Consider the following 144,179-nt stretch of genomic DNA (forward strand, 5'->3'; position numbering starts at 1 on the left):
CTTCGTGGCAAGCATAATGTCAGAATATTATTATACTTAAAACAGCACTCTATACATTTCAGGAATGTGAGCTAGAGATCTTAGGTGTTAGCTTGTTATTTGGTCACTGAATAAAGATTTTGTAATGGAAATCAACATATGGTATATTTTAGAGTCAAATTATTATATAAGGAAAAATGAAAATGATCCCTATGAAGTTAAATACTGTGATTTTTCTATTTTAATTTCACTGACTATGTGACATTGAGGAAGGTCATTTAATTTCTCTGAGCCTCAATTTTGGGGTATGTACAACCACAATAAGGTATATCTTCCCTTGCCTACCTTCTAAGGTTGTAGGGATGATCAAATTTGACAATGCACATGAAAATACTTTGCAATTTGCCCCTTATTATGACATTGTTTCTTTTATGACATTATATTGTTGATTTTTCATATAATGAAATAACCGCTAAGAAATAAAATATTTGGACATCACTACAATTGATTAGGACAGTATGCCTATTGCTGAAAGTGCCGTATTCTGATTTATGGAGCAAAAAATTTAAAACTCAAGCAAGCTACTAAAAAGTGTAAATATAGGAATTAGCCCAGTAGTGTTTGTTTTTTTCTGTCCCACTAGAGGCTGTAGAGTATTATATGTGTGCATGCATGTGTGTGTGTGTGTATAACTATGACTGTCCTAAAAGATGCTACATAACCCTAACAAACTTTGGGTTCACTTACATTCCTCTTAGCAGAGTAGTCACAATATAATGAGCGAAGGTAGGTGACCCCAGAGTTCAAAGTCCTCATGCAATCAGAGAACAGAACTCACAAAAAACAAGCCCAAATAGACATACTGCATTGACTAACGGCCTCGCTTGAGGAGGCATCAGTTTAACCTGAGCTCCTGACAGCAGGGGAGAGAAGGGGATGTCTCCAAATGCAGGAAGCTGTTGCCATAGCATTTTCTTTCCCTATTCCTGCCTACGCCTCCTCCCCCAAAGCAGCAACAATTTGTGCTCCACCGTTTTCCTTCAGGAGCTGGAAGCATTTTCAGAAGCCAGGACTCCAGTGGTGTGATGTCTTCACCACCTAATCACTGTACTGGTAGGGATATTGAATAAGTCAGAGGGTGCTATTAAGTTTCTCAGGATAGAATCATCTTTGCGGATGCAGTTACAGCGCAGGAAACAGACTCAGGGAGAATTTCAGCCTTTCCAAATCTCATTGGAGCTCGGCACAAGCCCAGCCACAATCACTCCAGCAATACAACCGAATCCTTTCAGCACTCGCAGCCGTGGACAGCTCCCTCGCCACGCGGTCCTTTCCTCTGCAGTGAGCACACTAGCGTTCACCCTGCCCGGGTCGGCGCGGTACTCCATCCACACCAAGTCCGCCAGCGCATACGGAACGCGCGCTCCCTCCCTCCTCCCTCTCGGTGCCCCCGCCCCTCGCTCACTCAGGCTCACTCCAGCGGCGACTTTGAGGGATTCCCTCTCGGGCGGCCTCTGCAGCAGCACCACTGGCCTTATTCGCTGCTCCGCGAGGATGGATCTCCGAGGAAGAGCCGTTCTCGGCGTGAATAGACTTCGAGTGCTTCTGATGCTCTTCCGTGAGTAGCGTTTCGGCAACCGCCAGAGCAGGGTGCACTCTTTGCAGAGAATAGAACTGGCACAGTAAAGCCATTAGCTTAAGGTCAAAACGTGGCCCTAATGTTTGGCGGATTTGTTCTTTTTTTGGGGGGGGGGAGGGGAGGACCTTCCCCTCAGTGGCAGGGAATTCCCCAGAGAGCCACACACTTGTACGCCAATCCCAGACACGATGCTGCACAGGCCTGCTTCGTGGGCTCAGAGCACTGGCCAGAAAGCTTTGGTTTAAAAGCCTAAGATGAAGAAAAAGGCCAGTCGGATTACAAATTAGTAAGGCTTTAAATGTTTTTTAATTTTATTTTTATTATAAATTAACAGCAACGAAGTCGAATTTGTTGACGCTAGGTCGGCGAAACGGCTCGCAGAGCGCCCTGCAGCCGGCAAGGAACTTTGTCAGCCCAAAGCCCGCAGACCACCATGTCTCTCCACCCTTGTGCCCGAGACACGTGGGCTCGCTGAGCCCCTAACCGATAGGATTTTTTGTTTGTTTTCTGCAGATACAATGGCTCGAATCATGGCAGAACAAGAAGTGGAGAATCTCTCAGGCCTTTCCACTAACCCTGAAAAAGATATATTTGTGGTGCGGGAAAATGGGACGACGTGTCTCATGGCAGAGTTTGCAGCCAAATTTATTGTCCCTTATGATGTGTGGGCCAGCAATTATGTAGATGTAAGGCACTTTTTCCCTCGAAGCTTGCTCCTAGGGCTCCAGGGACGACGGGCACCTTCCCTCGAGACCCTGTGAAGACCTGGGTCGCCCGCCTTCCCCCCTGCACCCTGCAGGCTGCTCCCAAATGCTGCATGGATGGGGGTTCCGGCTTGTAATGCCTTCTGCTCGCCCCGCCTGCTTTGAAAGTAAATCCCTCTCTCTGCTTCCCTAACGGCCGGGTCTGCACGCAGAGCATCTAACCGCATGTTCCTGGACCTGGGAGCGCGCGCGCAAGGGAGTGCCCAGGCGTGCGACCCGGAGTTTGGACGCGCTGCCCTTTAGAGCCCCCACTGGGGCTTGCGCGCTGAGGGGGTACGGGGCGTCTGTGTTCCCAGCTAATCACGGAACAGGCTGATATCTCACTGACCCGGGGAGCTGAGGTGAAGGGCCGCTGTGGCCACAACGAGTCGGAGCTGCAGGTGTTCTGGGTGGATCGCGCGTACGCGCTCAAAATGCTGTTTGTAAAGGTAACTGCTAGTGGGGCACTCAGAGGGGTTGCAGGCTCCGGGTGGGTGTGGGTAGGGGCCGCCCCTCCTTTTCCCCACCCAGATCTGCTCGGGCGGTTAACGCGCGCCTCCCCCGCTCGGCAGGAAAGTCACAACACGTCCGAGGGACCAGAGGCGACGTGGAGGCTGAGCAAGGTCCAATTTGTCTATGACTCCTCGGAGAAGACCCATTTTAAAGACGCGATCAGTGGTGAGTAGAGACCAGCAGGGCTGGGGACGGAGCCCGGGGAAACGCAGACACTGCAGGGATCTCAGGCTTGGAGGCCGAATTCCTCAGGGTCAGGGCCTTGTGCTCCCAGGCCAAGTTAGCCCTGGGCTTTCTCTCCAAGGTGGAGGAAGCAAGCGGGAACGCGGGTGGGTCCTCTGGCCTTCAGGCCTTGTAGATGCACAAGAAACCCAGGCCCTGACGACCAGCCTGTCACCCATCACCTGATCCTGGATGAGATGTCTCTTGAGGGACTGTCTTCCTGTGGCTGCTTCAGGATGGCTTTCTTATGATTTGTCCTTTAAAGAAGCACGGAGAAGGACAAAGCTGTATTTTTAGTTTCTTCTGCACCCTGGTTTTTATTCTTATGCGCTAAAACGTCAAGGGGGACAGTATGACTTTCATTTTGGGTCAGAATCTGATGGCCTTCAGATCTTTTGGCGCATTGCTCAGGCCTCACTGCAATCTTCAGTCATCCACTGCAGCCACCCCAGAGTGGATTCTGAACCATGTCCTTATTTATTAGCTTTTCATGCCCATCACTCCAACAACTACCCAGATCCTCCAAAAATATTGTGGCAAGGGATATCCAGGCTCCAAATAACAATGCTGGGATCTGCAGGCACCATCAAAGACCACATTTAAATTTATGTATTTATTTTGTAAATTGTCTGATCTACTCATAATGAAGCCTTCCATCACCTGGGCACCTGAGTTGGGAAAAGATTTTTGTTGAACATGTACAAGAATACATATGTCATCTTTTCCATTTCACCCCTTATCATCCCAGTAAAAAGGGCAATTTTGTCTCTTCATCAAAATTCATATTCAAACATTTCCCACAGTTAAATTAGACCAAAAAAAGGAAAAGAAAAAAAGAACCTTAATCCAGAAAAGGAGGAAAAGGGGTGAGGCAGGCTTCCAAAGAATATGTATGCGTACAAGGGCATCTGCTCAGAGCACTAGCAGCAGCCATGCTTTGCTGAGGAAGATATTTTACTTTTTGCAGGCCAGTGGGAGGTGTAGGATGCCAAGTCACTGTTCTTTGTGGATCTTTGGAATCTCTGTTGTTAGGTCTTATATAGTAAAAAGGGTTGGGGTTTTAGGTATCACTTTATTCTTCCAAAAGGAAATTCCAAATTAATATTTAAGAAATCCATGCTCATGAAAGAATGGGTGCATTCACATTCGCATAGCCCCAGCCGAGCAAGGCAACAGGGCATGTCAGCAGAGGATCAGAGGTGGGGGTCTGGGCTAAGAGGCAAAGGTCAACTACCTGTATCACCATAAGGAGGATTCTGCCAGCCCTAGGGGCCTAACCATTACTTTGGGCCTTCCCTGCAGCCGGGAAGCACACAGCCAACTCGCATCATCTCTCTGCCTTGGTCACGCCAGCTGGAAAGTCCTATGAATGTCAAGCTCAGCAGACCATTTCACTAGCCTCCAGTGATCCACAGAAGACAGTCACCATGATCCTGTCTGCAGTCCACATCCAGCCCTTTGACATCATCTCTGATTTTGTCTTCAGTGAAGGTAGGTCGGTGGGGAGGCAGGAGGAGAGGGAGAGGAAGGAAGCAAAGGCTGACCTCAAGATGGATGTGGAAGGCAACCTGCCAGGGTACCAGGCTGTTACCACTTGGACTTTCTCTAGGACATCATGGCGCTGCCTCCCTCTATAATTCTTCAAAGACTAAAGGCAACAAGCTGAATTGTATCAACTTCAATGGCTTTCTCTTTCATCTTCCCTCTCTCTCTTCCTCCTTCACTTCCTTCTTTTCCTCTCTCTTTCTCTCCCTCCCTTCTTTTTCTGTTTTCTCCCTTCCTCCCTCCCTTCTTTTTTTCCCTTATTTTTTCATCTTTCCCTTCCTCCCCTCCTTTGCCAAAAAAGGAAAGTGGATAGGGAGAAAGATAAGAAAGTCAGCTAAAAAAAGTATATAATTTTGATGCAGGTTTCCCAAGGAAAGGCAGCTAAAAGTCCCAAGCAGCTATTGAGAGAGCCATGGGTTGGAGAAGGTCCTTTGCTTGTGTGGGTGTCAGTTTCACCATGGTCTCTAGACACTTCCAGCCCTAGGTCCTACCACTGTGAGTCTAAGTTTTTGTGTGACCAGAATGCAATAGAGGTGTGTGTGTATATGTGTGTGTGTGTGTGTGTGTGTGTACAGGTTACAGAGACAGACTCACGAAGACCTGCCTCTGTCCAGCTCTCACCTTTGTGTGGAGGGACACCCATGAGGCTCCAAGGAGGCAAGGTCCCTGATCTGCTCCCTCTGGGGCATGCAAGAAGGCTTCTTCTCAGTCTGTGCGAGCCCTGGAAGGGGATCAGGCAGGATCCAGCTGGGGCAGGTTCAGGGCAACCATATCCTCCTGGTTCTCTGCATCCCAGAAGAAGGGCAGGAGAGGAGCTCACGTTCTGCAATTTGTCCAAATCTAACATCAATTTACTCTGGGCAAGTGGAGTAAGTGAATTCCTCCATTCATTTTTTTTTCTCTCTCTCCCTGTTGTCTGGAGGAGGTTGTTAAAGGCAGTTTGATATTCTCATTTATTCCTTGTAGTTAAGAAATGAGGAGAGATCCTGACTGCTTTATGGATGCCTACCTTTGGGCTGGCGGTCCCCAGGTGAATACAACCATTCGAATGCGTAGGATATTAGGGAATCCCCACCTGGGTCACACACAAATCCTTAAATCAGTCCCAAGGAGTCCAGCTTTCATTAAATGCCCCTCCTATTCAAAGTATACGGAATAGAATCCCTCCCCCCATGATTTATTCAGAAGGCATTTAGGAATTCCTAAGTTAAACTGTCCTAAAGAGAAAAGCCTCCTTCTTATTCATCTTTGTAATTTTAGCAGCAAATACAGTGCTTGGCACATTGCAGATGTCCTGTTAACTTTGGCTGAATTGATATTCTGAAGCTGTGGGCTCAATTAATAGAGACTTGCAAATGCTTCAAAGACAGGCAAATCAGAATTTAATAGATTTAGTACAGCAGCGCCATGCCTACCTGTTATGGCTCTTACCTGTATGGGCTATTCCACCTTATAATGTGTTTTCTACAAAATTGAAACTAAACTAAACGCCAAGATCTTAACACTAAAGAATGCTGTTGATTATGAAAGTATTTATAAAATGCAATAGTGTCTTTCTTAAACTGAAAATATTAAATGCAATTAAAAGTAATTGGACTGGGCTTCCCTGGTGGCGCAGTGGTTGAGAGTCCACCTGCCGATGCAGGGGACACGGGTTTGTGCCCCGGTCCTGGAAGATCCCACATGCCGCGGAGCGGCTGGGCCCGTGAGCCATGGCCGCTGAGCCTGCGCGTCCGGAGCCTGTGCTCCACAGCGGGAGAGGCCACAACAGTGAGAGGCCCGTGTACCGCAAAAAAAAAAAAAAAAAAATGTAATTGGACTTATGATTATGGATGGCCCAGAATTCATTTTGAAAAGATTGGATCACATAGACCCCAGGGTCCCTACCATAGATACTTCCGAGTTTGCATAGGTACTTTCAGTAGGTCTCTAGTTACGTTTTGTGTTTCTCTGGTCAATGGTTTCCAGACACTTCTTCATCTCTTGGTACTACTGGCGCTAAAATTGCTGCTTTTCCTAGTTCCTCATCACAGTCTCACCCTAACCCTCTCTGGGTTATGTCTAAGTTCCTGTTTATAGTCATTTATGAATGGAGAAATCAGATCTCATGGATGTTAGAATTGTGTACAAAATAAGAGTAAATGAGTACTGAATAAGGACCAGAGCTATTTTCCTAAAAATCAGTGATATTCTTGGCATAGATTTAATGATGTTTTTGCATAAAAAGCAGTTTTTATCCACTTCCAGGGCTTAAATGGATAGATTTAGACAGTTTGTAAGCATGTATAACTTCCCAAACGCAGATATATTAAGCACAAGCAAATTGCTCTTGTCTCACCTAGGCTTTTCTGGGGAATAATTAGGGTGTTGCCTCCTGTCTGGTGCCCTGGGGCTCAAGCCTTGACACTCCTGGGAGGAGGCAAGCCTCATTCAGGATCACTCACTGAATCCATGTGCCTTTGTGTGGCAGGGCTCCTTTTGTTCCTGGTTCCTCCTGTCTGTGGCTCTCAGCACCTGCCCCCAGTGTGTTTTGGAAGAGATCATTTTATTTGATTTTGTGGAATCTGAAAGATTCCTTTTGGAGTGCCTTTTCGGGACCTGGCACTTGGACCCCACTCCCCAGAATAGAAAGAGGCTCTGATGTGTTGCTAATGCCTGTATGGGTGAGTGAAGCCTGCCTGCGTGGCGGTGGGGAGGGCATCTGGTCCTATGTCTGACGCCCACTGCAGGGCTATGTACACGCGTTCTGTCATGTGCAAGCAGGACCTGCAGCATAAGGGCTTCCAGTGAAGAACCTATTCCCTGTGTGAGGGGGTCATGCCTGGCAGTCTGCAGTCTCCCACCTGCCTCCTTCATAGATTCTGAGAAAAGCAAGGAAGGGTCAGTGAAATGGGTTAGTGGACACTCATAGAGGCTGAAAGCAGCCCAGATAGGGATGGCATCTTTATCACACAAATCCCTTTAGACCGTTGAGCTTGGCTACTATGCTGATCTCCAATGAAAGTAGCCCAGAGGCTCCAGATCACTGTGCACAGCTCTGGTGATCTTGTTAACATGCCAAGTCAAGTCTGGTTCCATAGGTCTGGGGGCAGGGCCCAAGAGGCTCCATTTCTAGCAAACTCCTTGCTGATACTGCTGGTCCATGGCAAACTATTGGTAGAGGGATTTGAGGGATTTTGAGCTGATCAAGGGATATGATATGACCATGAGAGGCAGCAACACACAACCTTCATTGGGTGGCACTTGGGCAGGTTGTGTAAAGAAAGTCCCTCACAGCATGGGACTGTCCAGCAGAAGGCTTACAGCACCCTGGGGACCACTATCCCAAAGGAAAGGAGGATAAGGGATGTCCGGGCAGGGAGAGGGGTGTCAGGAGGGGGCTTATGGGTCTAGGTGATGTCACAGCAGCACGGGGAGGGGTCTTCGGGTCAGAGAGCTCGGGGGACAGCAGAAGCTTAGGGCCTTATCTATCCTATCAGTGGGTAACAGCTGTTGGGTGAGATTTGTAGGCAAAGCAGACAGGCCCTAAATGGCTAAACATGTCTGTTTGGGCTGTTTTTTTTTTTTTTTTTTTTTTAATAATTGGTTGTGGGTCTCAGCCTGCAGTGAAAATATAAACCACCGAGGGGCCAATCCATGGAGGCCAGCTTATTTCTATAACAGGTACACTTGGTGTGGCAACTCTCAGCCTGCAGTTCAAGGCAGCCCATGTGTCTCAGCTGGTGTTGGGTAACTTGTCCTTCCACAATTCATTCCTGGTAGTGAGTCCCTTTGAGGCCCCAGGAGAATTCTGACTGTGCTAGCATGGAGGATGCATCACTGGGAGGGAACAGATCAGCCTGAGTATCTTAATGGCTTGAATTAAAGGTGACTCTCATGCATAGAGACAGAAGAAATGTAATGGAACACGAAGGTGCCTCTGTGCCCCTTTGTTAAACACTCAGGTTTAATGGGCATTTAAGTCACCACGTATAGACTGGGCCCGTCTTAATTCTCAAGGGGGGAAACAAACAAATAAAGAGACCTGTGAAGAAGGTACTGAGATCCCTGTTTACAGTGGAGAAGCTGAGGCTTAGGGGTAAAGATACTGGCCAAGACTGCGCTCCTTGTGGCTGCCAGGGCTGGGACAGGAACCTGTCTTTGGGTATCAGATCCTGTGCTCTTAGCCTCTCCAAGCCTCAGCTGCTGCAGCTGAGCAACTATACCAAACATGTGAACGCAGGAGGCCATCTTCAGAAAGGTTGTTGGGTGCTCTGAATTCATGAGCTTATCATTGTTTCTAACAGTGTGTTTGGGAGATACCACCTGATCTGTGTTTTACCCAGATCTATAGGCCAAGTGGTCTGTGTTTTAGTGGAAATGAATGTACATCACCCCCAGTTGAGCACCCCAAGACTGGCTGCTGTGCTGCAAACCAGGGCATGGTGTGCCGATGCTGATCCAGAGTGCTGTGTACACCTGTGGTTTGCATGGCACCTCCTAGCCAAGAAACATGCCACCTGAGTTGCTCCATCTCAGAGCCTCCTGGGGAAGCATCCACAGGGAGACTATCCTGTTATTAACACCACAGAGAACTATGTCGAGGGCTGGAATACAGAGGCCTAGCACAGGGCCACATAGCCATCCAGTCATAGAATTCTGTGTTCTTGCTACTGCTCTGGAGCCTAGTGTTTTAGGTTGGGTTTCCCAAGAAGCACATCCTCTATAAGTATGTAAGGGCAAGTAGTTTATTTAGGTGGTTCTAGAAGGCACTGCTAGGGGAGTGGGGAAGTGAGGTGGGAAGGCAAGGAAGCTAGTACAGGTGCATAAGTGAGCAGGTTACCACTGTGGGCACTGGGGCTCACACTGCTGGAACTTCTGGGAAAGAGTGTGGTACCCACCTGAGTTACCCTCCAACTCCCATCCGCCACTGATGGCTGCTGGGGTGGGGAAGGGGGGTGTCAACTCTCCAGGATGTCTAACCTACCTTGTAGTCAAAGCCCATTGGAATGGGTGGGAATGGTGAATACCAAGGTCATAGGACCCTGTTGGTGTCTGTACACCAGTACACCCAGTACTGGGATATAGGAACATTCCCTGCCCTGGTGGAGCTTACAGGCTAGTGGGAAAGAGTTTATACAGCTCTTCCTTGTGCACAGGGATGTTCCTGGCACACAGTGGCATCAATCAGTAATTGTTTTCTTATTTACCGTTGTGCTTACATCTTGGTGAGGGTATCTGCTTGTCTCCAGCCAAAGATCTCCAAAGCCCACTCATCTTAACAGCTTCTCAGTCCACAAAATACATTTTGCTGAGGTTGCAGGAGTCCCGAGCCAGTCCAGAGAAGATATGGAAAGAGGGACAAGCCCCTCCCTCCAGTTGCCCTATCAGACAGCAGAGGGACATTAAGAGCTTTTACAGTGTGTTTGCCTCAGGGAGTAAATACAACTTTAAAATGTTGTGGTCATCAAACAAAACAAAATAAAACACACGTCTAGAAAACAGAACCTAAGATGATTCAGGATTGAATTGGGCACACCAGGTTTATGGTTGAGGGGACTTGAGCTGGCAGCTGGCAGTTACACAGTTTTGTCTGATCTGTCTTCGTCTGGTTCTTTGCAATGACTGGGCTGGTTATTGCTTTTTCGAATCATGGGCCATCCACCCTGGGCCTCGGTTTTGTGTTCTCTAGAACTGTAAGTCCAGCCAGGGCAGAGGTGTGAGAGACACCAAGACCTGTGGAGATGAACAGGGAGTCAGGGGTCTCCGAGCACCCAAAGCCAGATGCTGAGCTGGGCTAAGCCAAGGGATGCTCTTCTCCCAGGCAGAGATGGAGGCCAGCTGTCCTTGCTCTATAATCTGTGGGTTGTATAATCAGTTCATTGGACAGGATCTTAACCCTGGAGTGCATAGGGTTTGTGTATAGAATTCAGGGGGTCTGCAATTTCAGTAGGAAACATTTACATCTTTATTTTCATTAATTTCTAATTAATGTTTAACATTTTCTTCAATTATAAATAAAGGTAACAACCCACAGTAGTATTAGTCATACCTATGACTTTGCCACCAATATAAATAATAGTCTTTTTCTTCCCACATGTTTGTGTAGATCTTGCAAAGTAACAATTATGCTTCTCCCTACTTTGCAGTCACAGCCAGTACACCTGTGTACTAATATATATATATATATATATATATATATATATATATATATATATATAAACTGTTCCTCATATTATTTTAAAATATTTTAATAGATGCACTTCAGTGTAGTTTGTTTTCTTTGTAATCTTATGTATTTTATTTTTATGCAATTATAAGTATTCTGAGAAGGGGTATACTTTCATTACACTAACACTAAAAAGATTATAACCTCTGCTTTAGTGGGTCATGACCAGCACTATTTTAAATGAAAGAGAATAGTATAGAGGCTAAATTATTAGAGGCACAAAGTAAGGAAAACCATTGTTTTATAACACTTTGGTTTTAGTTATGTATGTATACATACGTTCTGGGTTGTAATGTAAAATATTGTTTTTCCTGGGGGTCAAAGGCAGAGTTTGGAGACAGTGGCTTAAGCCTGAGTGGTGAATGTGTGTCTTTTTTTTTATGGGTTCACAATCTCTCACCTAAAACCCTTGGGGCTAGATGTTTTTCAGAATTCAGAATAATTTTGGACTTTAGGAAGATAACACAGTGCATTTTCCATATATTATATAAGACCCAGAAGACTTAAGGAAGCTCCTGTAATCAAACAGATTAATGAATCTGTTTCCTGCAGTGAAACACATGAATCTTCATGCTAAGGAGGAGAAATGAGAATCAGAGCAACCAGCTTTTGCTGCCAAATGAATGATACAAAGTACTTGTGGTTTCTAGAGCTTTGTGGATTTTGGAATGGTGGGTAAGGGAAAGAGGACTCAGGAATTCCCCTTTCTTTGACCACTTAATGAATGGGGATGGGTGGGGAAGGGGATTCAGTATTTTTCATGATAATTTTTGACATCCCCTTATTTTCCCATAATTACTTTTGACTTCTTGTCCATAGTTTAATACTCCCTTTATATTCTTCTTCCAGTGATGTGTTTAATTCAGGTTTTCTCCTAAGGCAACAAAACAATTTTTAAAGAAATAAACTATAATAATATTTTAACCATAATTTTTTGCCAAAATACACCATGCTTTTCTCCTCTATCTTCTTTAAAGGATGGTGTATTAGATGATTTTCCCCATAACTATACCAAATTTTTTATCCATTTAAAGCTAATACTTTTGGCACCACAATTCTGATACCAGTTCTGACGTGTGTGGTGTAAATCCATCAAACTCTACATTTTCTTTTTTAAATGGTGGTATAATTTACATATAACAAAATGCACAAATCTGAAGTGTTAACTCAATATGTGTTTACCTATACTTGTAGTCACCTAACCCTCACCTAAATCAACATTCAGAACATTTCTGTCACACCTAAAGTTCTCTTGTGTCCTGTTCTGCAAGACACACTGTTCCCTACTTCTCTGACTTCAATCACCATAGACTTAGTTTTGCCTGCTCTTGAACTTCATATAAATGGAGTCATACAACATGTACTCTTTTGTGTCTGACAGTTTTCACTCAACATAATATTTTTGAGATGCATCCATTTTGTTACGTGTAGCCATAGTTCATTCTTTTGTATTGTTGATTAATATTCCATTGTATGAATATACCACAGTTTATTTATCCATTCTACTCTGATGGACATTTTGGTTGTTTCTGGTTTTAAGCTATTATGAATAAAGCTTCTATGAACATTTATGTTCAAGTCTTTTTGTGTCCATATGTTTTCATTGTTCTTGGGTAAATTCCTAGGAGTGGAATGCTGGGTTATAAGGTAGGTGTATATTTATCCTTACCTTATTACAAAGTGGTTGTACCATTTCCCACCAACAGTAGACAAGAGCTCCAATTACTCTGTATCATTGACAACACCTGGTAATTTAAGACTTTCTAAAAGGTGTATTTTGTCTGTGATTCTATGTACATTATACACCAGTAAAAAGTTTAAAGAATTAAATAACACTAAAAATGATGGTGGTTGTGCCTTATGCCCAAACTCTGAAAATTTGCATAAATCATTTGGAAGTTTTATTGACATTGGCCAGGAATCCAATAACCTGAATGTTGCCCTATTTAACTGATGTATTTTTATTTTACACTATGCAGAAATTTTAAGGGATTGGGCCTTAAGTTTGGTTGGGAAATATTGTTTCTGAAAAAGAAAATATCTCTGAAGTTTCCTTGAGAAATCTTCTCACCTCTATCTGCCTTTTAGTTTTCTTGAGCAGACTTATGATTCAGAATATTTTGGCAGGAGCTCATTGCTTTTCTTCTTCTTTCCCATTTCAGAGCATAAATGCCCAGTGGATGAGCGGGAGCAGTTGGAGGAAACCTTGCCCCTGATTTTGGGGCTCATCTTGGGCCTCGTCATTGTGGTAACACTGGTGATTTACCATCTCCACCACAAAATGACTGCCAACCAAGTCCAGATCCCTAGGGACCGATCCCAATATAAGCACATGGGCTAGAAACTATTAGGCAGATAGACCCCAGCCCCCCTCCACTGTCTGGATTGGGTAGAAGAGCAAAAGCACTTTCCACCTGTACATGGGATATACCAACATAGCTGCAATCAAACAGACCTGGGTATTCAAGGCTCGCTTGACCTGCATCCATGCTTAAACCCCGGGATGGGGGATTCTTTTGGATTCATGGGGTGAAGGACAGTTGCTGGGGAGTGGAAGGAAGGGGTCAGCCAGCTTTCACACTCATCGTGGCTTGGCTTTGACTCTCCAAGGAGCAACTCATAAAACTCGGAGAGGTATCTGACTCTGAAGTTTAGGGATTGAAACCACACTTCATTCGGAAAGACACCCCTTAAGGTTCAAGAGGAATATTGGAGGCTTTGCTCCCTTGAACACAGATGGCTTACCCTATACTGTTGTCAACGTACACAAAATACAGCCTCATGCTCCCTGCAGCAAGACCCCTGAAAGTGACTCATGCTTCTGGCTGGCGTTCTGCATGTCTTGTGATTGTCTTGGGAATGTTTCACTGCTACCTGTACCCAGTGAATTCACAGCACAAGAACCTGTTTAATGTAACTATGCAGAGTTGTTTGCACTTCATATTGTGACAGGTCCAAGTAAGGGGACCTGAAAAATCAATCCATGTGAGTTTGTTTTACAAAATGAATTAAAACACACTACTGTCTAACATTTGAATGCTTTCTTGAAACAAGAAAACAAACTAAAATGGTTTCTGGGGCACCCAGAGGAGAGAGGGGAATGATGAAGACGGGATTTCATTTCTGCAAGGGGAAAAGCAAAGAGAGAGCAAGGAAACAATGGGGGGGGCGGGGGAGTTGGCTTTTCCAGGTGAAAAAAACGTGGATTTATTTTGGCAAATAGAAGTAGTTTTAATAATGGCACCTCTTGAACGATTGGTCTAATATAGCTTCTGGTGCTTCTTGGTCTTGAGTCTGGCATTTCACTTTGGATTAAAAAGCTGGACTGAACATAGTAGCTTAGGTTGAGTTTTATTTGTGATAAAATGTAATTTACTGAAATTCCCTAGAGAAATGTACATAGTTTGGATTTCACTCACTTTCTACATAATCATTTTTCAGAACATCTGAGCAGGGGTAGGGGAAATCCTTTTCTTTGGTGTTAGGGTGGGAATCCGTCTACCCTGTAAAATCATCACCATATGAGAGGAAGCTCATGAGTTATCTCCCCAAGTCTTCAATTGTTGACAGTAGCACATCCTTATAAGTTCATTATACCAGCAAATCTTGATAACTATCAGCCAGTTGCTCTCCTATTATCCATTTGCTGCTCTGGCAACCTCGGTCTTTCCCTGCATGACTTCTTCTCAGTGTCTTCCTGGTCAGTGAGGAACAAGCCCTGATTCCTCATGAAAGTTGCCTGTTGTACAAGAAAAAAGAGACGCTTTGGTGCCAGTGGAGGCAGACAACCCCCACCCCACCCACGTGTCCTCCACCCTTCCATCATCTGTGATCATCTCACCCCCACACCCCAAACATGACAAGCCCTTTCCCTTTTAGCATCTCATGTATTTTTAGGAAACTTCATATTTCTCTGGAACCATCAAGGATCTGGGGAGAAACAGACACTTAGATGTATCCCCTTTAGAAAACATTTTTAGGCTTTCTGAGTTGTACTTCTGAAAACTCCATCTTTACTTAATTTAATCTACTTTTACAAAAGTAAATTCATATTTTTTAAAAATTTTGCTTTCACAAGACAGGACTCATTACTATTTTTGGAATTGTCATTCATTCATTCAACAAACAGTTTTTGAGCACCTACTGAGTGCAGGCTCAGTGCTGGGTGTACAGTAGTAAATGACAACTGGGAGTCTATAGGGGGAGAACAGACAGGAAAACACACACGCATACATGCGTGCACACACACACACACACACAGGTCATTCTAAACAGAACAAAGTGCCCCGGCGCTCTAACAAAGTTTTGCCATATGGCTACGTCCCTGTGTCTAAGCTAATTAAATCTTTCTAGAATCCAAATTTCTTAATTCTCAAAATTAAGAGTGATTTTTTTTCCACCTGTGATATGCAGTATGTATAAAATGCCTTATTACTACATCTGTTATTGTTATTATTAATCACGGCATCTTTATTTAGCAGTCCTAAAATTAGGTCTCAAGTTCAGCCTAATTTCTATGAACCTCGCCTTATTTTTCTTAGCCCTTTTTTATCTTCATCATCAACTAAGCAGAATAAAAGGGAGCCTCCTGATGAGGGCAGAGCCAGTGGTCTATGGGTGGACAAGGCAAAGTGTCCAGAGGGATGACTCATGTTCATTGCCATTGTCCTGCATTTCACAGAGGCTCCTGCAGCAGGAACAAGCTGTGGGGTGGCTCGTCTATTTGCATTGTTTCCTGAGCTCAGAGATGGGAAAGGAAACAAACAGATAATCCACAGATGCTCAATTACCCCTTTAACTGTCATTTTTCCTTTTTACTGGAGTTTTAAACACAAACGCCTCTGGGCACAAAAGGATGTTGTGTCTGGTTGCTGCTCTGCTGGCCTGGAAAAGCCAGGCTGGATGAACCATATGCATGTTTCTTTGGGGGAAGGAGGAGCTTGATTTCAATTCTGAGCGTGGTTCTTTGTAGGGTTCCCCTATTTTTGGCAAATAGCTCCCAGTGAAGCTGCCTCAGAGAACAGGGAAGGCTTTTCCCCACCCCCAGAAAGCCCTCTAAACTATAACCACTCTTTTCTCACCAATTCTAATGTTTCCATTAACAAAGACTTGTCAAAGCCACATGGATGGGGGAGACAACAGAGATATGAGAATGGAGAAGTGGGAGGAAGATGGAAGGAATGACCTGCAGTGTCTGGTGGAGGTAGCAGGCAGTGTGTGCACTGGGGTTGTTTACAGGGGAGGGTAGTCCAAACCAGCACTGGGCACAAACACCTCCCTGGAACAAACACCCAAGCAACCTGAACCAGATAGACACAGCTCTCAATGTGTGTCTCAAAGTGCAGTTTGCAAGCAGCCTGTACCAGAATCATCTCAGGGGGTCGTTGAAAAATGTCAGTTCTAGGGCATCAACCCAATGATTGAGAATCTCTATGGTGAGACCCTAGAATTGGTATTCTGACTATTTGTTCTCTCCGGATAATTCTGATTTAGCAGTATGACAACTTCTGGTTAAGAAAGCCGTTGCTGGGCCTCCCTGGTGGCGCAGTGGTTGGGAGTCCGCCTGCCGATGCAGGGGATACGGGTTCGTGCCCCGGTCTGGGAGGATCCCATATGCCGCGGAGCGGCTGGGCCCGTGAGCCATGGCCGCTGGGCCTGCGCGTCCGGAGCCTGTGCTCCGCAACGGGAGAGGCCACAGCAGTGAGAGGCCCGCATACCGCAAAAAGGAAAAAAAAAAAAAAAAAAGAAAGCCGTTGCTATCAGCCTACCTGCAATATTAGCCAAATTACTGGGCTTCTCTGTGCTCATTTTCTCATCTGAAAATGGAGTTCACTGCCCTCTCCTTGCAAAGTTATTTGAGGATGTAAGATAGTACATTTAAGTCCCTAGCACAGTGCCTGGCACACTGGAAATGCTCTATAAGAGGTATTACTAATGATATTTTTCTAGCATCCTTATTAAAATGTGTGTTCAAATTTTACCTGCCATACATGTACATGAAAGACCCAAAAAGACTAATGCAGGGTTTGTTTGTTTGTTTGTTTAATCTGGCATCCAGTTTTCTGTGTCAGTTTATTTTGAATTCAGAGTATGTTTCTATGCAAGGATTCTCTCCATCCCCAGCCCAGTGAACTGCTCAGGAGGTTGTCAGTTTGGGGGTGTTGGGGAGATGGTTGGAGTCCATGAATTTGGATGAGAAAAAACTACACCTTCAGTTTTACTCACCTCAAATGAAAGGTAGCATCTCCTTCAATTATGAACATAGGCACCAAACCACTGTAGTATAAGCAGGACCTAGGTATAGGTCATCAGCAGAAATTACCACATTATATTTGTTGCAAATACCTCCAAAAATCATTTATATTCCTTACTGGAAATTATGGCAGTTATTAGACCCATCACAGATCTTGTTATTTAATGCATTATAACCATAACATTAAAATATATATTTTGATAACTATGCTTTAATTGGTTTCCTTTATAAGCCTATGTATTTTACTTTATGCATTTTAAAACAGTTTTCTGAGGACTTCATAGGCGTCAGACAGCCAAGAGACTCCAGGGTGCAAAATTAATCTAAGAACTCCAGGGCTGATGGCTACTTCAGTTGTCATTTAAACTGGCGGAACCTGTCAGTTTGTCTTCTGGGGAAGGTCACAAAGGCTTATGTGACAAATGAGATATTTGGTAGCACCGATCTTGTGTTTTATAGACCCTGGTCTCGTGCTGGGGACACATCAGTGAATGAAATAGGTAAGAATCCCTGCCCACATGGAACAGAACTCTGTGTGTGTCTGTGTGTGTGTGTGTGTGTGTGCGCGGTGTATTCAGGTATCATGATTCATGTGTTGTCATTGAGCAAGTTGTTGGGGACTTGGTTAGGCTCAGTTAAGGTGGACCATATGTGACCTTGAAGTCCTTTCTAGCTTTAATGATTTTTCAAAATGCTGCCAATGATGATGAGACATAATTATCAAAGCAGTTGCTATATGGGCAAACCTTTCAGGATAAGGAATCCCTTTGCTTTTAAAACAGTATATTTTGATTCAGAAATCAGGAACCCTCAGACTTTGTCAAGTCCCCTTTTTATCCTTCATCAGATCTATTTATGTAGGAGACGTTGCTGGGGCCCCACCCATGTTCCCTCGGTCCTTCCTGGAGCTCGTTTGCTGGCAGTTTCTGTACATGCCCACAGCTCCCCGTGTCTCCCTCCCTCTTAGTTGGAGGGAAAAAACCTTGCCCACCTACAGGGCAAGATGGACGTTCTGGGGGATGATGCCCTAGATGGAGCAACTCTCAACAAACCAGGGATAGGAGGTGGTGGATAAATACCCCAGCCATTTCACTGCTAGAAGGATGATTCTGGAGCATCTCTCCCAGAAGGTCTGCAGTGGGACTGAGCCCCAGGCACCCATAGTGGTGACCCATTCATTAATACACACCTTTTTTTCAAATTTCTGTCACCCTTGCTCTCATGTCTCTATTCTGCCATGTTGAATGAGCTTCCTGGGATCATCTTCCAGGAAGGACTTGTGTGTCTGTCTTAGGTTCTCCATTCGGCAGAACCCACACTAAGGTCGTCTATTCACTTAACTCAAAATGCACACATTTCAAGGCTTAAGTTGATGGGTTTGCTCTACAATTTGGATTTGTACTATATTGTGTCACTTTCACAGAACTGCTCTTGCTTGTACATTTTGTAGCTGCTTCAGACCAAATCAATCGTTTCTCTGCCTCAAATCTCATTACCGTTTCTTTGATGACACAGGGACAATCACTGGATCAGTTTGTCCAACGAGTCTGAACTCATTGAGTTGATAACTTCATGGAATGATTTTATTTTTCTAGTAATTGCTACTGAGTGTGTTCGTCCCAGTGGGTAATGGGGACACAACCATAACTCAGACTGATTCCATCTGCCTAATCCATTAAAAAAAATCAATCTCATTCAAAATCAAAATAACTCCCCTCCCCTTTGCTTGAGCTAAACTTGTATCAGAGAGAAAGTAGAGTGGATAGGCAGTGGCAGGGGACAAGGAGTGCTTTCTTATCCTCCTTTTCTTTCTTCTGAGTCCCTCCCTCAAATCATGGAGTCTCAGACTAACTCGTGGCTCAAACCTATGGGGAGCTGTGGGGAAGGGAGATTCCAGTAACCCAGCTGGCTGCAGTCAGCTGCCTTGGAAATGCTGTTGAGGAAGAGGAGATGCCTGAGTTTCATTTGTGTCCACCTGAAGACTACAGCCTCTGCTTTTAGAGTGGTTGTGTTGTAGATGATATATGTGGTTTATAGAGTAAGGTTCAGCTCCTCCCCGACCCTGCCCACTGTAGAAAAGCAGCCATATTTCCCTTTGTTTTCCCCCATGGTGCATACCTCCAATGCACTCTTCAAGTTGGGCTTCACCCCATTACTTAGTTAAGTGGTTGCCGTGCTTCCTGCTCTCTCTCTATGCACCATCGTAAACAGAAGAAATTGGTGTATTCTTCTGTGCCTTCCAGTGGCTTCAGGGACCTGCCTGGGGAAGGTTGCCTTCATCTTTCTCTTCCCTGGCACACAATTACTACTATTAGGAGGTCTCATCCTGCTATCTCAGGCTATTTCCTGAGGGTTTTCACTTTCTGAAATTTCCAGATGAGAAATGAACTCTTTATTTACCAGTATCACTCTCAACTTCATGGGATAAATGTTAATGTCTCCCTTGTCACCCAAACAGGAGGAGGGGGCCCAACACTTTTTTCCAGTCTACCGGAGAGCTTCTCTAATCCAGAACAATCTCCTTTTTATATCTTTCGTGGGTAAAAGCATTCAGATCAGTTCAGCATCTTTGGAACAGCAGAGTAGGAATCTTCAGCCATGAATCTGGCTTTCCTTGAATTTGGCCTTCCAGAATTTAATTTTTTTTCTCAATAGTGGTATCTACATCATAGTCTTACACGGCTTGTAACCTGTGGGGATGGGAATATTTATCTTTGCTTCATGTCAACATGGTATTACATTTAATTTTATAGCAACTTATTTGCATTCCCCCAGATCATAAAGACACCATTCTTGTTATTCAAGAAGCAAATTCAGGAAATTACCAGTTTCCAATAACACGATGGGAAAAAGGTAAACATTTATTTTTATTTGCAAGTGCAGTTTCTGCCAATAGTTAGTGCTCACACAACCTTTTAAGCTACAGTAACTTTTGGTAAATTCAATGAAGACTTTAAAAAAGAGGCAGTGATAAGAAAATTACAGAAAAATTTCTATTACACTGTCGAAAATGTTTGGAATCCAAAATCCATTTTCTGCAATGTTTTTTTAATATTTTCTCTGGTTAAGAAGAAATTTTTTTTTCTTTCCTTTCTATTTCTACATAGTCCTGGCTAAATGAATACAATCTGTTCCATGAACTTTTAGGACTGCGATTTTCTGGATTTAGATTATTTTAATTTGTACATACTTATATTAATATTTTACATAAAACATTGATTTGTTTTGTTTTATGAAACAAAATTATAGATCCTATTTATAATGAGGCATTTCCAGTTTAGGGAAAAACTGAAAATCTAATCAGTAGAAGGTCATTTTATGCCTTTTTTTTTTCCTTTTTAGCTTTAATAAATAATTAGCAACCTATTAATTACAAACATTCTTAATTAGGCTTAGAGCAACCAGAGCATTTTCACAATTTTAAATTCATATTTATTACAGTATGTGAAATTAAGAAAAGCCTCTGGTTTTCCAGTTGGTAAAAAATGGCTTTCGTTGGATGCAGAAGTAATAGAAACTAATGATGACTATGTAGCTTTTCCAGAGTCTTAAAGGCAAATCTATATTGGTCTACAGTTAACATGCAAATTCATCCAACAAGCAACACAAAATGTATTGTAGTAGTCATTCGTGTTTATCAACATTCAAGAAGATCTAGTCAGCAGCACAACTCTCCTATGTCGGAAACACAGAACATGGTCACAACTGAATTCGGGTCACACCCGGGAAAATCCCCACTTCCTAATTCATTCTCTAGAATCCAGACTTCCAGTATGATACAGAAACAATAGCGACAAAGGTAAATTACAGACAAGAGTTTGGTGTGCTAGCACACAGAGTTTTAAAAACAGTAACGAACAAAACCAAACATCTTGCCCTCTTCTCTCTTTTTTTCCCTTTGTGAGACTGGAATTCTCACAGCCTTCTTGAAACATTCAGTTTGGGGAATGGAGTCCAAATGATCCTAACACTAGGTTGTCGGATCAAGATGGCGGAGGAGTAGGATGTGGAGCTCACAGCCTCTTACAAGTACATCAAATTATCCTAGCACTAAAATTTTTCCTTGGAGGGGAAATTTGGCCCCAAGGGGACATCGTACCCCTTTAAGAGAGTACTAGGGGAAACATCCTGCTGTGCAAAAGATGGTTTGCTACTAACAGGCTTGAAGGAAAATGTGATTTTTCAGAATATTTAGCTTTCTCCCAAGGAGTACTTTTGGTGGTATACTGTGGCTCATATTTTATTGTACTGTATTATTTTGGGCTGGATAAATGGAATGTGCACCCCCATCACCATCACTCTTAAGTCTTCTTCCATCACATAAGACACTTGTTAAGATAAGAAAGATATTCTACTAAAGCTGACGGTGATTGAGAGTCATTCAGTATTCAAAGTTCCTAAAGAATTGTTGGTTCTCTGAAAGGGATAAAAAAGTAGGAAAGACTTTGTTCAAACTCTTGCTAGTAAACAGGTATTACTTCAACTGATACAATGGCTACATGACATCAAAGTACTATAAATTATCAAAACTATTGTACAGAAAAATTACAAATTCATTGCAAAATACATTACACTGCTACCATTAAGAAAAAAGTGCTTTTTGTTATCCTTTCTATTTTTTGCCAGAAAAGTATTCTTTCAATATAGAAAATCCTGTGCATTATTACCCTGCATGTGGCTAGGATATATCATAACGGAGTTTGTACTGAGTCATTCTGATTTGCTGGATGAAAGGCTGAAAAATATAATAATGACTTATTAAAGCCGTGTTCCAAATGACCACACCAGCTGTTAGTGGAGAGATGCCTGTTTAAGACACAAGAAGATGCTCTGGTCTGCCAAACCCTGCCGGTCAACACACCGTCCCATCAATCAGCTGGTCTGGAATATACAGGTCTGTTACACGTTCTCTGGTTTCCTTGTGTTCTCCTGAATTATTCTCATGTCCTCATCTAGCTTTGTCACCTCTATGAATCCTCTGCTCAGTGATGCCTGTATTGTCTCATGAGGGGAACAATGCAAGATGGTGGACCTGCCAATTTCAGGAATGGATGTCCGAGGAGTTCCTGGGCTGTAGCTCTTTGAGAGGGTTCCCTCACCAACATCAGGTCTAGGAATCCCCGGAGCACTGAAGAAACCTGTGAAAACGCAAGATACCATCTTGAGGACTAACACAGACACCCAACCCAGTTCCCCTAAAATGGGTTCCCAGTGAATTCCCAGGAAAGTCACTCTATCAACAACTTCAAATTCCAGAATGTCAGCTTGAGGAGAAAGAGGTTATGGAAGCAAAAGCAGGAATTGCCTTTCTTAACATATGCTGTTTTCCTTACCTTCTTCAAGTCTGAAATAATAGGAGTAAATGATGGTATGCAAAGAATATTTACTAAATAAAATAATAATGGTAAAATAGTGACAGTAGCAGCTATTATGAAGTGCCTACTGTGTATAGGTGCTGGCCACACATGTTTGATGAACAGTGGTGTAAACATGGAATGAGTTTTCTTTGTGTAACCACTGAAACCATCTAGGCTTTGTGGAATCCCTTTCTTGAAGAGAAACAAACTTCTGTAAGGATATCTGACACAGACAGCATTTTTCCTTTAATTTTGTGTAATTTACTTTTTGAGGCATAGCTTACGTACATTTGAGCATATAAAAAGTTTATGTTCTACAGTAGTTTTTTTAAACATATATTTACACCTATATATTCCCCACCCCTATCAAAATATAGAACATCTCTCCCTCCAGCCCTCTTCCAATCAATACCTGTCTCCCTGTAAAGGGTCACCATTATCCTGATCTCTGATAAGATACATTTTTACCTGATTTTGTCCTTTATAGAAGTGGAGTCATTGGCTGTCAACCCTTCTCTCTCTGGCTGCTTTCACTTGACATCGTGTCTGTGAGATGTATCCCTGATGTGTGTGACAAAAGCTGTCTCCTCTGCATTGCTGTGTAGTATTCACTGCTGAATCACCCCACATATCACTTATCCCCTTGGGAAACAACCTTGGAAGGTTTCCAGTTTTTGACCATTAGGATGAAAGCTGCTCTTGTCTGTGACTTTGAAGAACATCACACTCCTTTGTATTGGGTGTGGGACTATTTGATACCATACTATTTTAGCCACTTTTTATTATTTAAACCCAGTCCAATGCAGTACAAATTTCAATCTCCTGTTCAATTCAAGCAGTCTCCCATCTTTTTGGAAGATCCACACAACCTCTATGAGTGATTCTATTGGGGCTCTTCCCTAAGGTTTAGGGGTGAGGGAAGAGGAGAAGCAACCATTACAAACTATCCCCTCACCTAAGGCAACCTCACTCCCTCTCTTATTGTCAGGAGGCGGATGGGAGGGGTCAGCATTTTTAGAGCTGATCTATGGAGACAGCACCTCTCAGCAAGCTCTGCCCCCACTGGTGGCCCCCACAGTGGCAGTTCTTTGACTTAGTATCATATGTTCTGAGCTTGGCCCTACTTGACAAACTTTGGAAAACAGGAAAGACCCTACTTGGTCCCTTAACCATGTTGCTCTTTGCCCTGCACAATCTAGCCCCTACCTACCCTCTGACATGCCTCACCCTTTCCCCGTGCCCACTTTGCTCTGGCTGAGGGTCTTCACACTGCTCCTCCCTCTGCCTGGGACATTTTTCTCCCAGATCTTTTTGCATAACTTACTCCTTCTTTCCAATCAAGCTCCAGTTCCTTGAAAGGGCCTCTTTCACCCCTCAACAAGAACTAGCTTTCAGCCCCCTCTCCGGCCCCTTCCATCACATCACAGTGTTCTATTCGCTTCATAGCAGGTACCACTCTCTGAAATTATTTTATTCATCCATCTGTGTGTGGTTTATTAACTGCTTCCCCAACTAGAATGCAACTTCTATGAGAGTCAGGAAATGTGGAGTTTTGAGCTGCTATATCCCGGCCATTAGAACAGTCCCCAGCATGCAATAGATTCTCAAGGAGGGAGTGCGGAGTAGAGCCAACCCCATGAAAGAGGAGCAGGTGTACCCCATTTTACAGATGAGCTTCAGAGATGGAGGGGCTGACTCACTCGCCCAAGTGAGTGAACAAGAATAGCAGAGCTCTGAATGCAAGCAACTCGAATTCCAAAGTCCATGCCCATAAACCAGGATCTACTCCCGGATGCGATATGCCAGTCTTTAACACTACAGAGAGACAGAAAAATCGAAGAATGATGTTGAACTTCAGCAATGGTCGCTGCTTCTCACCTTGTGCAGGTCCTTCACTCTTGGAGGTAAACTGTCCCGGATCCGCCGCATGGCCTGGAGGGGAGGCTCATTGAAGTAGGGGGGCTCGCCGTCTATCATCTCTATCACCATGATCCCGAGAGACCAGATGTCCACCTGTTAGGCACACCACACTGATTGTCTCAGGCAAAGAGAACCTTCTGAAAGGTTGGATGTGTCAGGGACCCCAATAGATTTATATGCATTCATAAATTAATATGGGATTTGTAACCTCTCAAAATATACAATTCATATTTATAGGCTGAATTGTTAAGTGACCAAGTGTTTGCTAATGGTCTTTGTCTGCTTTTAAAATACAACTTCAACGAAGATTCTGACAATTTGATACACGTGAATGTCTTAACACTCTGAAGTTTAGAACTTTCTTCTAATCCTGTTAACTTGGGTGGTTCATGGTTTACAGAGCAGATGTGAAAACCATCCAAGGTTTTATGTTATGAACAGAGAGGAAAGTTGCATTTAAACCATAAGAAAATAAGAAAAGTTTTGGCATATTCATAACAAACTCCAAAGAGCTACATTGCACAGCACAATATATCCTGATTCTTCTATTAATTTAATTTTTAAAAATAGTGCTTTGCCTCTGTATATTTTTTCTTTGTGTTTTTGTTTGTTTGTTTTGTTTTTTATTTTTTATTTATTTTATTTATTTTTTTTTTTTTGCGGTATGCGGGCCTCTCACTGTTGTGGCCTCTCCTGTTGTGGAGCACAGGCTCCGGACGCGCAGGCTCAGCGGCCATGGCTCATGGGCCCAGCCACTCCTCAGCATGTGGGATCTTCCCAGACTGGGGCATGAACCCGTGTCCCCTGCATCAGCAGGCAGACTCTCAACCACTGCATCATCAGGGAAGACCATTCCTTTGTGTTTTATCACTTTGAAGCAGTGTGCACAAAACCATGATCTATAAAACCATGTTCAGGGAATGGAGGGAAAGAAAGGGAGAGACAACAAGCAATCCTTTCAGGGTAAAGAATGGGAAGTCAGGACAAGGAGGAGCCAGAGCCATGCTATAAATTCCCAGGCACTGTCGCCTCTCCCTCCCAGCCTCATTATACCTCTTATCAGTTATTCTCACTCCTGCTCTCACCCGCACAGTGACCTTCACTGAGAATTGATGCTCTTGGGACCACAGTGAGATAAACAAGTGGAGTATTCATCCAAGGGCAAGTAAACTGGGGAAAGAGAGCAGAGTCCACCTGAACTTCTGCCACTCTCCTTTGCTCACTGGTCTGTGCCACCACCTGCAGGCTTCTCCTCTCTTAGGATCGCCTTCTGCACCATAATGTGTGGAAACACTGTGTGCCCAGGTGAAACGAGCTCCTTGCCTCTGTGTGTATGTGTGTGTAGTGTGTGTGTGTCTCAGAGCTTCTACTCACACTATTATCCCCCTAGAAGGCTCTCCTCCACTTCTGGCCCCTCGTTTTATGTATCCAAACCTTGTCCCTTAATAGATTATGAGCAGGTATGGAAGCAATCTAAGTGTCCGTCAACAGACAAATGGATAAAGAAGATGTGGTATATATACAATGGAATACTACTCAGCCATAAAAAAGAATGAAATTTGCAGCAACATGGATGGACTTGGAGGGCATTGTGCTAAGGGAAACAAGTCAGACAGAGAAAGACAAATACTGTATGATATCACTTATCTGTGGAATCTAAAAACTACAATAAACTAGTGAATAAAGCAAAAAAGAAGCAGACTCACGGACACAGAGAACAAACTAATGGTTACCAGTGGGGAGAGGGAAAGGAGGAAGGGCAATACAGGGATAGAGAATTTTTTTAAAAAGGGGAAGGTTATTATGGAATTATATGAAATCATGTGTGTGAAACTTTAAAAAATTGTAAAGCACTGTAGAATTTAAAGAATCTTTCATTCAATAAAAAAAGATCAAAAACATTTTTTGATTAAAAAACAAAAAACAATTAAAAGATAGATTATGAGTGATTATTTCCTTTTCAGAGGAAACAAACATTTTGCCATATTTTAAAATATGTTGCAATATTCGTATATGATTTTTCCTATAGCAAAACATTATTTATCATCCAAATATTAACCCCAATCCTGGGGAGCTTTATCTGACATTCTATCCTTTGAATTATCACACCTACTCATCTGTGTGTCTCCGGCCACTTTTCAGGTTGCATTTTCTCACTTTGTGTACGCCTGGCCCTGAGGGTAAGATAATAGTTTGAGTGACTCTCTCCCACTGTCAACTTGGGACCTAAGTACACTCCTGGATCAATGTTGTGGCAATATCCCAGGGGTAGCCAGTCTCCCTTCTTCCACAACCTACTCTGTGACAAGCCTAGTGAATGGGGATCAAATGTGGAGTTAAAAGTCATCACCCTGATCTCCTGCAGTCATTAATGATCTCAGAACCCCTGCATCCCAGAGTCTAACCAGACCCTGCCACTCCCCAACAATGACCATCACTCCCTTACCTCTGTCCCATAAGGCAGCCTAGAAATCACCTCAGGTGCCATCCAGTAGGGCGTGCCAACCAGTGATTTCCTCTTTGGCACCTCTTTGGAAACTTGAGCACAGAAACCAAAGTCAGACAACTTTATCTGAAAAGGAAAGGAATGCAACAAACTAACAATTTAAAAATACTGGCTCTGACGTTTGAAGCAACGTGGACGGACCTAGAGATTATCATACTAAGTGAAGAAAGTCACAAAGAGAAGGACAGATACCGATACCGTACAATATCACTTATGTGTGGAATCTAAACTATGATACAAATGAACTTATCTTCGAAAGAGAAACAGACTCACAGACAGGGAACAGAATGGTGGTTGCCAAGGGGGAGTGGGGGTGGGAGAGGGATGGACTGGGAGTTTGGGATTAGCAGATGTGAACTCTTATATATATATATATATATATATATATATATAACTGAATCACTTTGCTGTACACCAGAAACTAACACAACATTGTAAATCAACTATGCTTCAATAAATTAAAAAAAAAATACTGGCTTCAAGACGTAGAAATATGGAAAGAGTTTCAAATTCAAAACAAAACCACCATCTCTTGTTAACAGGCCTTGAAAATCCCAGAGGAGGGGCTATCAGACCCTTTTATTGGAAAGGTACAATCCATTTTAGTGAAAAAACCTCTTATGGCTCCAGCAGGATTGATTTGCAAATGTTTAACTCCTGTTGCTGATATCTTTTATAAAATTATGAAACCCCAAAATTTACAATACACCCAAAACAAATTCATTAAAATTCAAACCTACTACTTTCATTTAATGTAAGAGATGATGCTTTAGTGTAAGTAAACTGCTATTCTCAACACGAGTTTTGTACAAACTGCTGCAATTTAGGGGATTTTTTGCACCGAAGACATTTAGATTTCTAAGTACCATGAGATGATTCAAATAACCAACCTCATTTCTATGTTTGACTTATTGCATGACCCCATTTATAAAGGATGCTGAGATATCACTTTAAGTACTGGCTCCCCTTTTCTTTTGGTTTTCCTCCTTTTCTCAGGACAATTGAAGTTGCCAATGTGAATATCAATGCAAGTGGAAATGTGGGCATAGAAACTGGGTGTGAGCAATTAATTATCAGGGGTACAAGGTGGTCATCTTAATTACCCAATATACATATATGTTATTTACATTAGAGGTCGTCAAAAAGAAAAACACCCTGAAATTTCTTGCCCAGAGCCTTTAAGAATACTCTTAAGAACATACTGCACCCTCAGGCACCCTGCCAGTTTATATATTCTAGGTGACCAGGATTCAGTTTATTTCTGGGAGGCTTGATTCTCTTCATGGTGACCTGGTCTGAACTTCAGATAGCCTTATTGAAAATGATTGCCACTTAGGATTATTGGTGATGACAGAATACATTAAATGAAAACAAAACAAAAAATATCAATGATTCAGGCATTGGGTGGCAATGGTTCAGAATGGCCATTTGAAGTTAAAATTTCCATAGATCAAAAGTATAGTCTCTAAGGCACAAATTCTCCCTTGATTCTCTTGATACCTCTCTGAACTTTTTTCAACCTTTTTTTCTGGCTCTATCTCTGCTGCCCACAACTTAAATACTGGGGCTTCCAGGAGTTTGGGTCCCAACTCTCACCTCTTCTCTTTTTAGGTGCTCTTGCTAGATACTCTTTTTAACTCCACATGGAGTTAATTTTTGTGCAGGGTATACGGTCTGTGTCTAGATTCAGTTTTTTGGCATGTGGATGTCCAGTTATTCCAATACCACTTGTTGAAAAGACCATCTTTGCTCCATTTTACTGCCTTTACTCCCTTGTCAAAGATCAGTTGACTCTATTTATGTGGGTCTACTTCTGGGCTCTCTATTCTGTGTCATTGGTCTATTTGCCAATTCTTTGCTAATACCACACTGTCTCAAAAATTCCTAAAGTTAGGTAGTGTCAGTCTTGCACTTTGTTCTTCTTCATCAATATGCGTTGATGATTATGTTGGTCTTTTGCCTCTCCATGTAAACTTTAGAATCAATTCTATATCGATATCAATCGATATCTACAAAATAACTCACTGAGATCTTGACTGAGATTGCATTAAATCTATAGATCAAGTTGGGAAGAAGTAACATCTTGACAATACTGAGTTCTTCCTATCCAAGGTAATACCTCTCTATTTATTTAGTTTTTTTTTTAATTTTATTCATCTGAGTTTTGTAGTTTTCCTCATATAAATGTAGTACATATTTTGCTTGATTTATACCTAAGTATTTAGTTTTGGAGGGTGATAATGTAAATGGCATTGTGTTTTTAATTTCAAATTCCACTTGTAATGCTGGTACATAGAAAAGTGATTGACTTCTGTATATTAACTAGATATCCTACAACTGTGTTATAATCACTTATTAGCTCTAGATTTTCTTGTTGATTCTTTCAGATTTTCTGAATAGATGATCATGTCACCTGTGACCAAAGATAGTTTTATTTCTTATTTCCCAGTATGTATACCTTTTATTCCTTCTCGTGTTTTATTGCATTAACTAGTACTTCTAGTATGATGTTGCAAAGGAGTGGTGAGAGGGGATATCTTTGCCTTTTTCCTAATCTTAGTTGGAAAGCATATTCAATTCTTAAGGATATTTTAAGGCCCTGATCACTTCTCACTTCCTCCAGAATTTTTCTCAGGAGCCCATATTGATCTCTCCCCTCATCAAATTTGAGAGAATTTAGCATTCATTTAATCTTAAACTGTTTTCTGATGCTGAGTTTTTCCCTCAGCTGGAAATGACATTGCTCAGGGGCAATAGCTCTGCCTTTTAATTATGAAGCCTTGTTGTGTTCCTTAAGAGCTGAGAAAACAGTAGATACTCAAAAAACTCATGCTACTAGATTGATATTATCTGATATTGACATATAGATACATACATACATACATGGGACAACAGATCACATGATAGAAAACACATTGGTGCTCCTTCTGAAACCATCATTGACTTACTGAAGACAACTGTTTCTAGAATTAAAGTTGTAAGACAGATGAAATGGAGGTAATGTTTTGGAAATTATTATTTTTTTCTTTTTCCATTTCCTTGTTCATAATCTGCTCTCCAATCAAGCCAAGACTAGTGGGGTATGGTTTGGGATGGGACTCCTTCAGTTTGGATTGCACCAGATGGAATGCTAGAGAAATATGGTTTAGCAGAGAGATGATTTTTCTCAATTGCTTTGGCACATCAAGAATCAAGCCCACATGTGTCAGATCACAGAATTTCCATGTGGTATAAAGAAGAGTGCCCTGGGAATTCCTTGGCAGTCCAGTGGTTAGGATTTGGCTCCTTCATTGCTAGGGCCTGGGTTCAATCCCTGGTTGGGGAACTAAGATCCCACAAGCTGCAAGATGCAGCCAAAAAAAGAAAAGAATAATACATTAAAAAAAAAAGAAGAGTGCCCTATGGCCATGGTACCTGGTCCATAATTCTTGCTGCCCTATTGTAAAAAGCGTCTACAATTCTGAGAAGTGAAAGCCCTACAGTCCATCACTTTTAGCCAAGGATTATTTGCAGAAGAGGACAAAGAGCAGTAACTTATGTCAGGCCCCAACTCTTTATTATACACCATTTCCTACCACCCCGAGAAGATGGTGGTGTGCTTCAGAAATATCTGAGTAGCATACATCCCCACACAAACAAGGGAGAGAAGCCACATGCATCTGTGTTCAGAGGTAATATTAAAAATATTTAATAAGCAGATTCATCTAGACCAATCGGAATCTAGACATAAAGTTGAGCTTTGTTCTGGAGTTATCCTGTGGGCATTACCATCCTTAATGAGGCAAGGGGCGCCCTGGTAAGGGGCTGGGGTCACGGAGAATAATACTCCAATGACTGGAAACAGTGGCTATTAACCAACAAGCATGAGAATATTGCAACATTTTAACAATGGGTATAGATACACTGGTGAATACCAGCTGCACATCAGCTTCGGCTATGCCCAACATGGCCTCCATGGAGAGATGGCACAACAGAGTGGGTGGAAATGAACTTGAGACAATGCTACTGGCTTCCATGGCCTTTGTGTGGTTTGCAGGGCTCCCGAAGCTCCTCCAAATCTCAGTGAAGGAACAGGGAAGTGCCAGGCACAAGCCTATGGTTGACATGAGAGGCAGTCTCAAGGATAGCTTTCAAGACTTGAGGAAAGAGGCTGGAGTAAAATACTGCAGAGAAACCTCTTCCTGAAAAGACCAGCAGCTGATGGGACCAGCTAATGCTCACTGGCCACGAGTCCAGGTAGCAGAAGAGGCTGTCACGCCAAGGCAGGGACCAGCGAGAAACAAGAAGATGGATCAATCTCCTTCACCCAGAGGTCCCATAACCCACATTTGTCTCCATCCTGAGGAAGATGGGGGTGGGAGGTGGAAAGAAGGAGCAGGTGGTGGCCAAACCTCAAAGACTGAGGGTTTAAAGGTATCAGTTTAACCTTACAATAATGTGACTGAACTCTGATAAACAATGTTTAAATTATTTAAGCAGACTAAATTTAATAGACTGAATTAAAATAGAGTTAAAAAAAATTCTAGTCAGTGGGGCTTTGTGAAGAAGTTGAGGTTAGTTGTGTGTGCGTGTGTGTGTGTGTGGTTATTTCCAAAGCTCAAGCCTGAGTAAGTTTGCAACCCTATGACACATAGTAAAGGAGGAACAATTTTGCCAATATATTTTGTTTACCCGTAAAATTAAGAAACCTGAATGATTCAGGAGGTGAATGTATCAGCATTTTGGTATTGGCAGTTTTAATTTCAATATCTCTAGTGTGGCTTTCTTTTTCCAGACATTAAAAAAAAAAGATACCAAACCTGACAGACTAATAATTATCTCCCTGACAAAATATAAGATGAGAAATTGAAACTCAACACTTGGAAGCCAGGTCTGTTCTTATGTTGTAGGAGTATAATTGTTTTTGCATGATTGTTTTACTCATCCAAGTACATAAAAGAGACAATTTTCTAAAAGAACATAACTGCACACACTCGTCCAAATAAATCTGCAAGTAGATAATAAGAACTCAGGTAATGAGTATAATAAAGCATTGTAGGCAGTTATTAAAAGCAAATCACACACACACACACACACACACACACACAAGCAAATCACATAGACTTTAAGCTGAGCCTTATTTTAGATAGGATTGTACAATGTGGGTACTTAGGAAACCACCTTTGTCTCACGAATGCAGTTAGGCTAAGAGAACTGAAGCAAGCATGTTGCCCGCCCCCTAAGAGGAGATGTAGCTGGTTCCACAGGGGCCAGACAAGGAACTAGAGCTCAGAGGTCAGACAAAGCTGCTACTTAAACCTGAGATGTTACCCATCTCAATGCATCCTGGCTAGGAGTAAGGGGCCCCACAAAAATTTGCAAGAGGAGGAGCAAAAGAGAATCCACTCACAAGATAGCTACAGGTTTAAAATAAAATGTAAAACCCTCGTTTTGTAAATTGCATATGCTCTAAAGAATTCTTGCGTCTGCTCCAGGTTTTTGCTAAGGCAGAAAGATGGCTGCTTTTGTGCCTGGTTCCTGGGTTCTTCCTATAAGGCAATGGTACTCAAGTGTGTATCATCAGCTGGAAATTGCTCAGAGATACAGCCAGCCTGACTGAATCATAATCTCTGAGAGAAGGGCCCAGGAATCTGTTTTTTGCCAAGGTCTCCAGGGGTTGTGATGCTCACTAAAATCTGAGAACTTGTTTTAAGAAGAGCAATGACCCAGGGACAAAGGAACCGAGGTAATAGAAGGGGCCAGACTGATGATGGTGCTTCCAGCTGAAGACCCACTTCTTCAGCAGCCAAACCCGAGAGGAGAGGGAAGGCCTCATAGCGGCTGAGCTGGAATGGCCTAGAAGCCTCAGTCAGCCCCTCTGCCACTTGGCACAGCACAGAGAGCGGTAGGAACTTGCCCAAGACTATGTGACAGTTTCAGCAGTGAACTCAACCCTGGGGTCTCCTGACTTTTCATGCTGTGTTCCCTGCATTAGAAAATAACTTCTGTGGAGGAAGTGTTTGGGTGTATCTCAGAGACTACTGGAAAGGAATGAATTCAAGCAAGCTATTTAATATGCCCAAGTCTCTACTTAAGAAGAGCTTCTGGGAGATAATCTTCAGGTTTCTCCTAATTGTAAAATTCTAGCAATTTGAGAGACAACAAAATTCAAATGGCTAAAGGAGCCAGGAAAATATTGGGTTGGCCAAAATTCTGCTCAGGTTTTCCCGTAACATCTAATGGAAAAACCCAAATGAACTTTTTCGCCAACCCAATAATACCAATGCATTAAATGAGCCAGTGGAGACAATGGAAAACTAGGGACACACGCCCCTGGTAAAGAGACACTAACTTCCAGCTGATTGTCAGGAGACCAGTAGAGGAGGTGTGGAACATTCATAGGCTCCGTCTATGGCCCCTTATTTGTCCTTTAACCCTCCCTTCAAATTCTGTGGGAGAAAGGGCACAAACATATTTATTATTTATGGGTGCTATGTTACTTTGGGACCCCCTCTCCCAGAAGAAAATGCTGAGACAAGGATTCAGTGTAAGTCATTTATTGGGGAGATACAGGAAACACTAGCAGTGAAATGGGGAAGTAAAACAGGGAAGGGAAGGCAGTCAGTCAAGGGTTAATCAGCAAGGAAGTCACCACCATGGGAACTAGAGCTTAATCCTGCTGAAGACATCTGGGAGACTGTATAGAACATGTGTCTCAGAGCTATTCCATCCAAGGGCGAGAGAGCTGGGGTATTTATATACCAATTCCCATCACTTTTTCAGGGCTGCTCCCGGGAAGCATGAATGTTAATTTCCTGGAATTTCTAGGCTTCTTTGTGCTGGAAGAGCAGACTACAGTAGCCAGAGAAGTCCGAGGCAAAGAGATGCAGGTGGTGGCATTTGGAGGTGGAGTTAGCGAGCACTGAAATGGGAAGATAAGGGTGGGGCACCAGCAACGTTTCCACTGTAGTGCTATTCACCCTCATCACTCCACCTCCATTACTGCCATGAGTGAAGTCAGGAACAGTGTTGCTAGACACTTTGATTTTTTTCAAGGGAGACAGGAATCTGAAATTTTACGTGAAATCTCCTAATTCTTAAAGTGTGGCAACCAATTTATAATAAAAAGAAAAACCATAAAGACTACTTGTAAACGCCTCTTTTTAATAGGTGCATTGGGCTTAAGAGGTCATGGGTTTGAATTCCATTTCAGCCAATGAATTTGATAAAAGTTGGTCACTCACTGCCTAGTGGCCCCTAAGTATCATCTCTTAAATGCGAGCCCCAGGCCAAGGAAAAACCGTGGAGGAATTTACTCAACCCTTAATTGAAAGATCATGGGGACTGCCTTCACTCTGAGCATCTACCATGTACCTGGTTTACCTCTTATGGTTTTACACTAATTACTTCATGTAATTCTTGAAACCACTCTATGACATGTTATTTATTTTCCCTTTCAAACCCTAAACACCACTCCTTAAACACCTCTGCTTAATACAAATTAGTGATTCACTAGATATTTCTATCATGGACAAAGAGTGAACGATTTCTTTTCAGTTGATAGCAAAAAATTTCCCTTATAGTCTTTGAAGAGGCCAGAAGGGACTTATCCTTTTAAACGTGAGCAATTCACTGTTTTTAAAAAGATATATTTTATTTTGAAATACTATATAGGCTCATAGGAGGTTACAAAGAAATGTGCACCCACTCCTCCCGATACGTTAGCATCTTATGCACTATAGCTCAATATCAACGCCAAGAAATTGATGTTGGTACAGTCCATAGAGCTCACTCAGATTTTATCAGTTATACATGAACTCATTTGTGTATGTAGTGTGTATGGGTGTATATGTGTGTGTACTCTACAATTTTATCACATTGTAGTCTTGCACAACCACTGTCACAAATAAAGATACGCGACTGTACCATAACCATAAGGTGATGGTGCTACCCCTTTATAGCCACACAATTACAATCCCTAACCCCTGGCAACCACTAATATGCTGTACATCTCTATAATTACATGATTTCACAAATGTTACATAAATGGAATTATGCAGTGTGTATCCTTTTGAGGTTGAATTTTCTTTTCACTCAGCATAACTTCCTTGAGGTTCATCCAAGTTCTTGCATGTGTCACTCATTCATTTATTTTTTTTGTCTGGGTAATATTCCCTGGTATATATACACCATAGTTTATTTAATCATTTACCCTCTGGAGGACATTTAGGTATTTTCTAGTTTCAGGCTATGATGACTAAAACTGCCATAAACATTTGTATGCAAATTTATGTGTGGAAATAAGTTTCCATATCTCTGGAATATATGCCTAAGAGTGAGACTGCTTGTCACATGGTAAGTCCATTTTCAGTTTTGAAAGGAACTGCCTAACCATTTTTCAAGTGTGGCTCTACATTTTACATTCGCACCAGCATTGTATGAATTAGTGGTGTTATCACTATTTTTCATTTTAGCCATTCTTAGAGGTGTGTAACGATATCTCATAGTTTTAATTTGCATTTCTCTAAGGGCTGATGATATTGAACATCTCCTAACAGCACACCTTGTGTGACAGACAATATTTCCAAAAATGCCAACAACAATACTGTCCAGCCCATGAGATCTTCTTGACATGTGATTCAATTCTCCTCCCACTCAGGAGAATTTCATGTTCCTTCCCGCTGAATCTGGGAGGGCTGTGATCATGGTAAAAGGGACACTATGTGACTTTGAGGTCATAAAAATGCCATACTTCTACCCTGTTTTCTTGGGACACTCACTCATGGAATCCAGCCTCCATGCTGTAAGGAAGGCCACACGGAAAGGCCACATGGTAGGTGTTCTGGTGGAAAGTTCCAGCTCAGCATCCAGCCAACAGTCAGCACTACATTCCTGACATATGGCTGAGGAAGATTTCTAGATTCACCATCTAACAAGTCAGAGTAGCACTGGCTGGCTGAGCCCAGCCAACTCTCAGAGTCATGTGAGAATGTGAAAATAACTTTTGACTTAAGACCTAAGATGATTGATTTGTTTTTATGCTAATAAATGAATATGTCTTCTGCACTATAGAATGCTATAAAAGCTCCAATAGATTAGTATAAATTGTACTCTCAGCCTTTTCTTGGAGTAGTCACACTCCATCTCTGTTCTCTTTTTTAAGGAAGAAAGTTTCCTTTCTCTATAGAAACTGGAGTCAATATGGCACCTTGTTCTTAAATCTGGATGAGCTCACACTGGCCAATGTGGCCGAGAGTCAGGCTCCACTCCACATGCTGTGTTTCTTCTTCCTGGAACACTCTCATCCCTGAAGGCCACAGGCCCCGCCCCTCATGTGTCTCTGCTGTCACCACCCCACTGTGGAGGGGCCTTCTCTGACCGGCACCTACAGACCCTCTACTCTCCACCCTCCACCTTCTTTACTCTACTTAAGTTAACTAATCATAGAAAACTTAGAATGTATCACCCTGCAATCTGGTGGTGATTTTATTTGTATGTTTACCTATTTGTTTATTATCACAGCCCCCATTCTCCAAATAAACTGAATGAAATTAGTGATTTTGCTTTATTCATCCTTAGGACCTAGCACTGCCCTGGCACAGAATGATGTTTAACTCGTGTTTATTGAATGAGTGAGTGAACAAACCGTTCAGACTGAAAGCACTGAGGATGTGCCAGTCCCTGTGAGCTCTGCTGGGTGCGTGGAAACTAAAGAAATGTTTGAAATGGAGATTCTGCCCTCAAGGGTGACAATGAATGATCTAGCCTTTCATATATTGTGGGGAGGGGAGATCTTTAAGTAAGCTAATTAAATAATGAACTGTCTTTGTCTCACGTCTGATTTTGACATCCGACAGGTACTCACAACAAGGGTGAGCCTACACCCTCAATCTCTAAAAATAAGGAAAGAAACCCTGGCAGAAACTGTCCTGATTTTTTTTTCCTGTAAGCTCCAGTCCCCAGAGCCAATTTGTGGACCATTTCAATGCTCTGCAGATTGTGTTCTGAGGCCATGGGACCTTGCCCTGGTGCTTTTCTGAGTCAGGCCAGGAGAAAGTTCTAGTCCTTTTCCTATAGCTCCCCTGCTCTATGGGAGATGCTGCAAAATGGCCTTATGGTCTTCCCCTCTCTGTATCCACATGCCTTTGGATGCAACTTTGCATCTTCTCCCATCAAGAGGCAGTGGTGTTTTATGGTGTTATTTCCCCACTCCTTGCATCTAGGCCCAGTTACCTCCACTACCACTGCTGAGATCCAGCTAACCACTAGGCTAATTAGTGAGGCTGTCAACCCCAAACTGACCACAAATACAAGAGTGAGATCAGCTGATATCACGTGGAGCAGAGGTAAGCTGTCCCTACGTCAGTGCAAAAGCCGACTCATAGAATTGTGAGCAAATAAATGGTTCTGGGTTTAAGCCACTAAGTATTGAGTGGTTTGTTGTGTAGCAAAAACTGACTGATACATACTCCTGTACACTCTTAAAAGATATTCAGCCAGAGTAATGCAGAAAGCAGGACTTAAAACTGCCCATTAAACATAATACTAAGTTGGTAAATTGTGTGTGTGTGTATGTGTGTGTATGTTCATATATATATATATATATATATATATATATATATAGGAATGGGATTATGGGTGATTTTTATTTTATTCTTTATACTTTTCTGAATTTGCTGAATTTTCCACAATAAAATTGACAATTTTTTAAAAATAAAAGAAGAAAAGCCAAAGTTCTTGGGTAGTTTCTTCTGGTTGCCCTCTGATCATTCCTGGGCAAATTCTGATGTGACGTGAACATTTTCCATGTGACTGAGGATGTTGGGTGGTAAAAGACTGGTGCATCAAAGGGACAGCTGGCTCCATTCATCACAAGGCTATTACATCTACTGGGAGTCTCAGGAAGATTAAAAGGGTCTAAATAGGGGAAAAAAATCTATGCTTCAAAACTCTTCCATCTAACTAAGCCTTCCTGGGAATGTCAACTCATGCCTTCCTTGGCTGTTTTATTCTATCTGGTGTGGCTGATGAGTTTCAAGTGAATCCCCTGAGCAGGCTGCAATGATGGAAAATGCAGATATCTGGGCCTGGAGATACACTAGTGTGATGGATATCTTCTGTTTGTCCTTTCAGATCTGGGAGCCCTGAGCCCTGGGGAGCCAACCTTTGTTGACCATTGATGGCTTCTGATTGGACTCAGTCAATGGGGAGCACCAGTAGGAGACTGGAAGGAAGAAGCAGAGTGAGGTTCGGGTACTTATTGTTCCAGCTCCCATACAGCAGGTTCACTATGGTCTGGTTTCCACTGAAGATCAGATCTCCTGCCAGGCAGCCCTCTTCACACAACAATCTCTATTTCAAGATTCCAGTAACTAGCTCTGCACCTCACCTCTTCAGTCATGGGGTAAGAAGAGTGGTGTTCCATTCTAGAGACCTATGCTGGTCCTCATGACAGTTCCTTTTGGCTTTTCTACATCTCATCTGCCCACACCTTTTTTAAACTCTCCTCAAAGCACTGGAATTTGTCATCTGTTTCCTGCAGGGACTCTGAGAGATACCGCAGACATGCGTAGTCACACAAACAGGGTGGACACAGTCCTAGAAAAGTAATTTTCTCTCCAACAATGAAAATAAGAATGTGGCAGAAAAATAAAAGATATTTCTATAGTTTCTATTACTTCCTGCACTTACTGTTAAGGCAGAAAATTATCCATCAAATTCAGCTCACAGATAGTTCTGAATAACAGGATGACACAGAGGATGGTAATTTCTTTTTCAAAAGCCTCCTGGGAAGGGGAGTAGGTGACTTGCGACTAAGGAAAATTAGAATTATGAGAAAGTGTTCTTAGGAATATAATACCTGTGACAGGTGAAATGACAAGGTAAACTGGGGAGGGACCCAACATGAAAATCTTACCCGACCATCACTTGTCAGCAGGATGGAGTCACTCTTTATGTCCCTGTGAATCACTCCTTGGTTGTGCAGGTAGGAGAGAGCCCTCAGAACCGACAGACAGACGGTAGCTATTTGTTCTTCATTCATTCTAGAAAGGAAATTACATTGAAGAAGCAAGGTCGGGCTAAAGACCATCTTTGAAATGATCAAAAGAGGTGGCTGCCTTGTGTCCTAGTGAACCAGTCCATGCTCCCCAGCCCATGTCTCGAAAATCTATGGGGAAGGAAAAGGAAGTCTTTGGGACCTGATTCCCAGAACCTAAGGCCTGGCATTGAGGATGATAGGTGCTCAGTATAAGCTAAAGTAAAGAGACCCCCATTGGCTGGCTTTTGGGTCATCAGTGCAAATGCACTTCCTTGGACTCTTATAGGTAATTCCCCAGGTACTGACAAACCTCCAGGTTCCTACAGAGAGGGCACACTGAATGGCGCCAAAGTTCCAGGAGTGGCTGCTAGATGACCTTGAGGAAATCCTTTAACTTCCTCCGGTCTCATTTTCCTCATCTTGGAAACGGGCAAGGCCATGGCTCTCTTCAAGATTGGACTCAGGCAAAGTGGTCTTTAGATCTCTAAGATCCCCCTCTGGGACTTGCCCTGCCTCTCACCAGCCCTTCCTCTCCCTCCTCCAGGAGCTGGAAGCTTCTGTTACTCCAGGTCCCTCTGTCAAGAAGGAAATTGGGCCTAGTTAGTTACTAATAACCAAGCGTGAATGTGTGATACCCTAATAAATAGACCATGGGAATGAGAAAGGCAAGCACAACACTGGATATGCTCTCCTATTACATGGCTTCACCCTCCGAAGAAGGTATTTCTGGTTTCAGAGGAGACTGAAGTCAGGTGACCTGCCCAAGGTTATATAGCTCAGAAAGTAACCAGATCATGATTCAAACCCCACCTTTTATGAGTTCAAAACCTATGCTTTTCCACTTTCCCCACTGTATCATGCAGCAATTGTAACTCAAAAGAAAGGATTTTCATCCACTGAAGAACCCAGGTGGGAAGAATGATGTGGAGAATGGAGTCCCTCAGTGCCCTCAAAATGACCCATTTAGACATCTGCCTAACTCATCTAGGTATAAAACTTCCTCCCTCTCACGGAGATATTGAGAGACCTAAATGAGGTAGCAAATGTGAAAGACCTCCTAAAACAAACTATCAGGCAAACAGAGGAGGCTATCAGGAGACACACTCCATGACAGACCGGAGCCCAAATTTAAGAATTGACTTGGGAAATAATCCCAGGTAACTTTTAGCTCAGCAGGACAAGTAAATAGGTGGCCTTGAATCTGCATTTCAGTTTTGTTGATGCCAACAAACCCCAACTGAGTAAAACTAGGGTTCAAAGTAAAATCCAAGGAGATAACCAATCAGGAGAATGTCAAAGGTACAAAGTGGATGAGTATGAAGAAGCATGTCCTTCTCTTTGAAGAGGATTCCTAGCACTGCAATGAATTGGCCTCATAGGAAGGCAGGTGTCTGAAACAGAGTGGAAACCTACAACTTCTGTGTTCTTGGCTTTGTGGTAAGTGGGCTGGTCATTATGCTGAATTGTTTTCAGATGACAATTTTCACATCTGCAAAAAGCACACTCCTGAGAGGTTTAGAGCATCAGCCACAGGGACAAGTCCAACTACATCTTAAAATTAATTCAGGACCAAGAATTATCATCTTTAATAAAATTAATAAAATAAAATCCATTTTTCTTGGATTCAATGAGATTTGAGTTATTTGGAGCAGGCATAAAGATTTTTCACAGGTCAATGGTAACAAAAATTAATTGGCTCTGAGCCCCCAATCACAAACTGAAAGATCCCCTGGAATTTATAACAAATGCTACTGACTTTTAATTCAATGACTTTGAAATGGACATGGCCCACTCTAGAAAGCCTGGTGCTTCAGCAGGGAGGAAGTCAGGTGGGGATAAAAACTCCTCAGTTTTGGAGTCAACTCCAAATTCAAATCCTGTCTCTGCCAATTATTAAATACGTGATCTTGAGAAAGATACTTTTCACCTCTATGAGTCATAGCTTCATCCTCTAACAGACAGGCACATCAACACCTACCTTATAGAGATGTGTGAAGGTTACATGAGTTAATGTAAGAACCTGACAGAACTTGGTACTTTCCTTTCCCTTCTAGAACTGTTTATTTGAAATAAGTAGGATATGATTCAACAAGATGCTAGATAGGGCTAAAACTTTAGTATGTATAAGAAACTCCTGAGGAGACTTCCCTGGTGATGCAGTGGTTAAGAATCCACCTACCAATGCAGGGGACACACATTCGCTCCCTGGTCCGGGAAGATCCCTCATGCCACAGAGCAACTAAGCCCATGTGCCACAACCATTGAACCTGTGCTCTAGAGCCCGCATTCCAAAACTACTGAGCCTACCCGCCACAACTACTGAAGCCCGTGTGTCTAGAGCTCATGCTCTGCAAAAGAGAAGCCACCACAATGAGAAGCACAGGCACCACAACAAAGAGTAGTCCCTGCTCACCGTAACTAGAGAAAGCCTGTGAGCAGCAACAAAGACTCAACACAGCAAAAAATAAATAAATAAAATACATAAATTCAAAAAAAAAAAAAAAGAAAAGAAAAAAAAAGAAACTCCTTAGCATCTGGCTAGATCATGGATTCTTTTAGTCCATCTGGGTAGAGCCTGAGATGCTGTATTTCTAACAAGCTCCTAGGGGATGTTGATGCTGCTGGTCCCCAGACCACACTTTGAGTGGCAAGCAGTTAAATGTTTTATCAACCAATCAATCAATCATTCAATGAAGTACTTATTTAATATCTACTATAGGAAACTCTCTGAACTACCAGCTTAAGGATTTCAAAGTCTAAATATCCATGGTATTCCTTGACACACAATTGCTTCTTGCTCTCTGGAGCTATTCTGTCTTCAAGGGGAAATCCATCGACAAAACTAGATGGAGAGAATTAGAAAACACAATGGATTCTAGAGAGGCTGGCTCTTCAGTGAATCCCACAGATACAAAATAAGAACTTGACAAAGGGAGAGCTGTAGTTTTCTGATGCTCTCTGAGGCAAGAAAAAAGCCCCTCCCTTGGACATATTTTTATTAATTGTTTTATATGTAAGTCACATTTGTCTTATTCGTAGTTCTCTTCAGTATACTTATTGCTACAATTTAAGATGATTAGATAGATAGATAGATAGATAGATAGATAGATAGATAGATAGATAGATAGATATGGTGGTTGTATGGCTATACCAATAGGAAGCTGCCAGCTGAAATGTTGGTGATAAACATGCGGTGTCTTCCCTCATGTCCTTTTGTTTTTAGATGGTCTACCGCAGACTCAGAGCTATAGGGAGGCATGATTGAAACACTGCTTCATTTTAGCAGAGAAAAAGCAGTGCCCTCGATCCCTTACGTGTTTCTGAACACTTTCTTGCTACCTTGCTTTCCACCTATTGTCGCTCAACTGGATTCACTTATGATTTGGATGCCATTTCAGTGACATCAGCTAATACCCAATGTAGCTCCTTCATGACAATCCTCTCAACTCTTTGGTATTTTATTTACCGGCAGAGCAAACTTAAAGTTTCCCAAATGTAACATGATTTTTTTACACGTCTGTTCCTTTGAATCTTGCTTTTCCTGTGTGGTCCATGAATTAACAGCATTAACATCGCCTGGGGGTTCCTTAGAATGCAGAGTATTATGCCCCCCCTCCATTGAATCAGGATCTGCATTTTAATAAGATCCACAGGTAATTTGTATGCATATTAAAATTTTAGAAGCACTGTCTTAGCACATACTCTTTCATTTGCCTTCAATGCCCTTTTCTTCCCACTTGCCTTCTTAGTAAACTCTGATGCATCTCTCAAAACCCATCCTGGACACTACCGTGTATTGGAAATCCTTCTTGACTCTCTTATAGAGATATTCAGGTATTCTTCTATGCTACTTATATACTTCTTTCTAATTCTGCACAGGTGTTATAATGTATTTATTTCTAAATACACCCTTCCTTGGAAGGGTGTATCTGAGCCTTATTCATTTGTATCTTTTGTAGCCCCAGCACTTAGGAAAGAGCCTGGCACATAAAAAGTGGTTAATAAACACTTGATGAAATGACCACAACTGACACATCAGAGAAGCAGGTAACTGAGGCAACAGTGGCAATCAACCATTGTTACTTGCAAGATGATTTAAAAACAGATTTGGAGAATCTCTCTCTCTTATGTAGTTTGTTATTATGACATAAAATTTTGATCTTTCACCTGCCTCTGCCTTCCCCTGGTACCCTTGGTGGTATCAACACATAGCAATGGTATAGCAACTTAGGAGAATGAAACTCAGTTTTAGAAATCTATGTAGGGATGGGAAATTCTATTATTTGTCACTGAAACTCCATTCTCAGCAGCTTGCTGATCTAAAATCAGTGGGTATCAATGAACTTCTGGAGGGCAGGGAGAATGTGAATTGAGTGAATGAACTATACATACATGATATCGTGATAGGCACCTGGGAATGCAGAGAAAAAGGGCAGTCGTTTCTCTACCTTCAAAGTGCTTAACCACTTATGAAGAGTTCATAAATATAGTCACTGAGGCCTTACCCTGGAAAAGAATAATAAGCACCTTGAACTACTTGCCTGGATAGTAAAAAACTTACCTGGTATGAGTAACGATGTCTGTCAAGGCACCACCTTCCAGAAATTCCATGACAACCCAGAGCTCATCATTGACAAGGTAGCTGTTGTACATGTCAACCACATTGTCATGGTGATAATCCCGCATTATAACAACCTGGGCAAAATGGAAAGACACTGTTCGACTTCAGACCGTGAAATTTGACTTTTTGTTTTCTCATGGCTACATTTGGGCTGTGAGTTCAACTGGTGGGGAGTACTGATTGTGTGTGGGGGGGTATTCAGAAGTCTATTACAGACAAAGGGACAGCACTGAGAGCAGCTGGCAGGAATAGAGGGGATCAAGTTAGCAAATTCAGAGAAAATGGCAGGTCAACAAGACACTGGGTTTGGGGAGAATACGGAGTAAAAACAGGCAGAACCATGGCAGAGTTTGCATTCATAAGAGAGAGTTTAGTTGACTGTTTGGGGGGATGTGATCAGATATCCCATAGGTTACTTTTTTTTTTTTTTTTTTTTTTTTTGCTGTACGCGGGCCTCTCACTGCTGTGGCCTCTCCCGTTGCGGAGCACAGGCTCCGGACGCACAGGCTCAGCGGCCATGGCTCACGGGCCCAGCCGCTCCGCGGCATATGGGATCCTCCCAGACCGGGGCACGAACCCGTATCCCCTGCATCGGCAGGCGGACTCTCAACCACTGCGCCACCAGGGAGGCCCCATAGGTTACTTTTAAAACACATTGTCCATACTCTGCTATTGGTTAACTGGGCAAAAGGGTCACCAACTCAAGGTAAGTGAGTCTCAGAAGTGACTGAAGTAAACAGTTATTAGGGCTGGGGCCACATGACACCAATCTAACTTCTTGGGAGGTCTAGGCTGAGTCTGAAAGAGTTTGGGCTGAATACAAAGGATAAGTCTTGAAGGTAAAAACATTATGACTTAGGCATTAAAAGGCCAACTTGTGTCTGCTTGCTGGAGAGAGCGTCCAGGAATTGCCATCCTGTGGCCGCTTCTGGTGATATTTTCAGAATGAGTGTTAAATAATAAATTATACAGTTGTTTAAGTTATATTTTCCCTGTCTGTTCTGGCATTGTGGTTTGGAAATAAGTTCCAGAAATCAGGAGCTGTGGACTGGGAAGAAGCTGAATCCCACTCACCCCATGCTCTCTGTGAGGTTTGGAGCATGGAAAAGAAATGAACACCTAAGGGAGTTGGAGCTGGGTGGAGCCTTCACATAAGCCATCACGGAAGAGGGTCCAAAGTCACAGCTGATTGCACTGTTACAGCTGTATGAACCTATTGTCTGACCCCGGGCTAGTAACAAAATCTGATGCTAGGTTTCCTTATTGCTAAATGGAGATAACATTTTTCTGTCTATGGCTGTTGTGAGAATCAAACCAGACCAATGTTTAGCACAGGGGCTGATCCACAGGAAGTACTTCATAAAGAGGCAGCCATACAGACATAGAAAAAGGGATTCTATTTTTGTATTTATATTTTCTGTGTTTTCTAATGTCCTAAAATGTATGTGTTATTTCCGAAATGGGAAAGAAATGTTACATAGGACAGAAAGGATGATCCGAACACACCATCTACCTCATTAAAAAGCAGCTCTCGTCTCTGTTGCTTTCGGAGGTCCATTTTCTTCACGGCGACTTGCTTCCCCGTGTGTTTCTCAGTGGCGATGCACACAATGCCGGTTGACCCTTCCCCGATTTTGATAAAGTTGTCCAAATATTCTCTGGGGTCTCCTGGGCTGACCACCAGCTGCAGGGCTGCCCGGAACTGTTCGTGGGACACCCTGGAGGGCTGCTGGTCTGAGGAGGAGCCCCAACTGGGTGGGGGATATGTGCTAGAAGAGATGCTGAGAGAGCTCAGGTAAGAAGCTGTGGAGATGTACTGCGAACTGGTCTGCAGAGAGGGGTGGTGGTACAGGGTGGCTGTGTGGTATCCAGATGGGTACTGGTGGCTGCTTGAGGAATAGCCTGCTTTGCTTTGACTTTGAGGTAGTTTGGCAGGGCCCCTGGGGTAGGTGTCAGATCCTGACAGTGGAGGGCTGAGGACCACCTGTGCTCGATCATAATCCACCTGGGAAGACAGACACAGATGGAGAAATTCACATGCTACATCCGAACATCATAGCCATCACACAGCTGGTCCAAATGATGAGCACCACTGCACAACCTACTCGTGGGTGAGGCTTACCTCGTGGGGTCCCAGGATGCAACGCTTCCACCCTTTATCTGCCCTCAGACCTCCCCATCCTGCCTATTTCTTCCTCCTTCCTTATTAAAATCCCCAGAAGTAGACTCTAAGACCTGGATTAGAATGCAAGTAGCAGGAGGTGATCCCAGGAGTTATGAAGGGGAAAATGCCAATACAGTAAGTCCCCTACATATGAATGAGTTCCGTTCCGAGATTGTGTTCATAAGTCTAATTTGTTTATAAGTCCAACAAAGTTAGCCTAGGTACCCAACCAACACAATCAGCTATATAGTACTGTATTGTAATAGGTTTATAATACTTTTTACACAAATAATACATAAAAAACAAACAAAAAATAAACATTTTTAATCTTACAGTACAGTACCTTGAAAAGTACAGTAATACAGTACAACAGCTGGTATAGAGGGGCTGATCAAGTGAACAGGCAAGAAGAGTTACTGACTGGAGGAGGGAGAGGAGGCGGGAGATGGTAGAGCTGAAGGATTGTCAGCAGTAGGAGATGGAGGGCAAGCTGCAATCCACTTATGCCTGATGTGGATGACACGGGTTCTGGTTCCTTGCTGGATTCAATTCTACCTACCATCTTGAAAAAAAAAACGATCCAGTGATGTCTGGGTAGTAGCTCTTTTTTATCATCTTAGATGATGTGGTAGCACTGGATTGCATTCTGAGCGGCTGCTGCAACTTTCGTGTACCGTTCTACATTCGGGTCCTGTGCCTCAAAAACTAACAGTGCCTCCTCGGATAAAGAAAATCCCCTTGCCATTTCCTGCATCGTGAATCTCTTTGGTTCTTCAGTTACTTCTTCCTCTTGTCTCTCTTTGTCCTTTCTCTGGGCCTCCAATTCCATAAGGTCTTCATTAGTAAGCCCCTCATATTGCACAGCAAGAAGTTCAATGAAGTCGTCCTCTTGCAGATCTAGCTCCAGCTTCTTGCTGAGGGTCACTACGTTGCTGAAGACCTCTTTGGACTCCTCATCCACCTTCTCAAATCCATGAAACTCGTGAACAAACTGTGGGCAAAGGTTCTTCCAAACCCCATTCATGGTGATGGCTGTAACCTCACGCCAAGCAAAGTTAATGTTTTTTATGGCCTTGTAGATGTTAAAGTCCTTCCAAAATTGTTGCCAGGTTGTTCCTGATTCATCACTCGCCTTAACTGCCTGACAAAAAGTGTGACGTACATATTTCTTGAAAATCACAATAACTCCCTGGTCCATGGGTTGAATAAGCGACATAGTATTTGGTGGCAGAGGCACTACTTTGATGTTGGGATGAAAGTCGTCCATGAATGGGGGTCGGCCTGGAGCACTGTTGAGAAGCACAAGAACGTTGAACGGGACATCTTGCTCCAAGCAATATTTCTCTACCTCCAGGATAAAGTGGTAGAAAAATCAGTCCTGGAAAATGGCGTGTGTAACCCAGGATTTGGGGTTACTCTTCCACACAACAGGAAGGGAGCCCTGGGCGATGTTTTTAAGGGCTCTTGGGTTCTCTGAATGATAAACTAAGACAGGCTTCAGCTTTGTATTGCCGAAAGCATTGCCACCAAACAACAGAGTTAGCCAGTCCTTTGCTGCTTTATAACCTGGCATCAACTTTTCTTTCTTATTGATGTAACTTTGGTCTGGCATCCTTCTCCAGTATAGTCCTGTCTCATCTACATTAAAAACCTGCTAGGGGAAATATGCTCCTTCATCAATAATTTCTCAAAGTGTTTCAGGAAATTCCCAGGCAGCTACCATATCTGCACTTGCTGCCTCGCCACTTACCTTTACATTGTGAAGGTTGGCTCTAGCCTTGAACCAATGAAACCAGCCATGGCTGGCATTAAAAGATGCGCCCTCTGATTCTTCACTGTGTTTCTTCTTCAAGTCTTCATAAAGGCTTTTGGCTTTCTCTTGCATCAGCATTAAGCTGAGCAGGACTCAACACTGATGTGATCCTGCATCCACACACTGAGAAGTTTCTCCATCTCCTCCGTCACTTTTCCACACTTCTTCGATATTACTGGTGACATCATCAGCACAGCAGACTTCACATGTTCCATGATCTTGTCCTTGTTCTTCAGGATCATGCCAATGGTTGAACAATTCATGTTATAAGAACTAGAGGTGTCTACCATCTTATTTCACCTTGCTTCACTCTCTCAATTATTTTCACTTTTGTTTCCATCGTTATCGCTTGGCACTTCTTAGCAGTACCAGCTATATCACTGCTGCTTTTATGCTTGCTTCTGGACATCCTGGGCTTGAAATAAAGATACTGTACAGTACAGTACACAAAAGCACAACCACTTGTAGAGGATACATGCATGTGACAATGTACACCAGACATGTGAACTAACTTACGTGACTGGACATACGAATGCACGTTCACATCTTTGAAAGTTCACAACTTGAAGGTTCATATGTAGGGGACTCACTGCATACGTAAAAGGGACAACCTAACTCCCTGTGCAAAGCAGCTTTTCAGACAAGATAAACACATACAAATCAGTATAAATGTATAATGTTTGAGAAAATCCAAAATCTGCAGGGCTGTGTGTGTATGTAAAAGAGAAATCTGCTCAGCCCTCAAAAGGATTCCAGGCAAGAACATTCTACTCTGATTGTGAAGAGTGGATTGAGGGAACTTAGTAGAGAGGATGGGGAGGACACACAGGGCAGGGGTGGGGGAAGCCAGTGAGGGGCTGTCATGACACTAGGTGTAAGTTCCAGCAATCACTCTCTGGAAAAATCAAGAAGGAGCTCTGGTCACTCCTGGAATGACTGAGGTCAGAGATGGTGAATATACCACATCATACCACCCTCGCCTCCTTGCTCAAAGCAAAAAGTGCTAATAGATGAATACACTCTTTTGTGTAAGATCCTGATGATAACAAGAGTGTTGGATACATAGAAGGTGTTTGAAAAAGATTCCTTGATTGGACCTCCAGCTCCTTCTTAACACAGAGTCCCAGGAAGTCTCTTCCACTCTACCAGGATGTACATGGAATGACATTTACATGCCCACTCCAAGGATCCAGATTTGCTCTAAAATGATGGTTACTGGCTACATGTGGCTATTTAATTAAAATCAATAGAAATTAAGAGTTAAAATAAAGAATTCCATTCTTCACTCATATTAGTCACATGTTAGGTATTTAAGAGTCACCACGTTGGACAAGATATAGAATATTTATAGAACATATAGAATATTTCCACCATCACAGAATGTTCTATCGGGTGACACTGTTCTAGTTGAATTCATTGTTCCCACGTGGTCCACTCATTCATTTGTTTAGTGCACAGATTAATATTTAAGCAACCATTATGTTGTAGGCACCATTTCAGGTGCTGTGGGAAGGTCCAGCAATAACCATAATGGATGGTATTTCTGTTGTCCTGGAGTTGACATTCTAGAGAAGGAGATGGATGATAAACAAGAAAATTAAGAAATATACAGTATATGGTCCAGTAGTAATAGGTGATATGAAGAAAAATAAAGCAGAGCAAGGGGGTTGAGAGTAACAAGGTGCCATCTTGCATGGGATGGCCAAGGAAGGCCTTTCTGAGAGGTGTACCATGGGCAGAAACCTGGCTGAAGTGTGGGAGCAAGTCCTGTGACTGTGGGGTGCAGGGATAGTCCAGGCAGAGGGCACAGCCCACGCAGGATTCTGAGGCACACACAGGCTTGAGGAACAGCGTGGAGGCTCTCCTGGCACAGAGAGGGGGCAGTTTGGAAAGACAGACAGAGAAGTGGTGAGGGGGCAGATCATACAGACCATGGCAAGGATGCTGGCTGTTGCTGAGGGAGGTGGGAGCCACTGGAGGTTGTTAAGCAGAGGACAGTGAGATGAACTTGACCCTCTGGATGCTGGAGAAGAGGCTTTGGTGGCAAGAGTGGAAACAGGGATGCCAGTTAGTTTACCGCAGTCAATATGGGCAGAGATTACGGTGGGTGCTGTAGATGGGGTGAGAAATGGGCTACAGAGTAAGGTCTGAAGATGGAGCTGATCCAATTTGCTGATGGATTCGATTAGAATATGAAGGAGAAGAATCAAAGATGACTCCCAGGATATTATCCTGAGGAGCAAGCCACTTAATAATATGAGGAGCATAGGGGCAGGAGCAGGCTTCTCGGCTGTGAATCAGCCTCCAAGATGGCTCCCAGTGATTCCTGCCTCCCGACATGAATGTGTAGTCTCCTCCCCCATTGTGTCAGGTTGATCTGTGAGCAAAAGAATATGGCAGAAGTAATAGTAAGTGACCTCTGAGGCCAAAAAAGACATTGTGGCTTCTCTGCCTTCTCTCTTGGATTGCTTGCTCTGGCTTTCTCCAGCTGCCATGTCGTGAGGAAACCCAAAATCCTATAGAGAGGTCCTCCTGCCAAGAACAAGCTAGGAACTGAAGCCTGCCACCAACAGCCATGTGCGCCATCGTGGAGGTGATCCTCTGGCCCCAGTCAAGCCTTCAGATGATTGCAGCCCTGCTGACCTCTTGACTGCAACGTCATGACAGACTCAAGGCCAGAATCACCTAGCTAAGCTAGCCATGGAAGCCCACAGAAATTGTGTGAGGTAATAAATGTTCATTGTTGTTTTAAGCCATTAAGTTTGGGGATGATTTGATACACAGCAATAGATAACTGAAACATAGGGTGAAACCCAGAGTTCCATCATGGCCACATTAAGTTTGAGAGAGCTGTTAAGCATCCAAGCGGAGATGCCACTTAGGTGACTTAGACATGACTCCAGTCCAGGGAAAAGTTGACACTAAAGACATGAATCTGAGAGTCATCAGTATTTAGCTGGTGTTAAAGGCCATGGTGTTGAATGTGTAAGAGAAAATCCAAGGACTACAACATCTAGAGACTAAAAAGAGGAGAAGAAACTTGCAAAAAGAAGCAGAGAAGGAGTGGCCTGTGATGTAGGAAAGAAACTAAGGGACTAGGATGTCCTGAAGCCCAAGAAGGAAAGTATTTCAAGAAGGAGGGAGTGATGAACCACATCAAATGCCATGGAGAAGTGAAATTGGATGCAGCATGTTGCTCGTTGCATCTGGCAACATGGTGGTCACCTGGCAGAAGGAAGGTGTCTGAACCTCTGGCCCCTTGCACAGCATGAACAGATGCCTCTTCAACAAGTCAGGTAGCAAGATCTGCACACAGCAGCCTCCTGAAAATTGCCATGGTACTATTCTCAGTTATGCACTGCCCATTGGCTCCCAGATCACACTGCTGGCCTCCTGTACTGCTGCACTCAGACAGCCTAGCATCAGCCAGCAGGGGCCAGGGTCCTGCTAAACCAGGGCCCTGGCCTGGTTGCAGAGCAGAGAGAACAATATTTGAAGGACACATTGAGGGCTGAATATTGATTCTAATGACTTGAGTCAAATCATTTAGCCTCTCTCAACCTCAGTTTCCTCATCTGTAAAATGAGGGTCATCACACCTCTCTCATGGGGTTTTTATGAGGCTTACCTGGGGGAATCCTAGAGCAGCCTGGTGTTTAAGAAAAGACTTTGGACTCGAAAACTTCCGCCATTTACAAGTTGTACGACATTGGGCAAGTTATTTCAACTCCTGTGCTTCAGTTTTCTCACTGGTAAAATGAGAGCAATAATAATAATACCTACCAAATGATAATAATACCTATCTCCTTATGTCACTGTGAACTCTAAAGAACTGAATACAAATCAAAGGATTTGAACAGTGACTGTTCCGTACAGTCTGTTAATTCATTCTGGGTAGTGTTATTATTATATAAAGTGCTTAGCACAGTAGCAGGAATATAAAAGAAAATAATAAATAGCAACTACAGTGGTAATAAGACTAGTGAGCATTTACTGAATATGTACAATGTACTGGTAGCATATATACTCCCATACATTAACCTTCTAAAACAATCAAGGTGTCCCTAATTATAATATATTTAGCCCTGTATTATAATTAAAATACTATATTTGACATCAAGCTGATTTTTGTCTAAGGCCCTGGATTTGTGCCATACACAAAGAAAACTGGTGTGTGTATGTGCTGGGCTGGGGGGGAGACAAATGTCAGTGTAAATTAAATAATTCAATTCTTCCTTTAAATTAAGCTCCAGATTAGCCAAGCCCAGTCTAGACACAAGGCCAGTGTGTGAGGGCAAGTGGGGTCTGTGACTTTTACTTTAGAAAGTGTGTCCTGGGAGCTGCCACATGCCATCATCTCCTGGCGTCCTCTTGGGAATATCTCCTCCTGTAGTTTAAGTGACACTGAAGTCATTCCCCACAAGCATGTATAACTGGTCTCTGAAGAAATGTAAGAAATAAAAGGCTGTTTCCTGTAGGAATTGCATCCGGGCACTGCTCTTCCTTATCAGAGTCTACTCTTCACAGCTGGCATGATTCATCAAGAAAATGATGCTGGGGCTTCCCTGGTGGCACAGTGGTTGAGAGTCCGCCTGCCGATGTAGGGGACACGGGTTCGTGCCCCGGTCCGGGAAGATCCCACATGTCGCGGAGCAGCTGGGCCCGTGAGCCACGGCTGCTGAGCTTGCGCGTCCAGAGCCTGTGCTCCGCAACGGGAGAGGCCACATCAGTGAGAGGCCAGCATACCACAAAAAAAAGAAAAGAAAAGGATGCTTTTTTCCAGCCTTACATTTAGGTCTTTAATCCATTAGGAGTTTATTTTTGTGTATGGTGTTAGAGAATGTTCTAATTTCACTCTTTTACATGTAGCTGTCCAGTTTTCCCAGCACCACTTATTGAAGAGACTGTCTTTTCTCCATTGTCTATTCTTTTGTCTCCTTTGTCTCGTAAATCAACCATACTCCAATATAAAATAAAATAAAAATTAAATTAAAAAAATAATTAAATACAAAAAAAAAGAAAAAGAAAGCAAAGGATGCTTGTCTGCACAAATGGGACAATTTCCACTCAGACAGAATGCAGAGTTGTTCAGTGCTAGCTAAACGTCTTTGAAACTAGGTCTTGGAGATAAAACGGTGCCATTGTCTTTCATGGCTGCTGGGAAGAGGTGCAGACTCTTAAAAAAGCAATGGATGAGGAGCAAACACTATCACAGGGGACAGTTTTTGGAACAAGACTCAAGGGATACCAGTCAAAGGACAATGGACTTTTGGCTCCAGTGAGAGAATGCATGGTCCTCCTTCCAGACTCCATCCCCTCAAAGAGATGATGGTGGACAAACAGCTGGCTTTGGGAAGGAGAAATTCATAGGTGACTTTACTCTGGCCACCATGTTGCAGAACCATGGCTCTCAGTTGGGTTTTGATGACCCAAGGGTTCCATGATAGTGACTATCGCTGGCCCACACATTGGTGGCTGGCCTCATGATTTTTCACTCTAAGAGTCAAGCAGAAGGCAGTTAATCCCACTGTATTGATAAAGCTGAGGCTCTGGGAGGTGAAACTCTTCCCAAGCAATCCAAGGCCAACTGCTCCAAACCTCCAAGAAGATTACACAACCCAATTCTTCGGCTCAGGTCAGGTCTTCACCTCCAGTGGGAGGGTGTCCATATCCCAGCTGCCAGACACACTGGCACCACAGGCTTGCTTTCTTGCCTGCCTTGGCATTTCTTCCCCTAGTTGTCACCTTCCTGGCCTACATAATCAAGGGTGGAGATTCTCTCTGATAAAAAGTAGGGGTGTTTTACTGAGAGCAAAGTTGGGGCACCTTCCATTAACCAACTGCTCTGATAGAAGCTTGTCTCACAGGAGTAACTCACACTGATATTAATAATGATACTTGACATTTGCTGAGTGCTTCCCACATGCCAGGGACTGTTCCAAGCATTTCATGTACGTGGCTACATTTAAATCCCAAGTTACACAGTGAGATAAAGTCCTGTAATTGTTCCATTTTACAGAAAAGGAAACTGAGGCACCATGGGTTTAAGTAGTCATGCAAAGTTCTCAAAGCTCCTAAGAAGTCGAGCTGGGGTTCAAATCCAGACAGTGTCACTTTAGAACATGGGTCCTTGATACCTTCTCAGAGCTATTGTTCAATTATGAAAAGGTAGACAGGGTCAGGACAGAGGTGGGCACAGTGTAGAGTGACTGTTACGGAGCTAAAGCCTGATTAGGGTGTTTCACTGGGAGCCCAGATGTCTGAGCAGCCTGAGGCCAAATGCAAGAACTGGGCCAGAAAATGATGGATGATAATGCCTTGGGGAGGGGGGTGAAAAGAAAATTTAAGTGTGTGTGTGTGTGTGTGTGTGTCTTGGCTTATAGAAATCAGCTCAAAATATACAAAAAAAAGGAATAATCATCACAGCAAAATGAGTTGCTCATATATACATAATTCACTGCTTTCATTTTTACTTTGGCCAGAGCAGAATTTTGTGTTCAGCTGCAATGTCCAAACTTTCTTCTGTGTGTTTGTTCAAGAAAGAAAGCCCAAGTTTCTCCTATAACATGGCCTCCTGGCCCTTTTTCATGGCTCTTAAACTATTATAATTATTTAAATGTTCTACTCTAAATCATCTTTCCCATGATATCTTATAATTATAAATGGGTGAAACAAAAATGATGAATTTGTCCATATATACTGTTTGGTACATATATACACGTTTGTGTCTGTAAGAGAGACTTGCAGAAGAGTGAAGCTTGAACTGGGCTACCTTTTCTACAACCTGATGTACAAATATATTCTAGAACGAGAGAAGTACATTTGGAGTCCACGTGGGCAGGACTGTAACATCTCAAGAGAGATGTAGGATTTTATCATCTAGTGAAACCACAGTGTGGTGAAATTGGACCAGGGAAAGGTATAGATATTTAATAAGTGAATCCACTGTGTCTCCCACCATCCGTGCCCCAAACTATTTCCAAAAGATCTATGCATATAGCTTACCTTCTAAGACCTTATTGCAAGGGCATAGGCAGCAGGGGTGGAAAGCCACAAGGCAGGAGAGAAAACAATAAAGAGACACCAGAAAGGCTTCCCCCACTCCTCCAGAGAGAACAGTCCTGTGATTTTGTGGAAAAGTATCAATAGTTTCATACAAGTGAGACCATGGCCTGCATACTTTTAAGGGTGATCTCCATATGGCGAGATGTAATAAGAGGAGAAGAGATTTATTTGTAAATTATTACCCAGGCTGATACCACCAGACTGCCAAACTGCTTAGCTGATGTCACAGGACCACTAACTGTCGTTGGAAATCAGATACATGCTCAGAAGGAATTCTCGCTACAGGAATCTTTAAAAATACTGAAAAGACATAGAAACAGTCTTAGTTTCCTTCCTCTAAAATGGTTAATAACATATATTCATTTTTTAGTTTCCCAATGCCTTTTAGAATTCAATATAAATTAAATCTTAAAGAAACGGGCTTTTTCATGTCTCTATTCAAACCCAATCAAAAAATAAGAAGGACCAAAAAAAAAAAAGCAGTATTATATGGGAATAAATAATCCTCAGTTAACAACTCAGCCAGATTCCCCTTCCACAAGGAGCACATCTCCAAGGATAGGGCCAGTCACAGGCTTGTGATGTATCAAAATTATAAATAATTATAGCAATGAATTCATTTAATCAATCAATTTCACCAGTGGTGTGCTGGGGTGGACAGGGCATAAAACTCCACACAGCTATCAATTACTCTGATTACAGCTGGCTGTCAGCCAGAATTCCCCTGATCCATGTTAGTTAAATGCACATTAATCTGAATTTGGCAGTGTAATCAAGGACCTAACTGAACTGTGAAATTGAATTCTGCAGTAGAACATCATTTGACCATTTTATGCCAAGGCTAGAAAAAAAGGCTTGGTGGGGGGAGGGAGAGAGAAAGAAAAGAAGGAAAAAAGAAACCTGCAGCAGCATCTATTTGTCACTGTGGCCTTCCATGCTGGTGACAGGGAGGCTGTGGCTGGATTGTGCTGGATGTGTGTGTGTGCGTGTGTGTATGCACGGGCAGGCGTGTTGTAAGTCTGCGTCCACAGAATGGGGACTGCGGAAGTTTCCATGAAGGATGGTGTCTCTCTATCCACTCCTTGCATAGGGGATGGGAAGGCAGCTGGTTCCAGTGCCTGAGTGTGATGCTCCAATACACCTTTCAAAGTACAATAAAGCTGACACTGCTCATCCCCAAAATGAAAAAAAGCCAGACTGCGTGCTGCTTGCTCTCCACAAATCAAATGCAGGATAAAAGTGAATCATAAGGCTCTGAGCAAGAAAAGGACATCTTAAATTTTCCTTACTTGACTCAGAGGGAAAGGTAAAAGGACTAGGCTTGGCTTGGGGAAAGAAAAACATCTGCTTGTAAGGATTCGGTAGAGAATCAGTACCCAGCTTTCTCTGTAGGGACATTTTAGAGATTGATAATTAGGGGAAGAGGATTCATTGAACCCTGTGACCTGCATCCCTCCTGGATTGCTCTGCAATCCCACAGCAGTAACACCACTGATGGTGGCCAGTCCCCACCTGCCTGGCCTGTGGTGGATGGGCTCCTGTGTCTCCATCCATGACTTTCCAGCCTCCACTTCTCCCGCTGAAGTGACTGCTGACACAAGAGCTCTGATTACAAGATGGTAGGGAGTTGTTCCACCTTCAATGGCATCTTAATAAACAATAGCTATTGGCCCCACTTGAGGCAAAACCATGCTCATTTTCCTCCGAATTACATTTTCCTCTGAATTACTTATGTTCATTTACAAAATAGAGTGGCCCTGTTTCAGAGCCTATTATATTGGCCGGATGACAAAGAGACACAGTGCACACTTTGAGCTGGCATTCAATTTCAGTGAAAGAGGCACACATACCACAGCAGGCAGCGGTGGTCAAGAGCAGAGCCCAGTAGAACTTCAGGGATCAAGGTGTCTCCTTAAGGTCCTGGTGCAAGGAACTTGAGAAGGAGGTTCAGTTCTGGATGATCAGACACTTGCTGAGTTTCCAAACTGCGTGTAGCAGAAAGCCATTCACCACATTTAGCATTTTTGCAGGAAAATCTCCCACACTGTGAGGCTGGATTTCTATTTAGGCATGTAGGAATTTACACCTTATGACACAAAGTTTGAAGAGTCGTGTACTTTCCTGCCTTACAAAACGGATGGCAAATGCACACGGAGAGTTCTGACAAGTGGCTCATGACCCCTACAAAGAGGCAAACCCTAGTTATTTGAAGAAATGAATCGATCTCCCATCAGCAGCCTCAAGGGGACAGGGTATTTCGGGCTCTTCCTCCACCTCTGAATCAGTATATCCAATTAACCCCCCACCGTTGCTACTCCAAACTAAGGATGCATCCTCTATTCAAGAGCAGATTACTCTGACCCATGATCTGTCACCGCCTGCAGGGACATCGTGGGGGGAAGGGGGCTACACCTTTAGGGATTAGTTCACTGCTGTAGAATATGGTTCAAATGTGTCAGGGCCTCTAAGAGCACTGGGACAGACAATGCCAGGTTAGATTCATTTCCTTTTTAATTTGGTAACGGGAAGACCCACTTATAATGACCAAAATACAATTTACTTTGAACCACAAGAACGTTCATGGGAAGATGAGTTCATTCATAGGCAAATGATGCCTAAAGTCTCCATGAGAAGGGACAGATATTAGAGATGTTGCTCTGAATCACCTCTTTGATGTTTTATGAGCCTTAATGAACATCTTGCGGGAGCCCATGTGTAAAGGAAGAAAAATCTACAGGCGATACTACGCATTGTTATATTAAGCGATTAAGCACTTTTCTCTCTCCCCCTAGCCCCCTCTCAGATTTTGGATGCAGCCCATCAGATTTCAACAGCCTCATCATTTCACTACCCATCAGGCCCTAAAGTGTCTCTGAAAAGTGTTCTGCTGAGATCCTTAGTAGATTAGGAGCTACAGTTTTGTTCCTGGAGCCTTGGTTGAATCTGGGTGTGACAAGTACCACAAAGAACGGTGAGACATTAAACTATTGATTCAGGAAGGCTGAGCACACTGGTTCAATTGCTTTTCCCTTCTAGGGAAAACAAAGTGAAGCCGAGCAGTGAAAAATCATTGCACTGGTGACCCCAGAAGGAAAGTCTAGGGAACCACGCCACTGTTTTTCTTGCATCCTCTCTCTTCACTCAGAACCCCTTAATAGGCTAGCTATTTGGGATGACCTGGGCCCAGCTTTGGTCACTTTGCTGCTCTGTGCAGTGGAGATGAAGAGGGTAAGGTAGAGGGATTGGTTGGCAGGAACCATCACAACTATGCACTATAGAGATGATGGCTCTTGCCTTAATGCTGCTAAATGTTCTGTTTTCTCTTAGCAGCTGTCTTCCATAAGAAGTCTGAGAATGTCATTTCCATTCTGGAGAGTAGAGAAAGCACTGGGGTGGCAGGATTGGGGTCCTCAGGCCAGTTCAGTCGCTAAGGTTCTGCATGACCTTGAGGAAGTCACACGGCTGCTCTGGCCTTCCGTGACCCATATCTCTAAAGAGACGACAGTAGTAATTATGAGGCTGCACAGAGCGGCCATGAGGGCAGAGTCAGATAGATCCTGTCCCCATATTTTGAAAATATGTAAAAGATTATACCGACAGGATGCTCCTGTGACTGGCGAGAGCAGATATTGTGACACGTTTTCCAACCAGAAATATTCCTGAGACTAAGGGCTGACACTGAGGGCTTGCCATGTGCTAACTCCTTTACATTTATTAACCTTTTTTCATCCTCAGGACAAGTTTGAAGTAGGTACTGAGACACCCTATTTACAGATGAATGAACTGAGGCACAGACAAGATCACACAGCTAGAAAGTGCTGGAATCTTGGGGGTCTGATTCCAGAACTTGTGCTCTTCAATCCTTCTGTAATGGGTGAGAAAATCTGGTCTGTCTTTTATAAAATCAAATAAGACCATCACTCAAGGTACAGTGAGTGCATAGGAGAGCCTCAGGGATCACTACTCTAAATTCTTCCTTTGCAGCCCATGGTCCCAGCTTTACCCACAAATCACAGTCTGCTGATGCTAAGGAGCTTCTTAGAGGATTCCAGCCTACCAAGAACAGAGAATAAAGTGCATTCCCATGCACCTCAAATCCACCTGTGAATCAGCACCCATTCTTTGTCAGCAAGGTGAGGACTGCCTGTGGTGTGTGCATCTGGGCCCCAAGGCCTCATATCCATCTCGCTGCTCCTTGGTTTTCTTGGTGGAAATGGGAATGTTCTGGAATAGGTAGGCTTTAGAGTGAGACGGACCTAATTTTGGATCCTGGTTCAGCTGTTTGTCTTCATATCCTTGGGACGTCCGGAAAGATATAGTCTCTTTGAATCTCAGCTTCTTCACTGTAAAAGGGAGATGATCTTGAATTCTTCCAGAGTTGTTGCAAGGACAAAATTGGGTCATGCTTGTAAAATGCCTAGCACAGTGCCTGGCAAACAGTAACCTCCAGCGTCACATCACAGCCGTCATCCATCCACACACTATACAGACAGACAGATGTATACAGATGATGCATATTAATAATTAGGCTACTGTAATTATCAACTTATTTAACCTCACTCAACATCATAAGGCAGGGGCAGTCTTTATTCCCATTTCATAGATAAAGAAGTAAGGGCACAGTTAAGTAGTTTATTCACCCAACTATAAGTGGCAATATCAAGACTCAAACCCAGGGAGTTTATCTCTGGAACCTATAGCCTTGACTCCCAGAAAGCATTTGGGAAATGACAGCTAGAGAACAGTGCTTCTCAGCTGGAGTTGCTTCTGCTCCCCCTGCCCCATATGACATTGGGCGGTGTCTAGAGATATTTTGGTTGTTACAAGTGAGGGAGGGGTGCTACTGGCATTTAGTGAGTAGAGATCAGGGATGCTGCTAAATATCCTACAGTGCATGGGATGCCCCACAACAAACAATTACCAGGCCCAAAATGTCAATAGTGTCAAGGTTGAGAAATCCAGCTATAGAATGGAACAGGATGATACAAACCAAGGGGACTTTATTGCTGCAGGTGTTAGAAGGGGCTTGTAAGGAGCCAAGTTAAGGCGTGGCACCACAGAAGCTATTCCTGTACCATTGGGGATGTAGCCAACGTCTGGCTGAAGGGTTTGAGCCCAGAAAGCTGGGTGCCAGCTCTGCTATGAGCAGACTGACTGGGCTGTTTCCTGAGCCTCTCAAAGCTCCGGTGTCCTCATCTGTTCAAAGGGGGCAAAAATTTACCGGACTGTGAGGCTCAACAAGGCAACACATGGATCTGGCAACCAGCCAGTGTTTAGTGAACTGGCAGATCTGGGATGACGCTGGGGGCTTCTTGGCAGTTGGAGCAAGAGCAAGGGATGGATGTGTCGGGCTAGCACCAGACACCCAAGCCAACAGCCGCCTCGTCCCTGGAAAGCATTGGCATGAGCAAAACCAAATGCATTGGAACAGGGTCTCCAGCCAGTTTCCCTCCCTATAAGGCAGCCTTATCTGCAGGGGAGAGTGGAAAAGGGTCTCCATATCCATTTTGGTAGTTCTGTGATCTGAATGGTGCTATATGGATATGGTTTGGCTTTATCTTTTCTCCCAAGGGTTCATCTGCTCAGCCCCAGCAAAAAAAACATTTAAAAGTAAAGAGATGGATGCCAATATCTACAGATTTCATAACTTCCTTTATTCCTCTCACACTAATGGGAAAAGTAGGTAGATAACATTGGAGGAGTTTTTTTACTGTGGGTTAACGTTTGTGAATTTTTTTTTTAATTTAAGCCAAAATGTAAAGCTGGTGTCACAAACACACACACGCACACACACACACACACCTCCTCATTTTTGCTTTATCTGGAAACTTACTCAAATTTCATGCTTTCTCTTATTATTGGAGATGTGAACATTACCCACCAGTTTCTAGAATTTTCCATGAGCCAAAGCCAAATTATCTGAGTCATGATTGCTATTTCTTCTCTCAGCAGGAAATCCAAATGTGATTGGTAGATTTTTAGAGTCTAGTTCTAAGGACACAGGCACCTAAGTCTTTTTAGAGAGATGTTATATTTTTAATCAAGTAAACATTTTAATTACTAACAGGCCTCCTACCTCCTACCCTCCCACAAGACCTGTGAATTTCTCACAGGTCTCCTATGAAACATGGAACAGCAGCTTACTCTTTTGAGTTCTGATTATAAGGACTGAAAAACACTTGGTAGGAACTGTTATGGGTTTTGTTTGTTTGTTTGTTTTTTCTTTTTTTCTGAGCCACAATAGTAGCCAAATAGCCAAATATAAAGCAGGTCTGCTTTTCCTTATATTTGGAAGTCTGAAAGAAGTGGGAATCAGTGAAGAATTAAACAATCTATCCCCTCCCTCCCTCCTTCCTCCCATCCTCTTCCTATTCTTCCACTTAACCTAAAGTTTTGGTGGCCATTGGGACCTCTCATGGGTTTTATTGGCAAATGCAGTTGAACTCCTAAAACTACATATGCCAATATAATGGGAAAAATACTGAACTGGGAGGAATTGCAGACCTAGATTCTTGTTCTTCTTTTGCAACCAACCAACTGTGAAACCTTAAGTGTGCCATGTGACTTTCTGGACCTCACTTTCCCCTTCTGTGAAATGAGTAGGCAAGGGATGCTGGTGGTTATATTAAATCTCAAATGCCTCTAGGGATTAGGCTAATGGGAAAAATTAACGAAGTGGGCTGGGCAGAGCCTGTCCCTTGTAATGGGGCAGCTTTTACCTCCAGCCAATTCTATTTCCAATGCTATGTGAAAATGTGGGCCCAGGGATAAAAGGTTGTCCCATTTTTCATAAGAGAAATCTGAGACCCAAAAGCTGAGAATTCTAAGTGAAATATCTTGATTTTTCAGATGTTGAAAATGACTATTGGGTGACTAAACATGTCAATGGGCCAAATACAGCTCCATGACTGAAAAGTTAAAGCCTCTGGACACAATTTTCTCAATAACCATGACCTAAAATAGCTCCCAACAACAAGCATTCAAATATACCATACAAACAAAATCATATTTGACCCTGAATAGCCAAAGCAATCCTGAGAAAAAAAGAACAAAACTGGAGGCATCTCATTTCCTGATTGCAAACTATATTACAAAGTTATAGTAATCAAAACAGTATAGTTTTGGCACAAAAACACACTTAGATCAGTGGAACAGAATAGAGAGCCCAGAAATAAACCACACATATACGGTCAATTAATTTTTGACAGAGGAGACAAGAATATACAATGGGGAAAGGATAGTCTCTTCAATAAATAGTTCTGGGAAAACTGAATATCCATGTGTAAAAGAATGAAACTGGACTTCTATCTTAAACCATACACAAAAATCAACTCAAATTGATTAAAGACTTGAATATAAGACCTGAAACCATAAAGTTCCTAGAAGAAAACATAGGAGTAACCTGTTTGACATTGCTCTTGGCAATGGTTTGTTTTTCAGACTTGGCATTAAAAGCAAAGGCAACAAAAGCAAAAATAAACAAGTAGGACTAAATTAAACTAAAAAAAAAAAACAGACTTCTGTTCAGCAAAGAAAACCACCAACAAAATGAAAAGGCAACCTACAGAACAGGAGAAAACACTTGCAAATCACATATTTGACAAGGAGTTAATATCCAAAGTATACTGGGAAATAATAGTGAGGAATTCAGTAGTAAAAATGCTGTATTATCTAATTTAAAAATGAGCAAAGGACCTGAATAGACATTTTTATGAAGCAAACATACAAATGACCAACAGGTATATAAAAAAGTGCTCAACATCACTAATCATCAGGAAAATACAAACCAAAACCACAGTGAGATACCACCTCACACCTGTTAGGATAGCTATTATTAAATAGGTAAGAGATAAGAAATTCTGGCAAAGATGTGGAGAAAAGAGAACCCTTGTACACTGTTGATGGGAATGTACACTGGTACAGCAACAATGGAAAACAGTAAGGAAGTTTCTCAAGAAATTAAAAATAGAATTACTACATGATCTGGCAATCCCACTTCTGGGTATATATCCAAAGGAGACAAAATCATTATCTGGAAGAGATATCTGTACTCCCATGACCATTGCAGCATTATTAGCATAGATATGGTATGGAAATAGCCTATGTGTCCATCAATGAATGAATGGATAGGAAAATGTGAATCAAAGAAATATATATATACAAAGGAATATTACTCATCCTTAAAAGAGAATGAAATCCTGTCATTTGCAATAACATGGAAGAAGCTGAAGGGCTTCATGATAAGTGAAATAAGCTAGATAGAGAATGACAAATACTATAAATGGCATCATTTGTATGCAGAGTCTTAAAAAACAAAGGAAGAAGTCAAACTCATAGAAACAGAGAGTAGAAAAGTGGTTGCCAGGGTCTAGGAGATGGGGAAAAGGAAGAAGGTGGTTAAAGGTTACAAACTTTCAGCTATAAAGTCTGAGGATCGAATGTATAATGTGGTGACTATAGTTGATAACACTATATTGTAGAAATCTGCTGAGCAAGTAGAACCTAAATGATCTCACACATAAACGAAAAAGGTAAACATGTGAGGTGATGAATGTCTTAACTCAGTGAGGGAAATCCTTTCACAATGTATATCAGTTCATCATCTTGTACACTTTAAATATCTTATAATTTTGTCAATTACACCTCAGTTAAGCTGAAAAAAATCACATTCCGTATTCCTAAAGTAACCACTGATGTTCAAAAGCCAGAGAATGTAACTAGATTCAGCTACAGAATGTATTAATTTGCTTAGCTCACTCTAGAACTATGAAGAGGTTCCTTTGGTTGAGTGATGTGCACAGTAAATCGAATAAATGATCTCATGCATCATGACACATGCATATGGCTTCTTATAACATTGTCTGTTGGTTATAGTTAGACAGACTTCTTTCCAACCATTGCCCCGGCAAGAACAGAGGAAGAAAAGGCAGCCATGATACCCTGATCATGGGGATTCAAATAAATAACACAGTGAGATGGAAAACATTCTCAATATTTAAATTTTAACTGGAAGCACATATTTCAGGTCTTTATTTCCTCAAGATTTATTTTTAAGTTTATATATTGGGAACTAAAGTGATAACTTTTTTGCTTTTCCTAAAGTATGGCTTAGTATGACTAAGTATGGCTTAGTCACTCCCAGCATAGCCCTAAAAGACTTCAGCATCTTAGATTGGGTTATGAGAAATAATGAGCAAAGGAAAAATACTGGGTATTGACAATCAATCAAACAGATGATGCAGGCAAGCTTGCCTTCCAGGGTTTGCTATGCAGCCCACCAAGCAGTTGAGGAGACAGTATTCGGTGAAAGGTCTATGATCACGCTTCAAGAAGTCAAGTCTCCCTCAACTGGTCTGAGACCTCTGAAATCTAGAGCCCACTGCCAGACGTCCCATTTTCACTTTGCTGTACATGGGAGGCAGCAAAAACATTTCTAAGTTACTCCAGGAAAATAAACCCCTGGCACTTTCCAAGGCATTTTTGCAAAGTCAGTAACTCCTCCAACAGCCGTTCCCAAACTCTGGGATATCACGGACCAGCCACATTTCAAATCAAATTTGCTGCAGCTAACATTAGAAAGAAAAAAGTATCAAGAGAGGAATTACAATAAGACAAAACAAAATAAAAAGCACACCAAAGAAGGCCCAGCAACCAGATTCCACCTATTATCCCAAAGTTTCATATGAAAAAACAATGACATTTGAATACTAAACTAGTAGAAAGAACATATTCTTAAAATGCAGGACCATCTCTTGAGTTGAACACAATTAACTTTATTAAAAACTTACCACGTTATCCTGAATTTTTCCCCCTGTCCACAGTTCCACGTAACCATTACCGGAATGCACAAGCCACTGTTACTCTACCTAATGGTCCATAATTGTATACTCCTTAACACAGGACTTAGTGCCATGTGAGCACATAACATTTATCATTAGTATATCAGAATATCTTTCAAATACATATTTTTTTTTGGTTTTTAAACAGAAACCTTGTAGGAGCTCCTAAAAGGCTTTGATTTTAATGAATAAATGTGCCTTGCCCTAAATTCTCTGCATTTGGGGCTCGTGGGTGGAAATCAGGAAGAATTTTGATATGGATTCTCACTTATAGACAAATTAGCACTCTAGAATCTGTATAAGAAGGTCATGGGAGCACACCTTTGTGGAGACCCCACACACCAGAAAGAAGGAGGCAGTGGACGTTACCTTTGGAATGCACATTGTGGGCTCGGACAAGCGAGGGTAGGTGTAGGAGCTGTAGGAGTGTCCTTGAGGGTGGGTTTTAAATGCACTTGCTCCGAAGGGCATCATGGGTTCCTGGAGCCCAGAGCCTGACCGTGACCTCTGCCTCATGGCGGGCTGAGGGCTTGTCTGACTCAGGTATGATGACTTTGGCCTCCTGTCATAGTCCTCCAGGCTGGGTCCCCACTCACTTTCACTGTACGCCAGGCTCTCCTTGGAGCACCCACTGGTCCCTGCAGTTCTAGAAGGCGCGAATTGGAATGGATAATCCAGAGGGGAGCTGCTTGAGGCTCGCTGGTACCCCCACTTGAGGTCACTGTACTCACTGGGTTTGCTCAGTGAGTCCAAGTGTGTGTGATAATCAACAGGAAACCTGGCTCTGTTGGATTGCAAAGGCTTCATCTCAGAATAGTAGGCTTCCCCATGTTGCATTTTCATTATGTGCCCATTTTGCTTGGCCGAGTGGCTGCCTTTATAAAACGGGTCCAAATCATCTCCATAGAGACTCTTTTCTTTGTACTTTTCCGTCGCATAGTCAGCAGTGGTATCAGATTCGCTGGAATACTGTGAGAAGGTGAGGAATCCATTTTCTTCCCGATGGCCTTGACCATGGCTGGAGGCTCCCTGGTCTGGGGTGGGCGGGCTTTCCTTCCTTAAGGAGTTGGAGCGGGTCACGGAGATGTTGTCAAAATCCTCCAGAAGGCCGTTGATGGAGGTTTCCTTGCAGGGTTTGTTTCCTCTAACGATTGTCTGGGAATAAGAAAGGGAACACTGTTTAAAGAAAGCATTTAATGCTTTCAAATTGATGGAAGAATCCCACCCCGAATCCATCCAATTTAAACCACAGAGAAAAATAGGCCCCAGGAACATTTCATTAAAAAAGATAAAGAAAAAATGTCTGTTGGTTGATTTGACTGGTGAAATAAATCAAGTATAAACAATAATCTCAAACTACAAATTCTTCCTTACCTATCTCAATAGATAGATCAAACATCAAAAAACCATTTAGAAGACTATATATAGGATATTATTGTCTTATTTGCCAGTTCATTTTTCCTCCACTTAATAATAAACCCTAGCTATCCAACAATAAACTGATGACTATAATTTTAAGTCTATAACTCTTTTGTTATAAAAGGTATATTTATTTTTTTTATTTATATTTTATATTCGTCTTCCAGATTATTTGCAAAATCAAAAACATTGGTACTCGAATAGCAACATACTCAGAAAGAGGTGCACATTTTTTTATACCTTTTTATGGAAGACACATAATAATTGAAGTTATCAGATTTTATAGAAGAGGAAGAAACTTTCTGAGCTGTAAATAGGGAACCGCATGAAGATTACTTGCATGACTTAATTTGTGCTCAAATGTGATGTTCTTATTAAGTATATAACTGTAATGCTTTCTTGGCCACACTTCTGTGTATCATCAGTATCATCACTGCTGAATTTTGGATAGCTTGGTAATGATGTACTTGTACCCGAATCTTAGTGACAAATTGCCAAGCCCAAATGTTCCCTTTAATGAGCCTAAATAACACTGGAATGAATAAGAGGAACAGAAAAAAATCAGAAACTACTTACAAAACCAGTCAGCTGCACCTTGACAATAACAAGGTTTGCAATAAAATATGATGGGGGTGGATAAAAGAACAAAGAACAAAGTGTGACTTCAGACTTTGGGATTTCAAGAGAAAAACACCTTTGAGAAAGTAACAAGGAGTTCAAAGCTATCTCAGTTAGAACAATAGATTTCAAACTGGAAGAAAAAGTCAAAGTTGTCCTAGAGCATATGTTTTTACAGATCAGTGCTTCTCCAACTATCCATAGTGAAAGACAAGATTTGGTCTTTTTTCCCCAATCAGTCCTGGACTAAAGCCTTTGGTCTCTACCCTTTTCTTTTAAATAAACATTTAAGTCTGGAGTACTTTCAGATTAGCATAGAAACTGCAAAGAGAGTTTTCATATATCCCTCACCTAGTCCCCTGATCGTTAACATCTTGCATTACTATTAACTAAACTCCACAGTTTATGTAGATTTCATTAGTTTTTTTCCTAGTGTTCCAGGCTCCCATCCAGGATACATCATTACCTCTATTTGTCATGTCTCCTTAGACCTGAGAGAGTTTCTCAGACTTTCCTTGTTTTTGACGACCTTGACAATTTTACCGGTCAGGCATTCTGCAGAACGTCCCTCAATTGGATGTGTCTGAAGTTTTTCTTATGGTTAAACTGGGGTTATTGGTTTTTGGGGAGGAAGATCACAGAGTAATATACCAATTTCATTACATCATATCCAGGGTACACACGGCTCATTACTGATGATGTTGCCCTTGATCACCTGGCCAAGGTAATGGTTGCCTGGTTCCCACACTGTAAAGTTATATTCCCCTCCCTTCCCTCCTACTTTCCACATTTCACTCTTTGGAAGCAAGTCACTAAGTGCAGCCCATACTCAAGGGGTGTCAAGTCAATATCTACCTTTCTGAGAGGGTATATCTACATAAAGTACTTGGAATTCTTCTCCACAAGAGACTACGCAAGTCTCCCTATTTATTTATTCAATCATTTATTTGAATAAGTAGGGATGGAATCATGGATATTTACTTATTTTATACTCTGGGTTATAATTCAATACAGGCATATTTCATTTTATTGTGCTTCACTTTATTGCTCTTTAAAGATCATCTTTTGTTTTTTGTTTTTTGTTTTTTTTTTAACAAATTGAAGGTTTGTGACAACCCTGCCTCAAGAAAATCTATTGGCACAGTTTTTCTAACAGCATTTGCTCATTTCTTGCCTTTGTGTAACACCCTGGTAATTCTCAAAATATTTCAAACACTCCACCAGTAAAGAAGATTACAACTCGCTGAAGCCTCAGATGATGATTAGCATTTTTCAGCAATAAAGTGTTTTAAAATTAAGGTATGTATATTTTTTATACATAATGCTACTGTACACTTAACAGACTACAGTATAGCATAAACATAACTTTTATATGTACTGGGAAACCAACAAATGTGTGTGTCTCGACTTACTGGGGTATTTGCTTTACTGCAGTGATCTGAAGCTGAACTCACAATATATCTGAGGTTTGCCTGTCTATGTTGTTTTGTTGCTCAGATTGTTCCAGCTTTGGTTATTAAGAGTCCTTTCAGATTGGCTGCTGCGTCCCTATGACAAGACCCCACTCTTTTATTTTTTGAGCATTTGCTTACTTTCTGGCACTATAAGGTGCTCCAGGTTCATCTTGTATTTTCCCTGTCCTTGCCCTAAAATCGGCCATTTCTCCAAGGAGCCTTGGTTCCATTTACTGGAGAATGATACTAGAAACCAATATCTGGGTGCTGGGTATTCACATTGCTACTGGGGTGTCATTGTTTCCAAGTCTTTCTCAGTAAACAGAGCTATGAAATATGCATATGTAAAGTCACCCATGTACACACACATCTATAATTCTATAAATCCAGCTCTATCTATATTAAACTAAACCTGAATTCAGATGGATATCTCTGATCTAATCTAGTACCACATGGTTCATTCTAGCTTTCCCCCTTACTTGTGTGTAATCCCCACTCTCCCAACAGTGAAAAACCTGGATTCCATCATCTGCTGTTCATTTACCTATTCAATCCCCATAGATATGTATAGCAGTTTCAGAATTATGAACCCACATCACTATGGGAAACAACTTTGCCAACTAGAGTATACTGTTTATGTGCAGGTTTTTGTTTTTTTTTTTTTACTTTAGTCTTACAGTTTCCATTCAAATCACTGTTTTTAAAAGTTACTTAGGTTGGTGTCTTTCTTCCTCACACCCCCTTCAAGGAGGTTATGTCATACACGTGTAATAATAGATTCTTTGGTCACACTCTGCATTCCATCTTGGGATGCTCTGATCTCCTGGTTGACTTTTTTTTAAATTGCATATATTAGTTCACTTTTGGTGCTGGAAAGTTCAATGGGAATTGACAAGTGCAAAGCATCATGTATTCACCACTGGCAGTGCCATACAGACTAGTTCTACCCTCTCTCTCCTCAAATCTGACCTTCCCCTAGTCAGACACTACCCCTCTCCAAACCCTGTTTTTCATCCTTACAGTTTTGCCTTTTCCAGGATATCACATGAACAGAGCCACACATTCTGGAGTCTTTTGGTCTTGCTTCTTTCACTTAGCATAATACATTTAAGGTTCATTCAGGTTGTCCCATGAATTAATAGCCTATTCTTTTTTTTTCCCCTATTCCCTTTTATCACTGAATAGTGTTCCTTTATATGGAATGTTGTAATTGTTTTTGCAGAGAGGGTATACATTGATTGATTAGTTGCCAAGATAGGTGACATTCTGTTGAAGCATCCCCCAGAGAGAGAAAGAATCATATATCATATATATACTTGGACCTCTTCTCAGAGCAATGTCTATGCAACCCCCAACAGATAAACTTGGGAGAAACAATACCCATGAACAGGAAAGAGGGAGCAACCTGGGAATAGGCAAATATGAAATGGACAGCTTCTAATGCATTAAATATGAATGCTAATAACACACTGTAAAGTACCAAGTCTGTTCGAGCAGCTTTCTATTACACTGCAGGTGGGTGTTACCTGTTTACACTTCTTGTTCTCTATTTGCTCAGGGTGCTCTTCAAAGCCTCTGAGACATATGTACTGTTACTTCTTGTGGATTTAAACTGTTGGCCTCCTCTTCTCTTCAATAGTGTTTGTAGTAATTTTCAAAAAAAAATAGTATCCATTTGTTTATATCACAGTGTACCTACTAAAGGTCTTTTTAGCCAGCATTCTGGATAGAAATTATCCTCTGCACATTCCTACAGATTACCCATTACACACTCAAATGTTTTACATTTGAAAAAAAAATTAAAAACCAAACAATTATAAACAACTATTTCACAGATTTTTTTAATTGCCCAAGTATGTTTGTTTAGATTTCCGTGGGGATTAGAGGGTCGCTCTTTAAGCATACAAATTAACCTGTGACCTTAGAATTAGGGAGTTTGCTGTTTCTGTGCACCTGTCATTGAATAGCCAAAGTATGTTCAGTTTACATGCAAAATTATAGCAGTAAACCCAATACACATAATTCTATACATTTGTTAATATGGAAGTAGAAATATTAATATTGCTATGAGCTAAATGCTATTTAGAAGAAAAATAAAGACTATTTACTGAATAAGAAATATTTAAAAAAAACAAGTAGTATGTATTTATTACCCTTGTTTTGAATCTTAGGCTCACAGCACTTATCAGCCTTGTGGTATTGGGCAAGTTACATAACCTTTTAAGTCACAGTTCCTAATCCATAATATGGCAAGAATAAATCCTTGCCCCATAGGGTTAATGTGATGATTTAATGAAATAACATGTGTGGAACAGTTGGCATGATTCCTGGCATACTAACAGTAAGTACTAATAATGGCAGTCATTTCACTATTTTATGGGTAAAATTTACTTTTAAATTAGGTTGATAATAAGTTAGGAAAATAAGAAGCTGCAAACAGATAGAAGAAATAAATCTCAGCTTTATACACTGGAAGAAAAAGGATTATTGATGTAGTAGACTTCAGAAAATTACTATTAGTAATTTTAGATATAAATGTCTTGAATTTAAACAGTTGAACCTCAAATTACTTCCAGTTGTTATATATGCTAAATAGATACTTCTTATTAGATCTAAAAAATGGGATACTTTCAAATAAACCCCACCCCCTTTCAATATAAAAGAAGCCTGAATTCTAACTTGGGTAAGATGGTGCTTTAGGACACTAGTCCACCATCTTCTCAGCCTGCTGGCTTTGTGAATAAAGTCGCTATTGCTTGCCCCAAAAACTCGGTTCCTGACTTATTGGCCTGTTGTGTGGTGAGCAAAATGGGTTTGCACTTGGAAAGATACTCAGAGTATATTTTCCAGATTCTTCAATAATCAGGGTTACTTTTATAATAAAAAAGTTAGACTGGGCCATGCTTTTCAGTATAACAGGATTCAGTAGTATATATATATATATATATATATATATATATATATATATATACACACAAACACACACATATAGTATTAAATATATAATGCATATTTTATTAAATATATATAGCATAGTGTTAAATATATTATATACACATAAATAGTGTTAAATATGTACATATTGTGTATGTTTTTGATGTTATAGTTGGTTATTGCTATAGTTGTTCAATATTTCCGCCTTCCCTATGAAGGTGGAAATACTTATGTTTAACCAAAATGAAGACTTTTAACAGATCTCACCATTTTGGAACATCTTCTATAGCATCGTGATCTTACCATGAAGCTCCAAGCCTTGGAGTTATTGATGAATAAAAGCTGAGTACCACGGAAATGAAGGTATGGTTGCAGACATTTGAAAAGAAGAAAATCTTATCTATAGTGAAAACAAACAAATGAAACTCCAAGAACCGGAAGCACAGTCTTTTAGCATTTTCAAATGCTAAAAAGGAGATCCAAAAAAAAAATGCATTTGAAAATGTTTACTGAAGGTGTACATGAATCCCTCTTAAAGGAAACTTTTCTCTCTTTCAATGAAAACTATTAAATCAGTGTTAACAAGAAGGGGCTTACAAAATGTCAACCTTAAAAATAAATTGTTGACCCACCCTCCAAAATTTTTTTTAAAAAGAAGGGTATAATAACCTTATGTAATCAGAAAAAACAGTTAAACTAGAACCGAGGCAATATGTGTTTCCGTGACACGGGTTTCACTTTAAGGAATCCTAAGTGGCAAAGTGATGATAATGAAATCCAAAATACAGAATTTTACAACACGGTTTAACCAGGCTTCAAAAGGTAAGAACCGCTATTTATTACTGTCAGGATGTGATGTTTATTAAAGCAAGATTGTGCAGTTTTGTAGAGATCAATAATACAATAATTGCAAGAGTACCAGTAAATTTCACACAGAAGAACAGCCGGGCATTAAAAATCAATGCAACCCAATCTACTTGAGGTTAGTGCTGTGGTTCTCATTGTCTCTGCTCTGTGCCTTGACCAGCTCAGCACTGGCCCTGGCTCCCGGTGACAGAGGCCATATTTCATGGTGCTCCTTTCTCAGGCTGCTGGCCAGTGATAAGCTATAATGGATCTGTGCCTAAGAACAGCTGTCTCCCCTTGTTCCCGGGAAGAGATGAAAAAGTGCCTCTGCTCTCACAAACTGTACTAACCTTGACAATAATAAAGTGTGTAATTAACAGCTTTGCTCTAATAAAACCTTGCATTTCTTTTCCAAAACAATGTCTTCTATCCTCCTCTAGAATGTGTTTCATTTTGTCTTTCTGGTAAACACTTCTCTGGAGGTCAATAAGCCAAATAGTCCCCTGACTCAAGAATAAGCCAGGACCTCTCAGAAAAATAATCGATTTTTAAACACTCCATCTAAATTCTTACCCTCTTTGCAGAGAACCAATTCCCTGTTTTTATTAAGGAATGTGGCTAGAAACACCTGAGTACATAATCACAACAAAAATACCTGATACACTTGGATTTTTATGGGAAGAAATGTTGGCTTTTTTAACATCAAAAGAACTCAGACCTTCTATTTTCTTTCAGTTTTCTACATACACTTTTTTGTTGTTCTTGTCTTTTTTTTTTCATTTTTTTTTAAATCTCTTAAAAAATTTTTTAACATCTTTATTGGAGTATAATTGCTCATTTGGTAACCACAGGGGGTGGGGTTAATTGAGTGAGTAGTTGAGAATCACATATTCCTGCAACACATGAGAATTATGGGCAGGGTATCTCAGAGCAGAGGGGGTGGTGAGGGTTTCTAACCATGAAAACCCTTTAAAATAAATTATGCAATAATCTTAATCACATGGAATCCAAATAAGCCAATTCCTTTACTAAAAATATTATTATGTTCTGCACAAATTATTTTTAAAAGTAGAATGCATCTAAGGAAGGTTCTGTGAATTTTGTGGAGATCGAGATTTCCTCATTAAGGTAATTGGAAAATGTTCTATTGTTGGCCATTTTCTCTGCCTTTGAAAGCACAATGAATCTGACACATTTATTCATCAGTTCCATACAAGGATAACCCCTGAAGGTGACTATTGTTAACTTGGCTAAGCAAATGTGTAGTTTATAGCCCTGGTTCATGCTGCTTGCAACACGAGGCAGCTGGGCTGAAGTCAACTGAAGTCAGTTTGCCCAGCGTTAATAGTCAGAAGGGCTTTATGTTTGTATTTAAAGTCAATCTGAGACTATGAGTACCATAATTGGGAATTTAACTGTTACCTGCTTGCCGTTTTTTGCTTCTGGTGTCTAGGTAGCAATGAAGTTTATGGAGGTATCTCTGCTCAGTAATTTATCGATTTAATTAAACCAAAAATCGTTTCTAGGTGCAGGTAGCACTCTGAGATGAATGAGACAATATCCCACAATCTGTTTCTTAATTTGAGCATAAGATGTAAGAATTTAGTATTTTTCTTTATGCTCTCCATGTGCTATATTCGCATCTTAGCCTGGCTTCCTCAAAAGCAGAGCTGAGACAATGGCTTGCATGTGAAGAGTTTATTTTGGAAAGTGAGGTCAAGGAACAGCAGGAAACAGGGAAGGGGGGAAGGCAATTCGGGGGTACATTATCAAGCTGGTTGTCTGTGGACAATTAGGGGTCAATTCTCAGTCTCAGAACTGAAGATTCAAGGGAATGAAGATGCAAATATTCATCTTCCCATCTCCTCTGTCAGAATGCATGCCACCAGGTGGCAGTAAAAAACATCACACACTCATATGCATATATATTTAGTTATAACATTTGTATATTTAGATGTATATATTTTTAGATGTATCTATATCTATAGATATACATTATCATAGAGAAAATATTCCCTAATCTTTGAACTCCAGATTAATAGAGTCATTTGTTTTATATAAAAAAAAAAACGATACAGCCATCCAAAGCAGAAAAGGGAAAATGATTGATTCATAACACAAAGGGAAGCTCTGGGGTATTATGTTCCTAGAACATGTTCTGTGACTTAATGCTGGAGCACATTTATCCTATTATGACTGTGTTCAAACATCGCAGAGGGCAAGTTTAAGGCTGGAATAAAGGAGTTGAAAAAGAGTTTACTGGATAATCTTGTTCACGCACTCAGGGATACTAACAGAACAGCAAGAGCCCTTGCACCAGCACAGAGAGAAAACCCACTACTCTCCCTTTAGGCAGATGGCAGCTACCTGGCCAAATTTAAAGAGGGGGTGATTTTACAACTCCCCTTCCCTAAGTTATATCTTAGATTAAGCTGGGATACACACAACACCCACACATGAACCCCAGAAGAGACTCAAACAATAGTATCTTTCCTTTTCCCAAAGCCATTTTCCATCGACTGTGTTTCGTGTGATGACAACAGATTCAACAAAAAAAAAGACACTACAAGAAACAGATGAAATCCAGTCCTGCTTTTGCCTTAGGAACTTTCTCGAAGACATGGTTCATAATGTCATTGTGTCCTCACTGAAAGAACTCATGAAACACTTATTTACAAATTGGAGTTAGCAAGCTTTGCTTTCCTGTAGGAAAGACTGTTTCTCTCATATCCTGTCTCTGTTGAAAAACAACAATTTTGAAACTCTTTTAACTCAACTCCCAAGAGGCTTGGGAAAAAAATCAAATTTATACACTAACTATTGATTATGTTCATGTGTGAGGTTTTCACATTTCTGTCCTTTATTATTCTTTTTTCTCTTCCATGATTTATATTTTTCAGTCCTCAATCTTGTATTTATAATTTGACAAACTTTTCTTATGGGGGATTTCATTGTACATAAGTGCCAATCCTTTGGGGGAACAAAATAGGTTTAAAAAATTCCCTTCAATACCAGTTCCAGTATTTAAACGTCTTCCCTTGTAAGGACATTTAAATAATTCTCAGCAATTTATAAATCCCTTAATCCTACATCCAACACAGGACACTGGAGTAAGGTCATCAGTTAGGGTCTTTTGAAGGTTGGGTGTACTTATTAAGAAAATACTAGCTCGTTGCATGTAGGGTAAAACTAATCAAAAACTGCTAATATCTTTAGCACATTAGAGACAGACTATAGATGTAATAGGGAAGAACAAATCTGACTTCATATTGGATCTGTTTCTTTTACTTTAACCTTTGTATCCTGTCTCTTTTGCTACAAATAAAGAATGTTGTCAATAGCCTGAAATACAGAGGATAGCCCATTCTCAAGGCTCTGACCTTTAAAGATATAACACTTTTCCAGTCATATAGAGATAAAAAAGTTGCAGAACAGAGAATATCATTTGTCTTGTTGGGGGTTTACAGGAATATTATGACCTGACCTACCTGGACAGCTGCAAGAACAAAGGATTCAGACACCAAGAAGTTTGTGCCAACCAATCACACCCCCTTCTGCTTTAATATAAAAGAAGCCTGAATTCTAACTTGGATAAAATGGTGCTTTGGGATGCTAGTCCACTGTCTTCTCAGTCTACTGACTTTCTGAATAAAGTCACTATTCCTTGCTCCGACCACTTGCCTCTCGATTAGCCTGTGTGCAGTGCAGCAGTATGAGGTTGGACTCAATAACAGAGAAGTGGTGGCTTGACAAGCCTTTAAAAATCCTTATTCCCAGATTGCACCCAAGAACAAAGAAATAAGGATCTCTGGGGTAGAGCCCTGGCATCAGTATTTCTAAACTTCTCCCAGTGATTCCAGTGAGTAGCCAAGGTTGAAAACCAGTGTCCCAATGCAATACATCTCAAGCCCTACCCTATACACAAATGCCCAGGGCATCCTGTAAATGTGCAGGCTCTAGTTCGGCAGGTCTGATGTGGGGCACAAATTTCTGAGTCCCTAACAAGCTCTTGGGTGAGGCTGATGGTCTGAAGGACAACTTTAAGTTGCAAAGTCCTAAAGAACAGATCAAGTTCCTTGAATAACTGAGCTGGGGTCTGTATAGTCTAAGGAAAATGATATCACCACTGTGTCCTAGAGAAAGCATGGGATTATGAGTTCAGCAATCTGGGTTCTAGTCCAAGTTTGGTCATTGGTAACTATGAAGGCTTTGTCAAGCTGCTTTAACTTGCTGGGTCTATGGTTCCCGTTTGTGCTGAGATCTTCCTGGCTCCCTTCCAGCTCCAAAATTCTGTTGTTTTGAAGACTCTCCACATTCCAGCTGCTCCAAGGAGTTACAGCTCCTACAAAGTGCTAAGTTTGCAAAGGAGCTGGCTTGACTGAAAAATAATCTGACAGGTGCTTAAGGACTGGGAGAGAAAATTATGTGCACTAACTGGAGTTTGTGTATACTTTCCTATACTTTTAAATTCCTAGAACAGACACTGACCTTCTATTGTAAACAACTCCTAGGTTAGATACATGAGCTCATTCTGCCTCAAACCATTTGGTGTCTTGACATGTTCTGTATTAACAATGTCAAACTGTGGCAGGTTGATGCAAAAATGGTGCCAATTTTCCTCTCCTGTCTGTATCCAGGTCCATTCCAATGTGACTCTGCAGCTTCTCCTATCAGAAGATGGCATCTGTTTCTCTTCCCCTTTGGCCACACAACTTGCTCTGGCCAATAGAACGCAGTGAAAGTGATGGCACACCTATCTAAGCCTACATCTCTAGAGGCTGTGAAGCTTTGGACCCTGCCCACTTTCCATGAGAACAAGCCTAAGTTAGCCTGATGAAAAATGAGGGACTCATAGAGCAAAGATGAGTGAGCCCAGCTGAGGCCATCCTAGACCAGCCAGCCTCCAACCCACTCAGCAGCTGACTCTAGATGCCTGATTGAGCCCAGATGAGACCAGAAGACCTGCCAGCTGAGCATACCTCAAACTGCCAACTTGCAGAATTGTGAAGAACAACAAATGCTTATTGTTCTCAGCTCTTAAAAAAAAACATAGTAAAATATAAAATTCACCATTTTAACCATATTTAAGTGTATAATTCAGTGGCATCAGTTATATTCACATTGTTGGGCAACCATCACCACTATGCATTTCCAGAACTTTTTCATCATCCCAAATAAAAACTGTGCCCATTAAAAAAATAACTCCCCATCTGCCTCCCCTGAGTCTCTGGTAACCTCATATCTACTTTCTTTCTCCACAAATTTGCCTATTCTTTGTATCTCATATAAGTGGAATCATACAGTATTTGTCTGTTTGTGTCTGGCTTATTTCACTTAGCATAATGATTTCAAGGCTCATGTTGTAGCATGTGTTTGAATTTCATTCCTTTTTAAGGCTGAATAATATCCTATTATATGTATATACCACATTTTGTTTATCCATCCATCTATTGATGGATCAATTTTTGGCTTTTGACTAATGCTGTTATGAATATCAGTGTACAAATATCTGAGTCCCTACTTTGAATTCTTTGGGGGTATGTAACAATAATAATTGCTGTTTCAGGAGCTTCCTTGGTGGCACAGTGGTTGAGAGTCCGCCTGCCGATGCAGGGGACGCGGGTTCATGCTCCAGTCAGGGAAGATCACACGTGCCACGGAGCGGCTGGGCCCGTGAGCCATGGCCACTGAGCCTGCGCGTCCGGAGCCTGTGCTCCGCAACGGGAGAGGCCACAACAGTGAGAGGCCCGTGTACCGCAAAAAAAAAAAAAAAAAAAAAAAAAAAAAAAAAGAATTGCTGTTTCATATGGTAAGTCTATGTTTAACTTTTAAGGAACCACCAAACTGTTTTCCATAGCAGCTATATCATTTTACATTCTCACTAGCAATGCATGAGGGTTCCAATTTCTCCACATCCTTGGAACTGTTTACTTTCCATTTTTATTTATTAGAAAAAAATTTTATAATAACCATCCTAATGAATGTGAAGTGGTATTTCATTGTGCTTTTGATTTGCATTTTCCCCAGTGATGACCAGTGACGTTGAACATTTTTTCATGCATCATTTGTATATCTTCTTTGTAGAATGTCTATTCAAGTCCTTTGCCCATTTTTAAACTGTTTTGTTTTGTTGAGTTGGAGTTCTTTATATATCCTGGATATTAATTCCTTAGTAGGCAAATGCTTTGCAAATATTTTCTCACATTTGTGGCTTGTGTTTTCACTCTCTTGATAGTGTCTTTTGACATACAAGGTTTTGATGAAATCCAGTTTATTGACTTTTTGCTTTTGGTGCCTGTGCCTTTGGTGTCATATCCAAGAAATCACTGCCAAATACAAAGTCATAAAACTTTTTTCATTATGCTTTCTCCTAAGTGTTTTATAGTTTTAGCACTTATGTTTATGTCATTGATTCATTTTGAGTTAATTTCTGTATATGGTATAAGGTAAACCTCCAACTTCATTCTTTTGCATGTGGATATCCAGTTTTCTCAGTACCATTTGTTAAAAAGATTGCTCTTTCCCCATCCAATGGTCTTGACACCCTTATCAAAAATCATTTGACCAAAAATGTAAGGGTTTGTTTCTGGGTTCTATATTCTCTTCCATTGGTTTAGATGTCTATTCTCATGCCAGCACCATACTTTGGTTTTTATTGTTGTAATAGTTTTCTTATTGTTTTGTAAGTTTGAAACCACTAAGTGTGAGTTCCCCAACTTTGTTCTTTAAGAAGAATGTGTGGTTATTTGTGGGTCCCTTGAGATTCTATATGAGTTTCAGGATGGGTTTTTCTATTTCTGCAAGAAACGCTGCTGAGATTTAGATAGGGATTTCATTGATCTGTAGATCTGTAGATCTACTACACTTTGTGTAGTATTGTCATCTTAACAATATTAAGTCTTCTAATCCATTAACACAGGATGTCTTTCCATTTATTTATGTCTTCTTTAATTTCTTTCAGGAATACTTTGTAGTTTTCAGCATGTTTTAAGCTCTTTGGTTTTGGAGTGCTTTGTTACACAACCTTATTTGTGATAATAGATGATTTTACTGAGAAAGCTCCCAGCAAGAGATTAGCCTTACTCATTTGTAAAACAGGTTGTCAGGGAAACTGCCTCTCCCCTGTCCTCATGTTTCCATGACGGGTCTTCCACTGGCACAATGCTTTTATTCTCTTGCCTCCGCCACTCACTTGTCTGCATGTGACAGGGAGTGTGGCTTATCTGATGGAGGGGAAAGGAGAAGGGTTAGGGCATGTGCATGGCTTGAGGACACTTTTCTTTATTTTTCTGGACAGTCTTCCTGTCTGCTTGTCTTGGGTATTCTTCTACTTCCATGTGTCAAGGACCCAGAACTTCTTGTCTAGAGGTCAGCAATCCCATTCTGACGCCATAATGGTAGGTGATGAGTGTATGTGGAAGTGATCCTCCCTCCCCTGGGTCAATATCAGCTTTGCAGAGCTCTTTCTTATACTTAAGCTGGAGGGTGTGGTGGAGGTGTGTATTATATGAGGCCTCGTTAGTAAATGGGGCTTCACAATCATAAAACCGATATGTGGATTTCGATCTCTTTCCCACAGCATAAACACCAAGATGTCCACATTGCCCTAACTTCATGTGCAATTATAATTATTTGAATTGGTCCTGGAAATGAGAAGAATCCACACAGGAGAATTCAAGAATTACAGGAGGAAAGTGTTGCTGGTGGGATGGTGGAGAGAAGAGATCAGGAGAGAAAAAGAGTCCAAAGGAAAGGGCAGATCTGTTAGAATCAAGGTACACTTTATTAATCACTCACTATGTGCTATCCTCCATCTATTGTTTTTAATCTTCCCAGCAGCTCTAGGAGGCAAGTACTATTATGCCTTATGTTATAAATGACCAAAGAGAAGTTATCAAGGTTTGAAGCTTGTTAATGGTTGTAATAGATGAAATATTGTTTTAATTCTTCACCCCCTCCCCATAATGATTATAAATTCAACACTTTGTGCATGACTTTTAAGTGCCTCTCAGTAGAGTATGTGGAATATATATATCCCCAACCCATTGACTTTGACCTTAGCCATGGGTCTTGCTTTGGCCATTGAAGTGTTAGTGAATAGACACAAGCAGAGGCTTTCATGTGCTTGCATGGTTTGGCTTGGTTCCTTGAGTTCTTGCCATCTTTCCTGAAAAGAACCTGACTTGGGCACTTGCTCATCCAAGAATACCAAGAGGCATCCACAACAGACTTGAACCCTACCTAAACCCTGAAGCCAACTTCAGCAGAGTGACGCTACCAACCTGCAGACCCAAGAGTAAGACAAATAAGTGTTTGTACTTATAAGCCATTGCATTTTGGGGGTTGTTTGTTAGGCAGCATTTTTGAAACCATAGTTGACTAATACAGTGGTGAAGTCGCGATTAAATTCCAGGACTGTCTGAATTCAAAGCCTTTGCTCCGAACCTCCCTAATATACAACCTAGCGAATCACATTGCCCATGGCTAGCCCCATTATATTCAGGGGGAGCAGAGCCCCTTGGTGTCTGGGATGTGCTTAGTACAGATGCTCACGTGCCATGGATTAAGCAGCTTTATAGATAAAGCTTCAGGCTGATTTGTCAGTCAGTTCCTCAGATTCTAAAGATTTCTTTTGCGCTTCTTTAATCATTTTGCACTGCAAGACTTTTCCATGCTACATTGGAAACTAGTAAAAAGCTTGGTTTACACGTAGCATTTGACAGAGCTGAGATTTCAGAGCTGCTCCAAATCAGTCAAACATGACCACAGCATCTGGGCAAAATGCCGGAAGGACCCACTTTATCAACCAAAGTTTGCTTTCCTCTCAGGGAATAATTTGAACGTAATCCAAGGAATTCCTCATCTTGTATGAATTGATATGTAATACAGCTTTTGCAGGCAAAAATAGCCATTTACTTAATCTAGTCTTTAACCAGAAAGCAATACAACAAAACAAAAAGCAAGCAAGCAAATGAACAAAAGAAAAATAACATGTACAATCAGTCATTCACTTTAGCTCCTATTCCTCTAAATCACAGATGGTTGAGACAGAGGAGTCTTTAATGGGAAAGCCAAGTTGATTTATTTTACCCCATTTGGTCTTGGCACAGAACCCAGGAAGCTGGATGGGACCACTTTCAACATAGAAGCATCACAAAACATAGCAGGCTGGTAGGTATAGTGGCCTGGAGAGGAAAGATCACAGCTGCCTCTAGATACAAAAATAGCCAAAATCCCTATTAGCTACCTGGCCAATGACATAATGGCTTTCTGGGTAGATGGAACACTTAGGGAGGGATGACCTCTGGTCTCTCTCAGAAGTTCCGCTAGGTGGGGAGGGAGGACAGGTAAGCAGCAGCCAGCTTTACGTGGTGGTGAGAGGCGGCCATCCATTTCTCCATTTCTATCCACTCCTTCTCCTCTGTGCTTCCTCTTGTTTCTGCGAATCCCTTCCCCTTATGCCACCTCATTCCCCAAAGGCTTCAAGTTCTGTCCTACTTTAATCAGAGAATCAGTACCTCCTGGTACTTGAGGGTTTCTGTCTCCCCCTACCTGGTCTCCAATTCACACAGGGCTTCTGCCCCAGAGGAAAATTCAGGACTGTCTTTCCACATTGTTCACTGTGAGTACCCAACGTCCCTTCTGCATATTAGTCAGCTCACACCCTCTGGAGCCACAGGCCATGACCATCCTCCAAGACCCTGTCTCTAAACAGCTTCTGGATTCGAGTTTTTCTAGATGTTCTAGTGCTTTTAATGTGTTACACACTATTTATAAAGTTCTCTCTCTCTCCCTCCCTCCACCCCTCTCTGTTTCTATTTAATCTTCGTAACAACTCTATAAGGTCTGTACTACTATTATCCCCATTTTACAGATGTAGAACTGAGGCCTGACCCAGTAAGTAGGAAAGCTGTGTACTTGAACCCAGGCCTTCCAGCCAGCACATCCACATGGCTAAAAAAATGATTATCTTTTGGGATTTATGTTAAGGGCTTTACATACATTTTCAAATTTAATCCACTCAACAACCTTGTAAGATCGGCAGAATTATTATCACCCTATGACATGAGGAAAGAGGGGTATGGAGGTTAGCTGACTCAGTCATGGTCACACAGCCTGTTTAAGTGGAGGAATCAAGGTTTGAAGCTAGGTTGGTTTAGATCCAAAAGCTTTTGCTCTTAAAGAGTTTTAAATCCCTATTCAAAATGGTTGCCTCCAAACTTGGGAAACTCTGCCCCTTTGTCACCCACACAGCAACACCAGCCTTTCTTCTCTCTCCTTATACTCTGGAGGGAAGAGAAAGATGCCTGATTGTCTTAACATTATTTTCTTCCCTCAGAGGGGACACTGAATGCTGAAACCAAGCATCCTGTGGGAGGGAGGGAAAAACCCAGGGCTTGTACAAGCAACCATGGGTGTTACCATATTCAGAGGCAATTGGTACCCCATCAGGGAACTTCAGAGAGAACAGGTATCCTAATCTGGGTTCTTCTGAAAGCAGACCCTAACGAAGGTCTTTAGTTCTTTACATGGGAGAAGATTCCAGGAATCCATGGAGAGACTGAGGAAAGTGCAAAGGAAATGAGAGAAATCTGAAATGGGTGCATGAATGAGCTGCTTACCACTGTGGGTGACTGGGGCTCAGTGCTGTAGTGGCCCCTGTAAGGATGCATGCAGAATGCATGTCAGAATTATCCCCCTAAGTGACACGGCAGCAAAGTGTGTCTACCAGGGCCAGTCTCTACCTAATGTTCTGGATGTTCTGTAGGTGTTTGGGGAACAAATGAAGGAATAAGAGGCCCCCAATCTGGACGGTGACCTGGGAAGGACAGTAATGACAACTGTCTAGGATGGCACAGATGGGAGTAAATCTCATAATGTTGAGTGAAGGAAGTTAGGTATGTTATCAAAAAGTCTACAAATAATAAATGCTGGAGAGGGTGTGGAGAAGAGGGAATCCTCCTACACTGTTGGTGGGAATGTAAGCTGGTGCAGCCACTATGGAGAACAGTATGGAGGTTCCTTAAACAACTAAAACCAGAGCTACCATATGATCCAGCAATCCCATGCCTGGGCATATATCCAGAGAAAGCCATAATTTGAAAAGATACATGCACCCCAATGTTCATAGCAGCACTATTTACAATAGCCAAGACATGGAAACAACCAAACTTCCATTGACAGATGAATGGATAAAGAAGATGTGGTATATATATAAACATACACACACATATATATAATGGAGTACTACTCAGCCATAAAAAGAATGAGCAATGCCATTTACAGCAACATGGATGGACCTAAGATTATCACACTAAGTGAAATAAATCAGACCGAGAAAAATGAAGATCATATGCTATCACTTATATGTGGAATCTAAAAAAAAGATACAAATGAACTTATTTACAAAACAGAAATAGACTCACATAGTAAACAAACTTACAGTTACCAAAGGTGAAAGGCGGGGGTGGGGGGAAGGGGGCGGATAAATTGGAAATTTGGGATTAACAGATACACACTACTATATATAAAATAGATAAATAACAAGGGCCTACTGTATAGCACAGGGAACCATATTCTATATCTTGTAATAACCTATAATGGAAAATAATCTGAAAAAGAATATATATATACACATATATATATATATGCACACCTATATATAAAACTGAATCACTTTGCTGTACACCTGAAACACTGTACTTCAATTTAAAAAGAAGTCCAAAAAAATTAGGCACAAGAGAGCAGATCCTGTACAATTCCATTAAAGTCAAGTCCCCAAACTGGCAAAATCTATGGTGGACAGTGGTTACCTTTGGGTGTGACTGAGAATGGAAGGGGGCACAAGTTTGACATCTGTTGGGGTAGGGGGTAGGTGCTAGAATATGGTGATTCTAGTGTGTCCCTTTGTTAAAATGTGTTGGGATGTTCATTTATAATTTGTGCACTTTTCTGTATAAATGTTAAACATCAAGACTTTTTTTTAAAAAAGTGGAAGTGGGCAAGTGTAGGCTTAGTTTTTAAGCATTTCTAGGGCTTGTGACCTCACTGAATGAGAAATACAGAAACACCCAGAGTTAATTTCCCTCTATGTATATTGCAAAAAATACTTAAGAAAGCCAAGCCTTTTTAGAAAAACAACTAACATTTAGGATCAAAAAACCTTTTGCTGATGGCTGTTTTAAAAATGAAGGACCATATTTCATCTTCTCAAATGACCTCCCCCTCCAATACTTACTACTAATTACAAAGGAGAAAAGAGTAACCTTACAGTGGAGAATCCTGGCACACCCCACCTTCGTCTAGTGAGCCCCAGCAGCAATGGGACACATTGAAACTGACCAGATGCAACAGGAAGACCCAGAATCACTTCTCTGATAGGGTTGCAAAGTTATATCACCTGAATCCCATTACGAGGAAGTGGCAGACAAAACCAAATCAAGGGACATTCTGTAAAATTAGTTGCCTAGGTCACGAAGAAGTGCCAAGGTCAAGAAAGATAAAGTAAGGCTGAGGACCTAGTCTAGACTCAATGAGACTAAAGAGGTGTGGCAACTAAATGCAACATTTCATCATGTCATTTTCTCTTTTCTTTTTTTTTTTTTTTGGCCACACCGTGGGGCTTATGGAATCTTAGTTCCCTGACCAGGGATTGAACCCGGGCCTCGGCAGTGAAAGTGCCAATTCCTAACCACTGGACCGCCAGGGAATTCCCCACAACAGGTGATTTTCAACTAGATCCTTTGGCTGTAAAGGCTGTTACTGGGACACTGGAGAACCTTACTGGGGCCTGAGGATTAAATGGCTGTAAAATCTCGGTGTTAATGTCCTGATGTAGATGGCGGCATATGGCTATTTATAAGATGCTCTTTTTCAGTAGGAAAAACACACTATGGGATTTGGAGGTGGTAGAACACTGGGTTGACAACTTACTCTCAACAGATTCGGAACAGAGTTTGGATATAGTGCTTATGACCTCTGTGTAAATCTGAGACTATTTGAAATGAAAGTGAAAAGTAAAGGAATTTCCATGAATGCTTTAGCCAAGAGGATTCCCCATCTCAGAGGACAGCCATGCATTCCAACAACAAGAGGTGCAAGTGCTCCTTCCTGGAGTGGATTTAAGGTGATCAGCGAGCCTCAGCTCTTTCTATGCTGGACAAGGTGATCAGACACCCTTGATCCCGTGTAATGTCTTCTTATTTGATTTTCAATCTTGTTTTCAAAACCAGAGGGAAAGGGCTTCCCTGGTGGCGCAGTGGTTGAGAGTCCGCCTGCCGATGCAGGGGACACGGGTTCGTGCCCCGGTCCGGGAAGATCCCACGTGCTGTGGAGTGACTGGGCCCGTGAGCCATGGCTGCTGAGCCTGCACGTCCGGAGCACCTGTGCTCCGCAACGGGAGAGGCCACAGCAGTGAGAGGCCCACGTACCGCAAAAAAAAAAAAAAAGCAGAGGGAAATATTTTAAATATCAAATATCTTCTCTGCAAAATCTGACAGGGTATTTTTTTAAAGAAAAATTCCTGTGTAATGTGCACACATTCTCATATTTAAACAAAATTAATAGGAAGACTCAAATGAATTAATTTAAAATGAATTAATTTATAGGAAGCTGCTGAAACACAATTTGAATCATTTAGATTAAATCTGCTTTTCTGGATGGGTCCACTTCCACCGTGTTCTATTATCAGTGGTAGATTGGCCTTGACAACCTAATAAATTAAACTGTCCAGCTGCTGCTCCTTCATCGGATGCCACTGGTAATAGAAATGAGACTGAAAGAGGAGAAAGGGAAATGAGGCTATTCAGTGTGATGAAGAATAAAGCAAAGCATCTCCCAAATGAGCAAATTAATGATGCCTCTTCACCAAGTGATAGTCTTTATCTGGAAGTTATGAATTCAACCCCCCTCCCAGGACCAGAGAAGGGCTTCCCTTTATAGCCAGACACCGGGCTTTGGGTAACAGGGAACTGATGACCTGCTGATGTGTGTGTGTGTGTGTGTGTGTGTGTGTGTGTGTGTAGAGCATTCTCAACGTGGTCTCTTTTTTTTTTAAACAGAGAACAGGAGTATTTATTTATTTATTTATTTTTACATTTATTTATTTATTTTGGGCTGTGTTGGGTCTTCGTTTCTGTGTGAGGGCTTTCTCCAGTTGCAGCGAGCAGGGGCCACTCTTCATCGCGGTGCGCGGGCCTCTCACTGTCGCGGCCTCTCTTGTTGAGGAGCACAGGCTCCAGATGCGCAGACTCAGTAGTTGTGGCTCATGGGCCTAGTTGCTCCGCAGCATGTGGGATCTTCCCGGACCAGGGCTCGAACCCGTGTCCCCTGAATTAGCAGGCAGATTCAACGTGGTCTCTTTAGCAAGAAAGACAGTCTTGCCTTCCTTTCCCCAGGCCCAGGCCAGCAGCTCTCACTTGCCAACTGACTAAGTGGTCATCAGGCAGAGTCTGAGCCATAAGCATGAGTCACACGAGGAGGTCACCTGCAGTTGGAGCCCATTTGTGCTGCCCTAAGCAACCGAGCTAGTGCCACCACCTTCCAGACTGATGAGAATCAGACACATCACAGTTTTACCCTGCACAGTTGCCCACATATCCCAGCGGAGGGCAAAGATACCAAAAGGGGCTAAGCAGGCACACATGCAACCCTTCCTTTTCCTCTGCGAGGCTGACATTTATGATGAGGGAATCACACCAGGCAAATGAGCCCATGGCCCTCGAGCTCTGAAGCCAACCCTCTGCGACCAGCAGTCAAGGCCATCAGAGGCACGGACATCAGGACCTGTCTGCATTTGGCCATTGGGCATGCTCTACTGAAAGATTTTACACTAGCAAAGCAAGAACACATTAAAACATGACTAACTTTGGCAAACTTTCTATTCTAGGAATTTGGAAATTGTGGCCCTATATTAGCTGGTCGGTCTTCAACACTGATAATATGTTCTCCCATTTAAAACAAAAGGATTCTCAAAAATTGTCCCACATAGAGTAGAAAAAACACAGGACAGATGGATAGCAACACTTCTAAATCTAGTCCAAGAAGCCTTGTAACCAGCGCATGAAACTAAAAGAAGTAAGATGTCGGATGGTAATTTCCTTGGAGGTAGCCAAGCGTAGTGGGTTTTGTTTTTTGTTTTATTTTCTTTTAAAATTACACTCAGCTATTGTTTTCTAAGGACATACATCAGATTTCAAACTCAAGTCTGCCCCCTCGTGTTGAAAACGGTAAAAGCAACTGCAGCTACTTAAGGTGCTTAAAAGGCATCTAAGTACCTTGTGGGTAAGGCTGAAATCACCCTGCTATACACAAACCCAAAGGTGTACGGTAGGCTAATAAAGTCCACGATAGTTTTCACATTGAATGTATTCAAAAGCAGATTAGCCACTAAGGAGGATGTCAAAGGTATGGCCTGTGTCCTCCAGGCTATCATTAAACACCTCCCATTTTGCTGCCCCAAGTAGAGTTTGAATGTGGCTTCACACACAGGGCCGGTGCTATCAGTTATCTCTGCTGTACTTTCTGACTCTCTGAAACAACATTACTGGGTGTGGGCTGGCATCCCCCAACTGGAGAACCATCCTGCACAGTGTGCTTGCCCCATCCTTACCCAGAATCATATAGTTAATAGAGTTAACTGAATCGAATATAGGAGATGTGCCTGATATTTGAATTACAAATGGGCAAATATTTACAAGATCCTAAGGTATTTCCTCTTTCTTCTTCTAATTTCTCCTCCTGTCTTTGTAACAGACACTGCTGATAACCTGCTTGGACCCACTGGGTCTCTTTTACTGTACCCGTGTGTCCCTCCCCTGGCCTCTGTGTGCTTTGCTTCTAACGACTTGCTCTTGTAACTCATCTTGCAAGGACTGTCCTTGGGGCCACTCTGCCTGCATAGACAGACAGCAGTAGTACCTGGGAATCTACGGTTCCCCGGACCTGGAGAGGCCCTCAACCAGCCTGCCTGTGGTGGGATGTGAGAGTAGCTCCTTGCCTCAACAGGGAATAAACTCAGAGGAGTCATTTATGCTCCAGGACTCCCCAGGGCTCAGGCTGAGACTGGGAATTTGCCTGAAACTGCCCTACTGCTGAGCTTCTTTCTTCCTTCTCTCTGCCTGTTTCCCTTGCTCTCTGACCAGTTTTTCCTGGGATCACGACCTTCATAAATCCTTTGCACATGAATCTTTGCCTCCTTAAGGTCTCCTCCAGGGAACCCATCCTGAGACAGCTCTGTCCTCTTCTTAAAAAAATTTTTAAACAGGTATGAACAATGTTATTCAGCTCCATTGTGGAAACCCAAGGTGCCTGGTCCATTATAGAAAACACCTCAGTGGTTCATGTTAATCAAACTCTGAAACAGAATGGATGGTGAACGTCCAAATCCAAAGTTCTCACTGAGGTCTGACCTCAGGGCCCCGAGGCCCCCCTGCCCTCCAGGCTGTTGTTCCTCCCAGCTTACTTCACCTTGACACTGGTTGTCATCCTTTCTTCTCTGCCTGGAAAGCACATTTCCCAGACTTGCCCCCTCACTCCATTCCCACCTCTGCTGAAATACCACCAGCTCTTCCCATACCACCCTGTCTATTCCCTTCCTTCTTACGTTTTGTCCCCTTTATTTTTCCTCCTGGCACTTATCACCACCTGATATTTATTAGCTTTTACTTTATCTCTCCCTCATTAGAATATAAACTCCACAAAAAAACAGAAACTTTATTTTACATATCATTAGACCCCTATCACCTAGAACAGGGAATAACACGATTTTTCTGTAAATGCCCAAATAGTAAGTCTTTTTGGCTTTGTGGGCCAAATGGTCTCTATGGCAATGACTCAACTCTGCCACTGTAGCACTAAAGCAGCCAGAAACAATATGAAAATGAATGAGTGTGGTTATGTTCCAATAAAACTTTATTTACAAAAACCAGACTTCCGGTTTCTGGTCCAGCATGTAAGGAGCTTAGAAGTTGCCACTCCATCCTGACAACAAGTAACATGCTGAACAAACTGAAGAAATCAATAGTTCTTCTTAGCTCCATCAGAGCAGTGAGGTCACAGGGCAAATTTTGCCCCCCCAAATTGGAGAGATGGGTGAATACAGATAATCACAACTTAACAGAGCAGAAACCTCCATGGGCACGAGGGTCACAATAGGATATCTTGGACTCTAACTGACAAATTGCTGGAGGCTCAGTGTGGGCAAGTCTGAGAGTTAAAAACTTCAGGGGGATCCAGTCATGATGGGGGGGGAGGGTTCCCACACTTTTGTGAGTTTTACCTCTAGGAGCTCAACCAAGTTCTCACAGTAAATATCAGAGAAAAATCCACCCCTGATTCCCACAGGGGGAGGAGAAAAGAAACCATTTTGAAAAATGCCAGAGCATTCTGTTCTTCTTAACAAGGCCTGCCCTCAAGAGAAACTATTTTACCAGAGCTAAAGTACTGTTTTTTTTTATTTGTTTGTTTTTCCAGAGCCTAATAATTAAGGAAGAAATTATACCAATTCTCTATCATCTTTTCCAGAAAATAGAAGCAGAGGGAATATTTTCTAACTCATTCTCTGAGGCCAGCATTACTCTCATACCAAAACTAGACAAAGATATCACAAGAAAAGAAAACCACAGATCAATCTCTCTCATGAACAGAGATGCAAAAATCCTCAAAAAAACATTAAAAAATTGAATCCAGCAATGCATTAAAAGAATTATACACCATGACCATAGATTTATCCCAGGTCTGCAAGGCTGGTTCAACAATCAAAAATCAGTTAATGTAATCTACCACATCAACATAAGAAGAATCACATGATCATATCAATAGATGCAGAAAAAGCATTTGACAAAATCCAACACTAACTCATGATTAAAAACTCTCAGAAAACTAGGATTAGGAGAAACTTCCTCAACTTGATAAAGAACATCTACAGGAAAGCTATAACCAACACCATACTTAATGGTGAGAAACCAGAAGCTTTACTGCTAAGATCAGAAACAATGCAAGGATGTCCCTTCTTACCACTCCTTTTTAATATTGTACTGGAATTCCCAGCTAATGAAATAAGATAAATAAAGGAAATAAAAGGTATCCTGATTGGTAAGGAAGGAATTAAACTGTTTGTTTGCAGATGACATGACTGTCTATGCAGAAAATCTGAAAGAACTGACAGAAAATCTCTTGGAACTAAAAAGCAATTATAGCCAGGTTATAGGATAAAAGGTTAATATAAAAAGTCAATCACTTTCCTATATACCAACAATGAACAAGAGGAATTTGATATTAAAAGCATAATACCATTTACATTTGTATGCTTTAAAATGAAATACTTAGGTAGAAATCTAACAAAATATGTACAAGATCTATATGAGGAAAATTACAAAGCTCTGATGAAAGAAACCAAAGATGAACAAACACATGGGGAGATATTCTATGTTCATGGATAGGAAGACTCAATATTGTCAAGATGTCAGTTCTTCCCAACTTGATCTATAAATTCAATGTAATCCCAATCAAAATCCCAGCAAGTTATTTTGTGGATACTGCCAAAATGATCCTAAAGTTTACATGAGAGGCAAAGATCCAGAATAGCCAACACAAAATTGAAGGAGAAGAACCAAGTCAGAGGACTGGCACTACCTGACTTCAAGACTTATTATAAAGCTATAGTAATCAAGACAGTGTGATATTGGTGAAAGAATAGAGAAATAGACCAATGGGACAGAATAGAGTACATAAAAACAGACTTGTATAAATATAGTCATCTGATCTTTGACAAAAGAGTAAATATAATATAATGGAGCAAAAATAATCTCTTAACAAATGGTGCTGGAACAACTGGACATCCACATGAAAAAAAAAAAAGAATCTAGACACAGACTTTATACCCTTCACAAAAATTAACTCAAAGTGGATCATAGACCTAAATGTAAAATGCAAAACTATAAAATTCCAGAAGATAATTTAGATAGATGACCTTGGTCATGGCAATGACTTTTTAGATACAACACCAAAGGCATGATCCATTAAAGAAAGACTCAATAAGCTGGACTTCATTAAAATTAAAAACTTCTGCTCTGTGAAAGACACTGTCAAGAGAAGGCAAGACACAGACTTGGAGAAAATATTTGCAAAACACACATCTGACAAAAGACGGTTATCCAAAACATACCAAAAACTGTTGAACTCAACAATAAGAAAATGAACAATCTAAGTTAAAAATGGGCAAAGGATCTGACAGAAACTTCACCAAAGATATACAGAAACTTCATCAAAGATGGCAATTAACTGTATGAAAAGATGCTCAACAACGTATGTCACTAGAGAATTGCAAAATAAAACAATGGGATACTACTACACAGCTTTAGAATGACCTAAAGTCAAAACACTGACAACATCAAATGCTGGCAAGGATGTGGAGCAACAGGAACACTCATTCATTGCTGGTAGGAATGCAAAATGGTACAGCCACTTTGGAAGACAGTTTGGTGGTTTCTTACAAAACTAAGCAGATTCCTACTATATATCCAGCAATTGTGCTCCTTGGTATTTATGTAAATGATTTGAAAATTTGTGTCTACACAAAAACCTGCACACAAATATTAATAGTGGCTTTATTTATAATTGCCAAAACTTGGAAACAACTAAGATGTCCTTCAGTAGGTGAATGGATAAATAAACTGTGGTCCATCCAGACAATGGAATATTATTCATCACTAAAAACAAGTCAGCTATCAAGACATGAAAAGACATGGAAGAACCTTAAATGCACATTACTTAGTGAAAGAGCCAATCTGAAAAGGCTACACACTCTATGATTCCAGCTATGTGGCATTCTGGAAAAAGCAAAACTATGGAGACAGTAAAAGGACCAGTGGTTGCCAAGGGGTTAGGGAAGAGGGAGGAATGAAAAGGTAGAGCATGAGGATTTTTAGGGCAGTGAAACCATTCTGTAGGATATAATAATAATGGATACATGTGAAAATCCATAGAATGTACAACACCAAGGGTGAACTGTGACATAAACTATGGATTTTGGGTGGTAATGATGTGTCAGTGCAGGTTCATCCATTGTAACTGATGTATCACTTTGATGTGAGATGTTGATAGTGGGGGAGACTGTGTATGTGGGGCAATGGGGTGTATGAGAAATCTCCCTACTTTCTGCTCAGTTGTGCTGTGAACCTAAAACTGCTCTAAAAAATAATGTCTGTTAACAACAAGAACAACAACCCCAAATCAGATGGCAGGCTAGATTTGACCAGTAGGTTTAGTTTGTTGACTCCTGACTTAGGTCTCTTGTTGAAGAAATAAATGAAAGAATCTCAAAGCCGCATAATAAATGATCCCCAAACAACTGGTATTTTGCTCATAATTGTGTGGGTCAGGCACTTGGGAACGGAGTCGGCTGGGCAGTTGTCTGTAACTGCAGTCAGATGCTGTCTGGGGTGGCAGGCACAGGGACTGGACTTCCAAGATGCTCACTCACATGGCAGCTGGTGGCAACTCTTTCCTGGGAGCTCAGACAGGCTGTCCGAGCACCTACATGATGCCTCTCCAGGGTGGCAGTTTCTTACACCGTGCCGGGCTCCTCCCAGAGCTTGCATCATGGGAGAACCAGGTGGAAGCCGCAGGGCCTATCCTTACCCAGCCCCGAGAGTCCTGCGGTGGCACTTCCCACACATTCTCCTGGGTATTAGGGAGTCAGAACCCAGCCTGAATCAAGGGGAGGGGAAGTAGACACCACCTCTGCTAGGAAAAGTATCAAAGAACAAAACCATGTTGAAACTATACTCAACTACATTTTCACCTGGACTAGGGGTGGGTGGGTAGAGAAGGAACAGATGCTCATAAAGGGAAGACTATGAGGCAGGCATTAGGCCAGCTGCTTTATATACGTTAGCCTGCAACTCCCCAAAGTAGGTATCACAGCCCCCATATTACAGCCAGGAATTGGAGGCAGAGAGCGATGAAGGAGCTGCCCAGACCACAGCGGTGGTCAGTGGCAGATTCTGATGCCAAAGCCAGATCTGCCTGGTGTTCATCCTTTTACACTAGTTGATGCTCCTGGGGATGCAGCAAAGGGAAGCAGCACATTGGGAGGCAAATCAGAGTTCTCTGGCTAAAACCTCTGTGTTCTCTGTGACGGTGCTTCTTAAACTTTACCATGCATGTGCATCACCTGGGCATCTTGTTGAGATGAAGATTGATTCAGCAGGTCTGGGGTGAGCCTGAGATTCTGCATCTAAGAAGCTCCCAGGGGATGCTGAAGCTGGCCTGTGGCCTGCACCTTGGGAAGCGAGGCTCTATGGTACAAAAGGGGTTCATTGCCCAGACAGGGCCCGTGACCCAAGAAAAGCATGTCTCCTTCCCGAGGGGCCTGATAAACTTAGCTCTCTGTGGGCAGTCAGACCCTAAGGATAGAAGTGTGGGGTGGGTGGCAGGGGGTGGAGGAGAGCTGTTGGATTCCTTGGCAGTCTGCCACTTCCCACCAGTAGGAATGGTGAGGAGTAAGAAATTGCCATTTTCCTCTGCAAGTCTTTCATTCCTTCACTTTGGTCTTCCTGGAGTTGTGTGTAAAAATACAGATAATTGCAAAAAGCTGGACCACTGCAGTTTTGTGTGATTCTGACACAATAAGGCTGAGAGGCATAACTGAGTTCAGAAAAAAGACTAAGTCATAAATCAAAAGGGAAAGCAAACCGATTATTCCAAGTGACTCAGTGGGATAACACTGACTTATCTCACAACAGCCTCGGCTTAACTAATTAAATGCAAATACTATTGCATTTATAACTGGAAAAGCTGACAAGCTAAAGCTTCAGTATGTCCTTATTGGATGTAGCAACATGAAAATGCAGGTGCCGCCACTGCTACATCCGTTCAGCCAATTCTCAGCGTGAGGCTGTACACATTGTTCAGGACCGCTAGGCGGCGCTGCAGCATCTTTATTTACAAAACCAGAATTTAAAACTGGAATCAACCGAAAGAAACCTGTTAGTTCAGTGGTTCTCAAAGACACTGAATCGAATTCTGGAGGCTGGACCCTGGGAATTAGTATTTTAAGTAACTCTTCCCAGATGATTTTTCTACACTGCCCGTTGATGTGCTGGCATGAGCTGGCATTAAAAACAGCAAACGATTAAACCCATTGCTGAAAAATAAGGAAACTGAGGCTGAGATTTATTCAGTTTGCAGGGACCAGACAAGGAGCCAGGAATCCCGCCGCTTGTTTCAACGGCTTTGCTACCAAATCACGAAAAACAAAAAGTGAGAATTTTAAACACGTTTAATTGTCAAAACATCAAAGGATTGTTAAAGCTCTAAAGTGTGTTCCGAAATCGAAGATACACCATGGAAGAAAAGGTAAAGGAAGAAAAGGTAAAGGCTATCAAAAGAAATTATGCAACTTTTAACCTTCAATTGAGCTAATATTAATATAATGAAAAATAAGCCTTTTATTAAGTATACAAAAATGGGTAGGCTTGTAATGTGGCCCCAACACCAGTAGATGGCAGCATACCCTTAGGAATACACAACGCTTGGGCCCATCTAGAGTAAAGCTGTATGTAATACAGTAACTACAACTTTAAACAGATGAGCTAAATGCCTAACGTGTAAAGTTTAAAAGTTACGTTATGCATATGGATAAAAAAACATCAGAAACTTCCCAAATTTTATTAACCTACTACAGTATAATCTGAAGAAACAGCTCTACCCCATGTGGCTGCAGTACTTTCTATGTTAAGATCTCCCACCAGGTATTATTGCTGGGGCAGATGTTAATCCATATGACAAACTATTATAAGCTGGAACGTATTAATTCAATCATCAAATATTTATTGAGCACCTGCCTGGTGACAGGCACAGTTCTATAAGTAGAATGTACAAGCAAATTAAAGAAAACCTAGATGAATATTTCATAACATAGCATATGTTTCAGGACTAAGGTTTGAGAGGGGGTAAGGAAGGTAGACTCTATTCTTAATTGTTTTACTCTTGGTGGACCAGAGAGGAAAAAAGAAGAAAAAAAATTGGAAAAAAAAAAAAAAAAAAAAGCATGGCTATATCCAATCTTAGGGAACTTAGATGTCCTCCAGGATTTGTAAAGACATAATTGAAAAGCAATGCCATTCTTTCCTGACTTCTCCTTGAACAAAGGCCACACTTCTCAAACCTCCTACCCACTCCCTTTCCACTCCTCCCAATACCCTTCCCCCTCCTGGGTGTCCTCAGCCTCTCGGACACCAAGTTTCCCAACAAATGTCTCTATTGCAGTCCTTCCTGGCCTTTACTGCTGGCCCATCTGCTGTGTCCAGCTCCGTCTTACGTGTGTAGTTGGGCCAATACTTTCCAAGGTAGCCCCATCCACTGCCAGAGAACACACACTGCTTCCAAAACCTGCTCTACTCAGTGAGCAGCTCTGAGGCCTCTCTGTGCTCGCTCTACTTTGCTCTGCCTGTGTTTCCTTCCAGGGGATTCCTAGAGGATCCTGAATTCCCCTCCTGTGGGGCAGCCACTCAGTGATGGAAGAAAGCCATCCTGCACCTTCCTCCCCAGAGTCTTTGACCAAGGATTACCAGTGTTCTCAACCATCTGCCAAACTGCCTCTGTCCTAGACTCCCCATGATCTCGGCCACCTTTCTTTGTATGCACTGGTTAAACATTGTCCAAAGATGAAACGGAATGAACAGGACACCTTTAGAGTGAACCTAACAGGGCAGGAGGTTTGTCGTGACAACTAGGTGGGCACGGACAGCAGAAATGTGAGACGGACACACTGCCGTTCCATCACAGCCCTCTGGAGTTCTATCTCTGGACCACATCTGTAATTAATTCCCCTCTGGAGTCAACATTCCTGGAAGTTCTCTTGCCTGAGTTATCCACTGCTGCATCCCCAGCATGCAGCATGGGGCAGGCATTTGTTGAAACAAAGTAACCTGAAATGGAAGAATGGAAATTTGCATTCAGGTCTCTTTGGAAGGAACACAGAAGGCAGAAAGGAGGAGGAATCTGGAACCACGATGACCCAAACATCGCTCTCTTCCTCTCCATGTTCAATTCCAGTCTGTCTACTTCTCTCCACCAAATGGCTTCCGAGGCCAATGGGCAGCTGGACATTAGCAAGGCCTGGGTATTGAGGACGTCTCAACAGAGGAACTGGTGGGCTGGATAGAAATGTAAAATACTTTCGTCAAAATTTAAAAGTTTGGGAGGTGTTTGAGAAATAAAAGCATCTGTATCGAGTGGATAACGGGAAGGAGGGGAAAAGATGAAAGTTTCTAAACATCTTATGAGAACACAGGGTAGGGAGGAAATATAGTATCTTTTGAGGGGACACAGTACATCTCATTGAGGGAATTAGTTGGGGTTTTGTCTACAAACTATAGTAAGGAAGGAGGAATCTGATCCCAAGAGCAGAGAAAGGGGAGAGAGGCTCCATTGATGGAATGGAAAAGTGGAGCCTCCAAGTTAATGAATGAAAAGCAATGATGAAAATTAGCAAAAAAATAAGGAAAAGAATAAAATAATAATATACATTAAATAAAACACTAATATGGCAGAAATAAAATCAAGCATATGAGTCATGATACTGAAATATAAATGTACTGACTTCTTCTAATAAATGAAAGATTGAGTGAAGATAAAATGTCATAAAACCAAATACCTAAATGCTATGTGCAAAAAAATGTTAACAAAAAAAATACAGTATTAGTTAAGGATATATCAGATAAGCATAAACAAAAAGAAATCAAGTTTGGAAATGTACATATCAGACAGGGGGGCATTTAAAATTAAACGCACTGAACAAACTTACTAATGAAAAAGGTTTTGCAACACAACTGAGAAGACTGGAAAACCAGTAGGAAAATTGGCAAACAATCTGAAAAAAGGCAGTTCACAGAACGAGTGGTCCAACAGTTAACAGTGATATGAAGAGATAATCAAACATATTAGCAATCAGAGAGAGGAAATGAAAACCACAATGACACTTTCCTTAGAGGTGAAAAAATTAGAAAGGTTTATCACTATCACGCCAAGGCATGGTGAGGGTGTAAGGAGATGAGCATTCCTGTGCTTTACTGGCCGGGGTGCAGTGGTGTCACTGTTCTGGATCGCCATCTGGTGGTGCCACTAAATTTAAGTGTACATATGCCCATGAATAGCAATCCCACTCAGAGTGACAGTATGCCCCGTAGTCAAGTAAAAGTTTAACTCAACGCTGCATCTGAAGTCTAGCATCAGAGAATAAAATGTTACAAGAAAAGTATATTAAAAATCACAATCCTAGAGAGAGACTTAAATATACCTCTCTCGGAATTTGGCAGAAATAGAGAATTTTTGCTATAAAAAGAAACAAGGCATAGGAGAATTGTGTCGGGAAATTCAAATCTGGTCTGATTCTATAAACATTTTAGCCTCTGCTAGTTATCTCACATCTCAGCAAGCACTGCACCATGCCCAGCTTGACGAACAAATGAAATGCTGAAAACCTACTAAAGGTATCTATGCAGTGAACAAATCAGAAATCAAGAGATCTTGAATGCTTGGAAGGTGCTTACAGGAAGGTTTTGCATGCAATGCCCAGGATTGGGCTAACCTTCATCATTGCTTTTCATTCATTAACTTGGAGGTCCCACTTTTCCATTCCAACAATGGATTCTCTCTCCCCTTTCTCTGCTCTTGGGATCAGATTGCTCCTTCCTTACTATATTTTGAAAACAAATCCCCAACTTATTCCCCCAATGAGATGCACTGTGTCCCCCCAAAAGATGCTATATTTCCTCCCTACCCTGTGCTCTCATAAGACATGTAGAAAACTTTCATCTTTTCCCCTCCTTCCCCTTATCCACTTACAGAGATAATGCAAGCAGAGTTTCTTCCAACTCATCTGTGCTCATGATAAGTGAGGTTTCCGGTTTCTCCACACAGCCCTGCCTTGTAATATGCTATTAATGTCGCTATACCCTCAGCAACTACCATCTGTCTTAAACACAGTTTTCGAGTTCCAGCTCTACCATGTGATGGTTGTGTGGCCTGTGCGAAGCTCCTGTGTGCTCTGAGCCCAGATTTCCCATCTGTAAAATAAGGTTGACATACCGACCCTCACTTAGTAGGGCTCAGATGAGGTCATATCTATCTATTCAAATGTGTTAGTACAATTAATCCCAGCCCTGCTCCCCAGAGGGAGTTCACATCCCTCCCCGAGAAAACCACATTGAGAATCTGTTACCAGCAGATTTAGAAGCAAGAAACACAAGTACCCAATATTCACACTGGTTTGTAGACACTGAACTTTATAACTGGGCACAAAAGAGCTGTAGGCATTTTCCATCTACAGGGAGCCTTTCATGAAGGTTTAAAAAAGTATTATTACTGTCCCCACGCCCATCCCCACCTCCACCAACCACCTCTATTATTATGCCCACCATCACCAACTTTATTCTTTTTCTTTCTTTCTTCTTTGACTTGACTCACATAATAACCTTAAAAGGCAGGAAGATGTAGTTTGGAGTTGAGGGAATGTTAACCGAGCACAGGGCAGGGATCCATCCTTAACTGAAGATGTAACTCCCACCCTGAACTGTTGTCTATAAAACTGTGCCAAGGAGAGAAGCGAAAAGCTGAGTAGCAAATCGATGTCTTTCCTTGTTGAGCCAAGCTCACCAATGGGGTAGGAGGTAACGCTGAGCCCAAGTTTTTGGTGTGAAGCTACCAAAAATCAGAGTTTGGGGAATTTGACCATTTTTTTTTTTAAACTTGCCTGCATTGTTTTCTGTATTCTAGGTTAATTTCTCTCCTTCTGTTGCTAATTTACAAAGTCTTGTCAACTCCTTGGCTGTATTTTTAGTCATTAACTTGGAAATGTGAAGCATGGCCAATGGGTTACAAAATTGCTTCCTGTTTTAGGCTTATTGTTCCTAAAGCCAAATCACTGACAAAACCACGAGGATCATAGGATCTGGAAGACGGAAAATCATAGCATTCATGATTGCAGGTGCTACCAGCTAATTAGGCTAACGGCTCTGAAACTGCAAGGTGAGAACGTAAACAAGCCAAATAACTATAGTAGGTAGTAACTGTGCCTTCAAAAATTCCACTTTTTTATCAAAGAACAGAACTTCTTACACTTTTGAAGATAATGAACTTATCAATAAAATATAAACTAGTAATCAACATAAATTTCCAACAATACGAGGGTTTTCAAATCATGACACATTTGTCCTAATGTGGCCACTAATATTGCAGAAAATATAACAATACGTCAGGTTCATGGTTCCCAAACTGTATATCCAAGTGCCCCAGAGGACTACTGTGAACTCTCATGAGTGTTGTATGATATTTTAAATTTTTGAAGGAGACAGCAATGTTTAACATTTTTAAAAAACAATAGCGAAATTAACAAGAATTTTTATAACATTTCTTATTTGTGCATGATTCTAACAACAAATATATTTTTCACCCTTCATCTAAATACTGTATATATGACATGACACCTTGTAAATTACCAGCTCAAGGTAGTTCAAGGTTCTATACTCAGTTGCACTACATGCTTGTTGATGACATCACTGAATGTAAAGATGTGCGTTTGGCAGTTGTCACGATAAAAAAAGCACGCTTTGTGAAAATCAATGGAACAGGAAACGAGTGTGAGGTATTGAGGGATCCAACCTGCTTCCAAGGCTGAAGAAGTGCAGTGCTCAGCAGATGTGCACGTTTTCATCAGTGTTTCTTTCAGAATGACATAAAATATCTTAATTTTGTGTACTATTTGTTAGGACATAAATACTTAAGTTGTTTGGATTGAACTATGTATTTATCAATAATAAATAAAATGATTAACTATTTCTTTTTGCCTAGGGGATGCTGTGACAAAATTACTGAGACACCAGATTCACTGAGGCTGTGAATTGAGAAAGTTTGAGAATTGCTGCATTAGGTGAAAAAAAGGAAATAAAAACTGCATCAACATTGTAATCAATCTTGCTTTTCCGAGTGTGTGTGTGTGTGTGTGTGTGTGTATGTATGTATGTATGTTTTTTCCACCGATGGAAGAAAATACATAAAAATTCAACAATGGAGATGTGGTAGGTCTTTCTTCTCCATAGTTTTCTATATTTACTAACCTGCTTGTGATGAATAAATGTTATATGCTAAAAACAATGAAAGGTTATTAAAAGTGACTCCCTATGGGAGCATATTTGCTTCTCTGAATAAAAATAGCTGCTAAACGTAACAGAGAGTTTCATTTTTGAAGAAGATTTTATTGCACTCTGCTAACTTCTCCAGCTTCCTGCTCCAAAAATGCGGGATCTGGCTTTAGGACACTGAGGTTTTGAAGAAACTTGTTTCTATGTGTACCTCTTCTTTTGTGCTTTTTTTTTTTTTTTTTTTTTTAAACACCCATTTCCCACCCCTGCAGCCCTCAGATAGTGAACATGGCTTGGAGTTTCCAGCAGTTGGGGCTTCTCACCCCAATAGCTGGCAGATCTAAGAAGATGCTGCAACTGACAGGGCAGGGAGGCGGGGCCTGCTGATGTCACAGATGCTCTGTGGGGACCGTCATTTCTATGGCTCCTGCTTCATGGTGGAAGGAATGGCCTGCAGCATCCTGCAGGTCTGAGGTGGAAGATGTCACTGGGAGCCTGCCCTGATGAAATTCACATGTGAAAGCACTCCTGAGTGAAAGAGGTCTAGGGTGTTTTACTGTTAAAATTGATGAACTCCTGAGAACTCACATTTTATAAAACTATGGGGTTATCTATACAACTGAGACATATGCATGTAGTCTTTGATTTATTGATTGTGAGAGGAAACAAAGTCAAAATATTTTTCTCCTACAAACTATGGTTACCAAAGAGGAAAGGTAGGGGTGAGGGATAAATTAGGAGTTTGGGGTTAACATATACACACTACTATATATAAAATAGATCATCAACAAGGACCTACTGTATAGCACAGGGAACTCTACTCAGTACTCTGTAATAACCTACATGGGAAAAGAATCTGAAAAAGATGGATATATGTATCTGTATACCTGAACCACTTTGCTGTACACCTGAAACTAACACAACTTTGTAAATCAATTATAGTCCAAAGTAAAATAAAAATTAAAAAAAGAAAATACAAAATTTTCTCTTAAAAAGGCAATTTTCATTATACTTTGTACTTGAGATATTTGGGTTTGTTTCCTTTTTAAATTTATTGACCACTAATATTTTAAATATATTTGACTGTTCAGCCCTTACACCAGCCCTATGAGGCAGTACTGCTATACCTGCTTTTAACAGATGGGGAAACTGAGGCACACAGAGGGTGAATAACTTGCACAAGGTCAAACATCTAGAATGGGCAGGACCAAGATTTGGGGCTTATCTTGGATAGTCTGGCTCTAGAGGGCTCTTAAGCAAGATATTGTTACTGCCTCTTTGTAAATTTATGTTCTTATCTAAGGGGTATCCTTTCATTAGGCATGAATAGAAGACTACACTCTTTCAAAATCCAAAGATCACACCTTCCCTGCATTTTCTAGGAATTCATTCCACTCTCAAAGTTTTCATGACAAAGTGTTTATATAATCTATTGTTATATATTCTATTAAGTGTTAGATATTCTATTTTGTCTTTATATTGATAAATCTGTCTCCCCCACTAGACTGTGTGCCTGTAGAGGGGGGACCATGCATTGTCCTCCTCCAGAGCTTCACTGCTGAGAACACAGTAGGTCCACAAAACACACTTGCTGAAGATGTGAAAGCCAGTGTTATACTGATAACAGATGCACCGGTGCTGTGCCTTTAAGTCCTCAGCCCACTTTGGAGGTCACCTGCAGCCATTTCCTGTCCCCACTGAGGGCTACCCAAGCCTCTTTACCTGAAGGCGTCCTCTGGTGCTGGGGAATGCTTGGCCAAATATGGGGAGGCTGGATTTTGCCAGGAATTAGCTCCCAGGAGCAGCCGACAACCAGGGAGGGACTGGAGTTGGTGGACAGATGGCCTAGTTTCCTTGCTTCATGCAAGGACAGTTCTGAGCTGTGTCCTGCAAAGTCACATCCTCAGCGGGACTGAGACCCAGTTGCACAGCAGCTACCTGCTCACTAACACACCTTCTCTTGGCTTCTCTTCCTTTCTGGTCTCAGTACTCTCTTCCCTCAAAGCCACAAGGCAATGGATTCTGCCAATGGCCTAGATGGACTCTGAAGTGATTCTTCCTCATTTGAGCCCCTGGATAGGAAAGCAGTTGGGAGGGCAGCTCACTGCACACCCTGATCTCTGCCTTGTGAGATCCTGAGCAGAGGATCCAGCTAATAAGCTGTGCCCAACTCCTGACCAACAGTGAGGATAGTAATATATATGTGCTGTTGGAAGCTATTAAGTTTATGATAACTTACTATAATAGAAAGTACAATACAGTAGTAGCAATAGAAAATGAATACAGATTTTGGTGCCTGGAAGTGGGGTGCTGCTGTAACAAATACCTACAAACCTGAGTATTTAGTTTGCTAGGGCTGTCATAACAAAGTACTACAGACTGGTACTGGTACATTTCTTAAGCAACAGAAATTCATTTCCCACAGTTCTGGATGCTGGAAGTCTGAGGTCAAGGTATCTGCAGGGATGCTTCTCCTAAGGCTGCTTTCCTTGGCTTGCAGACAACCTTTTCTCTGTGTTCCTGTGCATCCCTGGCACCTCTTCCCTCTTCTTATAAGGACACCAGTTGTACTTGATTAGGGCCCCATCCTTATGACCTCATTCAACCTTAATTACCTCCCTTAAAGAATCTATTACCACGTAAAATCACATGTGGCTTTTGGTGGGGATTCAGTACAAAACAACACAGGGGTTCTGCAACCAGAAGTGGGTGGAGGCTAGAGGGAGGTTGAGGAACAAAGTAGAGAGAGTCTAACTTGCCATGAACAGCCTCTTACTAGAAATCTGGACTTTGAGGATGCAGATGGTGAAGGCACGGAAACAAATGAGGAACATGTTACTGGAAACTGGAGGAAGGGGGATCCTTGCTATGTACCGGCAGAAAGTTTAGAAAAATTGCCTTCTGGAGTTATGTGGAAAGCAGATGCTATAAGTGACAAATTTCGTGACATATCTAGAGAAGTTTCCAAGAAAAGCATGGTCAGTGCTTCCTGCTTTCTTCTTTCTGTTTGCAGTAAAATGTAAGAGGAAAGAGATTCATTGAAGGAAGAACTTTTTTTAAAAAAAGGGAACCAGAATCTCATGACTTAAAAAATTCTGAGCCTCTCTACACGGCAAAGGTGAGAAAATGAAGAGATGCACTCAGGAAAGCTTGCTTGAGAATAAAGGCTGAGGGTGGGACCGTACAACCAACTCTCAGTTAAAAATTCAAGAAAGGGACTTCCCTGGTGGTCCACTGGTTAAGACTTCATCTTCTAATGCAGGGGATCCTCACTGTTGGTCAGGAGTTGGGCACAGCTTATTAGCTGGATCCTCTGCTCAGGATCTCACAAGGCAGAGATCAGGGTGTGCAGTGAGCTGCCCTCCCAACTGCTTTCCTATCCAGGGGCTCAAATGAGGAAGAATCACTTCAGAGTCCATCTAGGCTGTTGGCAGAATCCATTGCCTTGTGGCTTTGAGGGAAGAGAGTACTGAGACCAGAAAGGAAGAGAAGCCAAGAAAAGTTGTGTTAGTGAGCAGGTAGCTGCTGTGCAACCGGGTCTCAGTCCCGCTGAGGATGTGACTTTGCAGGACACAGCTCAGAACTGTCCCTGCACGAAGCGAGGAAACTGAGCCATCTATCCACCAACTCCAGTCCCTCCCTGGTTGTCGGCTGTTCCTGGGAGCTAATTCCTGGCAAAATCCAGCCTCCCCATATTTGGCCAAGCATTCCCCAGTGCCAGAGGATGCCTTCAGGTAAAGAGACTTGGGTAGCCCTCAGCGGGGACAGGAAATTGTGGCAGGTGGCCTCCGAAGTGGGCTGAGGACTTAAAGGCACAGCACCGGTGCAGGTACTATGGATCCCTGGTTGGGGAGCTAAGATCCCACGTGCCTCATGGCCAAAAAACCAAAAACAGAAGCAATACTGTAACAAATTCAATAAAGACTTTAAAAATGGTCCACATAAAAAAAACAAAAAAACAAAAAAACCAAGAAAGACCCAAGGTCAGAGTATGCAGTCACATAAAACGTCTTTTGAAGAAATTAAGGGTGTGCCCCACAGGCCTTCTCAATCAAACCAGAAAACTTCTAGGAAGCTTAAAGGCACTGCCCCTCAGCCATCTCAGGTGAGGCCGAGGTTCGGGAGGGTTTATCTTAACAATATCTGTGGATGTAGCCGTTGCCTCATGGAGGGGACCACAGTGATAACCACACAAGGTCTATGAAGTTCTCGAGAAACTGTTTCAATACAAGCACTGCCAACTTGGACAGCAAGGGACCAAGATATTATGACAGGAGGCTTTCAGAGCCACCCCTCCTCCAATTCCACTGGCAATAGAAAGCAGGCTGATAAAACTACTTGGCTGCAAACACAGGCTACTTTTCATGGGAAAGAAGGGTAGAACCAGTGCCCTGAGAGCAGAGCCTGAGCCACAGAGGATTATCCCCAAGCTCGAAACCTAACCAGTAAACTCCCAAATTTGCCAGGCTGGATTTCACAGCAGCTTTGGACTGGTGACTGCTTTTTACCTTCCGTTTCTCCTGTTTTGAACCAGAATGTCTACAGTGATGATCCTATGCCTGCCCCACCACCGTGTGTTGGGAGCGCTGGGAGTTCACAGCTCCACAGATGGAGGGCAATGGTGCCCCAGCAGTTCTGTGCACACCTGACCCCCACTGAACTTGAGGTGATGCTCTAACAAGATGAGATGGGAAACTCGGGCTGGCCTAAATACATTGTGCATGTGGGAGGGACAGTGAGGACCAGAGGGGACAGGCCCTAGGGTGGCTCCTCAATGACTCCGGTCTCCTGGTGCTCATGTCTTTGTGTGATCCCCTCTCCATGAGCCTGGGTAGGACCTGTGCCTTGCTTCTAACCAACAGAACATAGCAGAGGTGGTAGGATGCCACATCCACACTTGTGGGTTATGTTATATAGCAAAGGTCATGGGATGTCACCTGCCCCATGGTTATGTTACATGATATGACAACAGTGATGGGACATCATTTCATGATTATGTTATGACATATACGTAAAACTCCAAGCAGGTAGCTCTTGCTCTCCTGCTGGCTGTGAGGAAGCAAAGTGCCATCAGTTCTCCAAAGCAAGGAGGCGAGTTCTGCCAACATCTTAAATGAGCTTGGAAGTGGATTCTTCCCCAGTCAAGCCTCCGGATGGCAATGAAGTCCAGCTGACCCCTGACCGCAGCCTTGTGAGAGCTTGAGCAGAGAATCCAGACTCCACACTCACAGAAACTGAGATAATAAATGTGTGTTCTTGTAAGCCATGACGTGTATGGTAATTTATTATGCAGCAATAGAAAACTAATACAAAGATTCTCAATAGGCAATGGACTGTGTGAGTACAGCAAACTCTTAGATTACTGCCATCTTGGGTATAGCTTTTGCACTGCAATTTTCACCTTATAGGTAACAGTAGTAGCATCCAGTCTGTTGGATGGTGATGTGCAGCTTGGAAATGATCAAAGCATTGATAAAGTTCTTTATTACTAGTTTAGAGTTGATGATTTAATGCTTATATTTAAAATTATATGACAAAATGATTAAAAACTATAGGATTTGACAGTGCCCCCCAAGAAGCATACAGCTGCCATCTTAGTGCCCCAATTTCTTTGAGATGCTAAATAAAAGATAAAATTAAATCTTTCAAGTTTCAAGCATGTGTGGCAGCCACAGGGAGCCACATTCTTTTGCCTTTGGATTTAGAAGGACTATTTTCAGTTAGGTCACCCCTGCCAGGAGAGAAGAGCTGAGGCAAATAAGGCATACCTGAGAACATCATCTCTGTATATAGAATTTCCCAGTTATCAAAGCACAACCATCCTCACTGGAGGAGTTCAGCTGTTAGAAGTTCAGAGCAAGCCACTCAACGGGAAACCAACACGAATCTGGAGCAATGCCTGTGATCTGAGGGCTCGTGTTTGACCTCAGATATGATCGGCTCAGGGAGTAGGGAGGCCACCATGGACAGAAAGGGAGCAGCAGGCATTTGAATGCTTACTCGTTTGCATCTTGGTGCCTGTATTCTGTCACTGTGTGGGATCTGTCCATCTCCTCCCTGGAGCTACAGTCAGAGACCACAGTCACTGCAGGAATGCTGGGCCAGGGATTTTAAGCTGAGAGGAGGCACTCGGAAACAGACCTAAACATCAATTAGTCATAAATTACTTTCCAATACAACTGATGATTGACAATTGCTTTAAAATGGTACATTCTATTTATGTTTACCTTTAGGGCTAGGCAGATACCAAACTCTTGAGAGGAGGTAGCTAAGAGTATTTGTTCATGGGACCTTAGTGGTCTACTTTTTATTGGAAACCTAGGATCTTCCACATTGTAGGATCATGGAATATGAAAGTCTAGCTGTTTTCTACTTATCCCGTGAGCTGCAGGTGTGAGATACAGTCATTTGTAAGTGTAGAAATGTCACATGGGTGCCAGGATGAGCCAGCTGAGAGCCCAGATGAGGTGTGTGGTTAATATCCTGCTCTCTTCAAAATGGAAGAAGGGGTGAGTAACTGCAGGGGTCACTCTCCTGTGATGATTCCTTCTGCCCTGAAAACACCAGCCTTTGCTTTTTTGGAGTAACAACTAGGCTATATGAGCTTAAGGCTGCTCCAACTGAAAGGAAGTAGCTTAAGTGAAACACTGCAGTAAAAGAAGAAAGATGGTACGTATAAGTTGTGGATATCAATTTTTACTGTTTTTTTTTTTTTAATTTTGGAGGTGGCTGTGTGTGGGAGGGTGGAATGGAGGTGGGGGGCATGGTGGGCATGGGGCACGCCAAATACTAACCCCATTTATACAATGGAAAATGGTTTTCAGAAGTTTGCAGATTTGGTTGGATCATAGAAATGGATCATAGATAATAAATCTGGCTTTGGGTTTGGCCTTATCCACTCCTTTGGGACAAAGCTTACCTTGCCCAAATCTTCCGAATTTAGGCAAGTGAGAGAATTTGGGGTCAGTGTAATGTTTTTCTTCCACAGTCTCTGTGGCAGTGGGAAGGTTGAGAAGGCATATTGAAAATGGAAGAAGAGGTTTCCGAAAGTAATGGGCACCAAGAGAGTTGTGAGAGGCCAAGTCTGTTGTCCTCACTGGTTTAATAGTGCAGAAATATTAGAACTTTAGCAAAGGTTAATCACCTGTCCTCTCAGTGAGCACTTTGGTTCCAGTCAACTTAACAGACACCACTGTAGGTGTTTTGATGAGAGGTTTTAGAATAGAGGTAACCTGCCCCCAAAGTTTCATTTCATAATTACCTTGTTTTTTTTTTTTTTTAAAAAAAGAAAATCTTTATAACATATGTTATTTCTTCTGTAACAGGTCTGTGTTTTTCTTAAACATTTGACAGTCATAGCGTCGGAAGGACTCCCCAGATCTCAACTATTCATACCCATTTAATTAATATGCCCCTAAAACCTGCAGGATTGCATATCAAATCAATATCACTGGCATACTTAAAAATTGGATCTGACCTTTAAATGAATCGATTTATTTTGTAATACAACAATTTCTCGATCTGAGACCTGTGTCCTTCACGGATGAGGGTTTAACCAATAGCACCCCCTGACCATGGCTTACAAAGCCCCACACCATCCAGTCCCTCTTTCCCTTGTGTCTGAACACGTCTCCCACTCCCTCTCCCCGCCCACTCTGCTAGAGCCACACAAGCTAACTCCCCACTCTTGTTCCCACCCCAGGGTCTTTGAATTCGTTCTTCCTTCCTTCCACCTGTGAATTTCTACCTTCCTGGGCCTTCTCCTTCTTGGCTCCCTCATCCCCTTCATGGAAAGACAATCCTCAAGGACTACAAATGGCTTCACCCTTAGTTACTTTATAGTATGATATATTTTTTTTCTTCATCACATTTATTGCTACTGTAGCTGTGTTGTTTGCTTATTTAAACGATCACTGTCTATCTTCCCATGAGAATTCCAGCTCCCCAGGACAGAGACCTGGCATTTCCTGTTCACATGGACAACCCCTTCACCTAGCACAATGCCTGGCATGGAGTGAGCCTCCAATAAATATTAGTTGAATGAATGAGTGAAATTAATGTAAAATTTTCTACATCCTGGGAGTTTTAAAGATACAGATCTCAGAAGTGGCTCTGAGTTAAGAAGTTTTGGCAACCCTAGGTACATAGGAGGACATAAACTCTGAGAAAATAACAGTAACAATACCACCACTACCATCATTACCAACAATGACAACAGAAGCAACATTAGGTTCTATTTACTGAGTACCTAAAAGCTTGTCTGAGGTGGTATCTTTTATCTTTTAGGTTTGGTAAGACTTTTGTAACCCTAGGAAGGTTTAAAAATAAGTATTGCTGTATAACCTGAGAAATTGCAAAATATATATTAAAATAATGAGGAAAAGACGCAAAACCACAATATCAATATTTTTGTAAGAGGTTAAGTGTTGGTATAACAACATATTTTACAGCCATTATAATGATTATGATGTTTTATGTGTCTTTACTGTTTTTGTTTGCATGCATTTACTTTTTTTGCATTTATGGTTGAAGCAGCCAAGAAAACTTGATATATTCCACCTATGATGTTCTTGAAATATTTAGGAGATTTTGACCAATTAATATTTAAATGTATAATTTGATCAATGCAATTAATTTAATAGTAGGTACTGGTATTTTTCTGAAATATTACTTAATAGATCCATAATTTTATCACATTATTAAACTAAGTACAAATAGTAGAATGTATTCTCCACACACCAAACCTCCTTAGACAGTTAGGATCTGGCCATTCAAGCTTGCAAGATAAATACCAGCACCCTCATTTTAGAGACAAGGAAACTTCTGTTCAAAGTAGCAGGTAGATGACTCATCTAAAGCTATGTAGTTTGTAGTTGGCATCTTGGACTTAGATGCCAGTGTGCCGACTCCTTGAGCCTTCTCTTCCCATTTCTAAATGCTTAGATGGGTGAACATCAGGGCATTGAATTTCATGCTGTAAGAAAGATGTTTCCACACTCAACATTATACTTTAGTGGAAACAGATCTTAAAGAAGGGGTATATCAAACCACATGGACTTAAGAGGGTAAGAAAATCACGGGGGATCCACGAGCTTTAAGAGGGGACCCAGTGGACAATATTGGGATGAAAATAAAAGGACAGAAGCCACTCAGCCCAGCTGAAGGTCAGTGTGAAGCTCTCATGTTACAAGTCATGAAACAGGGATGGGAGCCAGAAAAGTCACGATGAGGCAGCTCTCGGAATTGCTGGAAGTTTCATTCAGTTAAAAGCCTGACAAATATCTGATACACAGTTTGAACTCCTTGATGACAACTCTCAGAAGGTGGAGGTGGCCCTAAAAGAAATAGTCCCTCTAGACTGAATGCTGACCAATGAGGAGAAGCACATCAGTGATGCGGAAATGAGAAGGAACCTTGTGAGAAATTGTTACCTCGGGTCAAAGGGAGATCATGCCAGGAAATGTCAGAGAGTTGCCCTGTATTTTAGGAAGGCAATTTTCAAAAACATTCTAGGAGAGTGTGAATCCCATGGAGATAGGGCTAAGAAGGGTGATGTGGCTCTGGAAACCTAAATCCTGAATGCAAAGTTGTGAATCACAAAAAGGGAGAAAAGATAGAGAATTACAGAGTAATTAAGATGGGTTCATTCTTCAATAAGACACTTCAACATAAACTATGACATGGGAGAAAAAAAAACAATGGTACAAGTCTTCAAGAATGGGGAGGCTGGAGCTGAGGATTTACCTCTCCTGATTTTACTTGTTTGTGTGAGTAGAGTGGTTTTCAATGCAATGGTCAGGAGCAGATGAGGATGAGGGAAGCTCAGCTTTGGAAGATTATGAACTACCAGAGACCACGGAGAGGACACAGACCCAGGCAGAGTCAGTGTGTTTTGCTAGACTCTGTGACTCTTCAAACTTGAAAGGATAAAAAGAAGATTGTTAGAAAGGATTTGAAGGCTACATTAGAAAAGGGGATGGTAAGGATGGGGGCATTTTACTTTATTATTTTTAAAATAATTTATTTAATTAATTTATTTATTTTTTAATAAACAAAAAAGTTTACTTTTTACATATTTCAAGATAAAATCTGAACTTCAAAAATTATCAATAAAAAATCTTAAAACTTCAGCTATTATTTTTAATCCAAAGAGTTTTTATGTAGGTTGAAGTTATTTTAAAATCAGCTCTCAAACTTTGCGTACAGATGCAGAATGCCTATTTCTAGGAAGAGTTCTTTTTTTTTTTAACATCTTTATTGGAGTATAGTTGCTTTACAATGTTGTGTTAGTTGCAAGTGTGCAGCAAAGCGATTCAGTTATACATACAGATATATATTCTTTTTCAGATTCTTTTCCCTTTATAGGTTATTACAAAATATTGAGTATAAGTTGCCTGTGCTATACAGTAGGTCCTTGTTGTTTATTTTGTAAACAGTAGTGTGTATATGTTAATCCCAAACTCCTAATTTATCCCTACCCACCCCTTTCCCCTTTGGTAACCACAAGTTTCTTTTCTAGGTCTGTGGGTCTATTTCTGCTTTGTAAATAAGTTCACTTCTATCATTTTTTTAGATTCCATACATAAGTGATGTCATATGATATTTGCCTTTCTCTGTCTGACTTGCTTCACTTAGTATGATAATCTCTAGGTCCATCTATGTTGCTGAAAATGGCATTATTTCATTCTTTTTATGGCTGAGTAGTATTCCATTATATCTATGTACCATATCTTCTTCACCCGTTAATCTGTTGATGGACATTTAGGTTATTTCCATGTCTTGGCTATTGTAAATAGTGCTGCAATGAACACTGGGGTGCATGTATCTTTTTGAATTATGGTTTTCTCTGGATATATGCCCAGAAGTAGGATTATTATGGTAGCTCTATTTTTAGTTTTTTAAGGAATCTACATATTGGCTGTATTAATTTACATTCCCACCAACAGTGTAGGACAGTTCCTTTTTCTAGGACGGAGGCATTTTAAATGACTTCAAAACCAGAGAAGTCATGTTCTTGGAGAAATTATATTCTTTGACACTAAAAGGGATGGAATATTGCATTCAATAATCTGTGAGACGGCTGTTTATCCCAGAAGATTACTAGCCAACTGGAGAAAACTACTCTCTATTTTCAATTAAACCACAGCAACAAAAAGAATAAGAGGAAAAGAAAACACCAAAAAACCCTGGGTAGTATGTGAGGAGCGAGTTGTAGAAGCCATAGATAATCAAATTTGATGTCAGCCCTAAGACAATGGTTCTCCAACTTTTTGGTCTCAAGAACCTCTTATAATTATTGAGGACCACAAAAGACTTTGGTTTATGTTTTATCTATCAATGTTTACTGCATTTGAAACAAACTGAGAAACACAAGAATACAAAGCACAAGATCCATTAGGTACCAGACCAATGACATTAACACACGCCATGTAGATTTTAGGAAACTCTACTGTACACTTGGGAGAGAATGAGAATGAAAATGGCAAATGATGCTTTAGTATTATAATGAAAATAGTTTTTATCTTCCACTCCCTGAGATAGTCTGAGGGACCCTCAGGGGTTCTGGACCAAACTTTAAGAACTGCTGCAAAAAAATGTTTCACCATGTGCCCAAGGGGACAAGAACAAAGATATTCATGACAACATTATTTATAAATAGCAAATATTTGGCAATATCCCTTAACTGAGAAACGGAGAAGCTGTAAACAGTTACAATTTTTAAATAAATTCATATTGATGTGCAGAAAATGAGTTTATCTTAAAACAATGTTAAGTAAAAAGCAAGTTAGAGCATATTATATACAGTATGGCATCATTTAATAAAATTGAAATATGCCAAATAACACTATTATTTGTATGGTTTTACTTGAAAATGAAAAACAAATCTGAAGCAATATTAAGATATGCTATTTGTTCACTTTAAAGAGAAGCTATAAAGGCTTTTTTAAACGGCCATTTATTCTTTTATTTTATTTAATTTTTTTTTTTTTTTTTTTTTTTTTTTTTTTTTTTTGGTACGCAGGCCCCTCACTGTTGTGGCCTCTCCCGTTGCGGAGCACAGGCTCCAGACGTGCAGGCTCAGCGGCCATGGCTCATGGGCCCAGCCGCTCCGCGGCATGTGGGATCTTCCTGGACCGGGGCACAAACCTGTGTCCCCTTCATCGGCAGGTGGACTCTCAACCACTGCACCACCAGGGAAGCCCTATTCTTGTTTTTAATTTATGTTTTTAATTAATTAATTTATTTATTTTTGGCAGGGGCTACTCTTCATTGCGGTGCAAGGGCTTCTCATTGCAGTGGCTTCTCTTGTTGCGGAGCATGGGCTCTAGGCGTGCGGGCTTCAGTATTTGTGGCACGCAGGCTCAGTAGCTGTGGCTTGCAGGCTCTAGAGCGCAGGCTCAGCAGTTGTGGCTCGCGGGCTCTAGAGCACTGGCTCAGTAGTTGTGGAGCATGGGCTTAGTTGCCCTACGGCATGTGAGATCTTCCCAGACCAGGGCTCGAACCAGTGTCCTCTGCATTGGCAGGCAGATTCTTAACCACTGTGCCACCAGGGAAGTCCCCATTTATTCTATTTTTATTTTTTTATTGGAGTATAGTGGATTTACAATGTTGTGATATAAAGGCTTTTTAACATTATCCTCTTTATATTTTTTTAGCATTTTTAAATGATTTCTAGGCTGTTACAAAGGGTGATCACTAAGCTCAAGCTTCAGAACAGTGGTTCTTAAAGTTGTCCTCCACCCATTAGTAGCGCCACCACCATCTGAGAGCATGTTAGATGTGTAAACCATGGGGCACACCCAGAACTACTGAAGCAGAATCTCTAGGGTAGGGCCCAGGAATCTTGGTTTTAATAAGCTCCTCAGGAGATTCTGCTGAAAGCCCAAGTTTGAGAACCACTGGGCAAGAATAAACATGACCATTCAACCTGTTCTTTATGTAAATGTATCTAATTCAGCAGGAAGTTTGGTAATATTGCTTATGACATTCTTGTGGACAAAATGATGTTACATATAGAAAGGAGTTTCTCAAAGATATTTGCCAAATGTTTTATGTTTTAAAAAGCACTCCCCACCCCACCCTCACCTTGCCTATACACCTTTGGCTTGGGTACCTGAAGTTTAACTTTTGACACAAATCAGAGCTAACCTGTGGCTCCTGGTTTCTGAGATTTTGGAAATGTTGGCCAGTGTAAACGTGTATTGATACATTATGTGGATAAATTCTTTTGTAATTAGCTAAATCAAGGTTTTCAAAGCATGATCCCCAGACCAGCAGCAACAGCATCACCTGGAAACTTAATAGAAGTGCAAATTCTTAGGCTCCATCTCAGCCCTGTCCAATCAGAGACTCTGGAAATGGGCCCAGCAATCTGTGTTTATCAAGGCTTCCAGGTGATTCTGTTGGACTATAGTTTGAGAGACACTAACCTAAATGATTCTACATAGAAGAGTATGTCCTGGTGATTGTGACATGTACATTAAAGAAGGTTTGAACAGGAACAGCTCTTTAACCAATCAGAGAAGAGAGTATTGGTTGCAATGGTGAATTTCCATTCAGAACCAGCTGGCTTGAAGCTTACTGACCAACACTGAAGGACCAGCACTTTGCCACCACCTAAGGCATTGTACACCTCTTCCAGTACTGCTTTTATGTCATGATCTTTTTTCTCGTTTTCCTTTGTCTGCTTCAAAGGACAAATTAACCAAATTAGAATTGTCAATTCTACTTAACTTAAAAAAACTTTGCCAAAATGGCTTTAAATTTGCACAAGTCTACCTATTCATCCCTTTCTATCAATTGATTCATGGCTTCTTATTTCAAAGACTGTTCCAACTTCTGCAATATACACTGCATGGTTTATAATTTGTCCTTCTCAAGTCACTTGAAAGATTTCTACAGAGAAGTCATTTCCAAAGAGTGAGATCATCCAAACCTCATGGCATACTTTGGCCCCTACAACCTTTTATTTTCCTTATTCCAAGAGGCTGGTAGAGTCAGTAGGATTCTTTTGGACCCCAATTCAATATGTGCTGACAGCACCAACTGCATTCATGGGATTTGGAGAAAGAGAGGCTCCATCTAAAGGAGTTTGGTGAGAGTATGAAATATGGATTTCTTGGGGGTCCTTCAGTTAGAAAGTATTTAATTAGCTCCGCTCTTTCTGGGGAAAATTCAACCTAGCTGACTCTTGTTTTGTCACTCCTTGTCTGTTTTTATTTTTTTCTTGCAGGTAAAAATGTGCCTGAAATGTGCAGAAATCCAGGACTGGATGCATACTCGAGAGGTATTTTCCAGTCATCTTTCTGTTAGCATTTAAGTGTCTAAAACAAACATTCACATTTAATACAGACTGGATACTCACACATTTGGCATCAGGGCTAGGAAGCCCATGACATGAGTGAGAGAATCACTGGGCTCAGGGGCTCAGCAGTTAGGAAATCTTGCTCCAATCAGTGAGGCTCATAAATTAAGTCTGAGAGGATAATGAGCCAGCCCATCCAGGAGAAAGAAGAAATGAGTTAGAAGGTTCTCTTAAGTCCTATGTCCACTGACATTGGTGGGTTATCACTGAGATGGGAGATTCCTACTTCACTGCCAGCCAGGACCTGCTAGGACCTGAACAAGTGAAAAACCATGGAGAAATAAATGGTACTCTGTCCTGACCCTGTAATAACCACACTCCCTGATAAGAAAGCACATCGTGGGCCTTTAACTACTTTCTTCCAGAATGTTCCTCATCAAATGATTATACTCAAGGGTAAAAAAAAATAGCTCTTGTTTCATTTGGGCAGTTTTCCTTTGCCATGTTGATCAATAGCAGATAACTTTTCTCACACTGTGTCTTATGTTTTCTGGGTTTTATAAAAACTTGGAATATGTGAAAAATAATGAAACAAAAAAAGTAAATTCTTTTCAATCTCAACTTTTTAGATAAGGTCCAGCCTATTATTTAGTCATTAGTGAGGCATTAGTCTTTATTTCGGAAGAAAATTATGTTCAGTAGTAAGATACTGCCTAATATTAACCAGTTGAGTTGGTTAATTGGTCAGTTTCTATTAAATATCAATCAATACCTGCTTAGAATAAGAGTTCCTTTTTGTCCCTAAAGTTTTATCTTCTCAAATATCTATCTCCTTAGTATTTTACATTTTAGCTGGCTTGAAAACTTTCAAAATCTTATCAGAACATCAGATTCACAAGATGCAGGATTAGAACACTCCGTGTCGATCTTTGAGCAGAAGAGACCCACATATTCAATACTAGAATAGAATGACCAAGACCATGAATAAATGATGGAATCACAATTACAACTTACTCAGCTCAGGTGATCTCTCATAAGAATTTCTTGTAATTTACCAGATAGGTTCCTTCTTTACTCTCTTTAAGAATGCATCCACTGTTGTTTTATGTATCATTTAAACTCAGTGTATTCAATATGAGTGTTAATACAGAATAAGGTGTTTTATGTAGCTCAGATGCCTACTAATATAAATCTAATCTATTGGATAACATGATGTAGCTCAGAAGTCTACTAATATAAATCTAATCTATTAGATAACATGATGATAAGCTTCAATAATGTTTAACTCCCATAAGGAGCTTTTGGGAAATGACTCAGGGAATTCTTCTCATTCTGAGTGCAGAAGGAAACTGCAAAGGCTGGACTTTCTTTGTAGTCTCTTGACATATCTGAAATGTATTGGGTCTGAGTTCCACTTTAATGCCATTATTTTGATGAACATTCCTTTTAAAAATCTACTAGCCATTTTTTAAGGTAAATTATAGCCTATTTTAGGACTCAAATGCTTCATCTTTTATTTGAAATAGCTCTTAGACTATTAAGACTATATACATATAATTTATATATATATATATACTTATAAATATATATTTGATTTTATATATAAAGTATATACGCATATGCATGTATGTGTGTACACATATGTAAATCATTTATTATTGTTAAAAACAGTTATTACGGGGCTTCCCTGGTGGCGCAGTGGTTGAGAGTCCGCCTGCCGATGCAGGGGATACGGGTTTGTGCCCCGGTCTGGGAGGATCCCGCATGCCGCGGAGCGGCTGGGCCCGTGAGCCATGGCCGCTGAGCCTGTGCGTCCGGAGCCTGTGCTCTACAATGGGAGGGGCCACAACAGTGGGAGGCCCGTGTACCATAAAAAAAAAAAAAAAAAAAACAGTTATTACTATTTATATAAAAGTTTAGACATTCTGAGGGCAAATGCAAAACGACACAAAGCTGCCTAACATAATGTCTACTCGGAGGTTATTGCCAATATTTACCAGTGTGGGTGGATAATATTCTTTAGTAAAAAGAACAAACACCATTAAAAGTAGAAATAAAAATTTCCTATTTTGTGACTGTATTGTATGAGTCTGATTAAAAAAAAAAAAAACTCCCATCTGAAAGCTGAGCTTCCTTTTTATGTGTTGCAATTTACATGAAAATTAAGTGGTGAACATTATACTCATTGAAGATGATTGTGGATAATCTGTGGATATTTAAAAACAAATACATGATTTACACATTTGATAGCTCGCCCGTAAAGATGGCGCACTGCATCAAATGAGAGAGCATGCTTTTTAAGCCAACTTAAAGACAGAATCCTCGCCATACCTTCATGGGCGCCAGCTGGATGGGAGTGATGCACGAAGGGTCTACCATGGGCTTCGGCCTGTTGGCCGTGTCTGCTAACAGGCTGTGCCACTGCTGGGGAAGGCCGGTAAATTTCTGTTCTTGTGGATCAAACCCAGTATGAACCCTGTGTTCAAAGTTGGATGGGCCAGATATTTCAATCTTTTTCTTTTTCTTTCCAAACATGGTGGAAAACCTGAGAAATGCAAACAGAAACAGGGAGCTGTTTATATGTTGCCAGCAGAAGACCATAGGAAAATTAGTAATTCATTCAGAGTTCTATCTTTTCAATTCTTCCTCTATATAGCAGCAGCAAAAGATAGAATTTGTATTTTTAGGGTGTGTAGATTTGATAACTTCATTCAAAAGGTTTTGTTCTCTCCTTGCACTTGCCATATATAGTTTCCTGACCCATAGAGTTTGGATTTGGCCATGTGACTCTCTTTGACTAATGGACTGTGCGTGGAAGAGGATGTCCTTCACTTCAGGGTGGAGGTTTCTGAAGGTATTGTATATTGCCACTTCCCTCTTATGCTCCTGCTACTTGGCATGAAGATCCCTCTAGTGGTCAATACACCCTCAGCCAAGATTCTGGAAGGAGAGATGCATGAAGCAGACACAAGTCTGACCTCCAGTTTGGAGCCAAGCCCAACTGAGCAACAGCTGAGTTACAAGTATGATATAAATGTTTGTCATGAAGCCACTAAGATTTTGTACTTGTTTGTTACATGATATTACCAAAGCAAAAGCTGACTAGCACACGGGGAGAAGCATCTCAAAGTGTGGTGTGCACTTAAAATCTAAAACAGTTGTGTGGAAAAATATGCATAAACATGAAAAATGGAGTTAATAATTCTATTTGCCACATAAAATTATTATCAGGATTAAACAAGTAAACATTTGTAAAACACTTTGAAAAGTACCTGGCACAAAGTCAGTGCTGCAAGTATTAAAAATACCTCTGGATGAATATACCAGAAACTTGACTGGCTTTGCCTGCAGAGAAGGGAGCCAGGGGGACAAGGCAGGGAGGAAGAGCCACTTTTCATGGAATATTTAGAATTTTGTACAATGTATTTTACTTATTTGAAACAAGGTAGTTTACCTAGTTAAAACACCCTGTGACAGGGATACCTCTAGAAAATAATGTAAGATACTTACTTTATGCTTTACGTTTATTGAAAACACGTAAGGTAACCTGGGTTTGAATCCCACCTCTTCACCATGATCTTGGGTAACTGATTTTCTCATTCTGAATTTTCTGTGAGCATGACAATCATGATCATTTGGGGAATCCTGACACCCCTGCTGCAGGTTTTATAAAAGATGGTGCTTTGACTTCAAGGTTGCTTTGTTGGGAAAGCCTTATCTCAGCCCTCAGACTTGAGTAGGTGGGTTCTATATACACTTGTACAGCTCTGTACATAGTTTTCACTGCACTTATCCACTTGCTATCAATTAATTGGGTGTAACGGTATGCCTAGTGTCTGTCTTCCCTTCTAGAATATAAGATCCATGAGAGCAGGGATGCTGCCTCCTTGTTTATTATTGTTTGCCAGCACCTGGCATATGGTAGGGCTCAAGAAATATTTGCTGACAGACTAAAATCACCCAGAACAAAACATTCAGGGAAGAGCACCTGCGGTCAGAACTCCATAGATGTTAACATCTTCTTTTCCTCTTTCCCTCCTTCCTCTCTCCCTCCCTCCCCTTCATCCTCCTGTTTTCTCTTTTAACCATTTATCCCTGCTTGGCCAGCAAGGGCTTCCTCCTAGTTTTCTAAAGCTCCTAGTCCATCCTCTAGTGATGCTAGCCTGGGCTGCTATAACAAAACACCAGAGACCAAGAGGTTTACAAACAACATAAATTTATTTCTCACAGTTCTGGAGGCTGGAAGTCCAAGATCAAGGTGCTGGCAGATTCTGTGCCTGGTGAGCACCTGCTTTCTGGATGGCTGCCTTTTTGCTGTAACTTCACATGTTGGAAGGGACAAGGGAGCTCTTTCTGGTCTCTTCTTATAAGGGCACTAATCCCATTCACGGGGTTGCACCTTCATGAACTGATCATCTCCCAAAGGCCCCACTTCCTATTGCCATCACCTTGGGGATTAAGTATTTCAACATATGAATTTTGGAGGGACACATTCAGACCACAGCACTGCAGATATATTCTCCTGACAGGGATGAGACTCTTCACACCATTAACTCCCCAGAATTTATTAAAACCCATTTTCCCATCCATCCTGGTTGTTATTTCAGACTAATTTAGAAAACTCACATACGGTGATAATGAAAAACTAATGAAGGATGATAAGGGGGTCAAAACTACCTTGAGGTGTGTTATTTCTCTTGGAAAAACATAATTATAATTTTTAAAAAATTCTTTAAGTACCTTACTATAATTAGGTTAATAAATATGTCAATTGATTTTAAACATTTGAGAACATCTCAGCCAGAGTATAAAGAAGTAAAGAAGCCCAGCCATAGTAGACTGTCACAGGAATGGCCCTTGGTGTTTCATGCCTCCCAGTGTCCAAGCCTTTGGGTGGGTGTCTCCCGCACTGACTCTGGACCAGGATATGTAATCTACAAAGGGACAGTAGAAACCCTGACACAAGCACGAAATGTGCTTGCCCACTGGGGCTTGCCTCCACGTTGCTCTTGGAACCGGCAGCCAGCATGAGAACAAGTCCAGGCCATCTTGTTAGGGAATGACAGATCATGCAGCCCAGTCACACATCAGCCTAGGCAACAACCAGCCCTGGAAATGGAGCTGCCTAGCTGACCAGCAGCTGTCCACTAGCGAGCCCAGTCAAAGCCAGCAGAAAAAACCCCAGCTGAGCTGGACCCAAAGTGCCAACCTGTAGAATCAGGACACAAATAAAATGACTATTGCTTTAAGCCATTACATTTTGGAGTAGATTGTTGCACAGAAGAAGCTAACTGATGATCATCCCATACCTTGCATCTTCAGATGCCCATCATTTTTCTCTATTTTAGCTACTTCAAAGTCTCAAGTAACAATGCCCAATCTCGGTAACTATATTAAATGTTATACAATTGTGTCCACTCAGAGGAGTCTTCATTGTGATCTTGTCGTCTGGTTTGTCAAGGGCCTAGAAGGTTTTCAGTGGACAGGAAATTATGCCAAATAAGTAAGTGACTCTATACACCATATCTCAGTATTATTTTGTGAAAATAAAAAATATTTGAGGGACTTCCCTGGTGGTCCAATGGTGAAGACTCTGTGCTTCCATTGCAGGGGGTGCGGGTTCAATCCCTGGTTGGGGAACTAAGATCCCACATGCAGTGCAGAGCAGCCAAAAAATTTTTTTTTAAAATATAATCTGGTCATGCATTGGCTGAGTCCACTTGATATTTTAATAAACTTTATGATCAATTTTTTAAAACAAGGGGGCAATTGTTTTAAAAAAATCATTTGAGAAGAGTTCTTTTGCATGTATTCATACCTGAATAAGCACTGAGAATGTTGGATCAAATATTTTTAGAACCAGAATAGAAATGTCTTACTATTCCCTTCCTGACTGTGAATTTCTCAGTGGTTGCTATGCCATTCAAGTGATAATATAAAAAAAAAAATCAATGAACTAATACCATTCTTGTTTTAAAATAAGACAGTTGTGGAGAGGAAACCCACAGCTGAATTAATTTGCCTACATTTCCTTGTGTGACACTATACAACTGTAATTTAAATGGTAATATATATACAGTTCCAGCTGTCTAATAAGTTTGAGTTAAAAAGGAAGCAACTTAAAAAGAAAATGAAGAAGTTCTAAATCCTAAAGTCATGTTCCTGTGAAGCTCACACTTGACAAAAAGCAGAGGGGGAATCTCCATGATGTATAGTGATGTTCCATGAGTAACGGCCATTCCTCTGACAGCAATGAGGAATCTCACACTCAGGTGAAAGACACATGGTAGGGAACCCTCCTCAAATCCAGACGTGTTTGGTAAATGGTTTCTTCTCTTTGATGAGCCCACGCTTAGTCTGTAACTGGCAAAGAGCTAAATGTTCAAGGTGCTTGATCTCACTTAAAACTCACAATAACCCTATGGTGGTGGTCCCCAAGACCACCCCTAGGTTTGATTTGTTAGGAGAACTCACAGGACTCAGCATAGAGTTATACTCACGGCTGTGATTTATTACAGAAAAAGGATACAAAGCAAAATCAGCAAAGGGAAAAGGCACAAGGGCCAAGTCTAGAGGGACCCAGGCGTAAGCTTCCAGGGGTCCTCTCCCAGCGGATTCACACAGGATGTGACCAATTCCTCTAGCACTAAATTGTGACAACATATGTGAAATGTTGTCTACCACAGAAGCTTGTGAAAGTCTCAGTCCCTGAGGATTTTATTCAGTACCTATCACATAGACACCTCTGCCTGGTCTGTGCCAAAACTTCAGATTCCAGAAGGAAACATGGGTTCAGCTTAAACCTTTTTTTTTTTTTTTTTTTTTTTTGCAGTACGCGGGCCTCTCACTGCTGTGGCCTCTCCTGTTTCAGAGCACAGGCTCCGGACGCGCAGGCTCAGCGGCCATGGCTCACGGGCCCAGCCGCTCCGCGGCATGTGGGATCTTCCCAGACCGGGACACGAACCCATGTCCCCTGCATCGGCAGGCGGACTCTCAACCACTGCACCACCAGGGAAGCCCTAGACTATATTGTTTGAATGAACAGTTTAGTCACAGTGAGCCATTCTTACCAGGGAACAGTGGGAACCCTCCTAAAATCCAAGTTCCCAGATGCCAGCCAAGGGCCAAACTTGCAAATAGGTTTCTCTAAGAAATGCAACCTCAGACCCGCTATGTTAACTCCTTTGGCACAAGAGGTGTTACTATCATACCTACATTTTACAGAAGGAAAAACAGAAGCTCAGAGGTAATAAACTGGCAAAGCTGGAGACTCAGGATCTCAAAGTATGTAATTTCAATCACTGGGCAGATTGTATGATAAAGCTAAATTCTATCTACCATAATAGGAAATAAAAGGATGGAGATATCTAGTATTGATAAAACTGCATACACGTATTTTTGGTTAGAGGTAAAAAACTGAAAAAGAAAATTGCCAAAAACCGAAGGAATGTCATGGTGGCCTCTGGGGAAACAGAACTTGGAGCTATCATAGGGTGAATCAGGAAACCATTGGATTTTTAAACTTTTTTTGGTAAACCATGTGTGGTATATTTATTTTCTACAGTGTTTTAAAATCAACTCAAAAGAAATACTTGTTAAGGGGGAGTTCCCTGGTGGCCTACTGGTTAGGATTTTGGGCTTTCACTGTCATGGCCTGGGTTCAATTCCTGGTTGGGGAACTGAGATCCTGGCAGCCACACAGTGCTGCCAACAACAACAAAAGCAGATTTAAAAAAAAAAAACTTGTTAAAGTTAGCATGTATCAGAATATACTGAAATAAAACTTAAAACATGCATCCTTTGGGTTAACATTCAGAAGAAAAGATTGATTTACATGAACCTAATCCTTTGGTAGCCATATCCACTGAAAGTGGCATGTAGCTTAGGAAAGAAATATTTCCTTTGATTGAATTGCACATTTACAACTGGATGAGCAGGTAGAGACATTTCAAGAAACCACATAAAACAGATAGACATAAACTAAAGTCCCCTATTTCTAGCCTCTCTAAAATGTCTCTTAGCTCATAGGTCCTCAGCTTATGAAATAAGCATTGTACTAGTCAGAGTTCTCCTGAGAAACAGAACCAATAGGATTTATATATTATAGATGTATATAAGAGGGAATTTATTATAGGAATTGGCTAATGTGGTTATGTTGGCCAAGATGCCCCATGATCTGCTGTCTGCAAGCTGGTGAACCAGGAAAGCTATCGGTGTAATTCAGTCCATGTCCATAGCCTGGAGAATCAGGAGCTGGTCCCAGTCTGAGTCTGAAAACACAAGAACCAGGAGCGCAAAGGTCCAAGGGCAGGAGAAGATGGAAGTTTCAGCTCAAGCAGAAAGAGAGTAAACTCACCCTTCCTTTGTCTTTTTGCTCATTTGGGCCCTCAAGAAATTGGACGATGCTCGCCCACATTGGGGAGGGTCGTCTGCCTTATTCAGTTCACCAATTTGAATGCTAATCTCTTCCAGAAACATACACAGAAATAATATATACCAACTATCTGGACATCCCTTGGCCCAGTCAAACTGACACATAATATTAACCATCACAAGCATGTATGGGAGAGCTTATAAGAACATTCTTCTTGTTTATGCAGAAAATGAAGTAACCTTGCAGGTAAATTTTAAAACTATACTTGACTGCAAGCATGCCTACTGGCCTAGGAAACACATGACTACTGGCCACTAACACTTTTTATTCTCCTGAATATTTCTGTCTCAAAAAGTCTGTTGCAGGGGACTTCCCTAGTGGTCCAGTGGTAAAGAATCCACCTTACAATGCAGGGGATGCAGGTTCAATCCCTGGTCAGGGAACTAAGATCCCACATGCCACGGAGCAACTAAGCCCACGTGCCACAACTACTGAGCTTGCACGTCTCAACTAGAGAGCCCACGTGCAGCCAACTACAGAGCCCACGCACCCTGGAGCCGGTGCACCACAACTAGAGAGAGAAAACCCACATGCCACAACTAGAGAGAAGCCCGCGCACCACAACAAAGAGCCCGCACGAAAGATCTCGCATGCCTCAACAAAGATCAGGCGTGCTGCAACTAAGACCCGGCACAGCCAAAAATAAATAAAACAAATAAATAAATAATAAATAAATCTGTTTTTAAAAAGTCTGTTTCAGAACTACAAATTCTATTTTCAACTTTCTTGCTCAAAGTATAATTTGTTATATATATATATATATATATATATATATATATATATATATATATATATATATATATATATATGCCTGATAATTTTATATATTTTTAAATTTCTTTTCCCATTCTTTATTAATATGTACAGTTGGAATAATCAGTAAGAATAGTGTTATACTGATAGAATACCTCTAGTTTTCAAAATGTTGGCATGCTCATAAAGGGCTTTGTATGGAGTTCGGGCCAGAGTATAAAAATTCACAAGGTATTATTTTGCTACTGTATTCAAAATTATTAAAAAAATATTTGAGACACAGGCAACAGTGTGGATGAACCTCAAAGATATTACACTAAGTGAAATAAGCCACACCCAGAAGGACAAATATGGCCTGATTCTACTTATACGAGGTACCTAAAGTAGTCAAATTCATAGGGACATGGAGTAGAATGGTGTTGCCAGGGGCTGGGAAGAGGGGAGAATGGGGACTTATTGTTTAATGGGTATAGAGTTTCAGTTTGGGAAGGTGAAAAGGTTCTGAAGATGGATGGTGGTGATGGTTGCACAACAGTGTGCATGGACTGAAGGCCACTGAACTGTACACTTAAGGATGGTTAAAATGGTTAATTTTATATTATGTATATTTTACAATAATAATAATAAATAATGGTACGGACATGTCCCAGGAGCTTTGGCCTGTATGGGGGAAAGTAGTTAGCAGAGAGGGAACACATTGAAGATGGGGTGTGGCAGAGAGGTAAGCTGAGCTAGCTGGGGCCAATCTATTAGATAATCTTTTTGTTCTTATCCTCTCTCCCCATCAAAACTGTATTGGTCTAACCTTTGGCACTGACAACTGCTTAGTCTGTGCTTGCAGGCCCTACAGCTGAAGTGAGGACTCAGTGTAACTACTGGACTATTAAGGTTTTCAGCTAGACAGACAGCTGGCTGCTTAGAGGAAGACCACAGAATTAAACGATGGTACCTTTAACATACATCTCAGGGGTGATTCTTTTCTCATTGACCCCCTCATGAAAAGATTTTTCTTTTCTTAACCTCAGATCCCTTTTGAGGAACTTGGTAAATGCAGTAATGGATATTTAAGTACTTCTGAAATACCTACCTGTGTTCAGATAATTTAGGGTTAATGACCTGCCTATCGTTGGTTGAAGAAAGATGGCTATTTGAGAAAATCCTCTGCAGAGAGGATGAGAGCAGCCACACCATGCCCTTGTCGAGATGCCATTGCTCCGATACGCATTTGGCACAGCCTCAGATTTAGGAACAAAGGACTCACCAGGCTTTTAGTTAAGTTGCTTTTAGGTAAAATATAACATGGATATAATTTGGGGTTCAGAGGAAAATATTAAAAACTTGGGATGGATCTATAATATCATCTAAAAATAAAGTTGTTTCCTAAGAAAAATTATTGTATCATGTCCAAAATGGTGTAAGTGATATGGTTTCCTTTCCTCGGATTCTTTTACTGCAGTGTGTCTCCTGGACATCACCCACGAGTGGGCAGCCACTGTTCCACCAGGTGCTTCCCATTCCAGAAGAACTGCTTCAAAGCATGTTGGGTCAACAAAATGATTATTCTTTACTTGGTCCCCATTTGTACTCATACAGACACTCGTGATCCAGATGCACTCTGCTCTGCGTGCTCTTCTGATTTGCTCCCTAATCCAACTACACCTGCCTTCTCGACCTCCTTGGAAGCATCTGACTCTGGCTTCCAATTTTTATCCTTTGGATTTGAACTCAGCCTCCAAGCCTGACTCCTTGCTTCTTCTTTGTCCTTCTCTACTATAGGAATCTCTCGTATATCTCCCACTGATAAAGTTGTTTGGATCTAATGTATCTGCTGGCTTCTTCTCATCTAAGCTTTCTGATTCTGTCTTCATTCTGGAATCTGTGACTGCAGTTGGATTTATCATATCCATTTATCCAACTCCACATTGTTTAGACCATCCACATTGCAAGATCACTCTAATCTAACTCAACTCTCCATTCTGGTTTCAATTCTTCCAACTCATATTTTTTGACACCCAACACCCAGGATGGACAAAAGGCATGCTTTGAGGAAAACATTTAAATCCTAATCATTTTCCACACTGTCCAGAGTGATAACATAATCTAAAATAGGAGCAAGAAGAAAATTATGCTTTGTAGAACAGCATCAACAGAGTATACACTCCCAAAAAATGCTGACAAAAATGTGTTAAATGTTATAGTCAAAAGCTATTATTTCACTATGGTCTCATCCTATACCACATGTTTCTTCTTCCTTATGCCAATAACCACACATATAGAGACATAGCCCAGACTCCTTTCCTAAGCTCCAGATTTATGCATCCAAATCTACTCTAGGATTCATCCCACTCTTGAAACCCAGCATCTGCAAAACCTAAGTCACAATCTTCCTACTTGTTCAACCTGTTCCTTCTCTAGATATCCCAATCCTAGTATATATACAGTACCATGTTGTATGGAATTTTTGAAGACAATTCTGGGAATCCATTGTGACCTTCCCTTCTCTCCCATCCTGCATATCCAATCACCATCAGTTCCTGTCCATTCTACTCCCCAAATGTCCACTACATCTGCACATCTCTCAAAATTCCCAATATTAGTTTTCTACTGCTGCTCTAACAATTACCTCTAACTTAGGTAAATTCATTATCCTAGAATTCTGGAGGTCAAAAGTATGAAATGGGTCTCACCAGGTGAAAATCAAGGTGTCAGCGGAGCTGTGTCCCTTTCTGGAGGCTCTAAGGGGGAAGTTATTTCCTTGCCTTTTCCAGCTTCTGGAGGCCACCTGTGTTCCTTGACTCTTAAAACCTTCCTCCATATTCAAAGCAAGCAATAGTACATTTTTTCTCTGACTGTTCTTCCTCGTACATGGCTCTGCCCAACTCTCTCTTCTGCCTTGCTCTTCCACTTTTAAGGACACTTGTGATTGCATTGGGCCCTTCTGAATAATCTCCCTATTTATTTACTTGCCCCCTTCCAAGCAGCCCTCCACCTTGCAGGCAGACCAAGTTTCTAAAATGTAAATCTGATCGCCTCATGCTCTCTCTTTCTTAAGACTTTTCTATGACTTCTCATTGACCTTAAAAACAAAACCAAACTCATCGGGCTCCCTAGGTCTACCCCTTGCATAGCTCTCTAACTGCCTACATCCCTCTCCCCTTCATTAAGCCTTATTATCCTTAGTCACCTCCATTAACTTAAAGGACCCCGACCCTCCAACATCTGCCTTCCCCTGCCCCAGTCCCCCACATCACCCTAAGTCTTCTTTCCTGTCATTCTTGAACCCCAGAATCCCTTTCTTCTTATGTTCTCCATAGCTCCTTATATAACTATTGTGCTTATTCCAAATTACAGAAGTAATGCATTAGTAATATATAACTTGGTGTGGACCATTCAAACAATAAAGAAGCATACAGAATAAAAGCTAAAAGTCAACTGCCGTACACTTTCCCACTACAAAATCCCAAACATGGACCTTTTGTTGTTTGTTTCTGCCATCCCTGCATACAACCTGAATTTTCATACATAAACATGACCACACTGTTGTGGGATTTGCTTTTTGTGTCATTTAACATAATTTGGCTGTTATGTTTAAAAAAAAAAAAAGCAAACCTTGGCTATCTTTCCATAGTAGTACACATATCAGTACTTGTCTTTAAGACATCATAGCATTTTATAAAGTGGAATGTATTATAATTCATCTATTGATTCATATTTAAGAGGGTATTTTTTTGGTTCTTAAAAACAACATTCTGGTGAGAATCCTGGTGTATGTACATTCTGCATAAATATGAGCAGTTCTACAGCAAAGAGCATCAGATATGGAAATGATGGAACTAAAGGCATATGTATCCATTTGCCAGGGCTCCCATATAAAGTACCACAAACTGGGTGGCTTAAACAACAGGAATTAATCTTCTCACAGTTCTGAAGGGTGGATATCTGAGATCAAGGTGTCTGTAGGGTTAATTTCTTCTGATGCCTTTCTCCTTGGCTTGTAGATAGCCGTGTTCTCCTTGTGTCTTCATGTGGTCTCCCCTCTGTACCCATCTGTGTCATAAGTTCCTCTTCTTATAAGGATGCCAGTCATATGGATTAAGGCCCACACTAATGCTCTAATTTTAACTTAATTATCTTTTTATAGACTCCATCTTCAAACACAGTTACACAGGTATTGGCAGTTAGAACCTCAACATATGAATTTGGCATGTGGGAGGATGGGGGATACAGACAATTCAGCCTATAACAGCAAGTATGTTTAAAATTTTTAAGATGCTGGCAAGGTGGTTTTCAGAAAGCCTAGCTTATTTTCCTCTCCTACCAACATTGTTAGAAAGCAAAGCTGGTCTTCCTTAATACCCCATAAACTCCTCCATCAGCTAATTTCCATCTTATCTGTGCCTGGGACATAGTAGGTGCTCAATAAATATTTGTTGAATGAATGGTCACTGGGACAAAAATATTTACCTCTTTAAATACAATTTGTAGTATAACCACTGGCAGCCCAGAGGGTGAGACTGGCAGTGTGTGACAGGCATGCATCTGAATCTCTGTCTCAGGCTCTGCTTCTAAGGAACCCAACTTAAACATGCAGCTTCCATTGGCAGAGTGGGAAAGAGAACCCAGGTCTCTCAAACTTTTTCCTCATAAGTTTTTATCACTCCTTCAAAAATATTTCTAATCATTTAACTATAGACAAAGCAGGAATGGGGAGGACAAGACCTTATGGAGTAGAGGTGAGAGATTTTCTAGTGGGAGAGAAAGACACAAGTGTAGTGACATCTGGAGATTGAATCCTAGCCCTGACACTTATTGGGGCAAATTACTTAATCTCTTTGTGCCTAATTTTCTCATCAATAAATGCACCTAGTAGAGTGGCATGGACATATATACACTACCAAACATAAAATAGATAGCTAGTGGGAAGCAGCCACATAGCACCGGGAGATCAGCTCGGTGCTTTGTGACCACCTAGAGGGGTGGGAGAGGGAGGGTGGGAGGGAGAGACATGCAAGAGGGAAGAGATATGGGGACATATGTATATGTGTAACTGATTCACTTTGTTATAAAGCAGAAACTAACACACCATTGTAAAGCAATTATACTCTAATAAAGATGTTAAAAATAAAAAATAAAAAATAAATGCACCTAGTAATTAGTATCTATGTCAAAAGGTTGTTGTGGATATTTAATGAGTTAATGTCTGCCAAGCACATAAAACACTGCCTGGCACAGAATGGGCATTCAATAACTGTTAGGTATTATGATTACAAAGGAAAGAAATAAAACATGACAGGGTATAAAAAGTTCTATGAAATTAACAAAATAAGATCATGTGATACAACTGTGCTATTTGATATAGTAACATATGATTACAGAGCCACAGAAATGGGGCTAGTCTAAACTGAGATTGAAGTATACATCACAACCCAAATTGTGAACACTTGGTATAAAAAAGAATGTAAAATATTTCATATACATGTGTGTGTGTGTGTACTTTTTACTTTGAGATATTATAGATTTACAGGAGGTCGCATGTACACTTCCTCCAGTTTTTCCCCATACTTACATCTTACATGATCATAGTATGATATCAAAACCAGGAATTTGACATTGGTAGAGTGTGCGCATTTGGTACTACACCATTTTATCTCATGGGTAGATTCATGTAACCTCCAGCATAATCAAGATGCAAAACTGTTTCATCACCACAAAGAGCTCCGTCTTGTTACCCTTCCCACCTCCTCAGCTCTGGCAACTGCTAATCTGTTTTCTATTTCCATAAATTTATAATTTTGAGACTGTTATATAAATGGCATCACATGGGGTATGACCATTTGAGATTGGTTTTTTTTGCATGCAGCATAATGCCCTTGAGATCCACCAAGTTGTTTTGTGTACCAACAGCTTGCTCCTTTTTATTGCTGAGTAACATTCCACGGTGTACCACAGTCTGTTTAACCATTTACCTACTGAGACATAGTTTGGTTGTTTCCAATTTTTGACTACTATAAATAAAGCTGGTATGAACAACAGTGTACAGGTCTTCTGCAGTCATGAGACTTACTAATTTTTTATATTAATTATGTATTAAAATGGTAATATTCTGGATATTTTGAATTAAGTAAAATATATCATTTAAATTAATTTCACTTTTTACATTTTAAAATATGGCTACTAAAATATTTAAAATTAAATATGTACCTCATGTATTTCTATTAAATTATCACAGTGATAGAATAACTTTTGAGGACAGTAGTTGTGTGGCTACTTGTGATATGGATATTGGTGAATAATGATTAGAGTTCAGCCTTTATGAATAAGAAGGTATAGGTCTTGAAAAGTTGAGACAGAACAATCCAAGAAGAAGGAACACTGAGAATAATGGCCCCAAGATAGAAAAAACTTGTGTTGTTCAAGAAACTGAAGAAGCCTGTGTGTCAGAAGCAATATGGGTTGAAGGGGGAATGGTGTGGCCCACCATCTTGAGATAGACATTACCTACATAGCTCCAGATTCTCTAGTTTTCTTTTTTATTCTACTCCATTTATACTAATGCCCAAATATCCTCAACTACTTTCTCTGAGGGTAATGGGTAGGAAAACTTAATACAGAAAGTACTTTCAAAGTGATTCTTTAAATAGAGCAGAGATTCCCAAATAGACATTGGCTGATGTGTTAATTCTGGCAATACAGCCATTTGATTAAAACTTACTGTAAATTATAAGACTAGTGTATTAGTTAGCTTTTGCTACAAAACAAACAATCCCAATAATTAGTGACTTAAAATGACAACCATTTATTTAGCTCACAATACTGTGGGCTGGCAATCTGTGCTAAGCTCAGGTAGGTGTTTCTTCCAGCCTTGCCCATGCTCACTTCTGTGATCTGTGGTCAGCTGTGGGTTGGCTGGAGACTGACTGGTCTAGGATGGCCACCTGGACTCTATTCTTTCAGCAGGATAGCACAGGCTTGTTATGGTGGTATCAGGGTTCCAAGAAAGTACAGAAGTGAGGCCTCTTGAGACCTAGGCTAGGAACAGGCACGCCTCTGGTTCTGCTATAATCTATAAACAATGCAAGTCATAAGTCCAGCCCAGATTCAAGGTGTGAGAGATAAAGCCCACCTCCTAAAGGAAGAAGCTGCAAAGTCACATTACAAAGGGTGTGGCTACCAGGAAAGGTAGTGAATTAGGACCATGTTTATAATCTACCACAGTTAGTCACAGTGGTATACTGGTAAATAGTTAATGACTTGCTCTGGCAAGGAGGTTAGAAAGGAGCAAACAGCCCTTACTGTAGTGTTTTTCAATTTCTGTGGTGCAAATATTCTCACTATGGCTGATGTCAAGCTACCATGTGACACTGCTGAACAAGGATACACATGATTGGCTCTCAACAGCCCACATGAGCCAGCTCCAGCACAGCATTGAGAGTGACCTCTAAATCCGGAAATTGGCAGTGGAATGCTCCAATTTCTGGCATTCACTATTCAGGATAGCACACTAAGACCCCTGTCCTCTCTTAAAAAGGCTACTGCAGGGGGCTACATTCCCCAGCAATAGGTACAAAGGCCTCCAAACTCCCATATTGGTTATAAAGATTTCAGAGGTCTTTGCAACAGAAACTATGAAATATATGGTAGATGTGTCATCATCTAATTCTCCAACTTCCCAGGCAACTGAAGATAGGATAATGCATGTGTGGCTGGCAATCAAAACAGATCTCCTATAAATCATAATTGAAAACACCGTCAAGTTTAACAATATTAGAGACTTCTTTCTTTCAGTCAAGAAGATAAAAACTGATGCATCAGAATTTCACAGGGAGAAAAAGAACCTTAAGTAATCTTAATTTTGCTTGTTTTAGATTGGTCAGATGAGTTGCACAAACACTTGCCTAATATTGCTCTTACTCATTTGAGGTCAGATGTTAATACCACCTCCAGTGAGAACATGGGCTTCACCTGGGCAATGGCACCTGTCTTATTTCCAAAAATAAGTTATTAGCTTTGCTGCCAACTGTTTGAAAAGAACCTCACAGTATTGGGCATTTGCTGGAGGTTACTGGAAGAACTTGGCAAACTGTCTACTTCTAAAGTCTCTGATCATGTGTAGTTTTAGAGCATTGGGTGTAAGGAACTCTTCCCTGTTGAAGAATATTGGTCAAAACATAAAGAATGGATTTCGCTTCTATGGGTAAAGAAAGGAACCTCATTGGTAGTTACTCCAAACTCAGTACAATTTCAGACAAAGAATCATTGGATTTGTGGGGGGCGGGGGTCTTGTTTCTTTTTCTTTTCTTTCTTTCTTTCTTCTTCTTTTTTTTTTTGTATGTCTTCAAATCATCCAACATCCTAAATAAACAGGAGCTGTACTCCTGCTGATGTGTCAGCTTCAAACTGAAGTTTCCATGTGTAGAAACTCCTCCTTGGGACATAATGTTCACCATCTGGTTCTCCTCCTCATGCTTGCTCCTCCATGATATGAAAGGGGAAGAATCGGGATGGGCTTAGTTCATGCAGCCCAAGTCAGATCAGCTGAGGGGCCCAATAATGCCACCACCATCAACAATAACCCACCTCTGATTCCATAACTCCCTTCCAAACCTTAAGGTGCCGACTCCCACTGTAAGACTGTCCAGAGCAGCTCATTGAATGCCTGTCACCCACCCAAGGCCCTCAAACCCCAGAAGATCCTGAGGATGATGCTGGCAGCCGGAGGATAAAGGTGACCAGTGCACTAAAGGCTTTCAGGATCACACAAGGAAGCAGAGGCACTGCAAGCAAACTGGCTGTGTGCTCAGGAGATATGATGTGATGTGCATTCCAGGTGGACCAAATCTGTGATTGAATAAGATTTTTTTTTTTTTTTTTTTTTTTGTGGTACACGGGCCTCTCACTGCTGTGGCCTCTCCCGTTGCGGAGCACAGGCTCCGGACGCGCAGGCTCAGCGGCCATGGCTCACAGGCCTAGCCGCTCTGCGGCATGTGGGATCCTCCCACACTGGGGCATGAACCCGTGTCCCCTGCATCGGCAGGTGGACTCTCAACCACTGCGCCACCAGGGAAGCCCCTGAATAAGATTATTTTAAATCACCTCTCCAGTCTGTCTTCCTTCATCCTCCCTGTACCTTTTCTTCAACAAGTATTTTATTGAGCACATACTAAATGGCAGGCACTGTTCTGGGTGCTGAAGATTTAATAGAGAAATAGACAAAGATCACTGCAACATGTGGGACTCATATTCAAAGAGGAGAGAAAAATAATAACAAATTAATAAGTTAATGACTTAGTGAATTAGAAGGCAGTAAGGCCTAGGAGGACACACACACACACACACACACACACACACAGGATAGGCAGGGGAGGGGGACAGGGAGTCTGGTTGGGGAGGAGATATATTAAATTGTGGGTCAGGGAAGAGAAGATGTTCCTAAGAAGGTAACATTTGGGCAAAGAACTGAAGGCAGTAAGAGTGGAAACCATGAGAACATTTGGGCAAAGGGTTCTAGTCCGAGGCAAAGGCCTGGAAATGTGGACATCCCCAACGAGCTCAAGAAAGGGGGCTCGTAAGCTGGAGAAGGGTGAGCCAGGGGACAGAGACATGTGAGGACAGAGATGAAGGAGGATAGAGTTCAAGTGTGGCCCCAGACCAGCAGCATCAGCATCACTAAGCAGCTTGTTAAAAATGCAAACGTGGAGGCTCCACCCCAGACCTACTGAATCAGCAACTCTTAGGGTTGGGTCCCAGAAATCTGTGTTTTACCAAGCTCTCCAGATGATTCTGATTCACACTGTAGTTTGAGAAGCCAAGATTTAGGGCATCATCTGTCACTGCAGGACTTTCTTTTTTTTTTAATCTGAGTGGAATAAGAGGTGATTTGAATGTTTGGTGATTTGATTTGAAACTATATCTGATTTCGGTTAAGATGTGATTATCTGGTTGGATGTATTCCAGATACATTCATTTTCCTAGACCACAGGGTAGAATGGTGGAGAGATGGTTATGTAGGGTCCGCCTCCTTAGCATGGCATCCTTGGGGCTCTCTTCAGCCTCTCTGGACAGTGGCTAGTCCTAGAAGAAAGGATGCTCTTGTGATACTAACACCCTGCAAAGGAAGCCTGGGTTTAGCTGCAGATCTCTCTCACCGTGACCCTCAAATACCTGCAACACAGAAATTTTTCTATATATGGTGGTTTAAGATTTAGCCTAATTTGGGGGACCCCCTACCTGATGGGGATCCATTTGTTAACTCAGCAAAATGCTGGTAGTGGTGTACACCCTGCATTGGGTGTTCTCAGCAACTGTATTTCTTACTGTGATGTCTCCTTGGTCATCTTTTCTAAGATAACATGATGATGTTCCATTTGACTATGGAATGCTGGAGCAGAACGGTGATGCTATAGAGAAGAGTACCTAAAATGTTGATAGCAACAACATCAAAATGATTCACAATGTATATGGATTTCACATGCTCCCCCTTTTGTAATGTGGAGCTCACCCTAGGTGGTAGGTGCCCAGCCTACCAGACTACATACACCCCCAGCTCCCTTTGTATCCAAGTATTGCCGTGTGATATGTCCCGGCCAACAGAATGTGTGCAGAAGTGAAGTCAGTCAATTCCAAATAAGGGCTTTCATATTGGCTGGATGCAGAGAAAGACGATGTGCATGGAGGTGGTAACATTTCAAGGCAGAAGGAGCCTGGGTCCCTGAGCTGTTGCCTGGAGATGACCCACCTGCGGACCAGAAGCGCCTGCATTGGACTTCACGCAAGTGAGAAATCAAATTCTCTTGGGTAAGCGAATGAAATTTCAGGGATTAGTTTTTATAACCGTGAGCAATACCCTAATATGCATGTCACATTTTTCTGCTGTTGACACTATCCTGTCAGCAAATAGCTTTAACCTCATATCAAAGAGGAAAAAACTGAATATTAGAATGAAATCATTTGCCTAAGGTCACTTGGCTAGCTGGTGGCAGACATAGGACCCATGTCAGACTCTTCTGGCTTTTAATGTAAAGTTTTTACATTATATTTAATGAGCCAAAGAATGACACACAAATATGCAGTAGCAGCAACAGTGATTATTAGCCATTCTGCAAATTTTCAGCATTTATACCCTAAGGAAGACTGCTAATGAAGTTGTTGACAAAATTATTGCATACTTTGGAAGATGGATTCTACTGTGGTGTACAGTAGCAGATAAAGATCTGATCCTTTAAATATATAAATTAATAAACGAAAAACATTGCAATGGTAAAATCTGCAGTGGTTTGGGGCAGTGTTTTGTTTTTACCAAATCTTGGTTTTAGTCTAGAAGTTGTGTGTTCCTATGAAGTTATCCCACTATGTGGTGACTGGTCAGCCTAATAAGATAACCTTGAGGAAGGAAATACTGCCAGAATAGTAATTCCTCATTTCTGCATCTTGAAACTGCGTCTAAAATGTATGGAAGTTTCTAGAGAGGGTTATTTAAATAGCACTGTCATTTCCCTCTCTCTGTTATGCATAATAATAACCCTTTTAAATTCAAATCTTTAAAAAAATGTCAAAATGCATTTTCCTCTCCAACTTATTACTATGGTTTAATTTGGGTATGTCTGTTGGAGAACAGGGGGATTTCTGGCTCTTTTAAAAGGGAAGATGGGCTTACTGTCTCTACTCTCTATAATGTCAGAATTATGAAATATATACACTCAGCAAAGACTGCCCCTCCTGTTGAACATGTGAGGACAGGCTGTATCTTGGAGGTCATATCCAGCAGGCTTTCTCTGAGCTCTCAGGTAAATATAGGGAACTTACATTACCACTAAGAGGGTCAGTTTTAAAATCCACTCCCCTCAGTAGAAGATAAGAACTTTTTGAATGAAAAGAGCATTTAAAATGATTGCTTTCCACGTCTACTTTTCTACTTTTCATTGTCTACTTGCTGAAGAATCCCAAACTATCTTTCTCTGTCTGATTTACTTCACTTAGTATGATAATCTCTAGGTCCATCCATGATAACACTTATATGTGGAATCTAAAAAAAAAAAATGTACAAATGAACTTATCTACAAAACAGAAATAGAGTTTCAGATGTAGAAAACAAACTTATGGTGACCAAAGGGGAAAGGTGGGGGGGAGGGATAAATTAGGAGTTTGGGATTAAAATATACACACTACTATAAATAAAATAGATAATCAACGAGGACCTACTGTATAGCACAGGGAACATTACTCAATACTCTATAATAACCTATATATTATCTGGGACTCAATTATCTCATCTCAGCAAAGCTTGAAAGAGAGAACCTGTAGATCCTAACCAAGCCTGCAAAGTTTAATCCAAACTGAAGGATTTCCCCTTATCTCTCCAAACAGGTCAATTGATTGACACGCTCTTTTGTCTGACAGCAAAGAGATCACAAGAGATTCTTCCACCTCCAAGGGTTTCCTACAGTAAATCAGACCTCCAGTGACCCCATCCAGCTCTAAAATTCTATGACTATTTGATGCTGTAGGAATTGGGACTTTGAAAGTTAACAAGATGTATAGTTTAAATGGTTGAAAAATCGCATATTACTGTATAATTTATCCAGACACAAATATTTTGGTTAGACAATGGAACTTTACCAGACATCCTTTAAATCTCATGGAATATCATTTCATATTTCCAAAGAACCAAGAATGTATTCGCTGCTGCTGTTGTTTGAAATGATTTCTCTCACTTTCTTCTATAGTTATCCTGTATCCTTGGCAGTGCCAAAGGCAATTGTCATGCATGGATGATAGTTATTGTTTTAAAAATAAATGGCTCATAGCTGCAAGCTTCATTCTATGTATCATAGCCTCATAAATACAAAGCTAAAGGACATTTAAAATCAGAAAACTATTCACAGAGACACAGCCCTGACCCATAAATGTCAAATTATTTTATTAAAGAAGAGCCTCTCAAAAAAATGGGCATGGGGAGGCATATTTTGGCAGTACAACTTGTGGGATGTGGAGGAACAATTAGATAGTTGTCATTGTGTATCAGCTATACAAAAGATGAGTTGTTTTATAGAGCAGCAAATGTGGCATACAATTAACTGTGTGCACTACCAACCCCCACCCCCACCCCGCCCCTGCCTCAACCCACCCTCAAATCCCTCCTACCAGGCCATATAAATGCCTGGTTAGAAACTACAATTCCCAGAGTCCCTTACTGTTACCTGTGATCATGTGACTAAATTCTTGCCATCGAGATAAATGAAAATTATGTGTGAAACTTCTAGGTCATCTTTTTAAAGATGTAGAAATGCTTGCCCTGGACTTGGTCCCTATTTCCTTCCTGCTGCTTGGAAATGATGGCAATAAGAAGAATATTGGAAACCACATCCTGAGGATGGCAGAGCCTCTCAGAATGGATACCTAAATTATGTTGTGGAGCAGAGCTTGCTTCCATACCCTAGACTACTAAGAAAGAGAGAGAAATAAACATCTATCTTGTGGGGCACCTTGTATGTTTCAGACTCTTTGTTACAGCATCTTAACCTTTACCTTGTCTTACTTAAGAAAGAAAGCACTTAAGAAAGTGCCTTGTGTTTACTTGTAAATGAGCTGAAAAAGAAGATGGGAAGGAGGAAGAGAAAGATAGAGCTTGGCACTATTTCTTAGCTTCTTTCTGAGAAAGAATCCAATATAATTTTAACAAAGACATTTCTACACATATACCCCTTTAGAGGGAATAATTTGAGTTACATCACTGAAATTTACCATCCACTATATTGAAACAAGTATGATACAATATCCTTACTGTCCACAGGAAGCAACTAACAGCAAACAGAAGTCCAGTAGGAGTAACAGGAAGGAATGAGAGGGCATGCTTCATTCTTCAATATGACAGGCATTCTGAGAAAACATCTTCAGTAAAAGCAAAAACAAGTGGGAAATAGTAAATTTTGAGTTACAGCATTATGTTGCCTGACCGGTGATACCTTCCTTTTCTTGTTTTCCAAGAGGCCTGCTTACTCCTGGCTACAATGTCCTCTTCCCCCACCCTCTTTATAGCTCAGATGAACTACAAAAAACTACAAATAACAGCAAGAACTTGAGTACTTTGCCTGTATATTTGTATCTGTGTATCTGTGTAGGCTGTGTTGCTTATCACATAGAGTACAACACCATGAGATATGGATAAGTATTATCACTATTCTTTGTTTTTAGATGAGAACATGAGAAAGTGAAAGATTCACATCTAATCAGTTGTAGAACTACTCTTCCACATTCTTAACCACCATACCATATCTCTCCATATTAGCCAGGGCACAGAGTGTGACAGATTAAACATGGCTGCAAATTTGGTGTCGTTCCTCCCATTGGGATGTAGAGGATAACTTCCCTCCCCTTAAATCTGGGCTGCTTACAGGGACTGTTGAACAAGTTATGCTATTCCAGGAGTTCTGGGTTCAGGCCTTAAGAGCCTGGCAGCTCCCATTTCCTGTTTCCTGAAATGCTACTGTTTCCTGGAATGCTTGCTCTTAGAGTACCAAGTCCAACTACCCTGAGACCATCATACTGGGTTGAACTTGTGCAGGTACTCCAGTCAACAGCCCCAGCTAAGCCCAACCTCCAGCCAGCCCTACCAAGGTCCAGACATGGAGGTGAAGCTGTCTTGGATTCTCCAGATTAGTCCATCTGCTGGCTGCATACTACTGAGAAATCTTCATCAATATCACGTAAGATAAAAGTATCACCTTGCCAAGTGTGGACTAAATTCATGCCTCACAAAATCATGAGATATCATAAAGCTGTCTTTTTTTTTAATCACACACACACAAAAAAGTTTTGGGATAGCTTGTTACAAAGCAATAGATCACCAGAACACAGAATTTCCTAATTTAAAGCCCATGATGTATACATGCAGATTTATATATATATATATATATATATATATATATATATATATATGTGTGTGTGTGTATGTGTGTGTGTGTGTATTCTCTTATATTCACATATTTGAAAATGAATTGTTGCATCCTGTTAATATATTTCCAAAATACTTCCTTCTTAAAATGTTTAACAGCATTTCGAATCACTTAAGAAATAATAACTTGTTAGTATTAAGAACATTCTATTTTGAATGTATAGTTTATAAGTGTATCAAATAGATTAGAATAGAAACTAAGACATGGAAATTTGAGCAGAATTTTCTTGATCTTTCTTAGATAATCATTTGAGTCATTACAACCTCCATTCAGGAAGAGAGAAGTAACTTTTTTTATTTTAGAACTGCTTTTGTATGATTTCTGCCTTATGAAAACAGTAGCCAGGTACTGGAATATCTCTATTAGAATATAAAATACACAGCTCTCCCATACAACCTAAAAGAAGACATGCACTCCTAAACTCATATTGAAAAGCAAATAAGACCATTCCAAAGGGTGACAGAAACCAAAACATAAAACAATGTAAAACGGCTCTCTATGTCTCTGTACTTTTCAGGGGAAATCTTGGACCCTACAATTTCATTCTTTTTCCTTTGTGATTTGTTGCCTGCACAGTGGATATAAGGCAGTCAATTCCTACCTGGATTTAAATCCTCCATGGCTGGAAGGATAACATAGTATTGTATTCAATGATATTGACATACCTTCAGCAGGATGGCACTTCAGAAGAGCTGTTCACTCTTTCTCCCTGGCCCTTTCTCATGACCGAAAAATATGGCCAGGATTAGGTAGGCAGTCAATGGATAGATCAACAAAAAGGTAATTGGCCACTTGGAAAGGGAACACATGGACTTTATCAGAGCATAACACTGAGGGCGAGAACCATATTTTGCACACTGGCATTAGTGTCATGCTCTAACCAATAAACAAAAGCATCTTTAGAAGCTGCATGTGCTGTTTTTGGACACCACTGAACCACTGACTTGATGATGTAATAACCTCTGTCCTGCTGGGAAAATTTGTTGAGCTATTATCAATTTTGCTAATCTGATTGGGGGATGCTGCATCTAAGACACAGTTACCTAAATGCAGAAACAAAAGGGAATGTGCATTTATACACTGGATACTTTACTGGGGAGAGGAGGATGGAGCCCTCCTGCAGACCAGCACAGACTCCTCAAGGGGCCCGTCAGTGCCCACCAGCCACAGCGTATTCAAGATTGTTCCTTTCCTTGTATCCACAGTATCAAAAGTGACATTTTTTAAAAAGTGAAGTATAGTTGATTTACAATGTTGTGTTAATTTCTGCTGTACAGCAAAGTGATTCAGTTATATACATTCTTTTTCATATTCTTTTCCATTATGGTTTGTCACAGGATATTGAATATAGTTCTCTGTGCTATACAGTAGGACCTTGTTGTTTATCCATTCCTTATATAATAGTCTGCATCTGCTAATCCCTAACTCCCAATCCATCCCTCCCCCACATCCCCTCCCCCTTGGCAACCATAAGTCTATTCTCTATGTCTCTGTGTGAGTCTGTTTCTGTTTCTTAGATAAGTTCATTTGTGTCATATTTTAGATTCACATATAAGTGATATCATATGGTATTTGCCTTTCTATAAGAGACACTTTTTAATGCAACACGGACTACAAAATCCAACCTTGCGTTAATTGCAGGTCAGTGAAAAATTTTATAACAAAAGGCATTTGACATAAATATGGTTGTAATTGTAATTACACATGTTGTAACATGCCTTTTAAAACAGCAAAATTCAAATGGCAGGCTATATTCACTTTTTGGAGGTAAAAAGTGATTTGGTTATTATTTTACATTTAGTAAAGTGTATCTAGGATAGTTTCTCTGGAACTCAGATTACTATTATATTTACATGCTATTTTAAATTTCTTATATATGTATCTATATACCTGGTATTGTTAAATATTTAACTAGTGTCCTTTCCGAAGTACCTCAGAGAAACTGTTTTCTTTTTCTTACTACCATTTTTAAGTGATTATCTTATTTCTAATAAGCTTTGTAAGAAGGTATGTCAAAACAGGATTTTGCTTTTTCTCAAAGGACTGTATGTATCACCATCCAAAGAACATCCAAGTTGGGGCATCTCTGCCATGGTTTGGGACAAGAATTGGCCACACAGCTGTTTCCAACTTGGCTTTTTGATTTACCCTTTTGAGGAGAAAGCCAGGCAAGCATTAGCACTTGTAAAGGTAGCCTTAAGTTTAAAACAGACCCTGATCCTGTCATAGAACTCTTAATCCTTCCATGAAAATCAGCTACATCCTGCAGAAAGCTAGATTAGAGAGAGCTCTGTCCTTAGTCTTTGAATGTAGAATTTGTTGAAGGAAAGGCAAAAAGGAGAGAATCAGAGAAGGAGGAAGAAAAACTGTCTTATAGAAGTAGTGCTAGAAATGGTGGTACACAGTGAGTTAATTTGGCTTGTGAAGGCAGCCTAAGAACTAATGCATCACTTTAAACAATGGTTTCCATGGACATGGTTTACTCCAAATCATACTTACCAAATGTCCTTGGAAATGCAGCCCACTTATACACATAACATTTATCAAATGCCTACATCGGTGCTTATGGTTACTGGATTTAATATATGTGAAATCCTGGCACAGAACACTCAATAAATTCTAAAAAGCAAAAATTACAAATGAGTATCTTCTCAATCCCAAATTACAACAGTGAGTTTTCATTCCTTTTTAAAAATTCTGTCCACATGTACAGGTAGGAGATATCAATACAAACTGATGGCTCTTAAAATATAGTCTACATTTGGTAACTCTTGAGTAGAAATAACTTCACCCTGTAAAGGATGCAGCAAACACAGTCACCGCATTAGATGGGGATGGTATATAGAAGACATGTGAGGTCCCTTCTGATGCTAAGGTGTAGAGACTCAAAAGAAGAATGTCCACCTCTTCTTCTTTCTACCCATTCGTCTCTGTGCAAAACCATTCCCCATACAAAAGAAAGAACTGCATGGGCAAGAAAGAAATCTTAATAGGAACGGACAGGCACAGAATGCGTTTAGTGTGTTTGACATCTTATTGCATTTAAAATAACTACAAAATACCAGTTGTCCTTCCTGTTATAACAGATGGAAGGAATCTGGCACCTTGTCCTTAGTGTGTTTCCAGGAAAGAGACTCAAAATGTGTTTATTATCGTGTTTATTGGAAAAGAGAAAAAAGAACTCAAAAGAAATGAACCTCTCAAATCTCCTCCTTTAATTAAAAATAATAAGTTTTTAAAAGGCTGTTCAGCAGAACTTTCTACAATGGTCTATACGTTGGGCATGTGAGCTGTCTGTGAAGCAGCCAGGAGCCACATGTGGCCTTTGAGCACCTGAGATGTGTTGGTGCAAGTGAGGAACTGAATTTTTTATTGCATTTAATATTAATTAATTTTTTTAAACTTCAATAGCCACATGGGGCTTGTGGCTACCACACTGGACATCTCTAAAGGCTAGGACTTCATAGGTTATCTGAAGGGAAATCAATAGTACAAACGATTCCCCTATAATTTATCTGATTGAGTTAATGATATTTTATCTGCCTCCCAAATGGCCGAATATCTATTCTTAAAATAATCAAGTCAAAAACTCCTTTCTAGGGCTTCCCTGGTGGCGCAGTGGTTGAGTCCGCCTGCCGATGCAGGGGACTCGGGTTCGTGCCCCGGTCCGGGAAGATCCCATGTGCCGCTGAGCCTGCGCGTCCGGAGCCTGTGCTCCGCAGCGGGAGAGGCCACAACAGTGAGAGGCCCGCGTACTGAAAAAAAACAAAAAACAAAACAAAACAAAACAAAATCAACTCCTTTCTAGCTCCTAGTTGTCCACCAGTTTACCGTGACAGATTTTATGAGACATTTCTGCCCATAGACACCCTCTGGGTAATTCACTATCACTCACAGTCCTACCGAATGGGAACCTAATTGCTGTGAGCTGTATGACCAACCCCCACCTACCCCCGGCACTCCTGGAAGGGCTACTGACCCCAGTGCAGTCTATTCATAGGCTGGCCAATAAGCATCTTAAAACCCGGTGAGTAAAGTTAAACTGGGCTAATGGGAGACATGGATTTAGAATCAGAAATCTGGGAGATTCTGCTAGTTAGTATGCAAATGGGACCAAAGTAATACAGTATGACTTACTGTGCTACAGAGGGACGTGCACAGCATAATGGCCTTGAGTAAATTGGAAAAGGGAAGAAAAGCCCCAAGGAAGACAGGAAGTCCCGCAGCAGAAATAGGAGGAGAATGGCGCAGCCTTGCTGAAGGAAATACATAATTACCTCAACTCCTAACAAGCAAGACTAGCTCCAAAATCTATTTTCACTATGATCACTATGTTTTAGATATTCCTCAGATCCACAGTTCTAACTGTGACTCCTTACCCTTTTTTTCTGAGCTAATCTGAACCTAAGAAAGTCTCTGTTCACTAAGATACATAGATTTGACATACATATGTAGAACTAAACCATACCTTAACACCAAAGGAAAAAGAAAAAAAAACTTGAGACCCCATGGGTCCTAAAGTTGATGAACCTGGGTATCAATCCTAGAGGAAGAAGATAACGTGCTTTATAGGGTGGATTGCTTTTTCTTACATGTCTCTCTTTGAGGGTCTTGACTTGCTAGTTATTGCTGCTGAGTAATCCTTGCCACTGGAATATGTTTCTTTTTTAATGTTGTAAAGAATCTTCATAGTTTTTGTTTGTACTTTATTTTTTTTAGGTTTTTAGAGGAATTAATTCTTATAAAGAACATCTTAGGCTATACTGTCTGCAGTCAGATGCTCCATTTACTTCAAGAGATACAAAACAACTGGAGCCAGTAGGACAGTTAAGTGATTAGAAACAATGCTAGATACATGGGCCCAGAAAATCATAGAGGATCTAATAAAACTGTTTTAAAACCCATTTGCGACTTCCGGGTAAGATGGCGGAAGAGTAAGACGCGGAGATCACCTTCCTCCCCACGGATACACCAGAAATACAGCTACACGTGGAACAACTCCTACAGAACACCTACTGAACGCTGGCAGAAGACCCCAGACCTCCCAAAAGGCAAGAAACTCCCCACATACCTGGGTAGGGCAAAGCGGAGAGATCCCCACACAGAGGATCGGTGCCGAGCGGCACTCACCAGCCCGAGAGGCTTGTCTGCTCGCCCGCCAGGGGGGGCGGCGCTGGAAGCTGAGACTCGGGCTTCGGTCAGAGCGCAGGGAGAGGACTGGGGCTGGCGGCGAGAACTCAGCCTGAAGGGGGCTAATGTGCCACAGCTAGCCAGGAGGGAGTCCGGGAAAACTCTGGAGCTGCCGAAGAGGCAAGAGACTTTTTCTTCCCTCTTGGTTTCCTGGTGCGCGAGGAGAGGGGATTAAGAGCGCTGCTTAAAGGGGCTCTACAGACGGGCACAAGTCGCGACTGAAAGCGCGGAGCCCAGAGACGGGCGTGGGACGCTGGGGCTGCTGCTGCTGCCGCCAAGAAGCCTGTGTGCGAGCACAGGTCACTGCCCACACTGCCCTTCCGGGAGCCTGTGCAGCCCGCCACTGCCGGGGTCCCGGGATCCAGGGGCGGCTTCCCTGGGAGAGCGAACAGCGCGCCTCGGGCTGGTGCAACGTCACGCCGACCTCTGCCGCTGCAGGCTCGCCCCGCACTCCGTGCCCCTCCCTCCCGCCCGGCCTGAGTGAGCCAGGGTCCCCGAAGAGGCTGCTCCTTTAACCCTGTCCTGCCTGAGCAAAGAACAGACGCCCTCCGGCGACCTACACGCAGAGGCGGGGCCAAATCCAAAGCTGAGACCCAGGAGCTGTGAGAACAAAGAAGAGAAAGGGAAACCTCTCCCAGCAGCCTCAGAAGCAGCGGATTAAAGCTCCACAATCAACTTGATGTACCCTGCATCTGTGGAATACATGAATAGACAACACATCATCC

The 144,179-nt window shown here is 41.4% G+C and overlaps 2 protein-coding genes across 3 annotated transcripts; one reads left to right on the plus strand and one right to left on the minus strand.

Annotated features, from left to right (window-relative positions):
- Positions 1–1,533: 1,533 nt before the first annotated feature.
- On the plus strand, positions 1,534–13,190 carry LAMP5 (lysosomal associated membrane protein family member 5; the record flags this gene model as incomplete). 2 transcript variants are annotated; one of them, XM_082644767.1, is made up of 6 exons in its annotated part: positions 1,534–1,597; positions 2,132–2,304; positions 2,679–2,810; positions 2,934–3,039; positions 4,399–4,587; positions 13,012–13,190. In XM_082644767.1, 6 exons carry the CDS (start codon positions 1,534–1,536, stop codon positions 13,188–13,190), a joined length of 843 nt encoding a protein of 280 aa, XP_082500893.1. The 2 variants fall into 2 exon arrangements, with proteins under 2 accessions (XP_082500893.1, XP_082500894.1); XM_082644768.1 differs by lacking the exon at positions 2,679–2,810.
- An 8,894-nt stretch (positions 13,191–22,084) lies between these two features.
- Positions 22,085–116,661, minus strand: PAK5 (p21 (RAC1) activated kinase 5; the record flags this gene model as incomplete). Its single annotated transcript, XM_082645013.1, has 8 exons — positions 22,085–22,240; positions 24,338–24,472; positions 26,826–26,951; positions 38,782–38,908; positions 43,466–43,599; positions 45,039–45,530; positions 64,775–65,560; positions 116,458–116,661. The coding sequence occupies 8 exons, from the start codon at positions 116,659–116,661 to the stop codon at positions 22,085–22,087; spliced, it is 2,160 nt and encodes a 719-aa protein (XP_082501139.1).
- Between the last annotated feature and the right edge of the window lie 27,518 nt (positions 116,662–144,179).

This window comes from Mesoplodon mirus (assembly GCF_964341445.2).
Source record: "Mesoplodon mirus genome assembly, chromosome: 15".
NCBI lineage: Eukaryota > Metazoa > Chordata > Mammalia > Artiodactyla > Ziphiidae > Mesoplodon > Mesoplodon mirus.